Raw genomic sequence first — 143,570 nt, 5'->3', positions numbered from 1 at the left:
TTTATTTGGGAAGATGTTATTATATGTTCTATTAAATTCTTGGTTTTGGAAATAAAATAATTCCTGAATACATGCTTTGTGCTGCAATACTGACAAAGATAAAATGCCAGAATTCATTGAAATGAAAGGCAGATAGAGGAGGTGGAACACACACTGTATAGCTGCTTCATTGCTGAGGCATGGGACAACATGCCTCAGGAAGAAATACTGGTTTATTTTGCTAAACTCACTGACAATATGAACATTCTTTAACTCTGATTACTCAGCAACTAAACACCTGCAGTCAGATCCAGGAGACTCCTTCTTCAAGGTACAGTAAAAATAATACATAATTCTTTTCATTTTGTAGTAGAAATACATAACCATAGCTGGTTGTATACTGAGGGTCATACCAGGAATTCACAGTTCAGTTATGAATTTACACCTGACTGAAAGATGGCCACAGCTGGTGGGAAACTTGTTTCAGTTAATAAAAAAGCTTTGAAACTGTAGGAATAAGCTTTTAATTTTCTAGTGAGTGCTCTTGTGAAGTGTGGGAAGCTGCGAGAGTTTCAGTGTCTGTCAAAACCTAATAGGTGGTAATTCATTTCAATCAATTGCCTGCCCTGCTGAAATTAATATATACATTATATACATGGAAGTAGTCAAGGATTTAGTGCACCACAATGATTAGGGTAATTTTTACTTTTTTTTAATTCATCAGTTCCCAGAGGCTTTTTTCTCTATTTAGATGAGGCAGCAGGATTAGAGTCCACATAATATATCCTTAGTTTGTTACCAAGGTGATCAATACTAAGCTACACTATTCATCAAAGAGAGAAAGGCAATGGAACAAAACTACATATGCTTTAATCTTCAAGAGATAATCAAAAGTGTAAAGCATATTTGCAATGAGGTTGATGGTTTTGTGTAGTAATAGTTTGAAGACAGAATGGAATCAGAGCAAACACATGAGGGAATAATACAAATTTTGGACTGCATTTTCCTTTCTGCCAACATAGAAAGCATGGGTTTGCTGTTGGAACCAAAACTACTCTGTCAGTAGTTGATATACTTCTGCCTATTCTGCCTTTCAAAAGCAGTAGAGGAAACATGCAAATGCAAATAAAACAAAGTGCACTCAGTGTCTGATTTTCTAGGCAATTAAGATATTATTTCACTTTAACAAATCTAATTTATATGCTTAAAAAGTCTAAATCAATCAGGAAATCTCAGAATTATCTAACTCTTCAGCTAACTGATCCATGTGCTTCTTGCAAGAAACCTAAATTCACATCCAAGTTAGTGCTATTCAAGATCAGACATGAATGTGTGAATTTTGGGAAGATGTAAGAGAATGTTTGTGTCCAGGCAAGAAATAAACACTTTTTTTTTGTACCTGAGAACAGAGGACAAATGATACTGTTCTGATGTCTCATATTTTTGAGGATCTGTTTGATTGGATACAGGGAAACCAGGATGAGATATTGAAATAAACTCTAACATCTAAAAAGGTGATGACTAGAGTGTCTGTCCACCCTTGCATTACAAGCATATGTATCAAAGAAAAGAGTAGCAAGGTTTTCTAGTAAGTCATTACTTTTAATCACCACTCAGCATTAGAAATAAAACCTGAAATCAATTTTTTATGTAAGTCAATTTATTGGTTCTCTGAAGACACAAAAGCTGTTATTTCAAGTGCAGGCAACTAATCTTGTTTTATTGCCCCAGTAACAAGAGATTAAAACATCACAGTCAATGGCTTTTAAGTAGAAAGGCTCAAACTCTTGTCTCAGTTATTTGTGTTGAAATTTTCTCAACACCAAGACCAACTGCATATGGATATGAGAAGAAATTTTACATGTAAGACATAGTACAGTAGAAAAAAATGTTGCTTATGAACTTTATGTAGAAACATTTTTATGTGTTGAGAAGATGTTGTTCAGGAGTTTAAAGAAGATCTAAGAGACTCTTAAGATCAATACTGTTCCAAGTACTGCACTCGTAATATCAAAAGCTGATCTTCTGATAAGATTAAGCCAATGCCAAAACATTTGTAAACAGGATTCAATCAATACCTTAGTTTCTGCTGACATGAACTTGGTTTTTAAAATGAAACTGCTTTATACTAAGCAAAATACACTTCTAATAAACTGAAATATTAATTCTCAGTGGGAATTCAGCAATTCTTCAAACATTTCTAAATGAATCCAAAGATCAAACTCTGCCCTCATTTCATTCCTGAATTCTCACTGAATGGTGCTTGTAATAACAGCAGAATTCATCCAATGTTGCCTATTCGTGACTTCTCTGTTGGAACACCATTTTTCTAGTAACAGTGAAGAGTGAAATAGTGAAGGAGAACTGGGAGATGCCTATTCTAGCCATTTGTAACCCTGCTTTTTTCAGACTTTGACATACTCCTTATAAATGTTGCTGTGAACATGCTTGTGGCAACATCTCCAGAAGAATGCCCTCTGCCACCTACTGAGTTAGAGGAATACAGAGAATCCAGAAGCTTCATTTACAGGAGGCTTTATGCACCACCTTTGAGCACCCAATCTCCTGTATGTACAATACTGAATAATCACCCTGATGGTGAATATAACATAACAGATCTTTACTCACATAGTCTGCATGTGGGTTCAACCTACACAGTACTTGTGTTATGCTGTTTAAAAAGCATGCTGAAATGATAAAGTTTACATGATGAAGGACAGGGGAAGTTGATTTAGAATTTCCTGTCTGCCAGTGATTCCTTGCTCGGATCGTATGTGCGAGCTGATTTGTCTCCCCAGAAAGTAACAGAGCTAAACAGACTCCACTTAAGAGTCTCTTGATTACACAGAGTTACAATAAATAAACACTTAGGTGACTTAAACTGGATTTTTCAGTAGTGGGGAAGACAAATGACGCTTATGAGTCATCTACAAAGACCTTCTCCTTATGCAACAAAATCCCTAATAGGTGAAATCATTAATATGCAGACTAAGATGTCAAAAATAAAAAAAACAGGCAGAGAATCAAAACTAAAAATCCATCATCCTGGGAGGTAACAGAGCAAGAGAAGAAGGCACTTCCCCCTCAGCAATACTAAAGCTGCTATACTAAATACAAGACAACACGACACCAGCAGCACTCTACAGCTGGCTGGGTGAAGTAACAGCAGCAGTTAAAGAAGAAAAGATCAACAGGCAGCAGCAGGACATGGCAAAGACAGCAAATGCTGAAATGACAGCAAGGTATCTTTTCTTCTTCACACACAGAAGCTGAGTATGCCTGAGTGTATCCCTAGAATACTAATATAATCTTGGATAACAAACTATGAACAAGAGAGGGAAGGACAAATCTGGTATGTTAAAGACAAACTTATTCTTTGGATGTTCACAGTGGAGGTGGGATATCTGAGGAAGATCACTACTAGGGATGCTGTAGGAGCAGCCATTTTACATCCTGTTCATGTACTATTGAGCCACTGTTATTTCTGCTTTCCTGAACTACTGGTTCATTTTTCTGCCTTTACTACATTACCTTTGAAGTTCATTTTAAATATTGAAACTGAGCCCATTTTTCTTCCAAGACCACATGGCAGGGGAGTGACTGTATCACAAATGCTGAGGCATTTGTGGTCAAGAATCATGTATATCTCACATTTCCTTATTAAGGTTAGTATTTGCATACAGTATTTTTTCTGCTTTCAAAATCAGATTCAGTTTTATTTTACCACTCAGAATTTCAAGCTGAGAAACACAGATCTGTATCCAGAGGAAAAGCAGTAGACAGCAAAAGCTAGCTACACTTTGGGATGCAGGGATTTTCTCACTCAGGTTCAGCAGAGTGAGACTTGAGACTTCATTTGAACGAGGCTCTCACTATCCTGCCCTTCAGAGGCTGAAGTGGGCGCCAGTTATCAACCAGTGGCTTCACAGGTTCATTCTCACCAGTCTTGGAAAGGGTACGGAGCTTCGCCATCTGCAAGAAAAAAAAATTAAAGTGTCCCTGTGAATTCACCTGGAAGCAGTGTGGACCTTGATGCCTAGAACAAACTCTTGAGGCAGAAAAGGAATTTTCTTATGTAATGACAAGCATACTGGTAGAGATTATTGGTAGAGATCACTGCAGCCCAACAGCTAGTGCTGTTTCTGTGCATCTTTACACTCTTCATCCACAGAACAATGCATCATCTGACCCTTGCCTGGAATTCTTTTCGGATTTTCCCTGACCCACACTCAGAATGTGGAAAAAGAGTAGGGGCCTCCTCTGACCCTGCTGGAGCCAGACTGCAGTCAAATCACTTGTGAAAATATGGCTATTCATGAAGGAGGATGCACATCTAAGCCTATGCAAGGTAGTCTCATAGAAAAAGCTGGTCTGCAGAAGTTCGTATTTTGTTCTGTAAGGCAGAGAAATGTATGCCAACTGGATTATTAAGTTCAATCATGAATTCAGCAATTAGCCGTTGTTCTCCAAACTAATTTAAATTCAGTATTGCTTTGTTAATTGTTACCTTTTCATCAGAATGCAAAATAAATCTGTTCTGAAAACTGCCAAATCAGTAAAAAGGCTATACCCCGACTTGTACTGCTGAAGCAGAAAATAGTATAAACAACCAAAAGTTTTAACGCAAGAACTAAAAAGAAGGTAACCTTACCCAGACTAGCTCTCTGTTGTTTTTCCTGTGTTAATGCACACTTGAGCTATATGAATACAATTAGTACATTAATTTGTATTAACATTCAGGTTTGCAGGTTCTACCTAGTTTGATCCTTCCCACTGACAAATTTTAGGAAGTCAAGGTCTCAAGTAATTTCTTAAACTGGGAAACCAGCTAAATGTTAGTCTCACTTGCCACTTAATGCTGAAGCACAGAGAATGAACTGAGGCAGCTGTGGTGGCTGAATTTTGTGGCTTAGGGGCACTTCTGCCTATGCAGGTTTTCAGGATCCCAAGAACACTCCTGCTGAAGCTATTCCAGGAGGTCTCTAGAAAGACAGCCTGATTCTCAAGGTCAGTTTTACAGTCCATTTCAACAGTCCCTTTCAACAGTCCATTCTCCAGGCAATTTCTCAGAGTCCTCAGCAAAAGCTTTCCTTATCAAAAAACGCAAGGTAACATAGAGTTTGCAAATGATCATACTGACATACTGTGACACTGTTGCAAACTGGTAAAGGAGCAGCAGAACTAGCTGGAGTTTACCTGGTCTGAGCTGACTTCAATCGGCTCCCTCAAGAGAATCCAAGTGATACACTCCTCACATGGGGGTGTAGTGAACGAACCATGGTAGGTCCAGTAGTCCCGAGATTTGGGGAAAAGAATTGAAGGATCAAAGTGCTGAAAAGGAGCCTCTTTCCCCTTAGAGAAACAAAAAATAATTCTCTGCAGTAACTCTAGGGATATGCATCTTAAAAGACATCAGTATCTATGTTATTACAAAGGAAGTAATTAAATATCAAGACTCATGCAAGAGATCAATCTCCTTTCCTTTCTGTCAAGCATCTGCCCCACAATTAATAATAACTGACATTTTGATTCCATTAATAAATGAAAAGAAATTATAAACTGAACTGTGTGGAACCAAAGCAAATTCATTGTTACATTTTTCTATTCTGGGATTATCAAAATTTTCTTTTATTGTGGGTCACTTGGGATAGAAGTTAAAGAGTGTGGCACTGGACGTACTGGTACCCTTTTTATCCAGTAGAACACTGGCCAGACATTTATCCCAGATTTGTTACAGTCTTCTCCTCTATCTGAAGACATTTAAATCTGCATCTCTCTCCTCCCAAAACTGTGCTCTAACTACATTATCATGGTGACACTCTCAATCTTTTTTTTGGCACTATTACACTTAATGTAAAAAAAATCAAAGTATTTCCTGGAAGAGTACTGGATCCTGAATGTCTTACAACTAAAGGTGATTATGACCAGACAAGGGAGAACAGAAGACACCAGGCAACATTTCCTGAGACATTTTTCTTTTCCACTGAATAGGATACTCAAGAGAGTATCTCCACAGGACTGTGATGTCCCCTCAGGGCAACAAGAACTAAACCAGAAATTTCAGTTCTCTACTGGTATTTAGGATGCGGTTCTGGACAGAAAAATCTATTATTCCTAATTCCTTCTCCTATCATGTAGAATATTCCTTAGATTGGAACACAGTATTACTCTACAAAGTGCAATGGGAGGAGCTGAAATCTTTGCCACACATGTTGCACAAAATATGGGTAGAAGGAATAACATCAAGACTCCAAATATATCTTCCTGACAAAATTACTCTGTAAGTTCTATATGAATTTGCAAATGACTTCACAAACAAAATTGTGCCTTTTCAGTAAATACAGTACAGTGCCCAAGAAACTCCTCTGCCTGTAATGCATCACAGCAATTGAAACTGCATGTGCTGTAAATACACTGGTGATAGCATCCATTATTCTTTCCTGAAAAATAAGTAATCTTGGTAAAATGTGTGTGATGACAAGAAAGAAAATAAGTGTAAGAGCTAAAATGCAAGATGTGGTTGTTTGCATAGGCACCTATCTTTCCCTGCTTTTCTTCAACTGTTGCTTTTTCCAGAACCATTACAGAGAATATCTGTATGTAGGAAATCAGACTTGTATTTTTTTGTTGTTAGAAGTCTTAAAATCTCCAGTTAGGCAGTCTCAGATAGAATGTAATGGAGTGGATATCACTGCCATCTTGTCAACATTGTATGACACAGTGTTTCATAGGGTGATTGGTCAACTTTTTATTAACTATGGCAAAGTTCTTCTGCATGTAAATGTCCAAAAATTGATATAGGGATTATGAGAGAAAGCTGAATCTGTATGAAGACAGATATCATTGACAGGGGGAGCATAGCAGGGGGAGCAATGGGCAAGGCGAAAAAAAATGACCTTCAGTTCCCTCAGCAGAAAGAACTTAATTGTATCTGAAGACTAAGAAAAGGTTGAAAAAATAAAACTAATATGACTCTGAGTGAGGGGAGAACATACTTCAGGCTCAGACCCATACATCAATGGCAGTACATACATACATAACTTAAATGCAAGAAATTCTGCTGAATTTGGAAGAAAATGCTTATAAAGTTTGTAAAATTCAGTCCTGGTGATCTGGTGGTATGTTCAAAGTCAAACAAAACAGGGACTTTACTTTTAGCATCATTAGAATCATAAAGCTTGTAATGAAGTAGAATTGCTGAAGTATACCTAGAGATTAGGTCTATGTTAAATAATAATGTTAAATAACAATAGATGCAGTATCACAATTCTCTGCAAAGAACTCCCTTCTGCAGTTCTATCTATGCAATAGGTATGGACTTTGGTCCTTAGATCATTAATTAAACTGGAATACAGTTTAGAATAGGTTTGCAATGCTATTTGTGCTGGTATCATACGAAGACAGAACCTAGGACTGGTGCAGAAACTGTACCATGTAATTCCTTTTATAAATGAATTCAGTTCCATCTTAAAACTAATAAAGTTTTTTAATCTTCCTTACACCAACTGGGAGCTTGCTCCATCATTCCTACTAGTTTCTTCTCATTTCAGGCTAACTAAATCTCTGACTCAATTTTATGCATTTGTTTTGGCCACTGCTGTCCTCAAATTCAAAAAGCTTTTCATTTCTTCTTGATATTTGCACACTAGCATATTTTTACAGAGCGGTATCAATAAGACTATCAATTGTGCACATAAGCATTGATACAAAATCCTCTACAACAAGAATACTTACAGAAGTCGGGAGTTATATGTTTACTTAAGTAAAAGAAAATGTCCTGCTCCACAGTCCAATGTATCACCTCTGGTGCTACTGTTAGATATCAGAATGATGCCAAAAAGTGAATCTGAACTTCTGATTTCTGCTGCTGCTGCTTTTCAACTACATTATATCACAAAAAATGTTTTGATACCTTGGTCTTTATGTTATCAATTTCTTCAAGAATTCTCTTCATCTCTGGTTTGGGATTTTTTCCAACCTGTAATGCAAAGCACAAGTACTGTATTTTTTCATAAAGTTCCACAGTATTTTAAAGAATTTCAGTACATCCCATCTGTCAAGTTAGGCAGCAATACTCTCAGAGCATCCAGTACAGAATGACACAAAATTATGTGTGTTAAAAGAACATCCGGAATAGCAGACTCAAGTAAGGCTTTGCAATTCAAAAATGCATTGCAGGACTCTATAAGGCATCTCCCACTGTATGAGGAATAAGCTGCGTGCTCAGACAGTATCATCTACACCCTCCAGGGCCTAGCCCTTGGCTCCTGGTTTGAAAGCAACCCACAACCGCTGTGAGACATTTGAGCACTTGGCAATGTGTTGATAGTCTGAAGAGCTGGAGTTCCTGCAGACACTTCAAACATTCTGCAGCACATGTGCAGTCAGATCAGACTTGATGTAAGACACATGAGGAGATTCATGTTATGACCTCCTCAAGCTATGGGGTCACTTTATTGCTTATGTTCATGACGTTCAGCACCTCCAAAAGCTTTGACATGGCTCTGCATGCCAGAAGAGTAAAGATAGTATGCATAAGACATGCTGTTACTGCCATGTCTTGTTCCAAAATAGCTTGAATTAAATTCTTCAGGAGATAATTCCATCTCTCTTTCAGCAACATCCAAACCCATGACAAACCCAGAGGAAAACAATGGCTCCTATGCCGAAGAGCAAGAAGGAAACAGCGAAAGAAGGCCAGAGAAGATATACTGATACTACTTACTTTTATAGACCCTTTAGCTGACCTTAGCATGGTTAATAGGAACATAAAGTTGTGTTTTACAAGATAAAGCTTTAGCCTACAACAGACCAAAAGAAATGACAAAGGAAGAATAATTGAAGGACATAGTTATAGGGGAGAATCTGGACAGGTGCTGATCTTCAGTTTAAACTAACCACAAGAAAAAAGGTCAGGCTGGCTCACAGTGTAACAGAATTAAAATGACATTGGATATAGCCTGTCCAGGGACATTGTGGCAAAATTAATTACATCCACTTACTACTGCTTATACAAATGCAGCTTACTAAGTGATAAAACAGTAAAAGGAGAGCTATTCTCTGATGCTCTGTTCAAGCTGAAATGCCCACCTGCAGGTAAAATGACAGCCACATAGCTGAAGTCTGCATAATTTATGACTATTAGATGTCTGCCTGTTAGCGTTTCTCAGTGTCCTAGACCACATGCAGATTTGATACTAGGATTGCTTTCTTTCTGTTAAGTTTTTAAAAAAAACAATTGGAAAATATTGGTACAGTATTATTTTTTTATAAAGCTGCTGTATTTCAAGGTTAAAATGTTCAGTGAACTTCTTTTACCATCAATTCTTTCTCCTTGGAGCAGGTTCATTGAACTCCTTTTGATTCCCAGCTTTTGTGGGGATCAGCAAGAGACCAAGGGAATCAGTCAACATAACCTTGCTGACAGGCAGATACAATACCTGCTAGCAGACAAAGGGTAGGAGGAAACACTCTTCCTATGCAGACTGTCCTCACTCAGTACACACCACAGTAAAGAGCTGGTCAGCTACCAGGGACAAAATTAGCAAGTGTCCCAGGCTTGAAGCTGTGTGTCTCTTTTTCAGTACCACCCATGATATTGCCACTGGTGTCACGAATGGTGTCAGAAGTCGGCTCTGAAGGGGTTAGTGCATGGAATCTGGAGGGCCCAAGGACATATGTGACTTCAGTCTGTGCATCACTTTGAATGTTTTCCTGTAAAATGATACAGTGCAGGGAAAAACAATGGGAACTTTTTCCCCTGGCACTAGAGAAAGATGAAAAATACAGAAAATTATAAAGACTGAATATTTGCCACTTACTTTCAGAAAAATGCCCACAACAGCCACACCATCAGGTTGTTTCAAAGCTCCAGCAAAATTACCATGTTTTGGATTCCAGTGCACCATATGTAACTAAAAAATCAATGAAACCTCAATTATAAATGCAAGAAATTGCCAACAGCACAATCTTACAAGCTTTTACATTAAGTTAAGAAAAGTTTCCAGTACATAGGTAAGTAAAGGAATGGACTATAGAAAACTATACATAAGTATTTCCTATTCCTGCTCCCATGCTTCCATACACTCACACTTTCTTTAAAGCATCACTTTCCATTTAATTGAAGCATAGAAGAAAATGGAGTTTACCACACAATACATTTAAAAATTAATCAGACAATTCAACTATAAACAGTTTAACTCAAGCATGTGACATGGACGCATGCAGTGCATAAACCACCTACTGACATGCACTTCATCTCAAATAGATTTCTAGATCTTCACGTTATGTAGGTAACAGCTCAAGGATTTACACTGTGTTGTATGTAGCACCTATGGTACTGTTTTGTACCTCATGCCACTCAGCACATTGTACTGGAAAGGAGTGGAGATAGTAACGTGACATTTCTTTCTCATTTCTACTTTCAACAATGCTGTATGTTTCAGGATAGATTTCAAGTTTTTTACATCTCCTTCCAGAAAATCTCTGGTTCCTGTATGTAGCTCCAAATGCTGCAACCAGCAGTGTGGAATCTCAAAATAAGTAGCGTCTGGAACATAGCACCATACAAAAAAAAAAAAAGGAGTCTGGTGCATATTTTGAATGGAGTTGGTTTTTTTTTTAAGCACAGTAACAGTTATTTAAAATAACACCAAAATAATTAACACTGAATATGAATTAATGTATTGCTCTCTGTTTCTTTACTCTTGAGGATCAAGACATCATTGCTAAGGATAAAGGTGGAGCAGCGATATACTTTTGGTTGCATTCTAGCAAAATTTCATACATTCCAGGCTTTCTTCTCCTGTCAATAAATATCTGAGTACTGCAAACAAAAGCAAAGTAAAAAGTCTGTGCTTGAACTAACGAAGAAATAACTTGAGGAAGCAGCATTTTTCTGTTTAGTTGGCCACAGAAAGTAGAACACTAACACAGTTTGGCTGTGGCTAAGGAATGTGAAAAAAAACCCCAAACTATCACCCACAGTCATCTCTGCAATGTTTACGCCCACTGACCCTGCAAAACATCTGCCCAGATTTTCTCCTATGATAGGTGGGCAGAGCCCCTGTAAGCTCTGCACCTTGACGGTATAGGTGGAAGGCAGGAAAACACTACTGCAGACTTTTTGTGGGCATAAGCATGTATTTTGAGCCTATTCTCAAATAGATGGAGGAAGGAGGTAACTTTTGCTAGTAATTCACTAGCATCAATGGCAAATTCACTTACATTTATTACCTGAAGATGTCGTCAGGGCCTAGAGCAGCCATTAGTTTTAGCAAATTTGGAAAATAGTGCAGTAGTTTACATTAAAAAAACCCTCCCAACATCTCTTTATCACAGTTCCCAAAAATAAACAGAGATTTTAAAGCACAGATGTTCAGAAACTAGAAGATACTCTTTAGCACTCTGAATCAGTTTTAAGGTGGATCTGATTTTGAATGTCAGTTTATCAAATGTGCTTTTAGCGAGTTCTTCTATTCATTAGTAATGCTTTCTGAAACTAAGTTAGTAATTCAAGCTATGCCAGAAATGGCTAAAAGTCAAAAAACATCAGCAGAAAACAGATCCTCCTATTTGGAAGTAACAGATCACTTGGTCTCAAATATTTTTAAAACATTCTAAAATACCAGCAAAACCTCTTGCTTGAAGAAGTGAATTCCATGTTAGTATATACTTGCAAAGATACATTTGTTGGCAGATGCAACTTAGCCTACTGCAGGCTAATGAATATTCACAAGTTTCACAGATTTTAGAGAAAAAAACATCGATAAATACTTGCAAAAGGGAGAATGGTTAATCTGTTCAGATGCACAATCAGTCAAATCCCAGTGAGTACTAATACTACTATTAAAAATAGGTCCTACCTCTGCTGCATATTTCACTCCATCTATAACATGCTCAGAGCCGTGGTCATCAGAGGAACCCCAATGCAAGTGAAGCTGACGCAGCCTGTAGGCTCCCGTGAGTGGCCCACCTCTCAGCACTGCAATTGATAATCTACATCAACACTTGCCTACAAAATGCTGACATACAAATTTACTGAACAGGGACCTGTACTTTATCAGTGTGGACTACCTCTTGTAAATCCAGCTGACTGAACTGGGGGTCACAACACTCACCAGTTTACAAGATTGGGGCTGAATTCTGTTATCACTCAGGAATAGTCCTGTTTGACATGAAAACTGTGGAAGCTGCTGTGAGCCAAGCACAGAACCAAACCCCAGAAGCCTAACAAGCCACTTTTCTCCTGGCAAGTGGACACACTATAGTTCCTGATGTGGAGACAGAATGAAGGTATTCACAGCTGATTCTTATCAAGAAAATGGTCTGTTGTGAAATGGTTGGGGATAGGACTCTGAAATTAACCCAAAGGTGCTTTGAAGTGTACCTCTAGCCCATGACTGGCATACCTTTTACAGTTCAGACAACTAAACAGTGGTTACAGCATAGTTTGCTGCTTCTAAAAAAAAGAACCTATCTCTTCAAAGTGCAGGTCTTAAGAGGAAAGAGTTTAGGTCAAATGAGTTAGCAAAGTGTTCTTGAGCAAGCAAAAGCTATAGTCCACATTTAACATTGCCACTGATGAAACAATTTAAGAAGCTATTATTTCTGATGTTAGCCAAATAATGCTGACCATGCATCAGTCTGACAGTTTACATCAGTTCAGACTTTCAAAACATCACACCTACTTTTCAGTTTGGGGATTCTCTTGAACAGGGACTCCTCAGAGGATAAACTCTCAAATACATTTTTCATTCATTACATAAGGCAGGAACGAGACGTGTTTCCTTACACAGAAAGGTGATAATGCAGGTCACAACTGCAGTGCCAGAAGACCTCGTTTAAATAGCATTCAAGTTTGAACTTCTACCAATAGCTTTGAAGTTCAAAGTTAACATTGAAATAATATTTAAATCCTCTTGTGCCCAATGGTCTCAAATTAATTCTTGATATCATATGTGTTGGAATACCTACACAGAGCAAGAGGTTTAACTTTGCAGTTTCTCTTTTTAGTTGGCAGGTGTCACAGCCACTGGGGGGGGCAGAAACAAAGCACTGTGTTGAGTTTTAGGCATGCAGTTCCCCTTATTTTTTGAGTTTGTTCACATATAAATAAATTTTCATAACTAAATCAATACAGTATTGAGTAAGCCTTCTGTAGAAGCCTTTAATGGAAAATAAGTCACATAATAAAAATAGTTGTTGTTGTTGTTGTTATTATTATTATTATTATTTCACTTTTCAATGTAGGATAAATACGGCATAGACTCTAAGGCCCAAATCCTCACAAGTATTTGCTTGCCATTTCACGCTGGAATTAATGGGAGGCAGGAACTTTCAGGAGCTTAATTTATGTGATCTACCTACACTAACAAGCTAAATCGGTATCAGAGTTGGAAACTCATTTAGCAGTTGTTTCTTACAAGTGGTCCTTTCCAGAGCTCAGATACTGTGAAGCACTTGGAAATAGCACTTCATAATGGTATGCAGATCTCTCTAGCATAAAAATAAATCTTTTTAACATTCAAAATTTTCCATGTGATTAGATCAAAAAAAGGCTACCTTCAAGCTAGATTTCTTTTTCCAGTTAAAATCGGATCTGTGACTGCTACTTATCCTCAGCTGCTGCCACCACAGAAGCCAACAAATGAAGGTAAAGTTTATGAAATGCTGTCTTATGTGGTTTTTCAGAGCTGTCAAACATTGCATTTGATTCCAGTCAGACACATCCCTATGAAAAGCTTGACCTCTACTGTCCAGCAGCCTGAAGAAAGTTAGTAATAGCAGCAGGGAGTGAATGTATACCCTGGGTGTCCAGAGGGACAACAGAGATGATGGGGAGGGGAGAGGCAGGGAGCAAAGGAAGGGAAGGTGATTCAGAGGAAGGGCTGCACCAAGGGCTGCACTCTGCTTGGCCAAATCAAGGTCTTCATCAATACAGTTCCCTGGGCAGACACGTTCTTGAGCAGCCTCTGTCTAAACATTTCAGCCTTTAGGAAGCTGCAAAGACAGAGCAGAACCACCATGTGAAAACGTTCATAATCAAATTTACTTCCCATGCTTTGAGTCATGGCATTGATTTTATGCAGTGCTTGCAGAAGAGCATTCCATGCTATAACAGAAGTGCAATTTATGGTTTGTCTGAGGCCACTGTGTAGAAACTGCGGTAATAAATACTAAAGCACCATACAAATACATAACAAAGACATTGTCCCTATCCTAAATAGCTTAGATACTGTCTGTGAGATGTGGAACAGTAACAGGTAGCTGTAATGGTAAACAAAGCAGTCCAAGAAAACAATGAGCTCATCAAGATAAACGATATAGTGATCTTTCAATGTACTGCAGATATATTTCATTAATTATATAGCTTATGAAGAACAAAATCCCAATACAAATGCCATCAAAGCAGATGCAGAAAAATACAATGGAAAGTAACTGTTTTCCATTAATTAGATTGCTTTCCTTCTTGATAAAGGACCGATCAATATTGCATGCTCTTGAGATGACTTCGCATTATACGGCATTGTGAATTTATTATTCATTTTGACTGTTGTTGCCCATCTGCATTCAGAGCTACGGACTCATACAGCTCTGGAATCAAGTTTTAAACAATTTAACTTAGAGATTAGAGACTGCTCTCTCTCAATTAAATAACAAAGCCATTTCATAGATTTCCAGAAGCTATGAAATGTTATTTTCATAAATGCTATTTTCATAGCTTTTTCAGGCTGTGGAGGCTCTTAAGACTTCCCACACAAACAGAAGAAATCAAGATCACAGTCAGTAGAAACACAATGGGTTTTGTGTTTACAAAGTGCCTCAGAGCGCACACTAAAACCCCCTGGATGACACTCCCTCCCCTTGCACAAAAACTGAGGATGTGGTTTCCACGTTGAAGGAGGTGACTTGGGGAGAAGTCCACCTTCCAGCTGAGTCTGTATTTCAGGGGTGCCCCTGCAGCTACAGCCTCCCTGTCCCACCTATGGTGGACCTAAACATGACCAGATCCACCAGAACAAGCACTGGGAGCACCTTTTTCATGTACCCAAACGACTTTTCTCTGCCAGCCTCCATAGGCTGGGTACCACAGGATGCATTTTGATTCCCAGCGCTTTGCAAACCTCAATTCCTAACAACCCCCGAAAGCCGAACCAAAACCCGACCTGATCGATCGAACATGTCGTCGAAGACGACTCGGCAGGTGCGCCCGTTGTTCAGGATGGTTTTCGCTGCCCCCGGATCGTAACTGGCGTGCCAAGGGCCGAGAGAATTGTCGTGCCGCACGTCTTTGCTGTTGATCTCAATGGGCGACTGCTTGTCTCCCTTGGCCATGGGGTAGTTTTCATGCCAGTGCTCGGGTCCTGGGGGGGGGAAAGGCAAGGAAATGTCACCCCGGCTCAGACCCGGCCCGCCCGGCGGCCCCGCACCCCCGCTCACCGTTGTCGCTGTCGTAGCCCCACACGGACTGGGCCATGGTGCCGCTGCCCGCGCCCCGTCCCTCGCCCTCCGCTGCGGCTCCGCCGGCGCGGTGGCCCCTCCGTCCCTCCCTCCGTCCCTTCCCTCCTTCCCTCCCGCCCCGGGGCACTTTTTATAGACCGCCGCGGCTTCGCGCCGTCCCCTGAGGGGTGGGCAGGGGGAGGGCGGCGGCGGGAGGCTGCGAGGCGGGCAGGGGCGAGGGGCGGCGGGCAGCGGTGGGGCGGGCAGAGCCGTTTTCTCCACCCCTGGAGGAGGCCGAGGGATGCCGGCGGGACCCGGCGGCCCCGTTCATCGCCCTCCCGCGGAGCACGCCTCAGCCCGCCCAGTCCCGGGAGCGGGAAAGAGGGGGCTGCGCCGCCCCGAGGGCCCGCGGAGAGCGGGCGGGCGGGCGGGTCCCCGTGCTGAGCCTGAGGCAGAAATGGCGGGAGCGCCCCGCAGCCCCCACGGAGGGTCGTGGGGCCGGGCTCGGGTGGAGGAGCGGCTGCGTGGAGAGCGAAGCTGCTGCGCAAACTCGGGGAGCCAGCCTGAACGCAAGGCAGAACCCCAGCCCGGCCCAGCCTGTGCGGTTCCCCCCCCGTTTGCAGGCAGCGTTGCGGGCGTGAAGTCCGCCCGGGTGATTTCGGGCGAGCTCCCAGGGCGGGCAGGCTTGGGAGCTCTGGCTTCACTGTTCTCACAAATGCGCCCGCATAACAGCTCCGAAAGACACCGTGCCTGCCTGAAAGGGTACCTCGTGGCCTGCAAAACCACACCCTTACGCCAGGCGAGCCTCTGCCAGCCCCACGTGAGGCCACTCCTGGCTATTTGGTCAAATTCGGGTGTGACGTCCGGTCGATTCTCCTTCGTGCAGGGAGCTTTACAGCAAATGCGTTTTCTTGTGTTAGGCAACTTTGCAGTTAATATGTCGGCCAGGAAAACAGCTGTTTTTCAGGTGGTGGAGAGTTAGTGATAGGTATGGTTGTGTTGGCTTTGTCTCTGCATCTGCGTTGAATACTCAAAGCTTTTCTTTCAAATGCCAGCTTCGCTGCAGTCTCCCCTGGCTTTGTCAGTCCATGTTATCACTGCTGCAACTGTATCTACCTCCAGCTAAATAATACCTCAAACTACATACCTCAAGCTAAATAATATCCCAAGCTAAATATTTGGGAGTCAGCCAAGAAGCATTGTGAACCATGGAGATTTCCTTCATAGTTGCAGCAAACTTGCTAAAATGCTCCTTGTACCCATCAGCACTGGAAAATAGCATGGAAATAAATCTGCGGCTTTGAGAGGTTGCAAACCCCTTGTATTAGTGAGGTACAGGGAAAAGGTTGAGAAGCTGCAATATACAGAACCTAAGATTAATTTGGTATATTTCATGTCCCAAAATGAGCTGGAGGATAAAGGTTCCCCCTCTGGCTTACCAATATAGCTAGGCTAATAAATAACTAAATACGGACTTTGTTTAGGGTAACTACAATGATTTCTTTAAATGTGTTTAGTAAATTCTTCTAGCTCTGAGGTTAATCATAAATAGACAGCCCTCCTTTGAGAGAAAGGTAGGACAAGATCTCTCACTTAGGAATCTGCATCTGAGAAGATTTATATAGAGATTTGTGTAGTATCTTTACACAGAGAAGAAATGTCAGATTGAAACTCACTGAATCTTAGCAACTTATACGATATCATGAGGCCTCTTACTATCTTTAAAGGTACAAAGATGTCCTCATTATCAAACTGTCTTTCAAAAAATGTAGTTTCTTATGTCTTCCTTAGGCAGAATTAAATTAAGAAAACACTAGGTGATTTAGGTACAATGGTATGGAAAATGACATCTTTTCACTTTCAAAAGAGAACTCTGAAATAAAAGAAAATACAATCTTTTAGTCTGTCATCAATCAAATGGATAATGCCACATTTGTTGCAAGGACAGGCATGTAAAATTGACACCTGTTGCAATTTTAATTCGGAAAGCTTAGACATTAATCCTTTTCAAATGGTTTCTACCTCATCTTCCTAGAGAGAAACATTTGTGAGCTCATGAAATTCTAATTGGAGAAGCTCATTTTCTGTCTGTATAAACAGACAGCTTTAGTGGGCTTGTTTATTGAAGGCTCAGAGAGACTTTTAATCAACTTCATCTATACAAGGAATGCTTATTGGAGCCATTTATGGAGGTAAGGGACATGATTTGTATTGCACAGAAAAAGGTGCACGTCAGTTCTTACCCTAGTATTTCAATTCATTGCTCTATGTGAGAACTTACACAATCTTTTCTGTAAAGGAGCCCCATGCCTACAGCAAAAGTCTTCATATTTTAGCTTTCCAGTGAGCTGGTCCTCTTGCACCCAGAGGAGCAGATCTGTCAGCTTCTGCACATTGCGGCTTCTAGACACTGCCTCACGCGTAAGCGACAAATGCTAGGATCAACAGTGTAGGTACTTGGAGTCAGCCCCAGGCACTGAGTCATATCACAGTGTCTCACTGACTTGGTGGTGATGGTATTCTTTTCCTGTTGCTTTCATCATCAATGGTAGAGCAAAAAGAAAACATAGTAGATTTATCTGCATTAAGAGATAATCACAAGAAAATTATTTTTGCACCCCTTAGGACCTACCTTCACATTTATCCTTTTCTTCTGATACTGGCTCAGAAATTCATTATCATCTAACTTGCATAACATCGCTTTCTCTAGGAAGTAAATACTTATGTCATGGAAAAGCCATTATGAATAAGAAAAGGCCACAGTTTTAAACATTTAAGAAGAGTGGTGTTACCTAGTGCATTCACAGCTGCATTGCAGTGATTTGTTTCTATTTTCTAAACCTCTGACATGTTTAGAAAGCCAGCAGCCATATGAAATAGCAAAGGTGAGAGCATAACAAGATCAATCTATACCATTCATGAAAAACGTCATGATTTCTGCAAGCCCAGCTGCAGTACCTTCACCCACAGTACCGTAGTATGCCACTAATAAAATCATCTTCGCAATATCTTCTGAAAAGAAATGATATTATACCCATTGTTCAGGTGGAGAATTGAGGTACAACATTTTTAAGGAGGGCTTTCATAAAAGTTGTTCTACATCTCTTACACACTTTAAAAAATTCTGTCTGAAATTGCTTACCTGTGAGTAGGCAAGAAGACTGTAAAACAGCAGGGAATCCAGTATAGCCTTCCTTACCCTATGCTTTAATCAGATCACACTTGCTCAGGAACATAACTGCATGCAATAATAATCGGTAGCACTGGAAGACATAGCAAGTTGACATCTTTTTCATCAGAAAGATAAGGTTTGAGAAATCAGGGAAGCAAGCGTAAGAGGAAAACTGGGGAATTGAAACAAACTGACGAAAGCAAATGGCAAATTTTAGCAGCATCATTAATGGCTGGGCTAAAAAGTATTAGTGAAGTCATTATCTGTGATTTTAATTGCCGAAGGAAAGCTGTGTATCTGTTCATAGTGTTCAGATTTTGTCCTTAAAGGTAGAAGTGATCTGAGCATCAACTGCTAGGTGAAGTGCAGGCTGAAAAAATACAAAATCTGGCTTCTCTCAGACTGTCCTTTTAGAATGATCCAACAATACAGCACACACAATGTACGGACTTAAGTAAAAAGCAAGCGACGTAGCATGGAAAGTGATGTCACTAAAGGACGCAGCTGATGTTTCAGCTTTGAAAGATGCCTGCCAGACAGCTTCCTATCAGTGCTGTATCTGTAAAAATGTAATATCAAATAGTAGTATAATACAATTCCAGCAGATATAAACCAGCAATCTTCACACTAAACTGCTGCTTTGTTACGGTAATAAAACCACCCATGTAAAGTAGACAAGTGCATGCATCATACATCCTGTAAATGAAGAGAAATGCAGTGGGATTAAATGAGACTGAAAGTGAGAGGTTTTAGCCTACAGAATAATTGCAGCCATGCTTTTGTCTGATACTGGTACCCAATCACAGGATCACACCTGAGCACTTGGTGACAACAGTTTACTTCAAAAGCTTACTAGAATACATAAAACATAGTGGTCCTTTTGGATGCCTAACCAATACGGTACTCTTCATCCAAAAGACGGTTTTGTACATTTGTCACCTAAATGAAAGATCAAAACAGGGACCAGTACTAATTAACATGCTATAGCTATGGGACACTGTCTGTTGGACTTGCAGTTCAGATGCAGTGTTTGCTTCTTCTAAACAAACAAAAGGCACAATCATACTCATCTCACTTATGAAAATACCTTACCTGAAATCATAGACACTTTCTTTGAGAATGGAAAGCAGAAATAAGTGGAGTCTGGAAAATGGCTCAGAGCCATGGCTTTACCCAGAGCACACAAAACATGTATAGAAGAATGATGCATGGAAAAGTGACTTACAGCAGCTTTGGGCTCTGCCAGCCATGACTGGCTTGGCCAATACCTTGACATAACTAGAACAACCAAAGTGCTGCTCCTCCTCAGCATGCCAATTTCCAGCAGTCTCCAGGGGACAGCGTGACAGCTAGGAAAGGCTGACTGTAAGGGGACACATAGAAGTAAATATGCCAGCAGGATGTAATTCAAGAATTCCCCTGCTCAAAGCTAAGTTTTCCAGGTCCCACCATGCTCAGGGCTATTTCCCATGGGTGATTTCATGCAAAGGGCTTTACCAGAGCACAGAACGTGCCCACAATGAGCACATTGTTAAATGAGCAAAAGCATTTACTCAATGCCTGTGGCCAATCTAAATATAAAATATCTTCCACTATATTTAATAGCTTGTGGAAGAAAACAATACAACAGAAAGGAATCTGATAATACACAATATGGAAGGGGCAGCAATGTTTTTTGACATATTGCACATTGCATGCCAAGCAGTGCAAGAAAGGCATGTCACTCAGTGCTTTTGATTGAGGGATGCCATGGTGGCATGCCATAGCCAAAAAGCCAAATTGTCATATGCCTTCCACTTCACTGAGATGCCATTCTATGGAAAACATTGTAGGCATGAATGGAAACCCCCATTGACGGCCAGATCTATGCTGGAAGATCTGCCAAAGGAAAATGAGAAGCATATTGGGTCAATTTTGTTGTTTTTATACACAGTGAGTTCTTTAGCTACATTAACTTTATTTAATGAAAAGCAGAATGTAGCACATTTAGACAAACATTAGGCAGACTTTTAATGCACCTTTCCATTTCAAAAGGCATATAACTCAGCAGTCTGCAGTTCAGATTCTAGGACCTTGCTTGCAAAATCCCATCATTCTCCTGTTGTGGCTCAGAACCTACATTACCATTTGCATAACTTCATATTTAGTCCATGAGATATAATAAACATGGAAACAATAAGCCAGACTTCAGATTTAGCAAAAGGAACTAAACAGTGAACAAGTTTTCCTTGTGGCAATCTATTAAAATGAGCATAGACTTAAAAGACTATCCGTAGCAAAAAAAAGAAAAAAAGAAAAAAAAGTAAATTTACTAAATAGCACATACAGATCTGATACATCAGTATACTGCCTGTTTAAGACATGTCTTCCAGATCTGAAAAACTAAACTGATAAACTGCAGGAAGATGACTCCTCTCTTTTTCCCATAGGGATTTGCTTGTGTGGCACTCACACTGAAATCCAAATCTGAGCTGGGCTGTCTGTCTACTTTTATACACACTGGCACAGTCTGACTTGAAATAATCCAAGTATGAGAATCTGACCTATACTGTTTGCTTTTATGAGATCTGGACGTGTCTGTTTGGAAATTCCAGCAGATTGGCAACTCTTCTATATCAAGGTAGAGTTTTATGTATGACCTTCATCTTGCGTGATACTCTGGCTGTAACATCTACCTGGGAACAGTCATAACCAGACCACAGAAATGCTAAGATGAGGCTGAAGGAGTTCATAAGAGTTTTAAAAAAGACACATCAATGATATATGTCACATAGTTAATGATGCCACAAATCAGAAATACTTCATACATATTTTCCAGTGAGACACATACTCCTAAAAGAGAATTTTATAAGAAAATCATTGGATGTTTCCAGCCCTTGCAATATGCCTTCTGCAGGCAGCAGAGTTTTCAGCTCTTAATCATCTTCCAGAAATCCCTTGAGATGCCTGCCTCCCAAGGCCCTGAGAAAGTCACTCCTTATGAATCCATACCATTTGTGCACTTCAAAAGGTCAGAGCATAGCATCCCATTTTTATCAACACCTGTGCTTCTCTTCACTTTAATTTCACTCCGAGACCACAAAACAACTTTGAAAGCATCATCTGTAGGTCATAAAGAGATAACTTGATGTGTGGAAGTATAAACATTTATATGTGTACAGCAAGTGTAAGGACTATGTAATTAAAAAGGAGTCAGTGTAAGGAACCCTATGCTTGTCAAATACACATGTATCAGCAACACATATTGAAGAGCAGGTATCAGAACAGAGGGAAAAAATACATAATAAAAAGCCTTCAGTAACTGAGAAACAATATTTGCTGGAAATGTTAATGTTCTTTGCAGAACAGTTTAAGAAATTAACAATATATCTAAATGTATTGGGTTTGTGTGACAAGGTTTTGGTAGAGGGGGGTTACAGAGGTGGCTTCTGTGAGAAGCTGCTAGAAGCTTCCCCTAAATCTGACAGAGCCAATGCCAGCCGGCTCCAAGACGGACCCGCCACCGGCCAAGACTGAGCCAACCAGCGATGGTGGTAGTGCATCTGGGATAACAGATTTAAGAAGGGAAAAAAGTTTCGGCAGGCACAGAAACTGCAGCTGGAGAGAGGAGTGAGAACATGTAAGAGAAACAACCCTTGGTGCAGACCCCCAGGTCAGTGAAGAAGGAGGGGGAGGAGATGCTCCAGGCGCTGGAGCAGAGATTCCCCTGCAGCCTGTGGGGAAGACCATGGTGAGGCAGGCTGTCCCCCTGCAGCCCATGGAGGTCCACGGTGGAGCAGATCTCCACCTGCAGCCCGTGGAGGACCCCACGCTGGAGCAGGTGGGTGCCTGAAGGAGGCTGTGACCCCATGGGAAGCCCACGCTGGAGCAGGCTCCTGGCAGGACCTGTGGATCTGTGGAGAGAGGAGCCCACGGAGCAGGTTTTCTGGCAGGACTTGTGACCCCGTGGGGGACCCACGCTGGAGCAGTGTGCTCCTGAAGGACTGCACACCATGGAAAGGACCCATGCTGGAGCAGTTCGTGAAGGACTGCAGCCTGTGGGAAGGACTCACACTGGAGAAGTTCGTGGAGGACTGTCTCCTGTGGGAGGGACCCCACGCTGGAGCAGAGGAAGAGTGGGATGAGTCCTGCCCCTGAAGAGGATGAAGCGGCAGAGACAACGTGTGATGAACTGACCCCAAACCCCATTCCCCATTCCGCTGCACCGCTGGGGCATAGGTAGAGAATCTGGGAGTGAAGCTGAGCCCGGGAAGATGGGAGGGGTGGGGGGAAGGTGTTTTAAGATTTGGTTTTATTTCTCATTACCCTAATCTTGTTGACTGGCAATAAATTAAGTTAATTTTCCCTAAGTCGAGCCTGTTTTGCCCGTGACACTAATTGGTTGAGTGATTTCTTCCTGTCCTTATCTCAACTCACAAGCCCTTTGTTATATCTTCCCTCCCCTGACGGGGGGGAGAGTGATAGAGCAGCTTCGGTGGGCACCTGGCATCCAGCCAGGGTCAACCCACCACACAAAAGCTTTTTTTTTTTAACAAATCCCACAGAAGCAGAATAAAAGAATGATATGCAGTGATCCTAAGATGAAATCTTTAAAAAGCTGTCTGAAGATACAGTAATAGAGCAGTGCCTAATTTTACAGTTGGTAGTACATTACAGTCTTATGGACAAAATCCTCAGATGCCATCCTCTGCATTCTAAGTCTCATTTCTATGAATTTATACTGATGCATCTCCATGGGCTGCTCTGCAATTTTCAGCTCTGTCTAATATGAACACAAGCTTGGGCTATGGGTTCTAAAACATGACTGCTCTTTAAAGTTGGTCTGTTGGTCTGACGGTTCAGCATGACTCAGTACAGTGGCCTGTCCAGCACAAAAGACTTTGCTAGTTTCTCTCCCTTGATTCCTACCTTTCCGTGTCTTTCTGTTCCTCAGCCTCTTTCTTCAAATTTCTTTAACTTTCTCTGTGGTTTTACTCTCCACTCTCTACAAATGTGTTGGTTGCCCAATGCATCTTTACATTACGTATTTTGAAAAAAACCCTCTACTCTTTTTTCTCCTGAATGGATGCCAAGACTTTATGGTTGGTTTTGAGATTGATGCTAGACATATTTTATGTGATCCAGTCAAACTCTGCCATTCAAATCTTGTAGTCATTTCAGCGACCTTACTCACATCCCCACAGTAGTGCTGAGGTACAAAAATACATTTGAAGTATGGAGCCAAAGTACTCAGACCCTTTCAGAACTAAGCTCTTGACTCTTGACCTTAAGGGTGGTGCTACCTTAAAAGCAGTAAAAAGTATCAATGTAATACTTACCTTTTGGATATTTTAATTGAGGTTTTTTATTAGTAAACCTTTATGTCATTGTGGAACTGTTCTTCCTAGACAAGCACAAAATGTTTTCTGGCACAAACACTCCACATCTTCCTAACTTTTATGCAAAGAAGACTAGTAAGGGCCTTGATGTGATAAGCTAGAGGTAAATAAGGAAATTGTGCTTCATGCTTGCAGTGAAGACAGTGTCTACTGTTATATTGTGCTGCACTTCAGGCTTTTTTGGAAGCAGTAATAGCATCATACCAAGAAGCAACACTGGGGGGTACCCTCTGGTATTTGCTGCTTCTGCCACTACAACAATGGTCACGCCTTATAATCAACACATAAAGAGCTCAGTAATAGTGAACACTGAAACACTTTTTGTTATCCTAGAGCATGCAAGCACTGGTTGCTGGTAGCCACATGTGTGATCTGGAACTACAGACTTTGGCCTTCCCAACAGCAGTGATTGTATATCCTCCCTAGATTGTCACAGGCACAGATCCTCATCAGTGTCATTGTAGGAGAACACAAGTTTGACTGCGGAAAGCGGTTGACAACACAAATAATCCTCTTTGATTCTTCACATTTGCTTGGTGCTAGGTTGCTGTCTTTCCCTCAATTCTAGTGATTTCAAGAAACTCCTTTCTATGTAGCCACGCAATCATTGTAGACTTTAGAAATGCTTTGCTTTTGCTCAGAGTTAAGAGCAATGAAACCTTTGTGTTCAGGATGCATACTGAGGTGCATTCTCTGAGGACATGGATGATGCACCAGTTCACTACTGCACAGCCCAGATACAAAATGTAATTGACCTCATTCCTTAGTAGATCTTACTGGTTAGTTTTAAGAAATATGCTTGGCTGAAATGGAGAAATGAGAATTAAATAAATTATAATGAAGAATCACAGTTCAGGAAATACCTATAAGAAGTCTCAAGCCAGTCAATATTAGCAGTTTATATAACCAAGCAGTATTTGCCAATTTCTCAAACATCCCACAAGGACACAGCAAAGATTTCCCAGCTATTCAGAAAGCAAATTCCTCCAGGACAGCACAACTGTAGTGAAAGGGATATGACAAGAAACGAGAAGCCATTAAATCTAGTCCTGTCTCTAACACTGATGTCCTCTGAGGACCTGTGGGTGTCACTCCCTGGCCAGCATTCATGTTACTGTAATCATGCAGAGTACAACACCCTACTCCCTATCTCACAAGACTGTGTTAAAGATGAATAATATCCAAACTCTTTTATTCATCAGAACAGCCACACAAATGCTAAATGTTAGCTACCTACTTTTTACAGGACACCTTCACTGAAGGAGGGAAATCTGATCTGTTCTGGGTGTCTGCACTGCACAGCATCACTAATCTATTTCATTATTTTCTTGTAGAGTTACGGTCTGCAAGTAGCATGCTGGGTGGAAAGAACAGCAGATTGAACACCCACAGCAACCTGAAATTTATGTTAGTATTTCTGAGTTTGCATCCCTAAACATTAGTGTTTGTAAAGCTAGTTTCACTATTCAGTCGTCTTCTGTGTGCTTCTGGCTGGGCATTTTCCCAGCTTTAACTACGTGCTTTTTGCAAAGGTTGTCTACAGAAATTATAGCAAAGTATTTTAAGGCATTAGACATGGAAAATATTTTTCTAACCTTGCATCACTATACCTTTTTTGACGGAGGCAATGAACGTAGTGTTTCAATTATAGGTCTTACACACACAATTGGGCAACAAGCCAACAATTTTCATCTGTGTATTCCAGGACCAGTAGCATTTGTTTAGCTATAAATTCAGAGATGGTGTAGGTTATGATCTTCTATCAGGACTGGGAGAATACATGCCATGATTAAGTCCTTTCTCAAAACAGTTTAACCTAATTAATCACTTTCCAATTAAACTCCAGAGACTAAAACCTAATAAAATGTAATAAAATAAGGTATTTCTGATGAGACATCAAGAGGCAGCATATGCTACTGCTCTCATTATTTGTCTTCCAGATGTCTTACTACTATATAAAAAGAAAGGTAGAGATTATGTGAGAGGAACATTATAGTCATGCAACGTATGTCTTTTCCTTCTCTCACCTGGAATGTCTAGTATTAATTTGGACAAAGCAAGAGTAAAGTACGAGATGCATCTTGAATTTCTCAGGTGGCTAGAACTCTGAATTTCTGCCTCTAGCTTTTATCTTTTTATAATTTTTTATCTATGCTATGATTTGAACCTGTAAAGGTAGAGCCAGTCTATCTTTAAATGTGTATATGTCTTCATTTTCTGGTAACAAATTTTCGCACACAGAGAACACATATACTTGTGTAACCAAAATATGTTTGCAAATGTATACAAGTAACTTCTTAATACTAGATCCTGAGTAATGAACAATATCAAATTTCAAATAAACATTAGTGGCACCAGAAGTAGTATCATAAGTCAAATTCTCTGAATTAATGTCAGATGTCATTTGCTAAACAGAAAATTAAAAACAAAAACAAGGTAAGAAAAAAGGTATTTTGAGTTAAAACTATTTTTAAATTGACTTCTGTCACTGACATAATTTTCATCATTTGGTTTATTTTGAATTTTTAAAAATAAATTTAATTCGAAAATACAGTATTGCTTAGCATAATGAATGTGTCAAAGCAAAATGTTTTATTTTCTAATATTTCTCCCATTTCTTTCAACAATCCCTATCACCAGGTTCATCTTAATCCCCTGATGAGAAACTGCATAACCTGCCTGCCTAAAAAAAATTTGTTCAGCTCTGCTCTCAGTTGTATTACTACAAAACCCAGGGAACTGTGTGCGATTCCAAACTGACTTATCATTCTAGGTGCAGCAAATGAATGAGGGTCTTTAAACTCAACGACCTGCTGTCAAAGGCAAGATTTCAGTGATAAAGCTCCTAACTTTTACCCAAATCATCCTATCACCCACAGATAACTCCCTTTCTCAACTGCAAAGTCCAGTGACTTGCTTTCATATGCTTTCACCTATGATGATCGGGGAAGGAAAGGCAGATAAGGGTTTTCCTCTATCAGCCAAACAGTGCTCACTTCAGCAACTTGTTAATGCTTTTTAAGAGGGATTTTTCCTTGTTGAAAGTCAAAAAGAAGAATTTCTGATCAGCTGTTTATATCAGCTGAAAGGCAAACAGTACAGCTGGTACAACTGCAAGCCAGTGCAACTGTAAACGATTAATCCTCGCACATGCTTTCATGGAGTGCTTCTGAGAGTTTCTTAAAAACATGTCTCACAAGGGTGAAGCAAATCCTCATCCTGTAGTGCCACCCATCTTTTAAAAAAGTTTATGTTCTGAACAATTTTCTCAGTTTGCAAAGAATCAGAGAACCCAGGGCAGAAAAGAGTAACAGCAGAGAGTTTTATACTTTCGATAGAAAATTTGATGCCAAGATAAGCCTGCAGAATATTAACAACAGTTTTTTTCAATAAAAGAGCTAGTTATGATATGTTCTAATGCTGATATTCTGAATTCCATCAAAATAAGCTTCCCAATGTGAAAGGGCAATAAACTAAACCTGATAAAAGTTACCTTGTCACAAAAAGCATAAGATCACCCTTGTCTTCATTAAAAAAGCCCCAGTCTTGCATCTTTTGTTCAATAGGTGGTTACCCTGGACCTTGGGCTGGTAACTGGAGTGTTGGGGGATACTGTAAACACAACTACCAAAAGATTGCCTGCTGTTGGAAGCAGTGGGGAGGGCAGTATTTCAGTTCTGTTTTACTCAGCTATTTTGCTGCAGTACTCTACATTGTCCTGTGCTCAACAAAGAAAAAGTTTAAATAATGCCATCATCTGAGTATCCAATGCATTGTTCTTAAGTTTTTATTTCTACTTCTCTGAGTTTAATAAAGGTCTGTGTTTAACTATGTCTTTGAGTATAACAAAATAATAAATTGTAATCTTGTAAAAAAAAAAAAAAGTATTTAGTATGGTAAAATAATAGATAATCTACCCAAACCACAGAAGCAAATTCAAAGAATTCCATTTAAATAACTGGATGCATAGTTTATGAATTCAAGTAACACCTAACACAATCTCTAAAGCTGAGGCCTTAAGTCATCTCATATCGACTAGCAGTGCTCTAATCCCAAAATTTTTTAAGACACAAGGTATCTTAAATCTTCTTGTTTCATTATGCATGGGACACCACCTTCATTAAGTACTGCTGAATTTATCAGCTTTGACAGTGGTCTTTTGCTTTTAGTAATAATATATGACTTGCCTTTTTTGGGTGGTGGTCTACAGACTCACATCTAATAACACTGGCTACTAAGCATCCTGGAATACTGGAAAGTGGACATTCGGGATATGCAGAGTAAATTGATACCCACACAATGTCCTGTCATGCTGCACATGTTTGATTTCTCTGCTGTGTTGGATGTACAGCGAATTGATCATGCACATGTGGATCAGTAGTGCAGTATGCATGCAGTAGGTTTGACACATTCTGCATTTACTTCCTACGCACTGCACAGAGGCAATGGGAGCATACTGCATGGCTGTACTAGACTGACTCCTGACCCGCTGGATATTTGTTTTGTCTGCGGGCAGGGGTTGGTTGTTTTTAGGAATGACTTCTTAAAATCCTCCATACATGGAATGGGTACAATTGCCTAAGGAAGCATTAATTGTCTCCTTATCCTGCTGCCCAAGAGTTTTCTAATTGCACGGTCAACTTAGCAGGCTATTGGTGTTGATGGTCCTCCTCATATGAACATACTTACCTCAAGCTGTGGTTTAGGAAGCCCAAGGTCACATACAAAAGTGTTTCTCCACCACAGGTTTATATTTTAATACTCAGTCATGCTTACATACAGAACCCAACTGCAGGAGTGATGCTAAACATGAGTCATTTGATATTACAAGAGTTCTGCTGATTTTTTAAGAGAAGATGCATTAGAAACTGATGTCTCTCCTTCAACAGTCACCATTGTAGCTCCAGTGCGTCAGTGAAGGCAAGTCACATTCCCTGCAGGGAAAACCTCCTTATGGATCACATAAGATATAATTATCATCTATCATCCAAACCGATCATAACTGTTAGCATTGACTCAGAAAGACTAAGATTTGCCGTTACTAGACAGTCACTTAAATATTCAGTGAGTCATTTGCTTCTGTGACCTAATAACTAAAGCTTTCATTTATTTAATACAGTGAGGAAGAAAACAGGAATTCAATGGACCACTGATACACTGTCACAGTGACACATTTGTGCTATGAAGGACAAGATGCTTGCAAGATAGTCTCAGACCTTCCTCTGCCCCCAAAATTAGAGAAAAGGACTGCTGCTGGCTGGCTAAGCCATCTGACAAGCAAGCCCAACCTAGCAGAGAATTTAAGCATGTGCAGAATTTTAAGTTTATAACCAGTTCTTTTGATTTCATTTGGAGTGCTCACACTTTAAAAATGCTTGTACGCTTTACAGACACAGTTCAGGTGAGTAACATTTTTTGTCACAGATATTGGAGCTTTATTTTAAATAACGGTCTGTTTTTAAAGTCACATAAAATTTCAGTTTTGAAGAATTTCAGTTATGAATTTGTTTCAAAAATTAATGTAACTTGATTTTGTTATGGAATTAGCTTACCAGATGTTCTTTGGGTGTGCTGGGGTGGACTTGGGAGAATCAAGCCTGCGCTTCCTTATTTAGTCAATGCATGTCTCAGCAAAGCACTTTATTTGTGTTCTCTTGCATCTCTAGCAGATGGTACAAACTGCCTGTCCTTTCTAAGACAGCATTAACCACACTACTGAAAAGCCTTCACATCGCTAGTAGTCCTGCTTCTTCTCTGGTGCTTCCTTCTGTTACCCACATGTCAATGGCAAAGGCCAAGCCACATTTGCTGGTCCTCTACAGGAGGAAGGATCTCCCATGCTCTTTTGCTTATTCTCCATCAGAGTTTGAACTGTTGCATATATGTGTACTTTGAAAACTCTCTGGCAAGAGAGAGTAAGATACATGCAGAACAGACACAGTCATCCTTCACAAGGTTATGATTTAATACCATGAATACTTGTGAACAGTAAATAAAACAGCAATGAAATCACTTCTGAGAAAAGTAAGCTTGCTTTTAAGAGACAAGGGATTCTGTTGTCTTCAGCAATCCATCTGCTTTCTTTAGAATTTACAGCACAGATTAGAGATTAAAGAAGCATCACCTATGGACATGTAAATAAAAATAACATAAGTTGGTGACAATTAATTGTGATGTGCTTATTATATTCCAATATAATAAGTAAACAGTCATTCAGCAATCACAGCATCATTAAAGGAAAAATATCTGTTTCAGAGTTTACAAGATTGTCCTGAAATAATGGCAGACAATATTGTGTTTATAAGATTTGTTCTCTGTCTGCACTTACTACATGATACTTGATCTCACTATGGTATTGCGCTTTGGAATGGAAAAAACCCAACAGTTTAGTCAGGCTTTTAGGAAGCATTAGCTAATTATAGCTTTTCTAATCCTCTTCATTTAGAACTAGTCTCCTGTTTGTAATAGCTGAAATCATCCCCATCTTGCAACATCCCACACGGGCACTTGCTGGATACCCTGTTTTTTCTACAAATATGCATCTCTGAACTCTCAATTCTGTTAGTTCATCTTAACAAAGTGATAGATTCTGGTCTGTTTGCTGTTTTACATTATTCTCATGATTGATTTCACCACAGATAAAAATTCAGAGAACAGCCGTTATCAATGTTTGTCTTAATCCATATGTAATGAATTATAAAAATCGTTGCACAACAATGTTCAAAATTCCCTAGGCAATGCCCACATCTCTGACTCATTCTTCTTCTCTTTAACTCTGGACATATTCTCTATACAACACATTCTTTGATTCCTCTATCTGATCACAGAAAATAAACAGAAAATAAACCAGCTTTGCTGAAGCGCAATATAATTCTTATCTAGTGTTCCAATATTTTTCATAGTGACAGGGAAATGTTTTATAACATTCCAGTCACAGGACCATAAAAGCACTTAGGTAGGAAGGGACCTCAGGCTGTCATCTAGTCCAACCTCCTGCACAAATAACAACCCCAAAATATCTCATGTATGTTTCAGAACATATATTAAAATGACATATATTAGTTTCACTAGCATATGACCTGCTTGCAGAATTTATTCTTAAAATGGTTGCTAAAGTTTTATTTCAGTTATTGATTAAAATTTTGGGAAGAAGTAGAAGAACTAGTGGTCTCAGTAGTCTCTGAATGAAATAAATATACTTCCAGACTGGTTGGCCATGTAAAAAGAAATGTGTAGGGTTAATGTACCAGAACCATCCGGTTACACCATATGCTGATGTTCAATAAGATAATAGTGAAACAATAAGGGAAACTAATATATCTGAAGTCCACGATCTCACATTAGATGAGGTTAACCTTCCTACAAAGACAGTAGGTTTTAGTACAAAGGCAACAACAGCATCACATGGACAATTAAGAAAACATCCAGAGGACTACTTCTGTAAGAAAAACAGTGAACAGAAATTCTGTGGTTGCTCCATGTGGCAGAGAGCAATACAAAGATGAGAAAAAGAAGGACTAACCTTCACTTAACATTAGTACCTCCATCAAAGTACAGAATGACTATTATAAAGGCCAGAAATATTTTACTACTAATATCAAGCAGTGCTAAGACAGTTTTCTTCTATGTATCTGTGTTAGAGGTACTCAAGGTGTGTAAGTGAGGGAGCCACAGGCTAGAACTCTTATCCCACCAGGTTCTCCTACACATATATTTCCTTTCCATCTTCCCACATCTTCAGTTGCAGTCTGGCCCCATGTTATTCTGCAGCTCTCAGATTGTTTTTGCATCCCTAATACTTCTGCAGGTCCTCCATTTCCTGCTGGCATTTTACAGCCTCCCCCCAGACTCTTCACAATTTCTTGTTCAGTTTCTAAAACACAGAACCCAAAATATCTTTATTTAGAACTGTTTTCTTGTCACTTCAGAAAGCTGTCAAAGAGTGCTGTTATTGAGATCATTTGAGTGGTTTTAATCTTCCACTGAAGAAACACAAGTGCATAGTCATTTTGAGTAAGAGCAGGCATTTTTGAAGACCCTGCTACTGGGAGGTGCAAAATTGGGGTAAACTGCAAAGAAACACAGAGAATGTGAATTCTTCACAAAAATAATAATTCTGATTTTTTTACTATCTATCCTGCCAGGTAAAGATATTCTTCAGAATTGAAATGAAATAGCTGGGAGACTCTTTCACGGTCTTCCACATCCCTGCTCTGTCAGCATGCAATGGGTTGGGCAATGGCCAGGGAGATGGTAAGGGATAGGGAGATTTTTCAGGATTTCCTCTTAACTTCTCTGAAGAGGTAAGAGCATGAATGAGTGGGTGTGCCACCATGCACTTGTCTCCCTTCAGTGATACTCTTGCTCTCTGTCTGTTGTCACGCTGACATCATCTCACTGGCTCCTTTCCTCCATTTCAGTCTGTTTACATTGTTTCAGGTTTTCAAGGCCATCTCTGCACAGAAAAGGGCTGGAAAACGTCTTTTTTTAAACTGAGAGGAGACCTGCAGTCTGCTCTGCTGACCTGGGACTCACACAATTCTCTCTGATCCTTTGCCAGTACACCAGCGTTTATTTTTTTGTTGCCTCTGTGAGAGGAATAGGATAACTAGGCAGTACGACATGTGATTTCATGGTGGCAGGGAGCATGGAACATGCATTTAATCTAAACTGCAACAGAAACTAGGGGAAAAAGGGCAAGGTCTATTTTTGACATTTTCAGGCACATCAAGCTTTTATCAGAAATTTGGGAAAGCTGCTGTTCATTTAAAAATAGAAAAGATATCATGATTTATTTATTAAAAACAACTAATTCCTCTTAGTCCTGTTGAGCATCATGGGGCTCAGTAGCAAAGATGGTTATGGAATAAACATCTGCAGTTTCTCGCAAAAACCTTGCTCAGTTTCTGTAGAATTTGCATTAAATCTTGATCATTCATCACATTCCTGTACTTCTGATTTACACGCTGGGATGTCCCAATTGGGATGCCTGTTAGTTTCACTTCTGTAAGAACTCTACACAGGGCTAAGGTGGAGTTTTTTTACTGCAGCTACAGAAATGATGTGTCTGTAGGTGGCAGAGTTGGTCTAATGGCTCTGGGGTACTTGTGAATTCTGTGACTTTCCTGAAAATATTTCTGTTTCTTAACAAATATGATTCTTAGATTGCAATTGTTAGTTGTGGTAGTTTTCAAACATGCCCCAGCGAAAAAGGAAAGGTACCGACAAGTTGCACTGTGCACCAGCCAGGCTGCCCACATGCCATCAAGCAGCTGGATATGTTTGGATACTTCTACAACTTGCACTATGCTTGTGGAATTTAACGTGGAGCATAAAAAGAGAGACTACTGCTAGCATAATAATATCTTTAGAATGGAAATCAGTAAAACTACATCTATGGTACATAAATATGCTTATTTGCATGGGTACATATTTGCATTTTACATTTGTAACAAAACTTGCATGTGTTACTTGTGCGGGTGTTTTTTCAGCCGTTCAGTAGCTCAAAAAGAGAAATACTTTTGCAGAACAGCTGACACTGAAATTATGGGGTTTTTCCTGTCCCTTTGTCATTAAGAACTCTTTCTGAGAAACGGTGATAGAAGCACTGCATCCCCAACTGGCTTACAGAAATTACTCTTTGTGACTATCACCGATGTGGACAGTAAAATTAAAAGGTATGACAAATTAAAGTCAGAATAGTCAGCCAGAAATATAGCCAAATAAGCCTTGAATCAAGTTTTAAGGAGCATTTGATGAAAAAAATAATAAAAAGAACAACAACCTTTTAGTAGCCACATACCATTTGTTTTTCTACTGCTGTTTTGATAGAAGAGTTAGTGCTTTTTTACCTACTCTTCCTGAAAAAAGCATATATTTTAATGCTTTGTCACTGACAAAAGGAAAAAACCCCACAACCTTGTCAAAAGTTTTACTGCTCCTGTTTTTCACTGCTTAGTCTTTCAAGAGACTGGAAACAAAAAAATATTCTCACCCACCCAATGCAGCTTACAATCAAACATAGATTAAATTTTCTGTAGCATTTTGACAAAAATTCTAATATCAGAAATTGCTTTTGGACAACAACCTTACCCTATAAAAATAGTTATGTTAGAAGATGTCTTTGAATTGTCCCATTTCATCCATGTTTCAGGTGAAAGGTATACAGGCTAAGTTTCTTACTGCTATTTCTTCACTGTGCTCAAGCAAGCAGCAGAGGGCACAGCTCTCTGCTGAAAGCCTTCCAAGGAGCAGGTTGTATGCCTCATTCTACTTAAAATGTTTTCTGTCCCTCAGGAGCGATGTTTTGATTAAACCACCGCAGTTTCCACAGTGAGTAATGCCTCTGAAAGAAGGCATTTCTCTTTTACTATTTATGCAACTGTCAATTCTGTACAAAATCATGAGATTTAGTTATGCCTAATGCAACTTCCAGAATACAGGTGTTATCACAGACCACTGAAGTAGTTATTTATATACTGTTTTGTACGGAACTCCAAAAATTGAATATGTTTGGTTACCTTGGACAAACATCTGCTCCATACGTAGAGCTCAAATTTGTTCACAAACAATAGCAGTAATACTTGGCAAAGCCATATTCAAATTAATCAGCAGCTCCAACTGAAGGGTCCAAATCTTGCAAATGCATCATGTGGGTAACAATTTTCAGCAGTCTCATGGCACACAAATGTGATTTTCAACTTCTGGCCCCAAACTCTGAGGTCTGTGGATTCTTTTCAAGGTGAAAGACAACCAAGAAGAGCAAGCCCACTTTCAGTAGGCTTTGATTTTCTGTATCTGTGCTGGTAAATGTTTAAACATCTGGAAGTCAAAGGGCTGAAAACCCTTAATGTTGGGGTAATGCAAGTAAAACATACCATCATAGCAGTCTATCTTTCTCTTTCATATGTTACATCTATAAACCAGATTAAGTCAGTTGCAGCTATATATGCTTCTTTCATATGAAGGTACAGAATTAAAAGGAAAAAAATCCCATAGAACTACCCCATCATTTCTGATACAGATTGTTTAATGTTGTATCAGTCTAACTGCAAATAAAAAATTTTGTATTTATTGCCATGCCATGTCAACCTACAAATCTGTTCTATTATCTAAATGTATTAGTTGCAATTCAATATATTCCCTGAATATGAGGTGCATAATTACATTTATAAAGTATTGTTAATATTTGTTAGAAAATATGGACTATATAAGCTCACAGAACACCTGGTAACAAGAAAAGTTTATGAATACTTCATTATTTGGACACAACTTTTTTCCTTGCTTCAGACTCTGGGTGTTCTCATAACTGGGACAGGGAGTTATAGGACAGGCAGTTTTATATTTTATAGGGCTGTCTGCACATAAAATTAGAGAGATGGATTATCTTTCACCACTTAAAATAAATGCTCAGTTAGTATTAAAAGCCTAAAACTGTAGCCCATAGCAGATAAAACTCCCCTGTTAGGCTGACACTTTCCCCTTAACAAAGAGGGGCCAGGTTTGATCCTATCTACAATAACCAGCTGTGTATAGACAAACTGAGCTGTGTCTCTCCCATTAGCAAAGCCTGGTGCAGGAAGCAGGCGCAAGGTAATATGAGATAATAGCTCTTTCACAACCATTGGGGTCCTATTATCTCCTGCCTTTATGCCACAGGCCAATATTCACTATGTCTTATTTTACTTTTTTTGTGATCCTTATCTCTTGCACCCTATGCAATACTTTGCATAATGATGGCCAGAACTTCCTCAGATCCAGTGATGCCTGATGGCTTGGAAGCGACCTCCTTCTAGTTCACTCCAAAACTTTCATAACTTTGCAACTCCCCTCTAACTAGTTTACTTACAATAGCTACAAGGGAAGATTATCTAATACAACTTATTTAATTTGACCAGAGCATTACAAATAACAATACCTTGATTCTCTGTAAACATTAAAAAGGATCACTATGAGAGCTAGTGAAATTTTTTTGAAAATTTTGTAGGATTTTTTCACAAATCAATTCACTATCAAGATATGTAGTATTTGGCACTTAAAAAATGAAAAAAATCCTTTGAACATTCTTGTAATTTAGTATTTTTTGGAAGAGTTTTCTTTTTTTTTTTCTGGCCAGAGTCCTTAAAATTAGACTATTTTACATTCATTCCTATACTATGTTAATTTTTAATTTCTTACTCACAGATGAGGTCAATAGGTATCCTGCTATACATAAAGTTAGACACATCTATAGTGGTTTGCAGGTTCAGAGCTTTAGACATTAAAACATTGTCCCCACTCATCTGGGAAGCCAGGGATCCACTTCTATTTATACTGTGAAGGTTTTGCCAAGGATATCACATTTCTTTAATCCCAGTTTCCTGGAAAGGTGCTAACAGTTTCCCTGCAGAGTGTGGATGGCCTAAAATGTGGAGGCAATAATTGGTAGTTGATGGAATATAGGCTTGTGTTTTAAGAAGCTTATTACCATCCATGATCCTCAGCATTCTTATGCCCTGTGCTGCTGGGACATTTTTTGTGGTTGCTGTCTCAGCAATTTAGTCCCATAGTTCTAATGCATTAGTGTAACGTGACAACGTCTGGACTACAGGTACTCTGAGGAATGCATGAGAGCCACAAAAATAACTATAAAATGCTTTAAATCATATTATTTTAACTTACATTCCTAGATAATTTACTTCAATCCCTATTGTGATTTGTAAAAAGCTTTTATTTTGGAAAATAGCTCAGTGCTCTTTGAGTTCAGAAGTCTTTCCTCCTCGCATGAAGTTGTTGTAAAAAGCCTTGAAATGGTTTTTGTCAGAAGACGGAACTGAAAGAAATCGCCCAAAGGGCAAGTGCTGTGCAACAAGCGGTAAGATATCAGCCACCCTTCCTAAGTTGCATCACCTTAGTTCCTAGGAGTTCGTTTCAAGTCAAACCTAATTTCTTTGTCATCTGGAGAAAGGCTGATTGTACAGCCACATTGCAACTTCAGGAATTAAAAAAAGTGGTAAGTCTATTCAAAGAAATACTGGATTCTTTTCCTTTGAATCCTGGTTTATGAGCTCTTCAAGAGCTCCTTCATGACATTAACCTTACTCTCTACATTCATACAGAAAAAAAAATCTGTTTTTGACAGGTTTTATTTAAAGTTGTAAGAACCAGCAGCTTAGACTTTAATTAAGAAATACTAGTAATTAAATATTTTAGAAACAGTGATAGAGTCATAGTTAAAAGGTGAAGTGCACTTAGGGAGGTATAAAAGGGTGTAACAGGAGAAATCATAAGCCAGTTGTGTTAGGTTTCAAGAAGCAAACCAGTTGTTGTGTCAGTCACACACACTCTGCTGCATTTAAATCGGAGGTCTAGAATTACTTTAGAGCCTGGCTGATGAGGCAGTAAAAAGGTCACAATTCTGAAATCTTGGCTCCTCTTCCAAGAGATCATTTTACTGAATCCCTGCCATGCTCACCTCGCACAGAAAGAATATTTCTCATAGTCAGAAAATTGACATTGATTATCTGATCAAGCATAAGATACTATGGCAATTTTTCCACATTATATTCCCATTACATCTGTCTAACAAGACAAGATTTATATTTCCTTTGGCTATTATTCCTAAAACTTTGTTCCTTTCTTTGTTAGAAAATTCAAAATTATCTTGCCCCACTCTTCTGCATTCAATGTCACTGAGTTTCTTTATACTATATTGTCCCCACATCATGCAGGAACACACCATCTGTTTCACTCAAACCATAAACACAATTTCAGATCTTACTGGATTAGTCCTATCTAACTAGTCACTTGGGTTTTTTTTAGTGGTCCAGCTGATAGTTCTTGACCACTGACAGAAGGCCTTTGATATTATCTATATAACTAACTCACAGTGACCAACACTGTCTACAGATGACTGAGAGCAGACAAGGAACTGAGGTGTCTCTGTCTCTTTAACCATGCTGTGAGGGTGAACAACTGCAGTCGATTTGGTGCTGTGGCTCTCATAGGAGTGAAGGAACTTCTCCTACATTATTCTAAAGGAACGATAATAATTGACATCAGATCTGGTCAAAAGTCAGGATTTCTGTTCTGCAAGAAACACATTCTTTTTCAAAACAGTTCTTTAAAGAATTTATAAATTTTACTGATGGCTGCTAAATTGCCCCCAAATACATTCAAGAGTTCTTACTCTCAAAATGAAAAACTTTTGAGCCATGAAGACCTTTGCCCTAATGTACCAGGCTTATCTGTCCCTCCAGGACTCTGTCCTAGAGGACAGGCAGGAATCTGGGAGACTTACATGTCAGTAATGACCTTGTAACTTGGACTCAAACCCCAAATCTTCTCCTGCAGCAGGAGAAAGTCTCCAAGTCCTGAGTGCCCGGGATGAAGGTGGCCTTTTGGGGGCTCCTGGGCTGCCTGCTCTATGGCTCGGTTCTCCAGAGCAGTGGATTGAATCTTTTTAGTGTCTGGTGCCAGGCTTGGTTTCGGAAGCCTCAAAACGTAGTCACTGACACCAGCCTGAGTCTGTTTCAGCACCAAACATGGCAGTAATTTATCAGAGCCATTCCAGACCGTAGCAGCCAAGACAGCAGCAGGCCTCCTGGTTCCCCTCACCCCAACAGGGTGCTGAAGGCTTGACACGAGCCTGGTTACTGAGGTCTTCAGGCTCCCCGCTGGAGAACTACGAGTTAATAACTGGCCAGGTCCAGCATACTTAATATTTCCAGCTGATCTATTAGTTTTGCTATCTTTGTTTCTCACATAGCACCCATAGTAAGGTTGCCCAAGGACCATAAATTGTGCACCCTTCACTTCAAGCAGAAATTTCATGATGTAGTGAAACACTGATATCATCTTAGTAATCTCACTAGGAAATTGGTCAGGGACTAAGCAGGTGAAGCTATCTCTCTTTCAGCAGAAGTTTGTGGTAGTAATTTTCCTTCGAACATTTTCCATTCTGGTAAAATATAATTTCTGAACAACAAAAAAAAATTAACAGAAATTTGCAATCCGCCTGTAACTGAGACATACCTAAAAGCTGTCACATTCCTAGGCATCGATGCCAGAAGTTTTACAGGTTGTAACATTACTTGCACAATAGTATCTGAAATTCCTGACGTCAGCTGTGGACATCTGCAAAGGCAGATACCAGTAGTTTCCTATTACTGAGAATAGACTGTAAGAAAAACAGGAAAATGTCAACAGGTTCCATTTTTGCAATGCAGGATGACAAGGCAATGCTTACATAGTCTATGATAAACCTTATTCTATATAGAAATAATTACTCCATACACTCAGTTCAAATTGTTACAAATATAGATAATACCACAACTATTTAACCATGCTGCAGTACTTGTCAAGCATATGGTCCTGAAAATACAGTCCTGCTTTTAAGCACGTGTGAAACAGAGTTTAAGCCAGGCAAAATCCCATATGTGTTACTAAAACTTAACTTTAAAACAATGAGTGAGGTCATGGTAACTTATTACTGAAGAAATAGGTGACTGTGTGTAAATATTCTTGAACTTCAAGGCAGGACCTAGTTCAGGACAAAACTTTGGAAGTTGCATTTCAATCATGCACTTAATTAGGTATCAGTCCCCAGGAAGATTGTCTTGAAGATTCCCAGCAGTACAGAAATGGCTTGAGATCATTCCCAAAACATCTGAAGCTGCTAGGACTGAGTAGGCTTTGGACTTCCTCTTTTATTAATGAGAGCATTGCTAGTCATATTAATGGAATATTTAATAATATGTTGACCATTTTGTTGCACACTGATGTTGTTATTTGTTTTCCACCACTAAAAGCTACTGAGATTGACTATTTTTTAGTGATTGTCAAAATTAACGTTCTAAAATTCACACATAGATATCTTAAATCATTGACATGGATTTTCAAAAAGGCTGAGCATCTATTGCTTTCTGTGTAGTCTGCACTTTCATACCATAATTATCCTTTGGATTGTGAAGATTTAGTGTAAAGGTCTTTGGACCACATTTGAACAGTTAGAATGATGTATATTTTAATGTGGCATCTAACTCATATCTGTCTTAATATCAAAATCAATATCAAAAAGTAAACAGATTGCAAACAACACTGTTTCCTTATTACAATCCTTTCTCTTATCACAGTTTCTCATGCCATTCTGAAATCATAAGAAATCAATAAAGGTTGGTTAGAAAATATTACTGTCTTTACTGTTTAGGCAGGCATATAAAAGCCCAGGTGTAGGTTCGAAATCCAGAAGAAAATCAAAGCAGAGATCTTGTCTTAACGGCTTTCATCAGCGCCCGTAGATTTTTTTAAAGAAGACAGTATGTTGCAAGGAGAAAAAAATGGCATGTTTGAACTGGAGTTATCAAGGCAACAATGGCAAAAGCTATCTTTAATAGAAAATCAGATATATTTATAACATATTGAATATTTATTTCTTTTTCTTATAAAAGTTCTTCAGAATTACATGGATTATTAACATGTCAAGTATCTGTATTATGTATACAATTGGTTCCAAGGGAAAGTGTCATGAATTCAGTATTAGTACAGAATTAGAAGTAGAAAACTTCAATTATTTATTTATTTTGCCTAGGACCTGACCACTGGCACAAGTTATACTCTACTGCCAACGGAGACCACCAATCTCCTATTGATATTAAACCCAAGTCAAAAAAGATGCATCTCTGGAGCTTCTCTGGATCACCTGGAAACCTTCCACATGCAAAGAGATCCTCAATGCTGGATATTCATTCCATGTGAATTTTGAGGATAAGGACAATCAATCAGGCTAGTAAAAAGGGGAATCTGGAGAGGCGGATGTGAGACATTTTCTTTTTTCATTCTCTTTTTCTCTAATTTATAATAAAAAACAACACTAGTTGCCTTTCAGGAGTATTTATATAGATTAGGGTATGCTTGCTAATTTTGTTATACTATTTGGCAACATCCTTTAAGAGTCATAGAAGAACCAAATTTTGTTCTTTAAAATTAGGACTTGTTGGCAGGTGTTCTTGTGTTAATGGCAAAAGCACTGGTAATTTTCCGGTAGGAAACCTCCAGGATAATCACTGATTTGGGGAGGGGAAGGTAGGAGGAGAGTTTCTAAACACAGTTACTCAACTGTGCTTTTTTTTTAAATAAAAATGCGGTGGGAGAGTTAGTTATACATATGTAAAAGTTACTCACAGTATAACTCCATATGGAATCACTCTGGACTAAGTTTTTTTCCTCAGAGAGTCTTATTGCCTTGATAGCAAAGGAGGAGATTTCTTTGTGCTGATGTAGAATACTGCAAGTGATGCAAGAACTCCAGGCACATATTTCTAAGCATCATGCGCAAATACAGGTGTCTATCACCACAGTGGGAATCAATACACATTTATGTGCTTGTACGGAAGGAATTAATGGTAATGACCAATAAACAGTGCCAATAAAATCTGAGTACACCGGTGGCATCTCATTATCTAAATTCAGAAAATATCAAGTACCTATAATTGTTACTTCTGTGAAGAAAGAGACCATTAAAATATTGTCATAAATAATACAAATATTAGTGGGAAGTGAATTCCATGAAGTAGGATGGTTTGTTCTGCAGTTATTAAAATCCAAGCACTGTTTCTGCATTATTTTTCCTTTTGTTTTCTCTCTGGAGTAGAAGGTGTATTCACATATATTTCACCTGAATGTTGGAACTGTATCAAGGAGACATGCAGATTTACTATAACCAATGCATTAGAATTAAAACCTTCAATAACTTTGGCCTAACTGCACAAACTGTTGGGGTTTTTTTCTCCAGATGTTTAAAAATAATCTCAAAATATGTTAACATGTTAACATGGAGAAAACTGCCTGCATGTTATAAAGTCTTTGAAATCTATAATTTGCCTGTCAGGAAGACTTTATTTATTGATGTTTTTACCATACTTCATGCATTTGCAGTGCTGAATGGCAGATCTCTCACTGGAACATATAGATTGTGGCAGTTTCATTTCCATTTGGGCCAAACTGATGAGCAAGGCTTGGAGCACACAGTGGATGGAAGGAAATATGCCTCAGGTAGAGTCAACCAAAGAAAAGTCAAAGTCAAGTTTTCAAAGTTTGGTCACATATACCATCCCTAGGGGAAAAAAAAATGCAGATAGCTTTGATAGTTATTTTATTTTGCAAAAGCAATACCATCTCTGTGCGTGCAAAGTTGACTTTGCAAGAGCAAATTGGGTTTTGTGGCCAGTACATATTAACCTAAATTTAGATAATCTAAATCCATATTTAAATAATGAAATCGGGTTGAAAGGTACAGGTATAAAAGTGAGTAACATCTGCTAAATGTTAAAAAGATCAGCTGTACAAGTACATTCAGCTTAATATTAAATCAGCTGCTTTTTAGAAAGTCCGACTCCAATGCCCCATTATAATTGTAGCTGGAGCTCCTCAAAGCTACAAGCACACTGATCACTGTAAAGTGGGTTTTTTTCCTGGCTTTTCAAGAACAGCAAATAAGAAGGAAACCCAGAAGAGATTAATGGAGCAAAAAGGTAAAAAAGTTATCTAGTAAGGGCCCCAGCAGCTGTCAAGTACATTAAATGTCTTCAGATAATGAAACAAGGTCTGTTTTACAAAAATTTAAAACCACCTCTAAAGTAACAGTTTTTATATGTTTTCCAGTGCCTTAGTGTTCTGCTAATAGTCATCAGCATGCCAACAAACAATTCATGTTCAATCCATGTAATGTTATCTTTGGCAGCTTTTTAGATTTTAGGAACATTACAACATGACAAACTAATGAGACGGATTATACATTTTTAATTTAGGCATTAGGAACACACAGCCATAAGTGTGTTCCTAATAGGAAATTTTCCGCTGTTGAAAGTGCTAAAGCTATCGCATTTGATACAGCCAAGATAAGAAAGGGGTGTCCCTTTAGAATTGCTTTCTGCTGTAAAGAGATAGGGCGCTTAAGCTGTGTTTAAGCAGCACATGATTAAGTGTTTATTAGTTTGCTTTGAATCAATAGTTTAAAATATGTTGAAACAGTAAAGATGTTAAGTTGAAAAGACAGCAATTCAGCTTTAAAAAATACCAGAAATTTTTTAAAAATCTGATTTAAATCAGAATTTTAAGATTGCATGCATTATATGATAAATTCCATGTTCTGTTTCTATATTTAGAATCTCCTCTTTGTATTTTAAGACATTTCGATATTTTTTGTGACCATGTTGCTGAAACATTACACAAATAATCAAGGACTCGACTATTGCCATAGAGTTACATAGTTGTTAAGGAATCGCTAAGCATATTCATAGGTGAGAAGGCTTTTAAAGAAATGCTTATGATTTCCAAGTTCTGCAAGTTTTGGAAATTTATATTTCACAAAAAATAGCTTAAGATATAATATGCAACATACTAGGCTGAACAAAAGTTCCTTAAAACTCTATTAAAGCAAATACTGTCAAATACTTGTTGAATGATCTATGTTGAATATAAACTATCCACAGCCATGATGTTCATGGCCATACCATCAATCTTTTGCAGTAAATGGGACTATGGCGAATAAATATTATGCGATGCGTAACAAAGTGGTTACACTCCTGAAAATGCTATTTAATGTATTAAATTTTTCAAGGTATGGAAATAAAGGCATTGCACAGGAGACTGTTAGCAATAGAGAAAAGAAAAATATATGTCCCTTGTAAGTTGTGATTTTCTACATCTCTGTGTACTTACCCCTAAATTGCTTTCAGGACTATGTGCAGTTCTGCCTACCCCAGGATAAAGCCTGGGTATGAGTCCTGACAATGCCAGGGCAAATCAGCAGAACACCGTAAATCTGCAGGTTTCACGAGCGTGTTCTCAGTTTCATGGTCAGACCCTAAGAGTGCAGAGTGGCGTTTCTAACTATTTTACTCTAATTGTGGCATTTCTTTGTAACACAACCAGCAAAAGTGATCCTGTCAATCGTTTTTTAGCTTCATCTCATTCACTGGAACATGGACAAGTATTTGAATGTAACTGAGGCTTTTGACAAGCTGGATGGTTTGGCAATTGTCAGTGTTTTCCTGAAGGTCAGTTACTGACATACTGAGAACATGTGTCTCTTCCCTTTCCTTACGAAAACTGCAGTCAGTGCTTAGGTCTAGGAAAAACATGTCTTTGTGTTAAATCGGTGGAGATGACTGTCTCTTATCCTGATTTAGCCCATACTGCCAACTTTGCCCATGCTTCTACATGGATGTTTTACCCAAATGCCCAGTTCATCCATAAACCCATTCAAGAAGAGCTGTACTTTAAAGCATGGGTGCTAGTGAGCTTGTGGTGTTTCGTCCACCTTTGGGACTGCTCACACCTTTTGTGTTTGCTTTCCACTACGTTTGCAGCGATGTGAACTTTCACAGAAAGACGGTTTGAGTCACATGTGCTATTACTGTCTATCAACCAGAAAAGAAAATTCTAAATTGGAACTCCAAGAAATCGCGAATCTATGCATATTTAGCCTTTCAAAACCAACTGCAGCAGGAAAAAGAATTTCTTATTATTAAGGACTTTGTTATATGAAGGAAATATCATAAAATAATATTATATATTACTATATACTGTTAAAATATAATCACTCATAGTTCACACTGCAAAAAAGATACCAGCAAAACCATCTCGCTGAATGCTTTCAAAGTAAATTTCAAGGATAAGCACATATGATCAAAGCAATCATATACTTCATATACTTCTGAATCACAGATTATTTTCGCACTACTGTTTGCATTAATCTGCAAAGCAGAAGCAAAACTTCCTGTTATTTCCTCAAAAGTCTAAATTTTGTCTCATTCATAGTGGTTTGCAAAGCTAAACTAATCAATATTTATAAAGTATATTCTTATTCTTGATTCTGTTAGAGTAAAACTATTGTTACATATTTAGGATTTTGAAGTATTAATTTTTTTTTATTTACAGCTTGGCTTATGCAATGAAAACGTGAAGGCCTTGGATTCAGTAAAGACTGAGATAAACATTATCACAGCCTGATCATGATAATATAGAGAGTAGTTAAATTAAAATCTACACATTCTCTCATCTGCCTTTTTGAAGACTTCAGAATAATGCAGGGGTTCAGCTGAAGGAGGCTGTTGAGATATGGGAGCTGAAAGCATGATTCTGGACATGAGTTTATGGGATCCCATAAAATATTTTGTATTGTTGGGGCTCCACTCTGTAGACAGTTATGGGCTCTTTGTGTAAGAGTAAGAGTATACAGTTCCTAATTCCTACCTAATCCTACATTTCCATCCGTCTATCTATTTAAAATTACCCTTGGTGCCCATCACCACCATAGCCTCACAATAACCAAACTAAAGTCTTGCTCTCTTAAAGGAAAGAAAAAAGGGAGAAGAAGTAACACCAGAACTGCACTTTTCTTAAGCTGTCTTGTAGAGCAATGACTATTCCCACTAAGCCTCTCATAAAGGCACAAAATAAGCACAGATAGGATCTGAATATCTGAATTTTAGTGAAGCATGTTAAAAATACACTACAGCATCTCCCACAGGATTTTAAAAAGGAATGTAGATTTTGGCCCTGGACATGCAAACATTATCAACATGTATCCTCCCTTTAGTCTCTACAGACAGCTGAAAATTAATTATATGCTGAAGTGTTTTGCTTGCTCAGGAGCACAGAATTCGGTCTTTTGAAAAAAAAAGCCCACCCACAGCCCGTTAGTTAGTGATCACTGAACTCTTTGTTATCTGATACCATTTGAGGAGGAAGTTGGTTTTTGTTTGTTTTTTTTTGAGTAACATTCCTCATTGTCAGTGGTGCCAGCCTAGATGTATCTCAGTGTCAAACTCAAAGGGCAAGCAACTCACCTCTGATGTTATGAGAAAACATTAGTGTTTTGAAACTACCTCCTCTGATTTAGGAATACACTCCCTTGTAGCCTGAGATGTAAATCCTATCTTATTCATGGGTTTCATCAACCCAGCATATCTTCCACAGGGTAAGTAAGCTTCCTTTTCTGATTTTGATCCTAAATCCATGGATTACTGGACATACAATGGCTCTCTGATTTATACTGCCCTCCATAGGAGTGTCATCTGGATTATCGTTAAAGAGTCAATTACTATCAGCTCAGAGCAGGTACAGTGTTACAAGGAACAAGACCCTTCTTGTCTTTTAGCTCCAGGGACATTATCACTTTACATTGTATTGCTGCATTTTATTAGGTTTATTTGTCTCGGTTTTACTGTAAAATGAGTACTACCTTTACACCACATTATTGCTCTTAATAAACACGATTCTGCCTCAGCTGGGTTAGGCTAGTCACATTTTACAAAGTCTTGTGGGAATTGAGATAAGATAACTTCAGACTGGTAGAGTTGCTTCCATTGCTCCAGGAAAGGTGCTTTACTTATTTAAACTTCCTTGCAGTGCTGTGTCCCCCAAAGCAGAAGTCAGGCAGAAAGTTGAATTCTTCCCATCTTCATTCCTACAAGACTCCCACAAAGAAATTCATATTCTCATCAAATCTCAGCCAAAAACCTGCCTGAGCAGGGAGTTTGATGACGTGCCACAAGATCAAATAGCCAGAGTATAGTTCTCCATTCAGTGCTATCAGAGAGTGGATAGGAGCTGTACCAATTGCTTAATTATTGCATTATTTCCTAACAATGTCTGTAGGACAAGCTAAATATCCCTCACTGGCCTTACCGAGGTAAGTATTCTTTCTGTTCTAAACTCTTACGAAACTGTCTTATGCAGTTAAATTATTGCTACCTGTCCTTCCAAAGGTGTTTGAATTGATATCTTTCCAGATAAGGCTAGTTAAGTACTTTGAACCTTTGAAAATAAAAAGCATGCATGTAGAAACAAATTGGGTATTATGAGGATCTTTAATATTTGTTCAAGGTGTTATTAATTGGGCTGTTCAATGGATAGGGGACAGAAATTAAGTACAAACAGTCTGACATAAAAAGCAATGTTTAAAGCAAAGTTGAGTTAGTTCTAAGGCATTGGTTTTTACTTTCACAGTTGGTGATAGTTTTAATTTATCAAATCTCAGTTTTTTTACATAGGTGATAGCACAGTGGTACCAGTGTCTGAAAGTTTCTGTGACAGTTGGATATAGGGGTGAATAGGATATTCAGAGATGGTTGGTTGTTCCAGTACTTCTCTGTGGTATCATAAATCCTGACTGACCACTTGATTAATCCAAGATTATGAAGCTTAATTTTTTTAAAAGATAGAAAGTTAGTTGGGAATTATAACAATTTCTCACTGACATTCAATATAAAAGTGAACAGTTAAATATAACCCTTCTTTCCTTGCCCCATTTAGCTGGCTCAATTCTGTGCAATCTTCTTCTGCTGAAGAGGAAGCACCTTGTCCCATACTGAGCAATCACCAGCAACCCCACCCACGGAAAGGCAGAGTGGCGAGAGGCTAATTCCAGACAACCAAAGCAAATCTGGAGCTCAGTCCGCTCATCAGAAGCAACACATCCAAACAAAGACTACAGAAAAATCTGCCAAAGAAATGAGAATGTGCATGGGTTCTTAGCTGCAATATTCCTGCCCTGCCAGAAGCTTTTTTAATTCACTGTGGCATTGGGCTAGTGCTTTTACTGAAATTAAGCTATATTCTTTTTGTGGTAGGCAACTAGTCTGTTTTAATGCATAATTTTTAACAGTGAAATGTACTTTAAAGTTTTTAATGAATCTTCACATTCCTTCTGATGTACTAAGTAAACCGTGGTGATAAGAAGCAAAGTAATTGTTCAGAGTGAAATTAATCGGTACTCAGCTTCCCACTAGGAGAGTTTATGCAATTGTATGAGATGTCTGTTGTTTTTTGCAATGAAATTGCTACTGTTAATGGCAATTACTAATGGGTTATTGTTGATTTGGCTAATAAAAATAGTTTCTTTTTCTAGTTAACTGATATATGCCTGATTGAAATTAAATTAATAAAGGACTTTGAAATTAAACAGTATTGTAACAGTGCTACGCTATCAGTGTTTTAAAAGAAATTGTGTGATAATTGCTGTTTTATTTCACTTGAAGATCTAATAAAGAATTAATAGACCTATGTCCATGGAAAAATAGAGCACCTTGGTCTGGCTGTATGTTTAAGTCACACACTTAGGGCACCAGTTTCACTATTTCTCAACCAGAGCAGCACTCAGCTTTGCAAATGGCTCCAGCAGTGACAACTAAACTATGTAACAGCCGGCAGTGGCAAAGGTCTGAAGTAGATAAAGTCATACTCTACAAGGAACAACATAAAACATTAGAACAGAAATTAGGTTTCCAGTTGACCCTATTATGTAACTTAAATGTTATTTGACTGAAATGATGAAGTACCTTCATTAAATTACGTAAGTGACTATTATCTGTTGGGGTTTTGCAGCACATGTTGCTACAGATATAGTTTCTTCTTTAACATTTGCATGCTTTTGACTATACAGTAAAAGCAGTGCTGTAAATATTTACAGTTCCTCACACTTCCTCTATAAAATACAGAAAATTTTCAAATGCATGTTCCCAACAAATTCAAAAGCTGATTTGCTTTAAATGCAAAATATCACCTCTGCTGCAGTCAGCTGCATTCAGTGGGACATATACCTAGGTCCACCTTTTCGGCTAACCAGTGTGTGTATCCAGCACCGGGATCAATAAGGCTTTGGTCTGTGACTTGCCACCCTAATGGAGTGGCAACAATTATCATACCCAGAACATGTGAAATGAATAACTAATTACTTGCCCCAATCTGATTATCTTATACTTGATTGCCTTGTGTACCCTTGCTGCCTTGTGCCATTAGCCTGTTAAGCACAATGATAGAAGTCAAGACTTAATTTGATGCAATGCATTTGTAAGAAACACAATAAAATCATACCAAGACCTGTCTTTATTCCACTCCAAAACAGATGCCACATTTATGGCTAACTTTCCATATGAAATAGGTTTTGAGATATCACAAGCAATTTACACCTGAAAAAAAGGAGATGTCATTTAATCTTATTTTCCTAGCTTGAAATTAAAGGAAAAATTGTTAATTGAAAGTGCAGAAGAGTGAGCACAAACTACAGATAAGCACATGGCAGCTAAAATGTAATACTTCAGCTTAGTCTTAGACCTTCATTTTATGAACAATAAACTCCCTTTTCTCAGGAAAGCTTCTTTTCCTAATAATATCAATCCCTGATGCAGAATCACGAACAAAATGGGAGCTCACCCATGAGCATGGGAATGAGGAGCTCAGTATTCAAAAGCAGGCTCCACTTCTGTGCTAATTAAAAAGCAGAAAAATCAACATTCAGTCAGATATTCCTGCCATCCTCATCAGCAATACCTATTCTTATTATGTTATTAAGCAAAACTAGTAAAATGCCTCTTTCTGTTCATAAGTTTACAAATTACAAAGGTAACTGATACCTTCTTAATGAGTGATCTCCAATCCATACCACTTTTCTCTGCCTTAGTGCAACAACTGCATCATCCCTTTAACTGCCATGAACAGGAAAATAATAGTTTTCACTCCTCTCAGTTCTCCAGAAAAAAAATATGATGGTGCTTGTGGGAAAAGCGAGAACAGAGGCACAGCTATATCAGTTCAACTGGTTTCAGAGGAGGTATCTTCCTCGTGATGGCAAAAAAATTAAACTTCACAAAGAGATCACAATGGGCACACATGTGAGAAATGGGAACAAATCTGTGAGGCAGAACAATAGCTTCCTATACAGAGCTTTTTCATTCAGAGTCTCTTTAAAAAGCTCTCTAACTAGTGCCCTGAACTAGATCTTGTAATTTCTTAGATTTAAAGTGGGCCTGAGCTGCAGAGCTGTGGATTCAATCATTTGGAGGCCTTTGCAGGTGTGCACAAGGCTGACAGGAAGTGGGCAGCTGGATCTACTGATTTGTCTCAAGTTTGTCTCCAACATAAATGACTTTATCCTACATCTTTTTGTGTAACTCCTTTGGAAAATTACTTTAATAAAATACAAGTGAAAACATCAAGTAGGGACACCTGTGAAAATCAAATGATTATGACAACCAAGAAAATGAATAAGCAATCCATAGTCTAGGAAATGGTAAAGCAAAGGAAATGTCCTTGATCAAGGAAAGGCAAGCTCATTTCATAGTATCTCTAGATTTTGACTACCAGTGAAGGAGAGATCTCTTATCTTTATAGCAAAGAAAGAGAACAAAATATAAACAGGATTTTATTTTAGGACATAAAACTATCACTATATTGACATCTAACAGTACTTGCTGGCAATATAAAAGAGATGGAAAGGAAAATTAGCAAGTGCAGTAGTTTGAATGGGTGGTTTCTCAATGCCAAAGACTTGAGGAAATTACACAGAAAAGCATAAATATTTTAAGTCTTATTTTAAGAATACAATTTCTGCCTTTTACCAGAATGAACTGTTTTCTCATTTGCTACTCCATATTTTATCTGTACATAAAAATATTGGTATCTGTGTGCTGTGCATCAATAGGCAAACCCCACAGTAACTCATCTTCAGTCCAAAATGACAAACAGCCAAATGCAAGCTACCACAGTCACAACTCATCTAGAGAACTTCTGCTAAGCTTCTCCTCATCTTTCAAAGACTTTCAAAATACAGTAACTCTGCTAAAATAAAGTTCTCTTGCGCAGCTCCACAGCTGTGAAAAAGTAGTTAACACTCAGAATTTAGTGTCTGATCAGCAGAATGGGCTTCCAGTCAGGCTCCAGCAACCCCTTCCATCTTGATCTGCTGGGCACATTAACCAGGACTCCTTTGTTGGGGTTATAAGACAAAATTGGGTTGGTTAATGTTCGACATTAATTTTTTCTTTAGAAAATCCTTCCTAATTCAACTTTTTCCTCATGCGTACTGTTATAACCACAAAGGTGTCAGCTGATAAGTGTGCTTTGATGATGCCCAGGATTTTACTGTAGGGTCTGTATATCTTTTGGAAAAGGAAAGACCTTGTACAAGAAGTCTCACTTCTATCATAGGACTTTCTAGGAATCTTTTGCATCTTTAATCCCATCTATAACAGGCACAGCAATGCAGAGCTGCAGTGCTGAGCAAGCCCAGTGGCACAGGATGGGAAATGCAGGGCTTGGAAGCAGCTAGCAACAGTGCTGGGCAGTGGAATAAACCACTTAAAATTGAAGTCAGTTGCAGTAGACCACTTACTTAGAAAACGTCCAGATGTAATACTACATCTTGAAACTTTTAAAATTGTTTTTCAAGCAAAAGTGCTTGTCAAAACCAACACATTCGCTAGCTATTCTGAATTTCTTGATTGTGTTATTTATCAAAGAAAACAAAAGAAAAAAATTGCTGAAAAAATCCCACCAGGATGAATGGTGTACTGTTGCCTATGTTATAGTAATGCATTATAGCTTCTTTACATGCCTTATTCAAGTTTTTTTTGCATTAGCACAGAGCTCAAATAAAATGCGTTTATTTTTTGACTGCTTCAGCCATGAAGTCTTTTGCAATGCTCTGAGGTAACCAAGAGATCACACCATAAAAACTTTAAAATCAACGAACTAAATTGTGCCACAAAAGTCACCATAGTGTAGCTAGAGCTAAGACAGCTTAAATAGTGTATGTGTAGGAAAAATACACCTATGGGATTGTGTTCACGCCCGCTCAGCACACTGTGACTGATTTCTTTAAGGGCTCTCCTCCGCAGCGCTAAGTGAACCAAAGGTGTAGGGTTCCTCTCAGAAGGGTGCTAAAGGAGCCCAGGTGACAACAGGGCACCTGCTCCCCTGAGGGACCAAGTGCCCTTTGTCCCCAAGGCGTCCTGGCAGCTTCCAGCAGAGGAGCAAAGGGTGGTGCTGCCACGGGGCGCTGGCCTGCTGGGGCCCGCGGGTCCAAGCGGATGCGGGACCAAGCTGTGCCATTTTGGGAGCGGTGGCAGCAGCAGCACTTTCTGTTACTGCAGCCTGAAACGAGCACTTCTCTCACCACCAAACTATTGCCACCTGATGATCCCCTTTTAGATATCCATTACGTTCACTTCCTATTTTGTCTGTGGAGAGCTACTGCTCACATTTGGGTAAATCTGTGAAATCAAGAGGCTGGAATATCTTATCCCTAATATCCACTGTATTGGGCAAGGTGTAGCCTTTGCTTCATTTTCTCATAAATATACACACGCACACACTCCAGGGTGGAAATTTAAGAGTGATCTGGGGAAAGCCCTGAGCTTCCCTCTCTCTTCCCACCCTGGGAGGGGAATCAGCTTCATTCCTCACATACCCTTGGAACTGCATTTACCTCTTCTCAGGACACCCGTGAGCTTAAATCCATCCCACCCAAGCAAGAGAAACCCGAGGACGGCTGAGGGGCGACCGAGCGTGTCGCATGCCCAGCGGCCCTTGGCGCACGTCACTCGGCGGGACGATGGCTGCCAGGGCGATGACACCTCCGTAACTGGATATGGGAGGGCAAGGGGGCAGCCTGTGTCCGCCATGGCGGGGGGACAGGTCTGCGGCTCGGCTCTGCGCGACCTACACCAGGCCCCGGCTGCAGCTGTGTACCTGAATTCAGTCCCCGCTGAGGCCGCTGGCCACCGGGCTCACCCCTACGTAGATGAGCACTGACTTTGTCAGTGTTGGGTAGGACAGTTTCCTAGGCAGCATTTTTGGTCACAAAAGCATCAGATCTGCAAAGGAATCCTGGCGACATGGGGATGTGCTTTTTTGAGACCACACAGATTTGATTTGTGGTGATGATTTGGCCTGCTCTTATTCTCACTGAAATCTTTAGCAAACTGCCCGTTGACTGAAGTTGAACAGGGTAAAGCAGTGAATGAGGCTGAAAGACTGAAAAAGAAAAAAGTGTCTGGCATGACAAAATCTAATGCAATAAAACCTCATCTCTATCTGGGACATTCGGTTACCAGAGCAATGTAGTAACATGAACCAATATATAAGACCAAGTCATGCAGTGCCAATACTTTTATAAATGGTACCTCTAAACATACCCTCTCCTGCCCTGCTGTAAACTCACTCCTTCAGCTGGAGGGGTGTTAATCAGGAGAGAGCTGAGGGCCAGGGCAATCTGGTCATCTGGGCCACCCCTTGAAACCAAACTGCTTCCTGATGATAAAGAGACACTAACCCTTAGCACACCAACAACATGCTGTCAGGAAACGTTTAGATTTACCCTTGAAAAATGTGTTGGGACAGATTTGGTAGTAATGGCACAAAAAGCTGTCAGCAACTGATGCAATAGGACCACCCCTGCCTTATCGGGAGGTTCCCCATGAGGAAGAGCGAGGAGGGGGACATCCACAGCCGCTTCTGTGCAAGCAATTGGGCTTCCCTGCAGTCCTCTGGGAGAGGCCAGATCTGCACATTCCCCTCCTTTCCTCACCAAACTGCGTGCTCTTCCATTGATTCGCACTGTTGTGAAGTGTGGTCTAATATCCTTTCACAGAACCTTACTTCTTAATTATCTACATGAAACCATATAGGCCATTTCTGCAATGGCAACATACTTTGGCAGCACAGTCCAATGGAGCCATTGTGTCTTCTGTCTGTGAAAATGCATATATGCAAGAGGAATGCCTGAAATGGTCAGACTCCAACTATTCAGAGTGCTTTCAGACCTTGAACAAGTCCTGGAGGATTAACATTAGGCAGGATTTTACAAGGCTGCCAGCTAACGATGTTGCATTTTACATTTCCATTACATATCCCACAGCAAAGTTTGTAACATGGATTTTTTTTTTTTGTTATTGGGTCAAGGGAGAGAAAGGCTCCAGGAAAAGCCTCCAGACAGTTTTAGACAATTATTGCAAAGGAAAGTTCTGCCAAGACCTACAGAATTGTTTCCTATTTCGCTCATTTTACCCAGCTTCTGGCCTCCTAGGTTTCCCTGGTATGAACATTGCTGAGCTATCCTGTGATCCTTTAGCCCTCCTTCCAAGTATTTGTTGTATGCATATTTCTTTCTTCAGCTGACATTTTAACTCATTTGAGCACATCTGATTGATGAGAGGGAGGTGGAGAACAGATAGTTGGCTCAAGCAATTGCCAGAACAGACACTTAGGTACAGGAGATCAAGCTCTAGAACTGTTTCTGAAATCTTATTTCTGTGATACTATGGCAAGTTGGGCCAGTTGTGCAAGAAGCATAGACTGAATTGAAATAAATGATTCAAAAGAACAATATTGCAAGTATAAAGGAGTATATATTAAAAACTTAATTGTGTTCAAGGCTGTGACATACACAGCGTTCATACTCATGTTCTGTAGATCTGCAAGCATACAGGGATATAGTTATTCCAATGGGATGGTTAGACTAATGATAAGATTCAGCAGCTACTCCTAAGCCCTTATTCCCAAAGGTTATGCTTTGAAATCTCTAAACATCACAACAGAAGTGACCTACCTTGCCACAGGGCTGGAGCTTCCATTAACTAGGAGATCTCTCAGGTAGTCAGTACTTCAAGGAAATTAAAATCTTCTTTTTAAATGGCTAAACAAGCAGTTAAATACCAGTTTGAAAATACTGACATAATGTGACTACTGCAAAGCCATAAAGAAAAAGTGGTGCAAAATTAGGAACAGAAGTTTCTGTGCAGGACCCCCATGCTAAGATGGCTCAGTCCCCTAGAAGAGACCTACCATTAAAACACAGCTTTCCAAACCCACCTTCCACTGCTCTCCCTGAGACAGATATGTGACCTGCCCCTGACCTAAAGTCAACTCCTTCTACACATCCAGTTTTCCAGGCTGCAAACCAGAAGGCCCCTCTTTCCTCATAGAGAAAGAAAAGGAGGCTCAATTTCTAATTGCTCCTGTCCTCCTTAATCTCACCCGCATGCTCCTGGCTTTGACCACAGGACCAGTTGGTTCCAGTCTGACCGCATACCTAACAAAGACGATGGCTGTTTCCATAGTTAAATCAGCAGTCACTTTTGTGCTGGCTTCTGTGACACAAAAGTCACAAAAATCTTGAATTTCTGCTGAAAGACAACAAACTAATGAACAGAACAAGCATTAATGCACCCATTTTGCAAATAAGGAGTGGCACAAGAAAGGCTTACAAAAGGATTCAGAAGATGCATTTTGGCACCTATAATGAAACTTAGGATGAATGCCAGTGGTTAAATTCAGTAGAGAACTCCAGAAAGTGGATGCCAGCCTGCTTCTCATTTACGAGACATCTAAATACCACTGTCACGCAGGAATGCTGTGTGCAGTGGTGCCCACGCAGCAGCCAGCTTATGGAGACTTAAGTGTCTAGACTGAGTGGGGACAAGACATCACACAGCCACTCCAGTTGGATTCAGAAAGGAGAGAGGTGATAGTGAAGCCCTGGGTCACACTGCTGCATGTGGCACTCCTAGCACACACCAGAAGTGTTAGCTGTGCTCATACTAGCAACTGGAGAGGAACAGGACTTGGCCGTGGTCAAGTGGAAGCTCCCCAGAGTGGTTTTGGCAAATGTCAGCTAGAGCTTTCTCCGAGAGGGCCCAGACAGACCAGGTGAAATGATGGTTCCCAATAGACCATATGGAGGAAGGTACACAGGAAAGTTCAGCTGTACAGACTCAGGACATGTTATGGCCCTTGTTCCAGGACCAGAAAGTGGGCCCTGGCTTGTTTTATTTACCACGATAGGCACAGCCGTTAAGTTCACTGCAGAGCACAGCAGATATGCTCCATTTCCCTCTGGAAAAGCAGGGGGTGTTGGTAGTTAGCACACTCATTCAAGAAGTAGGTGGCTTTTCCCTGCTCAGCCTGAGGGATCCCTGGTGCCTCTGCAAGTGCCCTGATAGGCAGGCTTTGAACCAGTTACACTGGCTTTTAACATGAATTCTTCACTGCTGTAACTGGCTAGTACTTACATTCTAGGTGTGATATTATGGCTCTCTGTAAACTCAGAAAATAAAATGACAGCAACAAGAATATGCAATTATTTCTTTTTAACTATCTAGCCATTAAATTGGTTAGTGGTTTTATACCTTGGCTGGGTAGCTTTTTCCCTGCCAAATGAGAAAGGTAATTTGTAGTGCCAGTAAGAAGCATTAGCTAATGTTTGTACAGTGCCTACCAATACAAGAGTGCTAAGTACTACAAGTGAAGCACATCTCAGCACTCAAAGACCTGCATGCTGAATAGTTGACCCAGTGCCAGACTGCGATGACTACTGACTCTGAAGAGGCTGAATATAGCCTTAAGCCATAATAGAAAAGAAGTCCAGTACAGACATATAAAGTCACAACATGTAAAGCACAACTAAACAGCAATACACACTTTTCAGAAAATGACATGGAGCTTTCTCTGTTTCAATACGAAGCAGTTCAGTCAGTCATGTTTTCCTCTTGCATGAATTACTGGATGCAAGATGCAAGAGAAAATTCTTTAGTTTAGTCCTTTTTTTTTAAAACTCAACCTGTTTTAGTGGGAGCTTAGTGCAAGTGGCTCTACAAACACCCCTGAACACATTGTCATGATGCAACACACCAGCGCCAGTCACTAGGGAAAAGTGAAGCACAATCATAAGACTTCTTAAGCAATATCACACCTAAGCAATGTGTATACCCGAGTGCTGTTCAGATCCGATACCCTGGGTGTTCCCACTCTGCTATTAGATGGCTACGCCGCAGGGCTAGGTTACTAGATTTCTTCCTGACTGTGGTAACCCGGAGGTGCAGGCAGTGTAGGTTGTATATACCCTCTGTACACTAACACAGAGGGTGAAATCCAGATCAGTAAAAATGACAGTTATCCAATAAATTAATAAAAAGAAAAGAAAAGAAAAGAAAAGAAAAGAAAAGAAAAGAAAAGAAAAGAAAAGAAAAGAAAAGAAAAGAAAAGAAAAGAAAAGAAAAGAAAAGAAAAGAAAAAAAAGAAGCAGCAGGCCAGAAAAGAACATTTTGGTAGTGCATTTTCCTGTCCATAATTACAATTCCCATCTTTCTGTAATCATGAAGGTCTTTTTCCAGTTAACACATATTTAGTGTGCTTGTGTGGACCAAGAAGCCTGCCTTGAATCCTAGCAGTGATATTTGGATATCTCATAACTGAGGGAGACAGGTAGGCAAACGCTTTCTGGAACCTCACACAGAGAGTGGGGCGATAGTGGTGCCATGGCTGAAGTAAGCACCACCATTCATCTGAATCAGTCAGGAAACTGAAGCAGAAACTGTTTCAAATAACTGGTCAGATTTTCTATATGAATCTTTACTGTTCCCTTTGCAAAACCCCTGCTCAATGATGATCACCTATGCTCAGTTGTATTTACTGCATGTGTGAATTTGTCCTTGCACGGAGTTTGCTCCCAGAGCTTCAGGCGCTGGCACAGTCTGCCCGTGCTCTGCCCGGCAGCTTTCCACATGCTCAGGGAAGTCCAGCTAAGCCAGAACATGCTGGACATACAGAGCCTGCTTGGTAGTGCTGACATGGCCATGCACAGTACACAAAGGCACCCTGTACACAAATGACTTACTTTTTTTTTTAACGCCTGGGGAAACTTCCAGCTAGAAGAAAACACAGAAAAACTTAACCTTGCTCCTATCATGGTTGTTTCTGTCATGTGGCTTTTAGGCATGTGTAGAACTATGTGATGGTAATTGCTTATGGAAAACAGGGGAGCATTTAAATACACTGATTCACCTAAATATGATCTTTTAAATCTGAACATCTTTTGTTATGTATCTGAAAGTAATCCTTTTTTTCATAATCCTTGTTTCACTTTTAAGAAAGGGGGTAAGTCACAATCGACAGCACATCCTTAATACATGAGTTATATTGCATACTCTACTTCCACAAGCGGAGACTCCAGGACACCGTGGGTGTTATTCGGGATGTTGTATCTGTGTGAAGGTGACACCCAGATCGTTGCCTTATTTACAGTGACATCTACCGGCAAAAGCAATCTGCAAAGGACCACTTTTTATATAAGAAGGGTTTTTTTGGTGTTCATTCTCCCATCTTTGGCATTTTTTTCTTCATCTTCTTCACATCTCACCTCTCAGTCAGTTCAACGTTTTAGATTATTGAATATATCATCTTTTCAAAACCAATATCCCTGTCCTCTATCAATCATCCATCTGTCTCCGGAGTATATGTCAAAACAGAAGATTTTGTATCATCAGCACTGTTTGCTGGTGCATGTAAGACTGCTGGGCATCTCTGACATGCAGGAGACATGGCTCCTGCTGAGGTAACATCGCCTCAACATCATATATTGAGCATTCTCACATACCTACCTATTATATGTCGCTATCACGGACACCATCCGCACACCAAAACCGAAGCCTTTCTGGGCATAGGACCTTGTCTGCAGACTTCAGGAGGCTGGTGGAGTCCACTGTCAGCTCAGTTCCATAGTACTCAACAGGATCCCCTGTGCTCTAGAGTCATCCCCCAGCTCTTCCTGTATAGTCTGTGTGTGTATATATACATATACATAACATGTATATAGCATATCATGTATCTACTGATAAACATATAAACAGAAAGAATAGAGAGAGATAGTTTAGTATAGTTGCTAAACATTTTAGGAACAATATGTAGGAACGGTAATTACATTAACACCATCAGACTGTGAGTACAGAAGAGTATTTCAAGGATTTGCTCAGGACAACTGCTGAAAAAACTACACACCATGTTACAGCTACTCAAATAATGTTAATTAATAAATAGTGGTTTGCTTTTATTTTGCCATATATAGTTATTGCTATGTATCAACCAGTTCAAAACTAATTCAGTCAAACAGGTTTGCTGTAGCAGACATTCGTGAAGGGCTTTGCTCGGGGCTTTGCTCTTCTTACGAAGGCCCCCTGAACCAGTCATGAAGATGAGCTAAACTATTTTGAGAGATTCAAGGTTTCTTTTGGGCATTGGGCCAACAGGCTGGAAGTTCTTTGGCTAGTCTCTGCGGACATTTTTAACAGACTTCAAAATTAATATGTTGTTGAATAGTATGTATCATGACTCTTGTATTATTTAGTTTGATACAACAGTAAGATATTGCTCTTATTTATAACCGTATTTGCAATGAAATAGGTAACAAATACTATTTAAATAATCTTCAGCAATTTTCGGATTGCCACTGCCATCTGCAGACCTGGAGACACAGTATTCTTTCAGCTATTCATACATAGGTACCTATGCTTTCTACATAACCATAAGAATTTTAAAACAATTTTGGAATATAAGTTTGGATGCCGAGATTCTTAGTTTCCAGGTAAACTGTTTATTCATGAAATCATAAAATACATAAGAAACTGGAGTTTAAAGATGGCAAAGGGGAAACAGAAATCAAGAACAAACTCTCTGAAAAACACCAAGGATGAATGGGTTCCTTTTTTTTCCTCAAAATTGCCAAAGTGCTGTTTTTGTAAAAAATTTATTTTATTGAAAGCACATTTCTGTGTGGTGTTCATACAACTGTAGAAAAGAGAAGAACTGGGAACAAAAAGTTGACATTCAAATGGCTGATGCTTTATTCCAAATATTTTCAAATCAGAGACAGAAAAAAAAATAAATCAGATCTTCATTAAAAATACATTTCATCTATCTGTTGCATGCAACTTGTATGATTTACATCTGAAAAACGAAACTGTCAGAAGCATCTACGAATTATTCAAATTTATGTACCCAAGTATGTGGATGGAATTTAATAAAATAGAAGTGATTTGACTGTGCAGCACATCAGTTCTGTTAAGTGGAGGCAGAGAACCTTTGTTTTCACATGACAATCCAGTACTCTCCTGTCAGAGACATTCCCTGTCCTCAAATTCTGCTGCACAAGAGAAGCCAACACAGATCACACACGCAAATCTTTCACCACAGTGAAAACTTGTATTTGGCATGAATGACGGAGAGGTTGACAGCAATAGGAAACAACATTAATTTACAAACATTTTTGTTTAAGCACTTTGGCATTATCTCCTGTCTCACGAAGGCAGCAGACACCCAGAAAAGGCCATCCGTCCATAGAGTAAGTACTTCACAAATAAAAGGTATGGAAATAACAGTATCTAAGAGATTAAGTCACGGACCAAATCTCTGTTAGGCTAGATCTGTATAAACGAACAATAGCAAGACTTAATATGAAAAACAAGCAGGCTATCTATATGTGCAAGAACATTGGTGGAAATGTAACACTACTGTATTTTTCTAGGATGCTTTATAAGTTAAGGTTTTTATCCTAAGTCCTAAAGAGATGCCAGGGAAGAAGCATCAAAGAAAAATTAGCATAGGCAAGTAATGGTAATTAAAAATGGAAATGGAACGAACTCTTTACTCCACAGCTAAAACTGCAAAGCAAGATCAGACTGTGGGAGGACCAACAAAATATAAGAGTTCGGTCAGAAGTTAGATGTAGTCTATCTAGCAGCACAGTGATAAACAAGTATCCTGGTTTCAGCTGGGATAGAGTTAACTGTCTTCCTAGTAGCTGGTACAGTGCTATGTTTTGAGTTCAGTATGCAAGAATGTTGATAATGCTGATGTTTTCAGTTGTTGCTAAGTAGTGTTTAGACTAAAGTCAAGGATTTTTCAGCTTCTCATCCCCAGCCAGTGAGAAAGCTGGAGGGGCATGAGAAGTTGGCACAGGACACAGCCAGGGCACCTGACCCAAACTGGCCAACAGGGTATTCCATACTATGGGACGTCACATCTAGTATAGGAACTGGGAAGTGGGAGTGGGAATTTGCCGCTCGGGGACTAGCTGGGTGTTGGTCGGCAGGTGGTGAGCAATTGCCCCGCGCGTCATTCGTACATTCCAATCCTTTTATTTCTACTGTTGTTATTTTATTAGTGTTATCATTATCATTATTAGTTTCTTCTTTTCTGTTCTATTAAACGGTTCTTATCTCAACCCACGGGTTTTGCTTCTTTTCCTGAATTTCTCCCCCATCCCACTGGGGGGGGGGGTCAGGGGGTGAGCGAGTGAGCGGCTGCGTGGTGCTTAGTTGCTGGCTGGGGTTAAACCACAACAATGGGATTGTTACAATGCTTTTTTATACTAGTTAATAGATAATAAAAGAAAAAAAACATCTCTGGAGCAGCATTTCTCTGGCATTTGTACCTTCATGCTGAGGCTGCAACCTGAATGTGCTCTATGTCTCTCAATTATTTGCAGCTTTTAACATCTGAAGGCTAGGCAAGGTTTATCTCTAGCAACTGCTCCTTGCCTACCTAAAGCTACAAGAAACTAAATCCCAAATTTCCTTTCCATTAAGTTTATAAAAAATGTATTACGTATTTCTTTCTATTATGTTACTTTATTCATATGCCATATTCTACTTTTTCCAGTAAAGTTATTTTGCAATTGATTATTTGGAAGACTTGGGTTTTTTCTCCTGGAATTGATTCCTTGAATTCTTTTAGGTCCCAGTTCACGTCTGGAAGGCCAGCAAAGTCCTGTTGCTTCAGCAGACAAACCTCTGTAGGAGCAGACAAAGCACAGGTATGTAGCAAGTGGGCGCATGGCAGCAAACAGATGTCTGCCTGATCTTCAGTCCCCTGTACTCCAGAAGGAAAGACAGCTACTTCCCAGGTTTTTTCTCTGACATAAAGAAAATTCCCAGCTGATGTTAAACTCTGTCTTTGCAACATGAAAGACATCATGAGCATGACTGGCAAAGGCTATAAGCACAGCAGAGCACACTGCTTCCCTCCTGTGCCAAAACCAGCAGAGCTCACCCCAAGGCTCAACTGCAGTTTATTTAATTCTGAGAGTAAGCTTATGGGTGATCAACAGTCCAGCCGTGTACAATTCTTGACAGCTACTATTTTCAGCAAATACCCTATATGTTTTTTGGTCACTGAGCATTTCATTCTTCTTAGTACAAAGGCTCCAAGTGTGTCAGAGCGTAAACAGTTGATCAAAGAGATCCGGAGCTGGGGGAGGTGATGACACATTTTAGCCTTGTTTGCTCTAGAGTCACCTTAGCACAGTATGGAGCCCACACTTGAGATTTAATTCCCTGGGAGCACATCATGTAGTCTGGTTGAGATTCAGTGCAGCTTGGGCATAGAGCAAGTTAGTGACTGAGGATGCAACCAAGTGCTCAGTGCTGAGACTGGGTCCATGCTCTCACCTTACAGTTGCAGCAGATGGATAACCTGGGAAGCTGTTCCCAAAGGATTTCAGGCAACTAAGCATTTCTAGTCTTTTTCAGATGCCACCACTAGCTTTCAGCCCAGATGCAGTACCATGCTAGGTCAATCTAAGGTGAACACAGCATCTCCACATTGTGAGAATTACTGTGAATGATGTCTTCTAAAACTTATTAGCATAACTCTATAAAAAGTCAATAGTTTAAAAAAGCGCTATCAGAAACTTTTATGTACAATTGATTGCATGTCTTACCACTGCCAAAGACATTTTACTTTGAACATAAAAAAGACACCTAATACTACATTGCCCAGAGATAGACTTCAAATGAGGGGTGACAATTTTTTCCAAAACTAAAGCTGCAGATGCTAGTTATAGAACTGCAGCCTTCTCTATAAAACTTTAATCTCTTCAATAGAAAATACAAGACACATTCATAAAATCCATTTTTTATTTTGATAAAATCCTTACAAATATCAAAGCACTGGATCAACTCCACTGTTTTCAATACATAAAAAACATGTAAAACTTTTGTTTCTGATATGAAGCAGTAGCCTTATTACTTTCTCTTCTGTGGCAAACAAACTTTATCACCTTCGTGCAATTTGTAAACATTTTGTTCATGTTCTGCAGCTACTTACATGACAGGGAAACATATCAGATCCAACACTAAGTCTAAAAAAGGGTGTGAAAACACGCAGCACACTCCCGCTCTCTCCATGCACACTTTCCAGACGTCCTCATTCAGAAAGAACCAACCTGAGGTCTTTTCAGCTGCATTCTCCTCCCTATACCAGAAAAGAAAAAGCGCCTGCAGGTTTTTCCCCTTTGGTTCATACTTGTATCTGCTGCCGCTGCCAAATGCCTTTTATTTTTCCCATGCTCTACTTGTGTTCTTTCCTTCAGAAAACATTCAGAAGGCATGGAGAGGCCTTGCAGCAATAGTAGCTATATTCTGGGGGGGAGAAAACAAAAAAAAGTCCAGCTATTTTAAACTAAGCTAAAATATCTATGGCTCTATGTCTAATTTATTCAGTTATAAGAAGGTATATAAAGTCAATCCCGATGGTGATTTCCCTCATGTTTGTCTATCTAAGATCAAAAGACCTATTGAGGTAAAAGGCACACCCTATAAAACCTATAAAAACCCAAATTAATAGAGAGCAGTCATGGAAGATGAGTTGGTCAGAAGTACTACAGAGATTGGTGGTAGTTGCTGCCCATGAAACTTGTAGCTGCCTCTTTCAGGTATCACTGGTTTTCATATGTAGTTCTCACAGTGTGAGGGTAAATCTAATCCTATACTAAGCTATAACCTATGGCAAGTTCATTAAAAATAATAAAAATAAATTTGGCATAAAACAAACAATTATATTCAGATAACAAAAGCTCCTGAGAGGAACACAGGCTCAAGTCAGTTCATAAAGACAGACATTTCAACACATTGCTATTGAGGGTTGCTCTTTTATTAGATATTAACTTGAATCTGATTTCTTTGGCCTCCTCTAACTGCTATCTTTGGTCTTGGAATATAAGTGCAACCACCCAAGTTCAGCTATGACAGCAGAACATCAGCCAGGACCTAGGAGATGTTACATACCTGAGTAGTGGTGTGCTCCACAGCAAGACGTGAGGTATGCAGCATGTGTTTCACACTGCAGCATGCAATGCTGTTTAGTATGAAACAGTCTGGAGCAACAGCTACCCCTGCCTCCTGATTTTAAGTGGTAGGAGTCTGATGCTACATGGATATAGTGTTACAGTCCCTATTGTTCACCAAATGCAACAGACTGGATTTAGGAATGAACAGTTCCCTCTATGCCCTTCCACCTTGCAGTTTTCAGGTTTCAGGACAATTTCATCACTATATGTGTTGGAATTCAGGAATACCCAATCCACCTGACATGATCCTGCAATATACAAAATCCTTACTATTTGCTTTTAAAAAAAAAAAAAAACAGTACATAATTACTGCTATGAAGCAGTCAGAATAACAGGATGATATAAATATCTGTTTTCCTTAAATGCTATTAGTCATTACTGCTTTTTGTAGGAAGGTAAGCATGGTATAGCAGAAGTCAGCAATGAAATCATGTCAGCCTTAAAATATTTTTTTCTTGAGACTTAGACTGTGAAGTCTTATATAGAAGCTAAAAGTTATGTTAGAGACCAGAAGAACCATCCCAGAACATCCTTTACTGCCGTTAGTATCAGGGATCCTGTTCAGTAATTTGGTAGCAAATTCTGGACACCTCCTTCACCACATCTGACCCTTATGATTAGCACTGCCCTCTGTACATGCAACACTAACACCTCAATGCTCCCAAACCAATGCACTCAAACACAGTCAGACCTGTTAACATTGATGAACCTGCAACAGCTCAGGGCATACTTGTTTGTGAGAAATGACTGCATGGTCACCAGTAATAAAACAACACCTACTTGTTAAAACAACTCACAAAAAAAAATTAAAAATCACAAAGTATATTAACTATTAAAATGAATTCAGCCTTTGGTTTCAGAGGGAGACTACTCTGGCTTTACTCCTTTAATTCCTTCTGACTTCTCGTCCCTTTAAAGGCTGGGGAGGCCGGTAGTTTCTCAGCAAGCAGCAGGCGACCTCATCCTCAGCAGTGCTCAAGAGGCTGCGGAATTTGGCGAGCTGCAATCAAGAGACATAAGGTTCAGCAGAAAACCCTCACGCTCATACTAATGAAAAAGCATGTAGTAAATATTAAAGACGCTTGTCACCTTTTTTCTGCCAGGAAGAATGGAACTGTATTTTTCTATGGCATGTGGGGAATGGCAATTTCACCATTTCTGTCCTCGCAAATGAAAAACGACGACTACCAAGAAGACCTCCCAAAATACACATCAGAATGAAACTGTGCATAAAGATTATTTGTCTCCTATATTCAGACTTTGTCTTCCATAACCTGATCTAACCCAGGGTTTTTTTTATACTTTTTAGTTTGATTTTATACTTTGGAGATTCTGGAATGTTTCATGCCAAAAATTAGATTTCTTTTGTGCACCTATGTATGTCTTCTTGTTCAAAGAGTATATTCAAAATTAACCTGGAATAGTAGGTGTCGTGCTATAGAAAGCTTCCATAATTAACAGTTTTCATATAGTAAACATGTACTCAAACCAGGAAAGATTCCAAATTCTTCCCTTGTGAAGACACAGAACAGTTATTCATATCTCAGCCTGAGCTTCTCTGCTTAAAACTGATCTCAGCAGAAACCCAGATCAGAGCTCCATGTTTAAACCTCGGGAAATCTGAGTCTGATTTCTGACCTGAAGTTTAGTATTTTGTCTAATTTATAATATTTCTAATATTTACTATTTCTTTATACCACCTTACTTCCCTTCTAGGTTACCAAAGCTAGGACAGCACAAAAATCATTCCATTATAATAGAGCATTTAGTTGTACAGCACATTGCATCTTAACTGCATTAAGAGCAAAAAAAGTCAATACTATCTTACTTCACACCATTCTAAAGCTAACATTTGTAATTCAGGCTCCCTGTGAGTTTCTAAAAACTTGAAATTTATTTTTAATTTCTTTCAACCTGAAAACCGCACCAAAAGGAGGTAGTAAACTGTAAAACCCTGAAGAAATACAAACTTGAGGAATAAGATTAAATGGCGAAACAGTATCAGTCACGGTGATGACTGCTTGATCACAAGGGTGGACATTACTGGAAACAAACACTTTTGGCTACATGCATGCTTGTATGTTTAAGAATATAGCACATTTATAATTTAATATGTAAGGTATAGCTACAGTCTGTGAAAAATGACTAGTGAAGAATCAACGTATTTGACATTGTTTCTGACATCATGTCCTCTGAACTTGTTACACATGGGTGCTTGTATACAGTATTTCACATTTTAGAATGCATTAATTATAGATTAGCCCAAATAAGAACCTTTTAACCTGAACAATGGCTTGTCTTTGGGAAGTTGATATGTTAACACAAATTTTCAATCTTAGATCCGTACACACTGCAGTGAGTCTTACAAAGCCAGATTGAGGGGAGTGAGTAAGAGATACAGATGAGAAAAATACACACACTGAGAAAATACATGACTTCAAATCAGTTACAAACAGAATCTGAGGTCTCCTGACTAACAAGCATCCCATTCAGTGAACTGTCTTAACGTTTCACGCAAAACTGAAGTCACCATTTCTGCTGAGTATGCAGCCTAGGGTATTGAATTTTCTGAGGTATTCATAATATTGACCACGAATGAAACAAACACTGTGGTACAAAAATCGTAAGGATTACAGTATGCCCAGAATATTGATAACATATTGCAGGTGACGTACTTATCAACATCCAACATTGGAAGCTATGATCTGATGCACTTCAGTGTCTCTCCAGTGGGAAAAACTCTTTAGACCTAAGATGATCAGCCCACTGGGTGTCACTGTTGCAACATTAATATATAGCATGAAGCTTCATTTAATAAGAAATGTAAGCAGACTCTTTTATGTGGTATCACACTTTTCCTAAGATAGTCTAACATAAACCCCAACTTAATACAATTGTAGTTGCTTTTCATTATTCTAGTAAATTCACCAAGTTTTACATATCTGGAATGCAAGAAGAAATTTATTATTCATCTGCCAAATAAAAATGCCAGAGAAGAGGTGTGAGCTGGATATGCAAATAATTGAATTGAATGGAATTCCAGGATTTCTAAGCATCACCAGAACCCTTTTTTCTGTAAGTTCCTTGTGGGTTATTTTTGATTGTTAATTTTTAGACTATGCACATTCTTTCTTAAAAATGGATAATAAATAGCTGTTACGCAAAGAAAGGTAACAAGAAGTCAGGATTTGATACACATATTTTGTCCTTTGAAAATTTGCCAAGGTATGCAATGCCAAGCTCTGCAAAAAATGTATTTTTGGGTCACATTTACAATTTCAAGTCTTACAAAAGTAACATTTCTAGAGCAGTGAAAAGTCAAAAAATACCTGTTCAGAACAAACACTTATGGGCTCTCTCAGAACAATCCAGATGACACTCTCAAGAAGAGGTGGAACAGTGAGAGAACCAAAGTAAGTCCAGTAGTCCAGGGACTTGGGAAGCAGACAGCTAGGATCAAAGTTTGTGAATAGTGCTCTTTTACCCTGGAAAGAAAAAAAAAATAGCTCATTGTGATTCTAGATTAAATATATTTAGAAATTTATTTCTTACATGAAGCTTAAAAAAAAAACAACAAAAAACCAGGGCAATATTACTTAAAAGCAAGAGGCCAAGATAAATCATGCCAAAGGAGGTACTATCGGGCAGGCTGGCAGGATCCTGGATGATCACAGCAGGTGAGCTAGTGCCCTTCTGATGAGGTCCTACCTCTGCGGCAGCTTTGCTGCTGCTATCCTTGATGCCAGCAGGACACCATCAAAGGTGTGTTAGCATAGGCTCCCCATAGTTAAAGATGAGATGGAAGTTGAAGAGAGAGGTGAGAAGAAGTTGGACTTTCAACATGGTCTCTATGAGGCTGGCAGAGTAACCCCACAGGTTACTGCCACCTGCTCCCTTCCCCATTCACTCCTCCCAGGCCCACCAGTTAGTACTTCTTCTCCCTCTTCCGGCTACCAGGTCAGAGATGCCTGTATGAAACATGATGTTGTAAGGCTGGATGATTTCTCTCACACAAACAATACCTTATTTCTCACCCTGTAGCTCAGCAAAACGGGAGGAAACCTTTCCCTCATCTTTTTCACAACTTTCCACAAAGCATGTTCTTCCCCTGTTACTATTCTCATAGCAACAGATTTGTCAGAGACTAGGTTCTGCGAGGAATTGGCCTTTTCCTCTGATCTCCAATTGTATACAAATTATTCTTTCTCTGCTTAGTTTTCAGCTTCACCTAACAAGAACGCTCCTAAACTGTCCCAAATCAGAGTTAGGTATGGATAGCCATGAAACTAGGGACTAGGAAACTTGAAGGTGAAGGGAGTAGCAGCCAGATTACAAAAAAAACCCAAAAACAACAAAAGCAACCACCAATATTAGTATTCTTTCAGAAGCATCACCTTGATTCTGATGGTGTCCAAGCGGTCAGTAATCTTCTTCAGCTGAGGGTTGCATTCACCAATCTATTAACACCAGAGAAAAAAGAAATACTTGAGCTCCAGAGAAAAACAGCAAAAATAAAAAATCAAAAAGCAAATGCATAATGAAACTGTTTTATATAACTTTACTTAAGTGACTGTGAGATCTGATGGATTTTGTGAGTACAAGCCTGTGACTAGCTGGACCTTAGAAATAGTACTCACTGTAAAGAAGATCCACTCCCTCGCTGACAGTATTTATTCTGGCTACTCACAGTAATTATTTCAGCTACAAAGGACCCACAATCTTTGCACTGCAGGGAAATAAAAGCAATTTATTTTTCATGTTTTATGTGCAGGATATTAAAAGTTGCAGGCTTACATCTGAAATCTAAATTAAAACAGTGAAAACTTTTTTCTTAGGTATCCCAAGCAGAATTTGTGTGCTAAGAAATCCAGTGAAACTTTCCTTGAATTGTTATAATGTAAACTGGAAAGAAACCGAATTACTGAAGCAGTTCTTTGCAACTGCTGCATGTAATGGCTCCCTGACTGTGCCAGCACCAGCCCCAGCTGTGCTCAGGAAGCTGTAGCAGCCAGGCAGAAACCACAGATTTGCCCAAAGCCCTATCCTTTGTCATGGATTGTGTGAATTCTCCATCTACTTCTTCATACAGAAGTCAATGAAGCTGTTGCAAGAGTTTAATTTCATCCTAGAACAGGTACAGAGGGCAAAGAGGTATATAATAATTCTAAGGAAATTCTCCAGTTTCTGGTTTTGTTTTTTTTTCATTATTATTTTTCAGAAGAAACTACCAGCCTAGAAACAAACCATTAAAGAAGTACTCGAATCAATTCAGATTTCTCTCCTAAAGAAACCTGTTAGTCAAGTACAAGTTATTGGGATCCATATAGGGGCAGCTGAATTAAGTTCCACATCTTACATTGTACAGGAGTGCAGACTAGGCAAAGTGAAAACTCTCACTGTCTTGGAAATCTATTAATCTGATATTTTTAATCTTCAAGGAAGCACAGCTTTCTATATTGGTAAGTAAATAGTGTGAAGGAAACAGTGTAATTTAATGCCTATATAAAAGAAGTATCTCTTTAGCAATAATTATACCAACCATCACCACTATTCCTTTGGGTTCATAATGCAGATTTATTAGAAGGGCTGAGGCATTCTTTTCTTACCTTCAGAAATACAGCCATGACTGCTAATCCATCTGACTGACGAGCTGCCTCAACAAAACTGGAATACTTCTCTGAGTTCCAATGGACCACATGAAGCTGAAAAGTAAGAGACACAGACAGCATCAACTCCCGCTGAACTCAAATAGTCACAAATTAATACTACAACTTTACAGGTTTTGATATTCTACTTTGCTCTTTTGTATTCAGAGCCATTCAGTTTTCTAAATGCAAATATTTCATGAGATTGGTAAATAGGTAGTTCACACAAATGGCAAAAGCATTTCCAGTGGCTGGGTTTGTTCAAAATTTAGCAGCAATCAGCACACGACAATGCCTGGCAAACTGCTGTTGGGTCCCCAGATTTCAAACAGAGAAGCTAAGACAAGATATCCCATGGTTACATAACTAAAGCTTTTAAATCCATTTTTAGTACAGCTGATTTTAAAAAGTGATTGAAAATCATGAGGACGTCACTAGTATTTTGCTCCTCTTTTTCTTTAATCAAGCTTTCAGTAACATTAATCAGCCACATAAATAGCTAGAAACAGGCAGAGAAACACACATTAAACTTGCACTGACCCCTTTTCCCTTGTTTAGTTTAAGCTGAACTTCAAAATTTCATTTTTGATACCTTCCAATTGTAATTTTCTATTATTACCTGTAGTTAGGCACTTACAAGCAGCTTGATTATCTCAGATTTGAGCATTTACATTTCCAACATGCATTATTCTGGAACCATCCTGTGGTAGTTGCTTAAGCAGCTTAAAGACACCACCTAGGCAGGTGGGGAAAGGAAAAGCCCATGACGTCTACCCCCATACCACCTCAGTCCTTCCTGCTAAGCCAGGTTTCCTAAATCCTGGCCACGCTCCACAGCAGGAGCTCCTGGTTCCCGGGAAGTGCCAGGATGTCCCAGCCTTGAGCAACGGTCCGACTGCCAAACCGGAGAGAGCACAAACACTCACACAGCACTTAAGACTAAGTACTTCACAAACATTAATTACTCTCGCAAATCCTCAGTGGATTAGTAAATCTTATTACCCATAGTTTTTAGATATGGCAAGAGAGGCTCAGAAGCAGGGCATGGGACTAGCTTTTCTAAAATCGGTGCCCATCTTTTCAGACTTTGAACTTTAGGAGTGCTGAAAAGCAACTCCACTGAATGACTTAAACTGGGATGAACCCCTGAAAAAAAAAGGCTTTCTTTTGGAACACAGCACTTCAAGACCTCTAAAGTAAGAGCAATTTAGGAAAGCTGGAACTTGCTTTAAAGGTTTTCTATGGGAAGCAACATAGCTGCGTGGTTGAAATAGGGATCTAGAAGTGTGAAGGTTTTGACTCTAAATCTCAGTCCTTGCCTAACCTCTATGAGTTTCAATTTTACATATCTGTAAAATGGAGCTCTTACTTGGTGTTACAGAGTATAAATAATGGTTTTTAAGCATTTGGGCTCTAAAGTGCTGAAACATTACTTCGGCAAGTAAGGAATCCCACTGAAATCAATAACAAGGCATGTATGCTCATGATGAAACACATGCTGGCTCACAGCTGCAGAGATCCTTGAAGGAAAGTTGTCAAGAATATTATAAATTAAACCAGCAAGAGAACATAGTCCACTAAGCCATTCTCAGGTGCATTAATATCCTGGAGCTCATAGTGCCTGCACCACTCACTATTACAAGTTCACAGAAGCTACATTAAACAACTTTTAAACAATTACATTTTTACATACACAAAAAGGAAACAGATACTCTCAGTCAGAATTGACTTTTATTGTGGATTTTTAAAAAAGCAAAAAACCAACAAAGAACAAAAAGGAAAATTCCTGCAACTAAATAAAGCCCACTCCTATTCCCTCATCGCTTTGCCAAAAAAACCCCAAACCAACCCCTCCAAAAACCAAAACCCCCAAACAAACAGAGCTGTGAAACACTTTTGGGTACAGCCCCATTCTCAATGGCTTGTGACTTCTCTTTAAGGAATATATGCCGTCTTACCACCGCTCTGTCACTGCAGCTTGTGAAGAGACCTTGATCAGACCATACGTTGTCACAAAGAATGGAGCCATGGATCCCTTCTGCTTCCTGGTGGGCTTAGAGGGCCGAACCTTGCAGTCTTCTTTACCTGTATACTAATTCTTTCTTCGACTCAGACGATGCTTTTTCTTGAAATCTTACACATCTTCCTTATGAAGGTGAGCACTGAAACCATCCTCATGTCTCCTTCTGAGGTATTTTCTTTTGTGTGAACAGTGCTCAGAAGCCTTGATCTTAATTCTGGGTTTCTTATCCCAAAGCCAAAGTGACATCTAGAGAGCTTCTTGTAGAGGGCTACCCAACGAACAGGTGACGGAAAGGTTTTTAGACTGGCTAGCAATTCAGAGATATTTTCTCCTTCCATTTGGTTTCTTAGATGGGAAACATATATATATTTTCTCAGCTAGAAATTTGGTTTTGGTACTTAATGGTTTTAAAGCACCTCTATTAATTCTTTATATTCCATCTCACCTGGTTCCTGTGGAAAACATAAGCCTTTAAACACTGCAAATGTCACTTTTCCCCATTAGTGTTAGAAAACTGATTTTTTTTCTGACCACTCTCTCTTACAGCATTTCAAGTAAAATCTGACCACACCACTGCGCATACATTTCATTTTTTTTCTTCTTTATATTATGTCTTTTATTTGTCCATTACCATTTATTTTTATACTTTTACTCCTTTTCAGCCCCAGAAAACTCTTCTACTGTGTGAACTATGTGTTGTTAATGAACTCAGCCTCATGAAAATACTCCATGTTACTTCCATTTGCAAAGAGGAATCGGATACTGAATACTTTTTACTGTAGACTACTCAAACACACCGAAGGAGACAGAGCAGGAGCGAGCTCTCCATGCTAGAGCAGACGGTGCATTTCTCCCTGTGGCACGCTGCCTCCACCAAAACGCAGTACCTCCACATACAGCAGGCACCCCACAGGTATTAAGGTGTGGTTCTCAAAGTCATAACCATCACATCGCTAAATGCACCACAAAATGCAACGCTCCTAAGCACTGCATCAACTTTACACTGCACAGGCCCCAAATCAAATAATTCTGTGGTTTTTAACTGCAGGTGAGTTTGAAAATATTCTCCAAGGGACAGACAGTGAAAGACAACGTTTAAAATAACTCTTGCACATTAAATCTTGCTCTTATCAAGCTCTTGTCTTCTGTACTCCTTTTTTAATCCTCTCCAAAGCTTTCAAATAGGTTCTCCTTTGAGAAAGGACCAAACATGCAACACTTCAGGAAGACCGCTTGTATTTCAATAAAATGGGGGGAGAATGAAAAGCGGGAAGAGGAGGGGCAACATTATTCTTACAATGCAAAACTAGTCACAAGCTGAGGTACAGATGACTCCATGTAAAGCCTTACCTCTGCCGCGTACTTCATCCCATCCACCGCGTGCTCGGAGCCGGCTTCGTCGTTGGACCCCCAATGGAAGTGAATCTGGCGCAGCCTGTAGGTCCCGCTGAGCGGCCCCCCGGTCAGCACTGGAAACCCAAGCAGAGGAACAGGCTTCACTGCAGGAACGGGAGCCGCTACACACATCCTCTAACCTCACACCAGACTTCAGTCTTCGGACAGTCCCCTACTCCTCCTCACAAGCTGTCTCAGATGGCTTCCCATTTCTCTGAAGTACTACAGAAACCCTCACTTGTCCAGGATGTGACTTTCCAAATTGCATTTATGTGTAAATTACTGAGTTATGGCCCACTAAAGGGTATGGTGTTGTCACAGGTTTGTCTTGCTGTGGGTTGGATATTTCTCAGTAGATGGGAAAATGTTTCTATTTTGCAAGTGGTCTCCTCTCCTGAATTTATTTAAAAGAATCACTGAGAAATTAAGCTTAAAATACAGGTTTTATGAACAAAGGGGAGGATCAGAAAAATATAATGTGAACATAATTTCCTCTCCTTTTTGAAAGTTGGAGGAAAGTAGGTGGAGCTTAAAAAAATTTTCCAGGTTCTTTCCTTTATTTGCAACTAGAGCCAGTTACATCAGATTGAAGTCTGAGAAAAAGGAACGTATACTAACATAAATAAAATGAAGCCAACACTACATATGCATTGTACAACTGCAGTATTACTGACACTCAATTAGCCAGGGCTTGAAGGAATGTCCTATGAGGAGTGGCTAAGGACTTTGGGCTTGTCTAGTTTGGAGAAAAGGAGGCTGAGGGGTGACCTCATTGCTCTCTACAGCTTCCTGAGGAGGGGACGTGGAGAGGGAGGTGCTGATCTCTTCTCCTGGGTATCCAGTGATAGGGCATGTAGGAATGGTTCAAAGCTGCACCAGAGGAGGTTTAGACTGGACATTAGGAAGCATTTCTTTACCAAGAGGGTGGTCAAACACTGGAACAGGCTTCCTTCAGAGGTGGTTGATGCCCCATGCCTGTCAGCATTTAAGAGGCATTTAGACAATGCCTTTAACACCATGCTTTAACTTTTGGTCAGCCCTGAATTGGTCAGGCAGTTGGACTAGATGATCGGTGTAGGTCCCTTCCAACTGAAATAGTCTGTTCTGTTCTGTTCTGGGTGGGCTTTTCACTGTTTTGCTTTTGCAAGTGCTTGTGCCTCTTGCTAATCAGATTTGGAACCAAACCATCTCCGCACAGAGACTTGAATGTGAATCACATTCAGAAAGATTCCTTATTCACTGCAAAACAAATCACCCCACTCTCCCAGCTCTGTATCTCCTCTGATGGTTTGGGAATTAGTCTGAGCTGGTTTACTGGCTCATTATAGAGATTTTAAGGGGAAAGGATGGGAGCTTTAAACAGATGGTTTTTAAATTAAGAGCACTGCAGAGGACAATAGTCATTTTTTCTCTCTTCTAGGTTTACTCCAAAACCTAACTTCATTAGGAACAAAATACACCAAATAAAGATAAAAGAAGAACTTCTTAAGTTGCCTATCTGCTAACACAAGTAGCCTGGCTAATGAAAAGGAACTGGAACTGTTTATCTGTGGGGAAAAATATTTGACCTCCTTAAAATTTCAACTCAAAAACATGCTTTTACAGAGCCTATAAACCTAGTGAACAAAGGGGATGGGGAAGTGGCACTCCTAAAACAAATTCCTTCTTTCAAGGACTTAAAACTTGGAGGCAAATGATCCTGGAAATGTGTAAAGATCAGTATTCTAACTGGCTGAGGGAAATCTATTACATAGAAATGCATCAGTGTTCAATGAAATATTTCTGCTGAAAAATGTGGAAAATGGCCTGATGGTGTATTTGTGCCATATCATACAGTGATGGTAAAACCCTTCCATTCCAATGGTAATTAAGGAAGAGGTTAGGCAGAAGCCATTTAAGGCAAATACCAGTATCTCAAAGTTTGAAAAGAGCTGGAAGAAGAGGTCTTTGGAACATCAGTAGATCAATTTCAGAGAATGGAGCTCATGTGGTACCAAAGAGGATAAACAGAATCACACAAACAGTTACAGACTTGACAGCCCAGTTTCAATGCCAGCCACAGTGAAGAAATAGTTCATATGGAAGTCAGTTAATAATGCATTGAAAGATGCTAATGTATTTAGTACCAATTAATTTGATTTTTTTTTTTTCCATAAAACCAACATATGGCAGGAGTGCTTACTTCACAGGGGTGCCCCACAGACCAAATTTTGGCCCTAGAAAATTCAGTATTTTTTGATCAATGACCTGAAAGAAAACAAAAACATTACTGATAAAGTTTGTCAGTGTCAAATATTAGGGAAAATAGTGAATAACTCAGTTTATGGACACAGAAGGATTTGAATTCTTTGATAAGTAAGGCATGATAATGGCCAAAATTTAAAGCCATGTATGTGGCCTGAAGAATCTAGTCCATACATAGAAGATACAGAGTCTTCTGAAGGAGACTGGGGATTATATTTGTTATCTGATCAACTTCTGTCATTGCTTTGCCATGACATGAACTATATCCTTGGAGATATGGCCTGAGGAAAGCAGTAAGAAGAGGATCACATTACCACTGCTTTGGTACCAGTGTAGAGCCTACAGAAATACTATGTTCAGGCCCTGTCACTTCATGGATGGAGTTAGAAAGTGGAAGAGGTTCTTGGTGTATTCATATTCATATTTGTTACTTTTTAAAAAAAAAAAAAAAAAGAAAAGGAGTTTAAAGGCTGAGTTGATCTAAGTCATACCAGAAATAAAGTGTGATTTCGATTTTTAAATTGTGAGGGTAATTAACAATTAGAACAACTTACCAAAGGCTGTGGTAGTTTCGTCATCGCTGGAAATTTTGAAATCAAGATTGTATGTTTTTCTAAGAGATGTGCTTTAGTTCACCCACGCCTACTAGGCTTGAAGCAGAGATTAATTCTGGGAAGTCCCATGGCATCTGACACACTCGAGGTCAGACCAGATCACTGACGGTCAGCTGATGGCTTTCAGGCAACATCCAATGTTGCTTGTATCGACAGGAAATTTAAGAATTAAACTAAGACTGTCCAGAAAAGCAAAGTATGATGCTCTCTCCACCTATGTCTCTCCCTGTTGCCACTATAAACTAACTGGTCCTCAGGACTACTGGACAGGGTGATCACAAATTAGTCTTTCTCTGGCTTTGACCCTTGTGAAAGCATCATGTGGGCCTGGATCCTCAGCTAAGCCTTACACAACCACAAGAGGATTTTATTGCTTGAAGAATCTGTGCTCCTACAGTTTCAAGGGGAGGTGTGCTAGCTTGCCTACCATCCAAGAGAAGGTTTTGAAGATGAAGGCACTAACATTAAAAAGACTATGGTAAACCAGAGAACTTCTAAATAAGAATTATTGCTTGCAAAAAGGGAAGCTACATACTTCTAGATAAGACTGGGACAGTAACACTTTTCAGAGAAGAAAAAGGATCACTTGGGACATATTTCATTTGTTCTGTATCGGCTCCTTCCTGACATGAGAAGTCCAAGTATGGCTTGTAAAAAGGGAAAACATATATAACCAAACCTGCAGCTAAAGTCAGATAAGAGACTTGAGCGATTCGGTTGGAATGAACCTGTAATGAGACACAAAGGATTCATCTGCAGTGAGAGAGAGTAGCATTTGAAAAATTGTACACAACACTGTTCAAACAGGGGGGCTGGCGCTATCTAGCTGGTTGGGGTGGATCAAACCAACCCTGTGAAAAGGGAATCCTAGCACTTTCTGAGAAACGCAACCTCAAACTCGTGTCCACGTATGTTCCCACATTGTATCATGCTGAAAGACAGGGAGAAAAGGAATCTCTCATCTGGAGGAGCAAAGCCTTATTGTTTATGAGGAGTTCATACTCAGCAGTGAGACATGCCCAGGCTGTATGTGATCTATTCAGGAAATGGTGGAAGAAGACACAGTGCAACAGGAAAGGAACAAACCTGATTTGTTGACGGTGTCATCAAACTCAACACTGGTGGAGTGCCCATTGTTAAGGATGATTTTAGCAGAAGCCGGATCGTAATTGGGATTTAGAGGACGGAGAGAGGGATCATACTTGGTTTCCTCAGTTTTGATGTCGATGGGTGACTGACGGTCTCCATTAGCGACAGGAAAAACCTCCTTCCAGTGGGCGGGCCCTGCAACGCATTGAAGAAGCCTAAATTGATGGCAGTGCCCTGCTTCATATGAAAGAAAACTCTGCTTAAATTGTTCGTGTTTGCATCTTTTAAAGTCAGAAAGGGTGCATCAGAAAAACACAGATCAAAATATTCAGCTACTTTTGCTGCACCACATTGCAACAGCAGTTCTCAGGACCCCTTTATCTACCTTGCATGGTGTATCTCACTGTATTTGGCCTTTGAACAAGGCCACATGCAGTAGGCAGATATTTAACTATTTACAGTTAAGACTCAACTACGCACAAGACATACTAACAAATGCTCATTCAAATCAAGCATCCTGTATCCAACAGGCACTGTGCCCCAATAGATTTTTTACATGCCATTTTTGTCTAACACCATGTCTTATTACGTGTTTAAGGATTACCTCTTACCTATCTGAAATCCCTGCATTAAAGGTTTTTTTATACCTTAGTCATTGGCTGCAAAAGACCCGAGAACACATCTTCTACTGACTATGCTGAATGAGATGGGGAGATGTCAAAAAAGATAAAAAGGCTGAGTGGTGCATGGGCTCTCCTGGGGCCTGATGGCAGTGCCTGTAACCTAAGCATCGCTGCACAACTGATCACCTCCTCCCAGTGCATCAACGCTGCAAACCAGCTGTCACAACACAAGAGAGAGTGTCACCCTCGAACCATAAAGTCTACACAGACAGCCACACGCACACGTACACACACGCTAGTATAGTGCTGACAACATCAGCAAAGAGCAGGAATACTCAGGACAGTGGTGCCTGCACAAGGTTTGGATTTCTATCACCTCCTGCTGATAAATGAGAGCAGATCTTCCAGACATAGAGTTGCACCACCATTCACCAGAATTAGCTAGAAATTAAAACACTAAAGAAGCTGTTAATCAATACTAGTGATCTCGAGTTAACCTTCCTCTCTCCATGCAAGCTAAGCCAAAAGTCAGCTGAAAAGCATTGTCTCTGTAACTCAACAATATGGATATCAGAAAAATGGCAAACGTCATTCTAAAATAGTAAGAAAAGCTTCACAGATGAGACATGTGAGGTGTCTGTTCTTATCTACTAAACATCAGAGGGACCTCGCTAAGAATATATGTGCCACTGTTGAACCATAATTGAATAATAAACAATGTGGAAAGAGGCCATAGAAGAAAAATAGGAACAATAAATTGCTTGGGGAATGTATTCTATAAGGTAAAGACAGCAAACAAGGTTTAGGATGGAAAAGAGGGTAAGGTAAGGGAAAATGGAAAAGGGAAAAGGAAAAATGGAAAAGTCTGCAGGGCTATTATAAGTAGTATTATAAAGAGCATAGCACTTGTTTTTCCTCCAGGCTTATCATGGGTAAGAAGCATAATAAATCAACTGAGAAAGACTGGACGTAAGAAAAACTTAAAAATGATCATCGAAACTGATCTTGTAAAATCTGCATCACTGGAAATCCTCATAACTGCCTATGAACTCCTACCTATGAAGATAACTGATCTCAGTCTAAAAATCAGCTTGTTGGTTTGGGTCTTTCTGGACGGCTTATCACTTAAATAAACATGAGAAAAAAAAGGATAAAACTATATTACGCTGTGATTAATAGCCTAACATCAAAAGTTGTCAGATAGTTTTCTCTCCTTGACTTCAATCAAAGTGAACATAGCTCAGAAACTCACAGGTGCTAAAAAAACCCAAGCAGCCCGGCAGTAAATCAGGGAGGGAAGCGCCCCACGGTGCCCTGGGGAAGCAGCTTGCACAGCCACCTGGGCAGAGACTGATGCTCCTCTGAGCAGCACCAAAAAACGGAAGAGGGAAGGAGTAGCTTGTAAAGACCAGCTTAAGACTTAAACCTCAGGCAGCACAAAGGCAAGGGCCTTCAGTCTTGAGTTTGTTAAAAAGTCCTTTTGTTAATGACTTCATTAACTAAACTCATTAAGGAAACCACTTCTAAGCAGAAGATAAAAATCCTACTGGTTTGAAATATAAAGCTGTTTAAACTTTATTCTTCCCACTTCACAAATGGTCATAGAGCTATTCAATATTTTAATTATATATAGTAATTTTAATTTATATAATTTTAATTGTGTTTAGATCCTAGTACCTTGTAGTTAGAGATGCAATGCACAATTTTATTCATAAGAAGCACCACTCCATCATTTATACCTAACTAGTGTGGTTTGGGATGCTCAGAAAAAGCTTATTGCTACTTAATTTTAATGTTTCAGACATTCCTTAACTGAGGAAAGGCAAAACATATTTATGTGCTTAACTACTTGGTCCTATTGCTCCATCTCAAAAATACCTATAGTTATTGTACATTAAATAATATGAATTATTTGCATTTGGAAATCATATGAATGTGCCAAAAAGAGGACCCAAGGCTGTGATTCTGTCATTAGCTAATTGTTCAACAATAAACTTCAGTTCTAGAAAGGTATTGTACCTGCTTTGGTACTTGTCATTAGCTTGGATGACCAAAATCATGTTTTGCTATGGTGATTAAACATCTATCAGTAACACAAGACTGCCAGAAATCTGACCGTTCAAAATACACAGGAAAATATCACGAAACTTCAGCTCATTTTGTACCACTAGGTTATATCAAGTGGTATTCCTTACTAGATTATCTACCAGCAATCTAATACAATTATCATACTCCTGCCACTCTGGGAAAATTGTGACTCAACTCCTTACAACAGACCCCACCCCAAAGCAAACTTTGTGTATGCCTGTTGGAAAATAAGTCATTACAGTTGGAAGAGATGCTCAAATGCATGTCATACAATCAGATTCAAGCCAATGGTGAATATTTCTCCAGGGTGAAAATTTCTTCTGAATTTGGACCTGAATTACATGCCTTCATCTCAACATAATGTACACTTTAATTTTCCAGATATGTACTTTAAGACATACCCAGGAAAGTGTAACTCACGGGTTCACATCCCTTCATTTTTTTAATTTACTGTAGGAATGTGATTAAATATACCAATTCTTGAACTTATGAAATCCCATTCTGTTGATGGGAAAATGTTCTGTTGCTAGAGGACATTACAATCAAAGCCATTGTGACCAAGAGTTAGGACAAAAAACCCGAAGCAGCTGCTCTGAAGATTGCATGTCTTTATTTTGGACACAGAATTACCGTATGTGATGCATACCTCTGTCACTTTTAGATCAGACTATCGCTACTTATTGTACCCACCAGCACTGCACACATTCATTTCATGAAATAGATCTCATAAGGAAGGCAGTTACAAATTTGTCAGGAAATAAAACTCCCTATAGCACCTAACTTTTTTTTTATACAGCTGGAGTTAAAGATGATGAGTTTCATCAATTGTATAGACTAACTTGAAACAAGCCTAGTGGAGACATTGCAGGATACGGTTCAGTTGCAGTGAGCCTCTATACTTGCATAAATAGAGCACGTACAGGTGAAAAAGTGGATTCTTTTTTTGGACAGTTTGCTCTTATATGCAGAAAGGTCATTAGTTTGGCATGGTCTGACCTTTGCAGGATCACGTCCTCATTTATTCCTAAAGAGAAGCAATTGCCCAGTTTACCATATACAAAACTCTTAAACTTATAAAGTTAGGTTTGCCAGTAATTTAGTTGCATATTGGGTTACAATAAGATTAGCTCAAATAAAAACAGTTGGAAATTCACAACGGGTAAAATTAAGTGCTGTTTTTTAAAGCAGACATCAAAATTATGTAATTATTCTCAGGGAAAAAAAAATAGTATAAGGAATTATGGTTGGAATCGATGATCTTAAAGGTCTTTTCCAACCTAAATGATTCTATGATTCTACAAATTCATATCCCCTTTTTATTTATAAAATGCCTCAGTGTTAATAGCAGTAACTGAATCAAGAGACATTTTTGCAGTGAAACATAATGCATGTAAATACTTTCCATACATTTTATTAAACAAATAGTAAACTGAAGGCAATTGATTTGTCTTCTAACTAAGGCAATTCCCCAGTTAACTGAAAAGACTGTTTCTGTGAAGGGGCGAGAACATTCCCCTCTTCACAGAAACCTTGAGCAGGAAAGAAATGCATGCATGATGCCACAGTGAAGCCAGTTTTCAAGATCTCAGTATTATGCCTCCATACATAAGCACCATAAAAACTGTAAGGTAAGAACAGTGGGATGAAAGCAAAGGCCACGGTTTGCATAGAAATAAAATAATGCCTCTTTGCATTTCAGAAATACGTGCATCAAAGCAGGGCAGAACATTTAATTCTGTGTGTAAGTCAGCCCATGTCCTTATACATAGATATACCATATATGCAGACATGTATGTGTAATATCTTACAGTTTATGCACATGATGATTTATGTTGCTGTTATTATTGCTAAGGGGCAAATGAGTTTCCCTCCGGTTAAAAAAACAGCGCTTTTATCACTGCAGGTAACAAATGCAGAACTTGGAGTGAATGCAGATGTCTTTCCAACTCTTCAGGAAGTCAACTTTAATATATGACTGCACCAGATTTAATTAATTTCATTTTGTTTCTGCCTCATTAGTTGCAAAAGTTAATCTTAGTTTCAGGGAAACTATTCTCAGGGTCATGCAGGGCAACAAAATTTTTCAAGAATCAGACCAATCTCCCGCATCTGCTATTCAGCCAAACAAGAAGCAAGCAAACCCAATAAAATAAATGCATAAAAAGAGGAAAAGCTGAGAAACAAAACTGATGCTAGGGAAGCGCAGTGAAGTGTTGGATATCCATGCCTCTCTCCTTTAGTCTCTTGGGAAAGGTGGGGGAAGGGGATGGACTGATGAGGAACTACCCACTCTGCAGCTGCTGGGGGCTCCAAGAAAGGAGAGAAACTCCACCCCAGATACGTTACCAGCCAGTAAGCAGAGTTTTATAGGAGAAATGGGGCCTTAAGCAAGGTCCAGGGCCACCCTGATAGAAATTCTGGTGCCCTCCCCTTCCTAGAAGTTGAGACTAGCAAAGGAGGAGGGATAGGATAAGGGAGGGAAAGTGGGCTGCTTATCTGGACAGTGCAGGTGAAGTCCACAGCACTCTTGGAAAACATATGGAGAAACAAATTTGAAAAACAAGACCCATTTACGTCTTCAGGGGAGGGGTAGACTGGACTGCACAACAGCAGATAACGCGCCTAATCATTGCAACATCACTGTGATCCACCACCACCCAGTTTTTCAGGAAAAGTATATCCACCCAGAAAAGATGGAACAAAAGGACCAGGAAGGAAAGGTAGCACTCACGCCAACAGTATCCCAAACTTGAAGTAATAATATACACGAAGCATGCTCCTATAGGCATTAGTATGTGCAAATATACAGCTTTCTCCTTTTACTATGACGGTGTTTTACTTCTCTGTGTATTATAACAGACAGCACAAGTTATTCCATTTATTTTATCAGAGCTGAGTCTCCAGTTTACAAAAGCATTTTCTTTTCTACTTGCATGACCTGTGAGCCCGTCTGCACGCAGGAGCAGCGTTTGCATGACTTACAATGCAAAACAGAGGAAAGTCTTTAAGCCTGCTGATGAGCGCATCTTGGGACTTCAAAGACCGACGAGATTAAGGAAACCATGAAACGACTAAAATCCAAAAGCACCTCCTCTTAGGTACATCGTTATACATTCAAATGACCAATTCCAGTACCTAGTATTCCCACCGTATAACAGAAGCTGAACACCCCCCGCCATCGGAAAGGCGCTGCCGATACAGCCACTCCGATCGTCGTGGCCGTCTAACACTAACTAACACTCGATGCGTACACGCAACTGATCCGCTCGACGCGCAAACCAAACCCCGACAGGGAGCGAGAGACAGACCCGGCTCCGAGCCACCCCCAACCCGGCACCGGCGGGGGATGCTGCACGCACGAACCCCTCTCGCCGCAGCCAGCCCCGCGGCAGCCCGAGACAAAAACCTCCGCGGCCTCACGTGGCACAGCCTCGACAGCGTTTCGGCTCTTTCGGCTCGCCCGTGGGCTCGGGAGCTGCCGAAGCCAGCTGCGGGAGGTGCCCTCGGGGGTGCCCCGCCGGCCGCGGCCGCCCCGACGGACGGCCCCGCGGGAAGCGCCCCCGCCGCCGCCGCCGCCCCCGGCCCATCGCCCGCCGCTCCCAGCCGCCCTACCGTTGTGCTCGTCGTATCCCCAGTGCAGCATGGCTCTGGTCTCCTGACTGGACCTGCCGGGACGGGACGGGACGGGACGGGAGAGGCGGCCGCGCCGTCACCGCCGCCCGCTTTGAAGGCGGCGGGCGGCGACGCCCCGATGCTCGGGCGCCGATAAGGAGCCGGCGGCGCTCCGCGCCCGCGCAGCTCGGCCCCGGCCCCCCGGCCCGTCCGTGCCGGTTCTCGCCCCGAGCCCTCCGCCGCCCCGCGTTCCCGCAGCGCAGCGCGGTGCCGTCGGGGCGGCCCGAGGGGCAGCGGGCGGCTGGCAGCTGCCGTGCCGCCTCGCGAGGGACGGCTCCGACGGGGCAGAGGTGCTGCCCCTCCGCCAGCCGCCTTCCCGCAAGCGGCACGAGTTGTGCGGCAGGGAAGGACGGGGAAGTCAGTGTCTGTTCCTGGGGCTACCCCCCCGCCCCCCTAAAGTAAAGCAAAGGGATGGTGGCTGCCCGGCCCGGCGGCGGGCCCCGGTGTTCCCCTCCCGCCTTGCTCCCAGGGGAGTGAAATCAATTGCCTTTGGAACTGGCCGTAGAGACATCCACGTTTGACCGGCGGGGCCCCTGAGACAGAAGGGTTTCCCACTCGAAATTATACCCCCCCCCCCCCCCCTTGCAAACCCTGTGTTTCAGGGGCTGTCACGCACGTGCTTCGGCACCGTGGCGTTTAACTCGGCGGCCCGCAGTGACGGGCGCAGAAAGCCCAGCTCTCCCGTGCGGGAACCGGGCTGCCAAGAGCGGGAGCAGCCGCGGCGGACGGGGACGGGGACGGGGACGGGGACGCCGCTGCCGCTGCCGCTCCCCACCGCGGGGCCGGGGCAGGGGCGGTGGCGCGGAACGGGGGGGCACAGCGCCCCCTGCCGGCGCCGCCCAATGGCGGTGCTGGCGGCGATGTGTGTGTGTGGGGGGGGGGGGATTGGCGGCTTCCCCGGCGCGCGGCTGTGACGTCAGCCGGGCGGCCGTCGTGGCGGAGCCGCCGCCATGGGGAAGAGCCGCTCTCGGTCGGCGAAGGCGGCGAACGTCTTCCGCATCGCCCGCAGCGGCGCCGTCAAGGCCAAGGCGAAGGGCAAGGCGCGGCCCGTCACCTCCGGGCTGAAGCAGGTGAGTGGCTCCGGGGGGGGGACGACGACGACGGGCTGCCGGGGGTGGGCGCGGTGGCTTCCCGCCGGAGGGCCTCGGTCCCGCCGCGTCGCCCGTAGGCCCCGCGCGAGGCTTCGGCCTGGCGGGCCCGGCCGCTCCCGCGGCGTTTGCTCCGGGCCGGGCTGGCGCGGCCTTTGCTCCTGTTGGGCCTTTTCTGCGGGGCGGAGGAGGCGCTCGTGACTGACTAAGCAGGGCTTTATGGACAGAACCCTTCTGGGCACAACGTTGCAAAGTGCACGATTGCCACCTGAAAATTAGGCTTATATGTGGATGACATCGTCTTCACGAAGAGAAGCACGAAAAGTTCATTTGACTAATCTCCTGCAGGCATCTGCCACATACGACTTCGAGCTGGTCTCCTTGTGGGGGGTCATTTAGAGAGTATCCGGTAGCATCTCAGGATATCTGTCCTAGGGAATGTGATGCTAAAGACAACATCAGTACTTCAGTGAGTTTACGTTTACGAGACCACACTTGCAGCGTCACTGATGGTGTAATTCAGGGTACGGTTTAACAAAATGGCTTGACCCAAACCGTGAGGCACAGGTACTGCAAGGGGAGGTCCTGCTCCTTCCTGTCACCTTCCCGACCCCAGCCCCCTTTAGCAGGCTCCGGCCTCTGTTCCCACAGCTCTCCTTGATGCTGGCTTGGGAACTCCTCGCATACTAGGTGATTCAACTTGCTAAATCAGCAGAAAACGCAATTAAAAATGCATTTTGCGTTTTTCTGTGCTGGGTTGGTGAGTTGAACAAACTTAATTATGAATGAGTGCAGAGAAACATTTTTTGGGTGAAGAACCAGAAAGGATGGAGCCTTTTCTGATCCAGTAGCTCGCTCTTTGTCTCAGCTGTCAAGTAAAACCATGTCAGTGAGATACAGTGAACAGATCTAAGAGTGCGCACTGCCATATGTTTTACTGTTAGTTCCTCTTTTCCACCTTCTTGCACCTTAGATGGGCTGTGATGCTCTGCAGACCCTTCCTGTGAGCTGATTCAACACACTAAAGCAATGGAAAAGTAAACAAGCAAAAATGATTCTGCTCTTTTCATGTCCAGAGAGCACCACAGCCCAGAGGAGGGAGGGATTGGGTTGTGTGGCTGGGAGCAATGCAGGGGAAGAGGGATGGGGTTGATCTAAGCAAGAGTTTTCCTCTTGGTAGCAGCAAGTCATTATACGGTATCTCCTTCTCAAACCCTGCCTCCAGCCCGAGATGTGTGATCTGCTGAGAGTTCAGCTGGTCCCTCTAGGAAGGCATCTGAGAAAGAAAGCAGAAGGTTAGTGGCTTATTGTTGCCATTAGATTTAGTTGTAGTCTGCTGGGCAGAGTTAAACAGCAGCTCTAAAAAAAGGCCCTTTCAAATTTTCTCCTGCAGGCTAAAGCCACTTGACAAGTTAATCTGGTAGACCAACAGGAATGTAATAAACTTTGGAAATAAACAACTTCATGTTGCTGGTGTCACATCTCCACTTAGTCTAGAGGGTTCTGTATAATAAAGGGAGAAACAGGTTTAAAAAAACATATTCAGGAAAAGTCAGTAGCTTATTAGGAGTAAAATTTTATTCTGTGCGTTTGAAGCTGTATTCTTTAATTCATTAAGCCTTTGGGGATTTACTTATCATTAAGCAGTATAGGAAGATGCTCAGAAAAATTTGTTAAAATAGGTTTATTCTTTAATAGAGAAAAGCCCATTGTAACTATTCAAACAACTTTTGATATAGATACACCTGCTAGCTATAGGGCCTCCTTCTATGGAGGAGTCCTGCCAGAGTAGCTGAGGATACCAGGTATTAAAACTGACTGGATCCTTTCAGCACCCCTGTGAAGCTGCAAAATGGTAACAAGCCCTGATGGGAAACCTAAGATCTTTGAAAATTGCATTGTCCTCAGTCCCATCCACTCTTGATTTGAGTTAGGAGCCGAGTCTGTATTTCTCGAGTCACAATCCAGTTTATTATGAGTTAAAGTGCTAATCTGAGTAGGCTTATTTTATCAGCCTCTTGCCACTGCTCTTTTAGTACTGGTTCTCTTGATCACTTAGAATAAATGGGATTGTTGTTAATGTATACACGCTCTGAAATTGTGGAAGCTTTGAAAGCAAAATGAATATGTGTCACCGTTCGTGGTTTGCTTCTGCCTGTGTAAATTGCTGAGAGGTGAATTACAGGGGTAGCCTTTGGAACAGCAGTAGGTATCATGAAATTTGGGGTTGCCTGAAGACGTATCGGTGTGCTTCTGGAACATTTGCAATGTAATAGGCCATTATTTGGCTACGATCCAGTTCCAGACTTGGTGCTTCAGAAGCAACACGTGCTAGGGCTGAGATCAGCTGAACCTCACTTTGCTGCAGCGGTGAAAGAGCCTATGCCCCCTTGTATCCACCCTGCTCCGCAGATTATTGTCCCCAGAGCACAGCACATGTCCATATCTTAGCTCTTCCCCTTTGAAAGCAAGGATCTTTGGTGAAATAACTTACGAAGGCAGACTTGGGCGAGTAAGTGAGGCTGAGGTGTCCAGGGACTACATACACGTCCTGGTCTGCTACAGCCATAGAAGATTCTTTAAATACCATAGCGAAATCTGGTAGACATTGTTGGCCAGACCTACAGTATGAACACGTAGGAATGCAAGGTGTGATGTTGAAAGGCAAACTACTGGACGAAATTAAAAATAGTAAGATCATTTACAAATTGTATTGGGTTTGCATGTGTTGTGGCTTAACCCCAGCCAGCAACTAAGCACCACGCAGCTGCTCACTCACTTCCTCCTGCACCCAGTGGGATGGGGGAGAGAATCAGGAAAGAAAAAAAAGTAAAACTCGTGGGTTGAGATAAGAACAGTTTAATAGGACAGAAAGGAAGAAAATAACAACGATAATGATAATAATAAAATGACAATAATAATAAAAGAATTGGAATATAAAAAACAAGTGATGCACAATGCTATTGCTCAGCACTCCCCATACAATGCCCAGTCAGTTCTCAAACAGTGATCCATGCCCCCTGCCCAGGCCAACTCCCTCCAATTTATATACTAGAACATGATGTCTCATAGTATGGAATACCCCTTTGGCCAGTTTGGATCAGCTGTCCTGGCTGTGTCCCCTCCCAACTCCTTGTGCCCCTCCAGCCTTCTTGCTAGCTGGGTGTGAGAAGCTGAAAAATCCTTGACTTAGTATAAACACTACTTAGCAACAACTGAAAACATCAGTGTGTTATCAACATTCTTCTGGGACTGAATCCAAAGCATAACACTATACCAGCTACTAGAAAGAAAATTAACTCTGTCCCAGCCAAATCCAAGACAGCATGGCAAGGTTTTGGTAGTGGGAGCCTACAAGGGTGGCTTCTGTGAGAAGCTGCTAGAAGCTTCCCCTATGTCCGACAGAGCCAATGCCAGCCGGCTCCAAGGTGGACCCGCTGCTGGCCAAGGCCAAGCCCATCAGCGATGGTGGTAGCGCCTCTGGGAGAACAGATTTAAGAAGTGGAAAAGTTGCTGTGGAACTGAAACTGCAGCTGGAGAGAGGAGTGAGAATACGTTGAGAGAAGCAACCGTGCAGACCCCAAGGTCAGTGAAGAAGGAGGGGGAGGAGGTGCTGCAGGCACTGGAGCAGAGATTCCTCTGCACCCCGTGGGGAAGACCATGGAGAGGCAGGCAGTCCCCCTGCAGCCCATGGAGGTCCACGGTGGAGCAGATATCCACCTGCAGCCCATGGAAGACCCCATGCCAGAGCAGGTGGGTGCCTGAGGGAGGCTGTGACCCCGTGGGAAGTCTGTGCTGGAGCAGGTTTGCTGGGAGGACTTGCAACCCCGTGGGGGACCCACGCTGGAGCAGTCTGTGCCTGAAGGACTGCACCCCGTGGAAGGGACCCACACTGGAGCAGCTTGTGAGGAACTGCAGCCCGTGGGAAGGACTCATGTTGGAGAAGTTCCTGGAGGACTGTCTCCTGTGGGAGGGACCCCACGCTGGAGCAGGGGAAGAGTGAGGAGTCCTCCCCCTGAGGAGGAAGGAACGGTAGAGACAACGTATGATGAACTGACCACCACCCCCATTCCCTGTACCCCTGCACTGCTCTGGGGGAGGAGGTAGAGAAAACTGGGAGCAAAGTTGAGCCTGGGAAGAAGGGAGGAGTAGGGGAAAGGTGTTTTAAGATTTGGTTTTATTTTCTCATTACCCTACTCTGATTTGATTGGCAATAAATTAATTTTCTCCAAGTTGAGTCTGTTTTGCCCATTAAGGTAATTGGCGAGTAATCTCTTCCTGTCCTTATCTTGACCCAAGAGCCTTTCATTGTATTTTCTCACCCCCATCCAGCTGAGGAGGAGGAGTGATAGAGCAGCTTTGGCGGGCACCTGGTGCTCAGCCAGGGTCAACCCACTACACAAATGAAGGAAGGAACCCTTCCTGGAACTTGACTCCAGCTAAGAGGAGCTGAGGGCAGTATAGCAGGGCATGTCTACAGCCTAGCTTTTGCTTTCTCTGTGTTCTTTTTCTGGATCTCTATGGGTTCCCTTTCCAATAGAGCAAGTTTAACTGCTTTCATAATTTTCAATTTATTAGAACATCAGTAGTACATGACTAGATGATATAATTAACAGATAAACTTACTAATATGCACCTAATGTTGGCTGTGTAAGTTGTACAAAAATGGTGCAATTTCACATGCCATTGGAATTTGTTAAAAATACCAATGTGTGTTTTTTCTTTTCTCCCAGATAAACATTAGAAATGCTGAGAAAGTTAGCACAATAAATAAAGCATTTGCTGAAGTTCAGAAAGAAGTACAGCATCTATCAAAAGGCACTACAGCAGAACCTCAGAAGACTCATAAGGTAATTTCCCTTTGTAAAAATCTGAGGAGGGAAATGAAAGGACTATACATGTTCAAAGCATTATATTCTGGCTCTAAGACTGCAGGCAATTCATGCAGTTGCTTTAAAGCTATAAAACCAGCTTTATTAATTTCAGTTGTGTTGTAATGTTGAATATTCAAGTGCTATATAACTACTAAAGTAAAAAGAGAAGAGGGTGGGCAGCGAAGCTGGAGCATGCTCCCAAAATGTATTTTAAAATTATGTTGTAGCTATTTTTTAATTTCTTTATTTAAAGTTAATTCCAGCTGCAGCCGCTTGATTTGAGACTTACGTCTCAACATGGATGGATAGACACAAAGTAAGGATGAACCTTGCCTGAAGAACCTGATAGTGCTTTGAACTAAACAGCTCTGCCTCTTTCTGTTCCGATCCCCAAGCCTTCCTATTCCCTCACCAGATCTACTAACACCTGAAATTGCAATTTCTGTACTAGACCTCTTCTGTAGCACTTAAGGTTCAAGACAGTGTTTCACTTGTCTTCTTTCATCTAGTCTCTTAAACAGGGCTACGTGCAGCCTTGCGCAAGAAATAATTCACAGAAATTAATTTCTGACGAGTTCCTCTGTATAAACTCTTTATGCTGACTCTTTCTGGTCCTCTGGACGTGGTTTGGGGGAGAGAGAAAGCAGTGGGCCAGGATGAGGTACAGATGAATCCATCCTGGCTGTTGGGGGAAGTAGAGGGAGTTGGGAGAAGTGGACACGAGTTGAGTGTTATTTACTGTGCCTGGGGTGATCAAGTTTCTGTATAGCTGGGAGCAACAACATGAGTGTCAAATGCCTAAGGAGAGGCTGAAGGAAAAATGAAACGTAGATGACAGCGCTGCCAGCACAGGATGAGGCCGAGCAAGGGTTTCAAGGCAGTTGGTGCCAGCGGCCCTGTCCCTGCTGGTTTGTTATTGCAGACAGCCAGGAATTCGGACTACCACTGGTCCTCTGCTAGTAGGGCTATACATGACATAATGTTGAGTCCCTCAGGCTGTAATAGTATTTTCTCCAAAACTGCAAAAGTGCTGTCAAGAGCACCTGCGAACTAAAAGCTGAGCCTATTTCCGTTTGGTCATGTATGTTACGTTACTGGCATGATGCTTTGTCTTTCTCCTGCAGAATAAAGTATTGGCTGCTTATCTGTCAAGTTTAGTGAATCCTGTAATCCCCCAAATTATTGAATGATGACTGCAAAATTAGCCTAAATTAAATACGTAAAGACAAACTAATCTTCTAGACAACAAGTATTCATTAGTGTTTTTCTTCCAAGAAGACTAAAAAGAAATTGCTTTCTACTTTAAACTGAAAGTCCTTTTTTTTCAGGTTTCCACAAATCTGGAAGAGGAACCCGCAAATGTGGATGCTGCCACAAGCCTGTTATCTCAGTTGTAATGCATAATGGACAATGAAGGGATTGCAAGAAATGAAGATCACAAATACTGATGGCTTTGTTTGTACAATTTTATTAAAAAAAAATCTTGTTAATATACAAGTATTGGCACACTTTAATACAAACTACAAACAGACCTTTCCTATCATCTAGGAAAGTGGAATGTCAGAAGTCAGTGTGAGAAACTTAAAGTGCTAAAACAGAAGGCACTTCACAAAATTGGTTCACTGAAACAATTTAGCATAAGTCAAGTTGATATCCTTCACTTTTCAGCTTGGCAGTGAAAGCTTCAAAATTGATTGAAAGGTTAAAAAAAAATACAGAAAGCTTCTTGGCAGTAAAGCTTCAAAGAAAATGCTGTTAACTGTGAGCAAGAAGCCTAATCATTTTTTAAAAAATGATCAAAAGGCTATAAAGCATTTTCACTTTTCTTAGTAAAGAAAATTCCAAATAACTGCATTACACAGAGGGCACTCAGGTGAAAAAACTTGCCAGAATTTTTGATAAAAGCCCTTTTTTCTAGTTGTTGAATTTGTTTTGTGAAGTAGTTAAAGGAAGCAAAAGGAAATATACTCCCAGAGTCAGTGAACTAAGAAGTTATACATTCATTATTCAAATACTTAGGTTATGAAGAAGTCTAGAATGTTATAGTTAGAGGTAGATAAGTAGTCTGGTTGACACAATATCTAATAATTTAGTATCTGCACATCAAAGAGATCACAGACTCCTTCATTATCATCCAGGTTAAAGTTGTAGTCATCTCCGGGAGTAGGAGAGAGTCGTAAGAGAGGAAAAACTGTAAAGCAGGAATAGTTTAGTTTAAATTAAAACACTTTTGGAATATCAGCCCTATCTCATAATTCAGTATGTTTGTCATCACCACTATCAGGGTTAGTCTGAATAATTAAAATGGTCTTGATAATCTGACAAGCATGCTAGGATACATACTGTGAATACCTGTATTGCCTTCAAACTAAGGCAGTAAGTGACATGTCTACATTTTTTGCTTTGTATTTTAAGTGAATTTGCTGAAACGGAGTGATAGCTGTGGAATATGGACTTAAATTCTCCTTCTGCAGCAAAGGAGCTCCTGAGCACCTTTTGAAACTTTCATCAGAAAGCTGTTCATATTTATATTCCTTCATCTTGTTACAGTATTGCATATATCAGCCTTCAAATATTTATCGTTTTAAGTAAGGAAGTTACCATTATCCCTATTTTACAGATGAAAAATGGAGGCTAGCAGTTTCTCTGTGCACTGCATTTCAAGCATGGACTTGAAGCCATCTTTTGGGGAGGGAATGCAAGAAGAGAAGCCTCAGCCCTCATGCTGCACCTTAGGAACACTAACCTAGTGCAGATGAGCTGGGCATGCTGTACCTGCTCTGAAAGTGGAAACTACTTCCATTTCAGCAGCGTATTGGCACATTCACATAATCCCATCATGCCCCTCGGATCTTACAATTACATGGTTCTTTCTGGATAAGCCCTGAGGTCTGCTTGGAGGGCAGATAGTAGTACAGGCTGCTTACAGAGCGCAGGGCAAGAGGAACAATGCCAGCTGAGTTCACCTCTTTGCCTGCACCTCAGTGAGATAGAGCAGAGAGGCAGGGAGCATACGATCTTACTAGCTGTGGTTCAGTTCTGCACTCATGGCCACCGAGGTGCAAGAGCAGAAGTGGGTGACATTTGTCTGTTCTGTTAGTGTATCACAGCTGGCCATGTATCAGTCTGCATGCAGGCATGTAAATATGTTCTGAAATATTTACTCAAAGCTCCTGCAGGAAGCCTGAGGCAGAACAGAATTAAACCAGATTTATTTTTTTTTAAGGCAGCACTCTAGTCATCAGCCTGTTCTTTCTTTGTTCCTGAGTTAAGGACTGGTGAGTTACTCATGCATGTAAGTGCTTGCTGGATTAAGGCTTTCATATTTCGATTGTTAAATAAAACTGTTGCAGGGAATGGAAAGGGGAGCAAAGACAAGAATGACAAAGATAAGAGGAGGCAGTACAGGGGAAGGAAGTAGTTTCATACTGACTCTTGGCATCAGATTTAACAGACACCTACTAAGAGTGCTGTTCACACAAAAACCATGCTGCTACTTGTGATTATTAGAAAAGTAAAAATGCTAAATACTTACCGTCAGAAGACATGAGTTCATCAATGATATCCCCACTGATATTTCCTGTGAAAGACAAGAGCATGTGTTTATGAAAGGCAACAATATTCACATTAAAACAGAACTGCAAAGTACAGTATGGCTCGTGCAGTGTAGGAGCTGTGGAGATAGCACGCTGTGTATACGTAAAATATATTCATCTTTGTATCCCTCAGTTTTTCCTGATACATTTCTCCCACTGATCCCTTATAACCCTAGAGCCATGTACAATATGAAGCTTATTTGGTGGCAGAGAAAGGTATTTTGCTCAAAATGAGTTTGCTACTCAGAGCTGGCTCAGTGGCTTCATTAGGAGATAAACAGAGGCCTGTCATTTCCTCTGTGTAACTCATCAGTAATTGGTCACAAAGAAGGGCTCAGGCAACTAATAAAAACGTTTAAACAGTAACTACTGCTTCCTACCTGTGGGCTCTTCCATCTTTGCTATGTCAAATGAGTTTGGCTTGAGAATACAGTTAACATCCAGGGGCAGCAAACCCTGGTAGTCATTTGAGCTAGCTGTAGCTTGGGTGACATCTCCTGAAAGGCTGGGGTACAACACCGACTCTGGAAGGCTGGAGTAAGGAGCTGCTGGGGTTGTACTGTTCTGCTGCACACTGCCGTCTACAAAGACACGAAAGGCATATTAAAACGTCTGTTACAGTAAAAGGCAACACAAAATGCCTGCACCCGACTTTGTCTTTTGAGAACGTGGCCAGTGTCTGGGATGAGGTGAGAGGAGTCTCCCCCTTCCGAAGTCACTGGCACTATTTAATCAGGACCCTCAGAAATGCAGTCTGTAACAATGACAGCATTTTCTAAAATCTTTTCCTATTGCCCTACTATTATTATGAAAAAAACCCCAACCTGATATTCAGGCAGTCTCTCATTGTGGCTATGTGGAAGAAGGTAAGTGACCTTGTGGCACAAAACCTGGAACTGGTGCCTGTATTATCTGTCTCATTAAAAAGTACATGTTCAAATCATGTCCTCCTTTAGAGGTTGGCAATTTCATTCCATACTGCATTTCTGGAGAAGCACCTCAGAATAATTAACAGGATCACATCCAAAACCTGTTTGGTATAAGATGATAAGCTACAAGGGAAGAATGTGTTTCACCAGACAGAAGAAGAAGAGGGTTCTCTCTAACCTCTTGAGAGCTGTTGGTAAGCCCTTGGGATAGTTTCTTAACAGACAGATGCTACGCTATGCAAATTCTTGGTCTTTCCTTTATCTACCACCTTTTCTAACAGTTTCTTCTTTCCCTCCAGTTCCCTACCTCCCCCACTCATCTGAGGTAAGAAAAACCCTGGACCCACCTGATGGCGTGTCCGCAACTGATGTTTGTGGCAACTCTTGTCCTTGGTTCAGATCATGTTGCTCTGGTGGATTTTGAGGAGCTGTAGCAGGTTTAAGGGGAGTCGCTGGAGCTGCAGGCTGAGATGGGGGCTGTGCAAGGTCATCGGGTGGAGGAACTGGAAACACCATGGGCTTGGAGGAACTTGATTCTTTATTTATAAGCAGCACATGGATAGGTCCTGAACTACTTTTAAGATTGATCTGGTATTTCTTCTGTCCATTCTGTCCCTGTGAAGGTAGTATATTTTGAAAGTTACCGTTCCTTGAGAACTTGGAACTTTACAAAACATAACAGTAACTGCATAGCCTTATTTCCCACATAAAGTAATGAAGATGTTTGAACAGAACTCTCAAACTGATGCAGAAGATAAATACAGCACTCTTCTAGTTAGATCGCTAGGAAGAGCTAAGAATTGGCACAAACTTAAAAAATCATACTCAGGAAAAAAAAAATTTAAAACTAATACGTGTGATCTAATAAAAAAAACCAAACCCAAACCAGATTACAAACCTGTAATGTATTTACCTGACCAGAACACAGTTACAGAGGACACAAATATACAATTCTTTGAAGTGCTTAACTAAATCTTGAATTCAAGTTACATGAGACTTACAGCAGGGCTACATCTTATCAATAACAACGATAAATAATGATTTCTGTACATTTATATCTCTTCCTTTTAAATGGAGCTTCAGAATGATCTTGGTTGGGACCAAGCATCCTAAAACAGTTGGATATCTCACCCAAAGTGAGTGAGCACAGGATCATGAGTCAGTAGAAACAATTTCTCAGCTGATTTGCCAGGCCTTCTTTTGGCAAGTTACTTAAGCAATACAGCTAGGACTAACTTCCCCTAGCACAGCCTCAGTGAGACCGCTGACTCTGCAGTGGCTAATTTAGCAAACAGGTTTTCAGCAAGTATGTTCTAGAAAAAATGAGGATGAGAAGAGTGGGAAAGGAGCCTCATGGAAGGGGAACCAAAACAAAAACATCCAATTTGAACTTGGTGATGAAGACTAAGATTAGCTGTCTTTGACAAAAAGCCAAAAACCCCACCCCAATATCACAGCTGCTAACTTTGGTCCCACAGAGAACCTTACCATTGCCTGAACTGATTTCAGCAGAGACGGATAAAGATAGTACCACTGATCAGCTTCATGGTTCTAGCTTTGGATGCTCTTATGATATTAGACTGTGCTTAACCTCACTAAAAATAGCTTGTGAAACTTCTCAGGTGAATTTCAGCCTTCTACAAGCATAGTGGCTATCATGCTTCATACAATGCTCTCTCCCAACTATGTAAACCCTATTTAAAACAGGGCACTGCAACAACAACAACAAAAAAAATTAAAAAAAAAAAAAAAATCAAAGAGGGACAGAGGTAAGTAATTTGGCCTCCTGCTTTAATCTTGCCCATTTAAGCCTTTCGGCTAAAGCAAGACTGCAGTCTGTTTCTCTATCCAGTCTAGTACCATGAGACTAAACATAAACTAAATCTAAACTAAATCTAAATGAAACCTGCAACTAAATCTAAAGGGCTTTTTCGTAAGAGATCTGTTTTAACAATACAACAGAGAAATGTGACACATAAAAGTCACTGCTAATAAGTTATAAAGGGAATTCATGACAATTATGCCTAATTTGGAAAGTTGCAACATTTAAAAGCATGAGAGAAGAAGAGAGGGCAAAGAAACCCACTACTATATCTTGTTTTTAATAGAAGACAGAGTTACCATTAGTCTATCTAGGTGTACAAACCCCACTTTTTCCCCACCCAGCCTCTCTTTTCTCAACTGAAACCATCTTAATTTTTATTTCTTTCCCCTCTTGCACACAGATAAGAGATAAACCCTTCGCTCTAATGTAGCTCTTCTTTTCCACTGTCCCTCTAGAACATTTAGGTAAACAAGAAACCAGTACATACCATTTCGGGTATAGGTACTTCTAACTGTGTACCACAAGGTGCTTGAATTGCTAGAAGTGTGTCTCCTGGTTAAATAGCAATTTTTAAGAAAGTGTTAAGTGTGCATATTTTTCTTAAGTCTTGCAAGGTATCCACTCAAATGAGATATGGTCATTCTCTAAGGCCACTTAAAATACTGCATAATTCTAGCATAAATAAACTTGTGGTGGGACTTGCAGAGTTCCTCTAAGATCCAAGTATATAGCATAATATAAACCACAGAATTCCAATACTTAAGACCATAGTTGCAAGAACCTTTTCTCATAGCGATACCAGATTTACCACTTCCTTTACCTGTTTGTTACTGTCCCCAGATCTCCTAGCTGTATACTTAAACGTGAGGTGAAAAAATTTAATTAGTTTCTTTTTCAGCTAAAACAGCTCTCCGGTCCAGCTCACTTTATGGCTTTGAAGAATGGTGGCAGTACAGAAAGATTTAACAGAAGGAAGAAAAGGTATTAATGATCATCTTCAGTGCCTGCACTTCTAACCTTACAGTTTCTGCAGCACATACAACTAGGATGTAACAGCTGACTATCAAACTCACCTGTAGCTTACTATGGACACTAAAATGTATTGTTTAAAGTCGGGAGATCACAATTACATCAGCAGCACTGGCACAACCTGCCTTACACTGCAGGTCACTCACCTACCTGCACATCATTTCCCCTCTGTCCATAACTTGGAATAATGCTTTTCCTTCTCTCCTCCTAAGAGACACTTACATGAAGTATTTACTATATGACTGCCATACTAGATGCCTCCACATTTTGTAATGACTAACTCTTCAGTAACAGCTTAGTTTTCTTGAACTCCGCAGTAGTTGTCTAATCTTGCATTTTTATGCAAAACCAAACCCAACCTTCTTTGTGGCAAGGAAGAGATGGTTCTGAGCCTAGCTGGAGGCTGAGCAAGTCCTCCCTTGGGTACCCCAGGATCAGGAGAGAATGTCAAGGGAAGTAACTTCTTTGCAGGACAACCAGGGGATCAGGCCCAGCCAGCATGGGTTCATGAAAGGCAGGTCCTGCTTGACCAACCTGATCTCCTTCTATGGCCAGGTGACCCGCCTAGTGGATGAGGGGAAGGCTGCGGATGTTGTCTACCCGGACTTTAGTAAGGCCTTTGACACTGTCTCTCATGGCATACTCCTTGAGAAGCTGGCAGCTCATGGCTTGGACGAGTGTACTCTTCACTGGGTGAAAAACTGGCTGGCTGGATGAGCCCAGAGGGTTGCGGTGAATGGAGTTAAATCCAGTTGGCAGCAGGTCACAAGTGGTGTTCCCCAGGGCTCAGTATTGGGGCCAGTTCTGTTTAATATCTTTATGAATGATCTGGACGAGGGTATTGAGTGCACCCTCAGCAAGTTTGCAGATTACACCAAGTTGGAGGGAGTGTTGATCTGCTTGAGGATAGGAAGGCCCTACAGTGGGATCTGGACAGGCTGGATCGATGGGCTGAGGTCAGTTGTACGAGGTTCAACAAGGCCAAGTGCCGGGTCCTCCATTTGGGTCACACCAACCCCACGCAGCGCTACAGGCTTGGGGAAGAGTGGCTGGAAAGCTGCCCGGCAGAGAAAGACCTGGGGGTGCTGGTTGACAGTTGGCTGAGTGTGAGCCAGCAGTGTGCCCAGGTGGCCAAGAAGGCCAAGGGCATCCTGGCCTGTATCAGAAATAGTGTGGCCAGCAGGAGCAGGGAGGTGAGTGTTCCCCTGTACTGGGCACTGGTGAGGCCGCACCTCGAGTGCTGTGTTCAGTTTTGGGCCCCTCACTACAGGAAAGACATGGAGGTGCTGGAGCGTGTCCAGAGAAGGGCAACCAAGTTGGTGAGGGGCCTGGAGCACAAGTGTTATGAGGAGAGGCTGAGGGAACTGGGGCTGTTTAGTCTGGAGAAGAGGAGGCTGAGGGGAGACCTTATCGCTCACTACAACTACCTGAAAGGGGGGTTGTAGTGAGGTGGGTGTTGGTCTCTTCACCCAAGTAACAAGTGATAGGATGAGAGGAAATGGCCTCAAGTTTTGCCAGGGGAGGTTTAGATTGGATATTAGGAAAAATTTCTTTACCGAAAGGGTTGTCAGACATTGGAACAGGCTGTCCAGGGAACTGGTGGTGTCACAATCCCTGGAGGTGTTCAAAAAGCACGTACACAAGGCACTTCAGAACATGGTTTAGTGGGCACGGTTGATGGTTGGACTCAATGATCTTGAAGGTCTTTTCCAACCTAGATGATTCTATGACACTATCTGCAATTTTTGGCAATTTCTTCAAACCTCCTGTACAAAAGGAATCTTTTTGATTTAGCAGCAATGCCACATCTTTGAACTTTAGCTGGCTCCATTTATATATAGCATCACCAGGAGCTCCCTGTGGCCACAGCTGCCACCAGAAAATGTTATGAAATTTCGACCTGCCTCATCTTTCTGGTGGGTTGGACCAACATGTCCTGTCCGTGGTGCCATTAACAGCCCAAGGCAAGCTGCTGCAAAGTACGAATACAGAAAAAGACATCAAAACCCAGTACTCCAAAAGCAGCAGAGCTTCCGTTTTACACAGTCTGTGACTACAACTAGAAAATGCCAGAACTTGCTAGTGATGAACATTATGAGAGGCATCTACTTAGTACTGATCACTACTGAATACTTCTAAATTCAAAATACTTCTAAATTCAAAATACTTGCAGGGAAAAAGCAGGATAATTAGCAAGTTAGTTTTCAAGTGGAAGATCAGGAAATCCCTCACTGGAAGAAATACATCCTAGCAGCAACTTACCATTGAAGCAGTTGCAGATATCTTCATGGGTGACATATGAAAACGTAATTTATGTCAAGGAACATTTTTCTTAAAGCAACATGAAACTGGTATTTGTTGCCCTTTAAAAAAAGTTTGTCCAAACTGAGCCTAAACTATAAACTTATTGCTGTTACTCAGAGGTGTAATCAAGGCATGATTTTTGGCTTTCAGAATGGCTAGTTAAAAATAGCAGAGTTCTGTTTTTTAAAGGAAAAAAAATATCTGTATCTGTGAAGAAAATACAAAAAGAAAAAGGTTGTGTAGCTTGAATGAGCAGAGTCTTCTAAAAAAGGACAACATGTAAAATCTTGTTTTGAAGAATACCATTTACCTCACTAACTTGACACTGTAGGACTCAAGTAAGTATCAGGACTTCCCAGAATCACTCAAAAAAGTTGCCAGAGGGGACTTGAGAGTTCATGTGCCATCCCATTCCCCTGCCTCAAGGTAGGATCAACTGTTAAGACATTCCAGACAGACATTTGACTCCCCTCCCCTGGAAAACCTCCAGTGATGGATATTCCACCATCTCCCCGGGGGGGTCAATTCCAGTGCTAGCTCTCCCAAAGGAGAATTTCTCCTAACATATAACTTCAATCTCCTTTGCTACAAAATCCATTTTACAAGAACAGTTTCTGTAGAGCAACTCAAGTAATTTTTAAGTACTTATCACTGGTGCTATAGATAAGAAGGGAACTTTCCTGCTCCCAATCCCAGGTGTCTATTTGCTCAATATCTTGCAAGACAGCTAAACACATGGTTACAAGCAGTGTAGCTGGAACCCTCTGCTCATGGGGTATTTACATACAGGATTTTTTTCCAGTTTCAAACCCAACAAGCTTCAGGACTTTGTCAACTCAATTTATCTTTGGGTGATAGATTAATCTTTTCAAGAAAAGGAAGCAACACAAAAAAAGACTGATGTAAAGCACTGGTAAGAAAGTATATGTTCAAGTGTTGGAAAGCAATACCATTAATTTAAAATAAGACACCAGGATTATACTATGGACTTTAAAATTACTGCCATATATATATGTGTGTGTATATATATATACACGTGCTAAATTATTTTCAGGTTACCAATCATACAGTCACAGAAGTTAAAAAGTCATGCAAATAAGACTTGTATTTTCTTTCTTTTTGAACCAAAACCAGAAAAAATATTTGCCTTTCCACGCTTCTGGATAAAATGGACTACATTATGCTTTATCTGTTACCTACACTTTAACTGTTGCTTTAATTCTAGTTCCACAATGCACACAATTAATTTAAAAGGATATTGGTGGTTTGTAGAATCATCCATGACATTCTTGATACTTTGCTGAAGCCACAGTTTCTGCTGATCCAATTCTTTTTCTTTAAGCTCTAGATCTTCAATTTCAGCTTCCAGATACCTCAGCCTGTCTATGACTTCTTTCGTATTGCAGCCAGCACCTACTCCTCTTAAAAAGGCATAAGGGTTCATGAAACCACAAGTGAAAATCTAAAGCAAACACGCAAAGATAATTTCAATTTGAAAATCTACTAATATTCAATATGAAGGAAATGAGCATTTACCCTCCCAAGAGTGTTTTAACAGAAAAATGAAAATTCTTAACTTCAGATCAAATTTAGAATTCCCCTCTACTGAAATTTATTTTATTTTGGAAGGTAGGTTTTTTCTGCATTGGAGATGGTTTGCAGGCCCTTCCTCCTGCCCCTCTAACTCAGCTTGAGCTTCCACCTTCAGTGACCCAACAGAAAATAGGCATGGACAACAGGAGTGTAGCTGGGTGAAGACACTGTGTCCCAATACCCCTCCAGATTCATCTAGAGTAATTTTTCAACTACAAGTGCTAGTTATAAAGTAGCACTACAAGTTTTCTGCAAGTTTCTCTCCTGCATGCTTTAAACTTAATTTTATGTATCAAAGATGCAAATTAAAGGGAAGACAAGTAAAGTTCATTTGCAACTTTACCGTAATTCTAAAATGTCGTATTGCTCATTGATGAGCGTAATGTTAATTTTATGGTGTCATATCTAGTCAGGAGAAGTGGAGAGAGGCAATTTTTATTGCTCTTGAGCATGTGAAAATTTGCAGAATTGACATGGCTTACTTCCACTGAATGCTGTTTTTTGACTTCTTCTCAATGAGATCAATCCCCTCCAAAACATTGGTGATATCATAGATCCTTCTCTTCTGCCTCACAGCAAGGGTATCAGCAGCCTGTCAAGAGAAGAACAACAAGTATCAGCAACTTGCATGCTGAGGGCAAAAGACAGTTAAGCCATTCCCTTGGAAAAATGCCAGCTAATGTCATTCTGAAGGGAGAAGGTTCAGCTCTTCAAGAGCCAGATGCTCAATCATGAATTCAAAAGTTCAGCACCTGCACGTAGTGCTACGAAGCATGCTGAGAGGAGTCACCTCTCTGAAGGCCAGCAGCCCTACCCTCATCAGAGAAGAGAGTTCACATGTGTTGCAAAGACCGCGTTTGGTATTTGGAGCATGTGCTATTCAACTGCACGGAGGAGCTTGCAATGCTCTTTTTGGAAAGTAAGAGAAAGAAGGTAAGGCAGACAGCAATGGCCTGCAGTGGAGCACGCCTCTGAAGCTAATGATGTATTAAGTTTATCATTCCTTCCGCTGACACTGGAGGTACCGCAGTCTTTGTTTGGATTAAACTGTGCCGGGACACGAAATGACAGGGCTGTAATTTCACAAAGTGGCTGAAGGAGAGCTGCTATACTTCAAGCCAGCATCATCCTCTAACACTTCATGGCATGAATCCACCTCACAGCATACCTGGGCTCGCTCAATCTGTCACACGGAGTACCAAGAGCTGTTTCACAGCCACCAGGACCCTGGTACAGCTCACATGGAGGTTCGCTGCTGTCACGCTATCACTTTTACATTACAACTGGCTACGCTGTGTGTCTGTGTGCTGTCACAGCTCGGCACTCAAAGCAAAGCAGAGCGTCAGGCAGAGGAAACAGTCTGCTTCATGTCGTAATTCTCTCCATGGTGACTTTTACGTACCTGATGCAAAGACTTAAGACAAAATAAGCAAAGTTGAGCTAGTCGTGCCTTCCACACTCTCACCTCTTTGATGCTGTAAAGTGGCTCAAGTTCAAAGAATATTAACCAAAAGGAGAGAAAGCAAAGAGGAGTCCAATTCTGTAACTACTCAGGACACTCAAGATACAACAATTAGAAGGGATTATATGTATTAAATCGAAAGAAAAAAGGAATAAAAATAAAGAGAAGGATAGCTGGCAAAGACTTCTGCATCCCAAATTTGAACTAATGCATAAAGCCAACAGATTTCCACTATAGGCACATAATGATTTATTTCAGTTTGTCCAATCTATTAAATTGATGCTTTTAGTAAAGTTGCCTGTATGAAGAGTACGACCTGAGACAACCACAAAGAGGAAGGAAAACCAAATCCATTTTAGAGCAAAGTCCATATAACTCCTTTTACAGTATTTTCTGAACCATAAAAAACCTCACTAATCTGCCAAAGAAATGACATTTTCCTACTAGAAAGTTAATTACTAGAACTCGGTAGTACAATTTTTTTTCTGCCAGTGAAGTAAAATTAAAAGGAAAGAATGAAAGAATGGAGATTAAAAATAATACTCTTAATAGCCATGAAGTATAAACACTGTTCTTTCTCCTTGACAGTGACGTACCTACTAAACACTGTCTCTACTGATACCATTATCAACATTTATCTTTTGTATGGTCTTCTGTAGCAGTCTGTTAAAATCTTTTCCTATCTAACAAAGCAAAATACATACAAATACATATACAGCGCACACTTTAGTTCTTTCCAAGGAAACAGGCACTTCAATCACTTCCATCAGCAGGTATCTGCCTGCTATCTTAACCTGCTATTTTTGCTGCCTGCATACACGCTGTTTCTGACTGCGAGAGAAGGCTTCAAAACCTAGGAAGTGACAAAATTGATGCCATCTGTGCAATATTTAATCAACACCCAATCAATGTACATCTCACAGTCTTCAGAGGCACAATTCCTACAAGCTCCCCACATTATTCAGTGCAAGGAATGGACAGCACACACTTAATCGGCTGCTATTCAACATTCTGCTTTTTTGCCATTGCTCTACGTATGGACCTAGGACTTATTCTACCACTCATGGTTTGAACAATGAAGAAACTGCTCTGGACACAGATTTCATTACCTCATGAGATTCTCAAAAAGGCCTGTCTGTACAATATATATTGTATTTCATACGCCCAAAGCACAGCTCCCATTAACACCAGCAGTGGAGATTCACCACTGCTGCAAACCAGGCTCCAGCACCCCAGCTTAGAGACTGTGAAAAGGAACGACACAGTTACATATGTATTTGGCTTGACTGGCCCTGTATATAATTCAATCACAGCTACAAAGTCCAACTACTTACAACAAGAATTCCAACAAAGAAGTCAAACCGGCCAGTCTGGGAAGTTTAATCCAGTCACTAGCTTTCTGGTGCTGGTCTTGTAACCTAATTATCTTCTCAAAATTTTATGGGGTGTGTCCTAGTTTCAGCTGGGATAGAGTTAACTGTCTTCCTAGTAGCTGATACAGTGCTATGTTTTGAGTTCAGTATGCCAAGAATGTTGATAACACTGATGTTTTCAGTTGTTGCTAAGTAGTGTTTAGACTAAAGTCAAGGATTTTTCAGCTTCTCATGCCCAGCCAGCGAGAAGGCTGGAGGGGCACAAGAAGTTGGCACAGGACACAGCCAGGGCACCTGACCCAAAGTGGCCAACGGGGTATTCCATACCATGGGACTTCACATTTAGTATAGGTACTGGGAAGTGGGGGCAGGGAATCGCCGCTCGGGGACTAGCTGGGTGTTGGTCGGCGGGTGGTGAGCAATTGCACTGCGCATCATTTGTACATTCCAATCCTTTCATTATTGCTGTTGTCATTTTATTAGTGTTATCATTATCATTATTAGTTTCTTCTTTTCTGTTCTATTAAACCGTTCTTATCTCAACCCACGAGTTTTACTTCTTTTCCCGATTTTCTCCCCCATCCCACTGGATGGGGGGGGAGTGAGTGAGTGGCTGTGTGGTGCTTAGTTGCTGGCTGGGGTTAAACCATGACAGGGTGTTCCACAGATATTTTAAAAAAACAATTGAAAAGTTGCTGCTCAACACTCTAGCAGTTACTGATATGACACCTTGTCAGCACATGGCTCAGAAATTAAGCTCAGGCATTCAGTTCCTCCACACAAACCACGCACTAATGACTTTAAGAATTAAAAGAGCCTCCTGAGATAAATCTCCTGTTGTAAAAAACACTTTTAAAACTCATAATTTCTCAGCCTATGTCAAATGGCTGAAGCAGATCCAGCAGCACAAGAAAGGAACATCTACCACAATGGCCCTGCTAACATGGTTGGACGTAGCTTCCACACTCCTTCCCCTGAACCATTTGGAGTTCCTTCATAAAATCTTTTTAATGTAAAGCTGCTGCGCCCTAGTCATTCCTCCTAGTATCTCTTCATACTTTGATTAGGTACATATCCAAGACAAGCAGTGCATGAGTGTCTCACAAACAAGTTCAGAACTAGAAGAAAAACATCTAAGTGCAGGGTTTCGGTTCTGCGTGCATGCAGATCGTGCAACTTCTGGAATACAGAAAGCATGCTGTTCAGCACAGTTTCAGCTGCACGCATGCTCACACACACAAAACCCTGCCCAGAAATAAAGCAACCAACCAGAAAAAGGGTAATTGAGAGTTTGGGTGCATTCTCACACAACTTCTTCTTTGCTCCCTGGGAGCTGACAAAAGGTAGTGGGAATCATCAGCTGCACACTCACTGCATTAGCACTGAAGAGCAGAGGAATTCGCTAGAGCACCGTGGCACAGTCATAACCGAGAGGCTTAACAAAGCAGATCGGCCAGCAACACCTGCTTGCTCTTCATGTGTCAAAGGAAAGAGGTCCTGCATCCTCCGGACTGTGCCCGTAGCAGATGACAACATCTTCTTCCCAAGAGGACTGTCAACGGTTCGGTGGGGGTTTTAAACTGAACGGCGTGCTTGGCAACCTGTACGTAAAAGTACTGAGCATCACTGCACGAAAAAAGGTTAAAGGAATGTAAAATTTAACAGATAATGCTTTTTCGTCTTCTGTGGAATAGGGCAAGTGTAAGCCAGTTGTTATTTGCTCCTGATCAATAAATTTCTAAAGGTAGTAGCAAACAAGTAGGTTTTAGAGTACCTGATGTTTTGCGCTGATTATCAGAAACACTGCTCAACTTTGAGTACAGCAGGGATGGCATTCTGCTAGAAACCAAGCCTATTTAAGAAATCAAGGCAGAAGCAATTGTATGCTACTGAAGAGAAAGAATCATGCTGTTTTGGGAGTCATTTCAGATGGGTTATCCCTTATCCACTCATCTCGCTCTTTTTCTCTCTTCCCTGAAATTCGTGGGTTGCTGCATATAGGAACTTTCTTTTCTTTCCCTTCCATCTCAACCCTTAACATCTTAAGCTTATTTCCATAACTAGATTTGTTTATACAGGGTTATTCAGGGACAATTATGCAATTATTTGAGAAAAGCTGTTTAATTTTAAAGTAAGCACTGCAGATTTAAAATTCCAAGTAAAGAAAACCCTCACTTCTACTCCTGCAATTTGTCAGGTATTAGCAGAGAAGTGTCCAGCACTGAAACACTCCAAAAACATTTCAGCATACAGAACTCCCAGGGCTCCCTGCACCTAGAATGAGGAACCGTGCCCACACATAAGACGATGCATCACTTCTGCTTCACAATGGGTTAGCACACGCATCCTGAAGTATCCTCTTAACTATAATTATAGATGTATCCAAAGATCACCAGGAAATGAGCTATAGAACAGCTTTTCATTCTCAATTGCTAAATCACAAAGCTACAAGTACGCTTAATGTTTCCAAATTGTATTTTCTTCACAGTATGCTCCTGGTTTTGCTACAGAAATACTGATCAGCAGCATGACATCAGATGGTCAATATCTGTCAGTAGAGAGACATCTGAAGATGTTCACTACATTAATCATTTCTTGGAACACTCTGTTCCATTTCAAGACCATCCTGTTCTTCAGCTCCCTGAGCATATCGACATAATGCACATGCTGGTTTTCATTTTTCCTGAGATACATGCCTTATTTATGAGAAATACTGGTTACAGAATGTACATTCTGACTCACTGTTTATGAAAGTACCAATGATTTATTCACTTCAGTTAGTCTTTACTTCCAACAAACAGTATCCTGTAATTCAGAAACCAGTCTCCAATAAAGGTCTTAAGCAGAAACGTCTATGACTTGTTGCAAAGCCCGTTTACTTTGCCCTGCCTATCAACCCTTCCACTCCCTCTGGGTGGTTCCCTTCTTACAAAAGGGAATGAGAAACATCATCCCATCCCTCTACAAAGCTCAACTTTATTGTGCAAATCTGTCCTCTTTGGGTCTTTAAGCTAAGCTTTTTGGCCTGTTGTTTTGCTTCTCAAACTGACCTGGAAGATGTTGCAGCACATGACAGATAATAGAGTAAGCTGCACAACAATCCCCAAGATGTGGACAGCTTAGTTCTGTTTTACTGAAGAAAGAGGCAGTCAAATACAAAGAAGTTCATCAACGTGTACAGACCACAACACAGCTAAAGGAGTATGAAACCAATCCAGTATCCTTCCTAGTTCACCCTGAAGTTTCACTAGCCACTGTAACACCGCTGAAGTGCTTGTTCTCTGAGCAGAGATGCACAAATCAGAGAGCACCGCTCACCTCCCGTAGCCCACTAAGAATAATCAACAAGATCAACTTTCCAGAAAGGACTTCAAGTAACCAAAGCACCAAGACAGCCTCTTACTGCACTTTGCTTAACTCCTCAGCAGTTCGCTGAGGACCTTAACCAGCCAGGAAAAAATTCACCTTCACCTCGACGCACCGCGCACGCCGACAGCCCGGCGGGCCTGAGCAGAGCCCCAGCCCCTCCGCCGGCGCGGCAGCACGCTCCAGGGAACCGGCGAGTGGGACGCTGCACCAAGGGTCCGTCCCGAGACGGAGCGACCTCCCAGCACCCGGACCTGGCGCACGGCGGGCTCGTCCCAGGGCCTCGCCGGGGGAGTCCTGCCTCCGGCCGCTGCATTCCGACGCCTTCGCACCTCAGGGGCGGCAGGCTGCTGAAGCGGGAAGCAGGTGATGATGATTTGCCACCCACCCCGCCAGTTAAGTGTCTTTTATATACGTAAAGAAAGTACTAAAAAGGCAGCGGTCTGTTTTTCCCCTACTAAAAGGATGTCGAGGGGGACGGGTGAGAAACAAGTTTAAATCACGGCCGGTACACTCAGTCGGCGTGCAGAGCAACGCGGCAGAGTAAGAAAACAAACAAACACCCCCCCGCCGGTGAACTACGTTTTACGATGCACGGAAACCATTCCACCCTCTTCAAAAAGGGCCGGAGCGCGTACTTCGGCCGGCCGCGGCGGCTGTCAGCCATCACCGGGCAGCCGCGGCACCCCCCGCCGCCCGGGGAGGGAGGGAGCAGGCGGGCGGCCCGGGCCGGCCCCCGCGCTGCGCCGCCCTCCCGGCAGCGCGGCGGGGCTGTGCGCGCCGGCGAGGCCCGGCGGTGCGGCGGGCGCCGTGCCGCCAACACCCCCCCCCCGCCCCCAGGCCGCCGCCATGGCGCCGCCGCCCCGCCCTCGCACCGCTTTGAGGTCCAGCACGCCGTCCTTGGCCTCCTGCAGCAGCGACACGAACTTGGTGGTCAGCAGCCCCAGGCTCTTCTCGTGGCGGCTGCTGCTGCTGCCGCCGCCCGCCGCCGCCTCGGCCGCCGCGGCCATGCCGCCAGCGGGGCCGCCCCGCCGCGCCACGTGTCGCGACCGCTGCAACGGCCCGAGCCCGGAACGGAGCCCCGGCCCGAGGCCTGCGGCGGGAGGGGCGGCGCCGCAGGAAGTGACGCCGCCGCCGTTGCCTGGACACCGGCATGTTTCGGCCGCGGGGGCCGAGGGGGCTGCCCGCGGGGAACGGGCCGTGCCCGCCCCTCGGGGCTGCGGCGACGAGGCCGGCCCAGGGCCCGGCCCCCCGCGGAGGCCGCCGGCCGGCAGAGCCGGGGCGGGAGGGGCGAGCCCGCGGCACGGAGCGGAATTACGCGTGGCTGCGGCGGGCCCAGGGCCCGGCTTGGGCTGGGGCTGCCCCGGGGCGGGCGGCGCAGGCCCGCGGTCCGCCTCGGGCCAGGGGCCCGAGCGCCCGATGCGCCACGAAACACGGTAGCGCCTCGTCGCTCGATTCACCGTTTGCACTTGATACAAAAACCCATTTAGATTAATTATAAACGGTGTTCTCGCAGCGCCCGAGGGGGACGCGGGACGCGCCGCTGGTCTGGCGAGAGTCACCGGGGGTTTAGGATGCTTTCCTGGGCCCTTGCGTCCAACTGTACTCGTTCAGGTACGCCTCTTTCCCTCAGTCACCACCAGACAGAAATAGAGAAGCTTTGAAGTCCACACAGCGCAAGCGTTCAAGAGATGCACTTCAAGAAAGAAATGCTGTGGGGAAAAGACCCTCGGGTACCCCATCACACGAGGCAGGACATTACACGGAATGTGCCGTGTCACCCAAGAGCTGTACGCCTTCATAGCCAACAGCACGTTCAGGTTAATACATGTATGTGTAGGAGGAAACAGGTCCTTGAATTCCATCCCTCCTAGTCTCGGGTAACACAGGAACTTCATGACTGATTATACATTCAGTATTGATTTAAACAGATCCATTACCTTGTCTGGAAAGGAAAACAAAACAATCTAATAATGGAATTGGTTTTAAATTGCCATTAATGCAGGAGAACATGCCTTACACTTGACAAGCTCAGAGTTCACATTTTTTTTTTTAATACCTCTCAGTAACGTCAGGCTGAAATTTATCCCTGCGAATAGGTAAATTTGGCACAGCTTTGACCTACACCGTATTTTTATTATTTTATAAATGTTGAAGATAGATATTTAAGTGATTTCTATTAATGAAATCAGGAAATAGTTTCAGAAAGAAAATTTTGGAGGAAAAGCTCTGAGCCGATATTAATAAAGTGAATCAGGGTTAAGAGTAAGTTCTTTTACCTTCCTAGTGCATTCCAGGCATTCAATTACTTCACTCAAAGTGTAGCTTGGTCAAATAATAAGCCAAGAAAAAAGAAGTGCCCAAGGAAGTACTTAAATTAACATGACAGAAAAGCACTCTGAAGTGGTGCAGTGTTTCTGCACCAGTAGTATCCATTTAAATACTATAGAACAGCTTTCCAGGTGAGCATTTCCTCACATAACATGGCTTCTGAAGAAGCAGGAGCATGCAGAACACAAGGTGAGAATGAAAAGTCATTTTCTTCTGCATTTAGGTAACAGTGATATATTTGTATCTGGGAATCAAGAGGGATGGCAGCAGACCAATCGATTAGGCTAATTTTAAACTTCACAGCAAAACTTAATAGACTAGCATTCATTAACCCCATTGCGCTGAGTTGGTTCTTACACCTTGCTAACCATTACCATGAATTTTTGCATATTATCAACTCTTAGCACACATTCAAAGCAGTCAGTCCTTAACAGCCATATCCTACCTTAGCTGGGGGTGTACAGTGGCACAGGGCAGATGCCTCCGCGTTAGCGCTGACAGCTCCAGTCCTTGCTGGTCTCAGGGGCCAGGTGCAGGAACTCTGGATGCAGGGAGCCAGCACTGCACCGGGTGTCTGCTTTCTGTCTCCTCCCACAAATTTGGGAGCTTGCCATTTTATAAGACCGCGCAATCTGAAGACAATGTTACTGTGCCAAGTGGGGCGGGGCTGTTGTTTTCCCAGCCACTGCAGGTGCCTTATTCAGTTGTTGGCTGTTTTTTTTTATTTTGCTTTGCTGCTGCTTCCTTTCTTAAAGCAAAAGCAATCTGTTCCCAGCTCTCAAGGTTGTGCTTTCTCAAGGACCAGCCACTGACCATCAGTGAGTTGTTTTTGCTGCTGTGGCCTCTGCTTTCAACTTGTGCCCATGTTTTCAAGGCCTTTGTTACATCCCACACTTAAGCTGCTCTTCGTAACAAGAGGCAGCTGGTATCAAGCTCTGGTTCACACAGCAAGTTCTCATAACAAGTTGATAACAAGCCCAACAGCCCTTGCACTGTTAGCCAAAGGCCAAGGCCTTTTACTGGCACTAGCGCTTTTACTGGGCTGCTGGGCACAAAAATGCATATGCAGTTATACTGTATCAGTGTGCTTATGCCTGGGTTTTTCTGAACAAGTTGATGGTAAAGTCAGCTTAGTGGCTTCTATCTCATTGGAGCAGCAGGACTATGCTTTAGCTCCTGCGAGGTGGAAAGAAATAGCTCCACCTGGTGTACTACATAACTAATTTTACTACTTACTACTACAGCATTAAACACTTCAGAGCATGGTATAGTACAATAACATTTTAGAATCTTCTGAGAACAAGCAAATGAAATAAATGCCCAAGTATGTGGAAATGGTAAAGTCTCCATCATGAAAGAAGTATAAAAATGATATTAACATAAGGCTTATGATTAGCTTCCATAAGAAGCCATTAGTTTTTTATCTCCTATTTTTCAAAAGCCTAGTAGGAAGGCTGTTCCTTCAGCGAACCAAAATACACAGCCAAAAAAGCCACTCTAAGTTGCAGCAGTCATGCATTCTTCATCAGCAGTGGCAGATTAAACATAGTTTCAGGTAAATTCTTGGATCTCATTACAAGAATCTTTACCTCAGTGAAGCAGAGCTTCAAGCTCTTCTCTTAGCAGCAAAGGCCCAACCTTCTTTTCTCTTATTAAAACATACTAATTCCTAATTTCAGATGATGCTTTTCATCTCTATATGTGTTTTGACCCATTCTGATAAAAGTTAAAAATAACCAAAGGTTAAAATAACTTTTATATAAGTAATGTAAAAATATCTATGTCTGATTTCTGAACCATCAAAATATATCACAAAGAATTTATTCTCTAGAAAACAAGGAAAAGTGCATTGTAGTGTATGAATTTGCTTAAGTTTGTGTAATACACATTCTTAGTGTACATATTAATAATCTTCAAAGATCTTGTTGAATATCATTCAGTGCATGTGTAAGTCGTCTTATTTTATTTTCCATGGCTTTTTTATTGTTTGCTGTTTCCTGCAGAAGCTGCCGCATTTCTTCTTCAACATAATAAACCTGAAAGAGCACATAAGGAAGAATAAGAATTCTATTTGATCTCTAATATACCTAAAACTATATAATCTTGGCAATTCTTAACACCGGTAAGCAATGCAGGAGTTATACACTTATGGTAAATAACCAATGCACTACTTTGGACATTGGATGCAGTAGCAGAATTTTGCTTTAAAAAAAAGTATTAATTTGCTAGGAAATAATGAGTAATGTATCAAAAACCAAAATACCTGCTACGCAGAAAAAGCACCAGTTGTCACACTAAGGAAGAATGCAGTATATGACAGGAAGAGTAACTGTTAACACTGGCATAGATGAGTTATATGGATTATCTGGCACAATCATCATTATTCTTGCCTGTACAGATAAGGAAATGTTTAGCTATCGACTCATAACAGCTACATAGCATGCAACTTTACTTTGCTTGAATACAGAACCTCATGATGGTACAGCGCTAGAGATTTTCTTGCTGCGCAAAGATTGAGTACTAAAACAGGGCTGTTCTCGTCCAGAGATTAGCCAGATAGATACAGACACGTGACTTCCAAGCACCACTGTTGTAGCAGCTGTAGAAGAAAAATGCAAATACAAGTAAACATAAATTTAGTATTAACATTACTTTTTCATTTGCTGCTTCAATTTGTTTTTCCTTTTCGCTTGCCAGCTGCAATAGTTCTTCCTGATGAGCTGCCAACACTGACTCCAGTTGTTTTCTAAAAGCATCATCCATTTCATGAAGCTTTTCCACAGCAATCCTAAAAAGTGATAAAAACAATAAATCACACTCCTGCAAACAACTCATGTATTTTGCTTTGCCCAGTTCTGCCTTCGATGAGGTTTTGATAACAGACATGAAGACAATTATTTCAATATCTAGCATCAGAAGATGTCCTGTTTTCTCAAGTACGTGTTCTAGTTTTATGCACCATGTTTAAGGTTTCTGGCATTCCTCTTAGCAGAAGCATTTAATCACTAGCAAAAAATATGAAGATTCAGGCTTGTTACTGTCAACGTGGATAAGAACTCCACCTGTTTTCAAACATCTACTTGTTATGCTTTTGCTTCCTGAAACTCAATGACTGAACTACGTGATTCTGTAAACAGCCTGTAAGCCTGTGTCTCACAGAAATAGAAAAATGTTTGCTTCACAGTAGCGAAGCATTTCCTTCAAGCAAATTCTCCTTTAGGGGATAATTCTAAACTATCTAGCAACAGAAAGCAAGGTAAATTATTCCACTGTACAATTAATTTACACCAATTTTGAGAGCAAACAGAATTATTTGGGACAAAATTTCAGTTTCACCACTGATCTTCCAACAATTCCAAATCCTAGTACTACTGACTATTTGAGGTGGTTGATTTTTGGTTTTTTTGTTTGTTGTTTGGGTTTTTTTTTGAATCAAACTTGACCATCAAGATATTTTCTTTCATTTATTAATCAGATGACCTTCCTTAAAATAACAGCAAAAGTATAATTAATCAAAGTGTTTAATTTAAAAGTGTAAAGCCAAATACTTTAGTCATACTAGCTTATTCCTTCAGTAACAGTGTGATTATCACTGCTAGGTTAAATATGCAGTCTTATGAACCAGCTAATATTTTCTTAAGAATAATTGGAAGGAAGAAAAATAAGACAAAGGGGCCAAAGAATAAGGTAAAAATCACACTAACAATCTAAGCTCATGACAGGCAGCAGTCTACCATACTTCTCCATAATGCCAGAAGCATATGAAATAACTAAGCACCATCTAAGTCCCTGACTATTTTCTGGGTTATGACTATGTTTCAGTATCATCTCATATTTACTATTAACTGCTCAAGAAAATTGACAGTACAAGAGGAAAAATAAAACAAATTAAAAACCTGTTGCTACTTGTATGGGAAGAGAATGAGAGGTAACTTCTAAACAGTCTGTCACAGGCTAACATATTTATTAGTATTGTTGTGATAAGTATTGAGGATCTGTCCTCAATTTCCTACACAGTGCACAAGGTATTTTTATCATCCTACACAGATGTTTGTGAAGCACTGTGGCCTCTCCTCATAAGCCCAAACGCCAGCCACAGTTGCTTGGCTTGACCTGTGATTTGCAGTCAGTTTGTCCCACGCACCCTGGTCACAAGCTAGAAGGTTGACAGGCTCATCCTCAAAGAAACCCTGCTACAGACTGTGAGACTGTCCCTCACATGCACAAGCATCTTTACTGCATGACTCCAGCCAGCATGTAGAAGAGTCCCTATCATGTAAGCATGACATGGAGTTTCCTCACAGAGGTAAACCAAAAGCATTGTGGTAGAATGGGCATACTCGGGAGGAACGAGTGTAGGCTCCCATTATTTTCAAAGAAAATGGGAACATAGCTAAGAAGTTTCAAGGACGAATGCTATAACTGAATGCTAGTTCCACAAAGTCAGTCACCTGCATAGCAAGAATTACTTCTATGCACACAGAGTTTGCAGCAACTGGGCTCACCAAGTACTTAAAAGTATTATGCATTCTTTCACCATATAATCAGACATTTTTGTATATATATTAACAGTGAAACTCTATACAAGCAGTCACAAAATAAGCTATGAAGGTGTTCACCTCTGAGTTTGAAGACTTTTATTTCTCTCTTCAATCAGCTTCTTCTCTTTGGCATCAAAGTTCTCCTTCATTTGTTTAACCTGCACCTCCAGCTGGCTTAATAGCTCTCCTTTACCTTGCCACTTCTTTTTCAGTGTGCTGAAAATAAAATGCACATATTTACAATGAATGTAGATACCACTTCTTAGGAGGGCAGAAAGTTTTCCATGCTTCCATTTTTCCACATTTTTGTGGGTTTTAACAGCAAGGAAGTACTCTCTGAACATAGAGTAACTTCAGAGCAGTGTTGCATATTATTATGATCCCAAAGAATTATTGCCACTTGTATCACCTGTGTGCATTCTTAATGTCATCAAGTTCTACTTCTTTTTCTTCTAGCAGTTGCTTTAATTCCTCTTTTCTTTCATTTTGCCTTTCTAATTTTTCCATTAGCTCTTCAAATTCAGCAGCTTTTTCATCCAGTTGTACTTGAAAAAAATTCTGAGCTTCCAGATTTTCTTCCTGCAGTTTTCTGATTTGTTTATCTTTTTCTTGTAAGCCCTTTAGAAGATAAATATTTCAGAACATAAACTCCCTTCATTTTAACTTTATTGTTACCCTTTAAGAGTATCTGTTTAGTCTATGCTGGAATAAAGCAGAGGGACATGTGAAAGTTTACTCTTCTAAACGTATTATATGAAAAACACTTAGTAAAGCAACAGCCAGTTAAATAATCATCATCTGAAAGAAGTCAGAATTAAAAAAATCATGAAAACATGAATCTGAAATTGAAACCAAGAAAAAGTTTAGAACTCTAATACAACAACTTATTCTACATATACAAACCACTGAGCTCACATTGTTATGTGGCTATATAGTTTAATGAGTAACACGACTAACCTTAACTGACATAACATGCTGTAAAACTTTGCTCTGATGAATAAGCTAAAGTCTTAAGTCTCTAAATGAGATGAATGGAATTAATAGAATAAAACATAGTAGCTCTGCTGTTAAAATACTGATTTACAAGACTTAACAAGCAAAAAATACTTATATTGTAAAATAAACCTAAAACAAACTTTATTTTTTTTTCCCTTTTCTTTTAAACAAACAGGAAGAATTATGCTGTCCTTGGTTTTCCTCTCTTAAAGTCATTATCAAGAATAACTTGAAGCAAGGCAAAGAAAAAGGTCTTTACATAAATATGGTTCAATGAGAGATTTGAAGTAGCATCTCTGTACATCAAGTTAATACAAGGCCCTCTTCCGCTCTCAGTGAAATCAGTTGCCACTGGCAGCCTGACTGTGCTTTCTGAGTTAGTAAACTAGGAGAGCAGAGCCAAATTTCATTACAGCCTTTACAATAACTTTCACTGCAAGTCTTAATTTTAGCTAAGCACACAACTTGTCAGACATGGCACTTACTTCTTTTAATCTCCTAATTGTTTCTGTCTGATCATCCACTATTTTGTTTTTAATTTTTATAGTATCACTGTCCTGTTCCTTTTGCTTTTTTAACATCTCGATCTCATTTGTTAAAACTTCAATTTTTGCCTCCAGTTTTCCCCGATCTTGAGCAAGGTGAGCTCCTAGATAAAACAGGATAGTCACACTACAGCACCCATTTCACAGATGACCAAGATGTATCATGTCCAGGGTGGGGGTGGGGGGGGAGGTGAAGGCAAGAACCACCTTAAAAACCTAACATGACTGACCATTTTACCCACTGGAAACACTGTAGGGCTTTAATCTGTAGGTAGGTAACACTTAAGATGAAATGTAGAACTGAAGGTCTGTATTTTACCCTTTGAAAACTTCTTTGATAAAAGTCAACAGTCATTCTTACAGACCCAGCTGGTCTCAAAGAACCCACAAGGTGGTGCTGAGTCACACGAATAAGGGAAAAATGAAAAAAGCCCAAGCTTTTTTTCACCCAGTATTTAACAATTTATTATTTTTTTTTAAGATATATACTGAAATTTTCACATTAAACTTATATGATAGACAAGTAACATCACGTAACACTATCTACAAATCCTTGTTTTCCTAGTTTCATATTTAAAAGTTCTTTGTATAATATTATGGTGTTTTGACATTTTGGGGAAATACATAAACGATATTTGCAACCAAGGACCCCAACTGCTGTTATAGTTCCTATAATGGCCTGTGTACCACAGAAGATCTGTTTTTGCACATCATATTTATAACTAGATAAGATCAATAAGGCATCCAGAGACCCTGTCATGATTACAACTATATTGGAGTGTTTATTTGAAAGGTATTACATTGAACACCACCATTTTTTCTGCAAAATGAAAAAAAAAATATGGTATTTTACCCTGTTGTGCCAACTCCTGCCCCCATATTTTTCTTTCCATTTTTAACCCATCAATCACAGATTCCTGGGCTGTCATCTGAGAAATAAGTTTTCCATTTTCCTTTTTCAGAAGTTCAACTTGAACAGCCTTCTGTTTGTCCTCCTCAGTCAGCGTTTCAAGTTCTTCTGTTCGACACTGTATGAATGAACATTGAAAAAAGACAATTAAGATACTTTAAAACAAGTACTCAGAATTCCAAATCAATACTAAGCAGCTAGGAAAGTAATAGTTATACACAGCAAATTAAGTTAACTGAGAAACATTCTGCTTGCATACAGGGTTCTATCTGCATCTCTTCCCAATAATGAAACACAAATGTTTGCTTCAAATAGACATACTTCAATCCCAGAAAACTGTAAGGCTGATTTCTAAATAGCCACCTTAAATTATCAATGCCATTATAAGCAGCTGTTTAGAATTATAAATGCACAAGTCAAAAAAAGGGAAACAAAGTCAAGATATTAAAAATCAAATCAAAAGAAAACAGACAGAAGCTGGGATGAACTTCCACTTCCCATGATAAAGTTTTATCTTCAGTTATGTGGGCTACTTTGTTTTACAGATTACAGCTGTTTAACATAGCTATTTTTAAATTTTGTTTTTAGCAGCATCACTGACTTGCAGAATCCTATTCTATATTGCAGCACAATGTTTGGACACCCCAACAGCAACACGTACAGAGGAGATCAGAAACAGCTGTGCAGGGGTTGTACCGCACAGAAGTTTTAACATAAAGATGGACTGGATACATACATGGACTGGATCACACAACGGTTTGAAAGTTAGGTTCCTAAGATTTTAAAGAATTATTTACAGACAATGTAGTACTATAACATGTTACCGTACAGTGATCAGTAGTGTAAGGTAAAGCAACTGAGCCCACAGTATTTAACATTAAAATTAGACAATTAGTAGATAATGACTAATACTGCTAATTTTATGCAACTCTCAGATAATAAGCTAATAACTACACTCGATTATTTGTTCAATTTCATTTTTACTTCACATACAGGGACCACTGCAGAAAGATATTCCAATTACTGTGAATTTACAAAGGGTGAGGGCTATTAATATAGGTTTTTAAATATCAGTTTAGAGTGACCACTTGACGATATACAAACTGCTAGAGCTCACAAGGCAAGAAGGGCACTTCTGAAGACATGAATGGTCTAGATTTTGCTGTATGGGAAGCAGTGTTAGTGAGAAATAGAAGTGCAAGATTCAAGAATAAAGGCTGATGTGGAATACTCTGTTTCAGAGCAGCGGGAAACGCGTGTCTTTCAGTCAGTCTAACTTGTATGAAATTATTACTTTTATAGATAAAATAGTACCCCAAAAAACATGTATACATGTTTAAATGTTTTGAAACAAATACCTTTAGGTTTGCTGTAGCTTCTTCGTTTGATTTTGTTAATTCTGCAATCTTTGTTTTCTGTTCTTTCACTATACTTGTCAGGTCTTGGATCAGACTTGCCATCTCTTTTTCCTTTTGTTCAAACTCAGACAGGGCTCGTTTATGTTCAGCTAGATCAGCAGCAACGTTTTCAAAACCCTGTTTTACCTGAAGTTTTATAAGATAAGACTTGAAAAATGCTAACATTTCGAAGAAGTGAGTATACATACACACAAATGACATTTGAATTTCAAATAAAGGAAGAAATAGAAGTTCATCAACAGTATGTGAAATTAGTGAATACCTGAAATTGGTTTTCTACCAGTTTGTTGGTAATAATTCAACTCAAAAAGCTGGTTCTGGTCAGCTACAGATTTGTAAAAAAAAAATTAAATAAATAAATAAAAAAATTCATGGGTAGATGGGAAGCAGAGCAGAAAAACCATAGCTTGGGAAATGAAAACAATGTCTTGGTTTAATCTCATTGTTAAGATTAACGTTAAAATCTGGAAAGGATAACTTAAAATTAATTCTATTTTTTTTCCTTGCAAGGGAAAGATTTGAAGGGTGAAAAAAAGTCTTTTCTTTCCCTTCTTCCATATATCCAACCGATTTAAAATGAAGAAAAACAAGTTTAAGTGAAGGTAAAGCATTTAAAATCTTATTTCATTTAATATATGAAATAATGTGAACACTAGCCATAGAAATAACTTTCTAAGGAATTTAGTAATCAAGTTTTGAATTTTAATTTCAAAATGCATATCCAAAATTTAGTTTTGAAAAGCTAAATAGGGAACTTTATTATTAAATACACTGGTAAACATGTAACCATAACCTTATCAAAGCTCCACAAAGAGTTTTTACAACAATTGAATATATTCTAATGGAACTCAACATCTTTTAGAAGATATTAATACCACCAGATAGAAGTTTTTCTAATTTCTTTTAATTAACTTTTACTTATGAACAAAAATGCTGGGTTTTTTGAGTGCTGACTTGGCATTTGGTGTCTATGTTCTCATCATTGATATTTCAAAGCTTACTACCAGAATTTTTAGATGACTCCTTGGACCAAAGGCCTTAAGGATCAAAAAACCCACAAAACAAACAAAAAAACCAAACCCCACACCAACACATTTAAGAGAACTACAACTCCACCTACTTTGAGATGAAATGTTCTCTTAGTCTTACCTCTTTAAACCTTTTTGCTTCAATAGTTAAAGCTAAACGAAATTCATCTTCTAACTCTTTGTACTTTTGGTTTAACATATTAATTTTCTCCTGAAGTTCTTTAACACGCTGTTCATGCCTTTGTTCCTCTTTAGCCACTTCTTTTGACAAAGCATCTTGAAATTCGGGTCCATTTAAAGGAACTCGGGTTTCAAGTTCTTTCCTGAAGTTACCAAACATATAATTGAGACAAGAACTGCAGTATCTCTCAAAACTGTTTCAATTCATTTCCTTAGTATTTCTTAAAAAGGATAAGTTACATAATAAATGGGATAAATTCCTTAGTTTCACAGACAGATTGCAGTCTTCTATGACAATGGCTCTGGGATCAGGAAGAGTGTGTTGACTACTGTTAAAACACCCAAAGGAACAACCTTACTTTTTAATTCAAACTTTTGTAGAAATTATTCAATTGCTTTTTTGCTGTTAATTAGCATTTATTTGCTTTGCTACTAAAGATCTGGAAGAGACACTGGAGTTGGGGAAAAGCACTGTATAGCCAGATACCCTCTTTGGCAGTAATTCTCTTCACCCTCACTGAACACCTGTTACTTCTCACTCAGACCCCAAACCTGAAAAGCAGCAGCAATGGAGACCTACAGGGTTCCAGGATAAGCCTCCTTCCTATCTGGAAGCATCTCTATAGGAGAATGTTGAAGCAAAAGCACCCTGTACTTTAAGACTACTCTGATCATCTGCTTTAAAACACAAACACAAAATGTATCCCCTTTCATTATATCTTTTGGAAATTTATTAGATAATAATTGGAAGTTCTCAAGACACAGCTATCAGATTCTTCCCATCTAAACCTGCAGTTATCTTAGTATCTCAATACATTTATACTTGTAAAATTTAACAAATGTAACCAGCCTATTTTATTAATAACCTCCCTCACATACTAGTATACCACACACCACTTGTTGCTTTAGTTTATACACACATTTGTATTAGCTAAACAGTATAGAACTTATGTTCAAGTATTCTCCGAAAAGAGGAAAACATCCAGGCAAGCCACCCACATATCCTAAAGAAAGATACTGTAGAAGCTGACTTTTTTTTGGAACACTTTGTGTTATTGTAGTATATACAGATCTTCAGGCAATAATTTGAATGCAATTTTACTTCTATGTGATTATTTCCTGGATTAAAGATCAAGTATTTAAAATAAAGAGTTCAGCCATATAATAAGACAAGAACCTATCAAATGAAGGGCCAGAAGAACACAGTTGCCTTCATGAACTGATAAGTCACGAACCCACAAGATACGAAGATATTCTTAAACGAGCAAGAAAACGGGTGAGAAGATGTCTACATTTTTACAAAGAACACCTCTCCCATTAAAAACAAAAAACACACACGCTTTGCACAACACATTTAAACAAAAAAAATGTTTGCAACACTAGCATCTCTATTAACTTGTGAAAAGAAAATAGAAAACCCCATACCTTTGCTCTTGCTCTCTTAATATAAGAAGCTCATGTAGTTGTTTTACCTTCTCCTTTTGTTGTCGGAAGGATATTCGAAGTAACTGTACTTCTCTTTCATTTGCTGATGCTCTAAGCTCTGCTTCTTGCACCTGTTTCATCTGTGTAGAATTCATAAAGAGGAATAAGATTTTCTTGAAACTGTAACTTATTCTTCCTGTCTTACACTAGAATACAAAGGAACAGGTGCTTTAATACAGTTTTATACATGTCTATGTGGGCCATTCTGTTTACAGCAAGCTCCACAATTCTCAGTATTTTTCACAAAATTTTATGGAATTTTATTATGTTACCTAGTCCAAGACAAAGGAAGTTTTTTTTTGGTGTTTTTATTTTTTTTTTTAAACTTAATATATTTTGTTACACTTGCAGAAATTTAAGACAAGATGTTTAAAATTAAGTTTTAGCTTAACTTATAACACAAAGCAACTTTCATGAAGAACCAAGGACATTTACTTCATCTTTAAAGAACCTGAAAGTGTCCTGCAGAAGTCGAAAAAGTATATTGGCAGAATGATTTTCTCAATTACAAACTCTTGTATTGTAATACTTGTATTAGTTCCAAGCAAAACATTTTTAGAGGTATTCAATATAACTTTCTTGTTTCAACACTCCAGTTACAAAAAAATGTATCTTTCAGAGTTTTACAGTTTAAAGTTGCTGAACAGAGCTGCTTTCTAATGATTTTACAAGAAATGGAGAATCAATATAAACACCAGGTGGCATACTCGATGCAAGCTTTTATGAGTAATTCCATTTTATAATCTTAAGCCTTTTACATACAAATCTGTCTTTTCTGACTCAAGAAGTAGGAAAAAAATTATATGAAAAAAGTTATTAAAAAAAGGTTTTAATTACTCATGAAATGGTAATTCAGAATCAAGAAACTTCAGAAGGCTGCAAGTTAGAACATGCAACAGAAATAGCAGAGTCAACATCAATGGAGATATTCTTACTCCTAATCATTATTTGTAGCATTCATCAAGGATTGCCTTTTGTGCTCAATCAGTGAGCAGCAACAAATTATCTTGTCAATCTGTCCTCCTAAGCAAAGCAAAGGATCTCCACATTCTGTACTTACACAATTCTAATCTCTTTGCTTTCTAGAGTATCAAATCTGTGAATGGTTAATGGAGTACTCAAGATTACTCTAAGTGTCAGTTATCTAATGGCAGAGCTAGATCGCAAACCAGTTTACTTTCTAACTTTCACAAGAAAACAAACAAAAAATCCCCAAACCCCACAAAACAAAAGACCAAAAAAAAATTTCCCAAGCCTGTTTTATTTCAGAATTCCATCACAACTATCCCCTCAACTTGATTTTTGAACAAGCAATCAAAACAAAAAATAAGAAGTTAAGGAACAGCTGTATGGAATGTCCTGCACTGAGAAATAAAACATTCCAATGTTTATCATCTCCTGCAGTGTCCCTTAAGATACATAAGTGCTGCTGCATATTATGAGTTCCAGCTTGAGCATGCCATACAGTAGTTCATACAGTAACTTCAGTTGTATGAAAATTGTTGTGAGGCTTGAGTATGAAGCTAAGTTCTTAAGTTCTACATGTTAAGCCTCTTCACGAGTAACATTTGGATCCACCTCACTGTATTCCTGTTGTTTTGTGGATGAAGTGAAACAATTCTCTCCTAAATTGAAGCACTTAAACCCCAAAATTTCAAGTGAGAACACATGCAAATGTAAAGACTGCTAGAAAATAGGGTACACATTTAGATGCATAGTAACTTATTTGCATAGTAACTTATCTTGAATCCCTTAAAGTAATCTAGTAATGTTGACTGAAATTCTTAAGAGTTACTACCTAGAGTAGCCATAATTTACCACTGAAGGTAATTGCCAATGTGTACGATGAGAAAGCTCTATAAAATATGCTAGAATTTGTTAATCTTTGAGTTGATAATAGGCCAAAGGTATATTAAATCTGAACATTCAAAAAGAGCATTTAGTTTCCACAGCATGATGATTATTCTTTGAAACATAATTATTAAAGAGTATTTGCTACAAGATCTTAAAGTCAGGAGCAAAGACCCTCCCTTAAGTTTTGCAGTGGATAAAAATGATGCTACTATTATCAAGAGAGATTACTTATTTCTATAAACTCATTAAAGGAAAAATAAAAGCCTCATACACCAGTATTTCCTTTCTTATAGGAAAAGAAAAAAACAAAATAAAAACCCCAACCACTTCTGTAAATCACTAAATTTAGTGCTTTTCAAGGTGACAAGCAGACACATGATGTAAACTGAAGGTCACTTCTGGATCCATAATAGCTCCAGGGTATTTACAGGTAAGGAAAAAAAAATGGGAGAGCCACTCAGGTGCCTGAATAGGAGCCTAAAGTGGAGGGTGGTTAATCCATAACTTAAATGGCACTTGCAGTTAGGCTGTCAGTACACTCCTCAACGCTGTTTCCTTTTAGAGTATCCGAGCGACGACATACCCTAAAGCACCATACTAGCAGTTCAGACTTTTCAGGATGCATATACTCAGATTCAATTTCTGTAAGTGGATGTGTTCAGTGACACAGAAATGGGCTGATACAGGAATATAATCAAACAATAGGAATAGATATTGGAGGATGCAGCAATTGGCCACTGAAAATTCACCAATTATTGTCAGAAACAGTGGCAGTATCTGGTCCAGCATCTTGATATTATGTATTTGTATACAGAATAAAGTGCCTCTGACAACAAAAGCATCATCTTCTCCAGCTGTAAAAACAAAACCAAAAAAATCCCAAGCAAACAACCCCCAAACCACCAGAATCTAAGTTCTCAGCAATTACTGTTTTGTTCTGGTTGCAATTAAAAGCATCTAATTCTTCAAATCAGCAAAACAAACAGAAACACCAGACTTCCATCTCGCTAGTAAAATCCTTGATTTCAGCAACATTTCAGAAAAATTGTCTTTGTTACTGTACATTTTCAGAAAATATCAACTCTCAGTGTTAAGTACATAGGACTTGTTCTCCTTTATCTCAATGCCAAATCGCATTACATACTTCTATTTATAAAAGACATTCATTGACAATTAAAAAGAATACTTGTTATTAACTACTACTATGTAGGAAAAAAGCCCCAGCTTTTATTGTGGAAAACTCAGACTTAAGGCTTGTAAAATCTAGTGTTTCTTAATATCTAGGACTATAGTAGTCATCCTGTTGCCATTGTAGTATTTACTCATGAAAGATAGTTACCTCTATTGTTCGTTGTTGCAATCTCTGTGTCTCCATCTTGGATAGTGTTTCTTCTAAAGCTTGGATGGCCTTCTGATGTTCTGCTTCTTTATTTCTTGACTGATCTAACTCATTAGTAAGTCTTTCAGTTTCACCCTTCAACTGTTGGACATCTGCTTGCAGTCTTGTTTTAACATCTCTCTCTTTCAATATCAATTCCTTTAACCTGAGAATAAATAAAATAAAGTCGTATTACAAACATTTTAGTATTTAGTTTGATGCCAAACACCTTGAGAAAAAGACATTAGTAAGCATTGTAGCACCGTATCTTGTTCTTTGCTGGGTCTTACTATTTACAGCACTGTCATGTAAAACCGTTTAAAAATACATAAAATACTACTGAAGTCATGGGTAGCATTACTATATGGAGCTTCATTTTAAAAGCAACTAAGCTGGATACAACCTCATAGGTAGGGCTTTAAGAAAATTACATTCCAGAATCATTTTGCTTTACACAGAAGTTGAACAATTCATAAATTTGGAATTTAATAATTTTCTTCAGAAAACTTTGAAATATCCGTAAATATTCTAATAATTTTTGATATAACATCTATCTCAAAAGAAAAGAAACATAATAAGCCTCTTATCCAAGGTGGTAGCAAATAAAGGTGGGAAGTAAACCTAGAACAAAAAGAAAAAAAACCAGGGAAATAATCACAGTCAGTCATGGATGGTAACTCAGGAAGCACTTGTCTTGTTTCTTCCTTATAAGAAAGGAAGTGTGTCTTTGATAAATACAATGCAGTTAGAGACAAATAAAGCAGACATCTCCAATCATAGCTAACAATAAACAATGCTTTGTTAGAAGGGAGAACTTTTTTTTTGGGGGGGGGGGGGGCGGGGGAAGGGTGCTGCTCAGAACTTAAAAGGATGGCAATAGCAGTCTATAGGAAGACATGCTAGGCCTGACCTACACAACATATTGCCTATTGGCTAACTCTGGTCTGCCAGAAACATCTTTGTTCAAGTGCACCGCACAGGAAAAAAAAAGAACGCCGTATGTATAGGTGGAAAGGGAGATTGGGAATTGGAAGCTGAAAGTATGATAAGAGACAGCTACTAGAGCTTGAGCTGAAAGAGAAAGTACAATTATACAGATTGCTTGGAAAGTAATGGCTAGAAATAGAGGTAAGCGACACTGATACTGTCCTGAGAAAAGAACAGGAAGAAAGCTGTAGAGCTGCAGAAAGGAATTTCTTTAGGTAATAGTGAAAGAAATTCTGGCACTGCTGCTTGATGTGTTATTTTCTTTTCCAAGTACATTGTTTAAAGCTGTTCTCATTTCTTAAGCCTGTAAGTTGAATTGTCTTAAATGAAAAAAAACAAAACTCTTATACTACAGCATTCTCCCTACCTGTTTGTAGTGTATACAGCCATACTTTGAATATTCTTTTCTTCTTTTGCATGTTTCTGTAGCTCTCTGACATGCTCTATTAATTTCTTCTCTGCTTGCTCTGCTTTCCATCTCCTTTCTTTCTCCTGATCCAGTTCTTGAATCAGCGCCTTAGCAAGAATGCGGTAAGAATCAACTTACTAGGAAACATTCAAATGTAGCCAAAAATTACAAACAATATTCATAATTGTAGAGCAAGATTTTTTTTGTCTTTCTGGAATTCATGGATGACAGAGGAAAGTGCAAGCGACCAGGTCAAAAACCCCCATAAAAGTGAAAATAAATTCTCTTCCAGCTGACACTACAGGAACTCCGCTATTTTTTGATACTATCTACATGCAATTATTTTTGTCACCTCCAATTTTAAAGTTTCACCAGGAGACATAAGCTTGGCTTCAGGTGAAGACATATTTAACTTGAAATGATGCAAAACATACTCGGTATGTTGATTCTTCTGTGGCATTTGAATTAATTTCTTCTACTTTTTCTATATTGCTCTGTCTTCCAGTTAATATATCAGCTTTTCTTCCCACTACTTCCAAGTCTCGAGTATCTGATGATGAATTGAGATGACAGTCTCTCTGACTGGAGCGTGGACATGTCGACGAACTTTTCTTCTCTTCCCTATAATAGCAGGACATCAAGGTGTATTTATGAATATGCAGAGTTTAAACAGTAACAGGGGATTCAAACACCTTTTAAGGGACAAAGTTTTACACTTCTGTGTAGAAGCTGAGTCATAGAGAGTTCGAAACCACGTAGAAAATAATTTGCAATCAGATAATAAAACAAACAGGTGAATTCAAATCTTCAGCTGTAAAAAATAATGTAGTACTAGTAGATGCTACCTGAAAAACATCTTATGATCACATTGTTTCATGTCTATGTTAGAGAAGCACAGAAGCTGTAGTGGCTGAGTAAATGAATATATTCCAATTTATATAATCTTATATTCATCACTTCTGATATTTACTATATAAATCAAACAAATTACTATGGCATCCTCAGTTTCATCACAAAATATGGACAGTTATATTCTTGACCATTGTTCTGACACCATGAAATTTTTACTTTTTAATGACTCAATTCTTCCGTCTGTAGAGAATAATTCTGTCACCACAATTTAAAACAAAGATGAAAATATAAGCTGTTAGAATTCTGAAAGTGTTTGGTTTGGAATCTTCAGTTCAATTTCCTTTTCCCCTAAAGACAGAAAATGCTCATATAGGGAAATGACTGAGTGAAGCTTCAGTAGCTAATAATTTTTAGAGCATTAACAGAGCTAGTTTACCCAACCACTTTCAGCAAAATGTTTCAAGTCAAACTACATTCACTCTGACAATATTCAACTTAATTCATTTCGGCTTTATGTGGCAAACACTGGGATACCTGTCAGTTACTTTGTTCTTAAGATGATTTGCATGATACCTAGTAGATAAGGTAGTTTTACGGTAAGTAGGGATCTTGCTTCTTTTCACAGTCTTTCTGTTGTTCTCTTTCCCGCTCTCATTTTCACTCTCAGAAGTTGGATCTGTGTCTCTCTTAGCTTTGAGAACATTTGGAGGAGCTTCCCTTCTTGAGGCATCACATACCTAAGAATAGATCGAAATTTTATCTATACGTTTTACAATTTCTAATTGGCTAATTTCTAACACTTATTCCGGTGCTATTTTTAAAAAGTTCACACAAAATAATTTTGTTAGAAAAGTAAATAACTGCTTCCAAACAACCCCTTCCCTCCTTGCTAAAACATTCTGTTGTTTTAAAGATAAAATAAACCCAACAGAACAGCATGCTTGAGAATGTATAGTTGTAACTTCCTGAAATACCTGAAGTTTGGTAAAATCCTTAGGTGCAGACACTTCATGCAAAATGTAAAACAAATACAGCTCTTAAAACCAAAAAAGACTTGCAAACATGCAAGATACACCACAAACTGTTACAAAAACATACCTGACAAACACATCAGACCAGCTATTAGCAAAATTAATTTTTACCAACTCTATAATCAGATATTTTGCTGCATTTCATATTTTACTCTGGTTCAGTTACTATATTGATAGCTTTAGGGTAAAAAACAGAAAATAATTTTCTAATATAATATGATCAGATAGTTCTCCTAGTCCTGTACACTATGATTTTTGTGATTCAGAGTGCAATCTTCAGTTTTAAAGACTTGTTTTTATAATATTCCCAGTTTCTCAAAATTAGTAAGAACACATTAGCATGAAGTCAGCACATACATAGAAGCAGAAATGCTCCAGTCTGTACCAGCAAACTTGTGTATTATCAAAAAGTACACCTCCTTTTACAAACAAAACTTTCTGTGCAATCACAGAAAAAAATTCACCTTTTGCAGTATCTGTGAAATTTGATCTTCTATTTTTTTAATCCTTATCTCACTGTATATTTTATCAAGTTCGGCCTTCTCCGGTTCTGAAGACGAGACAATCTCTGTAGAGGAGCTGATGGCACTTTGTACTGGTATTCTTGTACGTTGATGAAAATGAGCTAACGCCTGGTCAATATGTGGTGTCACCACTGATAAGGTTACGTAGTTCTATCAAAAGGAAAGACAATCCTTGTAACGTTGAGTTGTATGCAATATAAAAATAAAATGTATCAATTTTAAAATCAGTACACACAAACTATGGCACCTGATCTTTGGATGAGGGGCACCCAGATGAAACCAAACAGCCCAAAATGTCTTCTAAACACTGGAAATCTGAACAGTTTTCTTCTGCTGGGTCCACTGGATCACCAGAAATATTTCTTCCATCTAGAGCTGTTAGCTGGGGCAATGTCTGAAGAACAGTTTCTCTATAACCTTGCAGAAAAGACCACATGTAAATTGAAATTAATTTCCAAAGGAGATGTGTAGTATATTTTAGGTACCCTGTCATCTTAAATCATTTGTTACATTTTTAATAGAAGAAAAACAAGTAGCGAGATATCTACAAGTGTCTCACCTTTCCCCACATGTAAGGCTTTCAACAGATAACATTACAAAACAAATTAACTGGGAAGCTGCCTGCCTAGTCCTTGTCTACACAGGGATTTCCCCACCACCATCAGCACACTGCAGTTGCACAGACAACCTTTTAGTATCAGCGTACTGCACCAAAACAGTTGTTATCAAGTGCAAGGATACACAAACATAATGGAAAGGCAGGTTCTGAAAAGTCTTAGAGAACTTCATCCTTTTTCAGTGAATTAAATAAGGCATTATGAAACTCTAACTCATTGAAGTTACATGTCTTTAATAGAATTTGGGCTTCTGAACATTGCAGTTTCAAAAGTGCCACCAAAGAGGTAGATAGGAAGAGGCACATAAACACTTACAGAAGAAAACTAGTGGAATTTTCTAAGTTATCCAGATAACTTTAATAGTCCTGTTACTGCTTCCATTGTGCCTGAATGCATTTGTAGAACTTGTTCATGGGTGCTTTTGAAAACACTACCCAAGACCTTATTTGGCTTCCCTCAGTTATCTCTGAGTTTTTTCTAAGAACTGTACACATATTACACCTGTATCAGTTATATGCTCATGATATGGTTGTTATTTTGTATTATCGTAATTCCGACTGTTCTACTCCTTGTAATAAAATTATCTTTGAGCTGTCCCAAAAGTATCAATCCTCCACTTCTACCTTCCTGTAGGAGATTTTCCCCTTTTATATGCAAACAAAACAAACAAAACCTGCACCAAATCAGGATGCTACAATTTAACTTGTTTGAACACAGGGTGTAACATTTAAACAGCACAAGAAACCTACCCCCAAACCAGAAGCTCTAGGCAACTCAACTGAAAGTGATGTATTCACACGCATTCCTCTAATTTGTCTCCATGCTGCCTAGTGAAACCCCTGCCTACTTTTTGATGAAAATGCTAATTACTGCAGAGCATCTTAGAGTCTGTCACTGCTTATAGAGGCTGTGGGAAAAGGAGGAAAGGCTAATAGTGCTCACTACTGATTTTCCTCTTGTAGTCTCTATCAATACAAGACCATCTACTTCCCAAGCCTGCCCTCTTTCTATATAGTCAATATCTCTATGTACATTCTTCAAATGCTCCACCCACCTTATAATATTAATATGCCTTCCCTCCTATTTCTGCAATACTTTCTCCTCCCATGACTCTTTGTCTATCTCCCACCTTAACCTAAAATATGTGAAAAGTTGAGCCTTATCAAAGCATATGAGAAGTTAAATTTTGAGAATATTCCTGGGGGGGGAGGGTAGAATTTATGGAAAACAAATTAATTTTGACAGAATTTAAAATTCTGCAGGCTGGCCAGTTTATGAATGAATTTGCAAATTTCAGAACCTGGCTCACAGCTTAAGGGAAGTCACTGACTTAATGAGCACAAAGTATCTACCCAACATGAGAGCCATACCTGCTGTGTGACAAACTGGATTGGCTTTTCCATTTTTTTCCAGTGTCAGACTCGTCAAACAGCGCAGCCCCTTTGTGCACTGAAGTAAGTGATTAATATTGTTTACACAGTTGCCGTGAAGGTCAATATGGCTAATCTTATGACTGGTTCCATGAAGGGACTGAAATCCTGAAAATTTAAGAAAACAAAATAATGATTTCTGCTACAATCCTAGACTATAGGGTTTAGAACAAGTGGCATCTTGTTGAAAAATATTCAGTAAATAATACATCATAACTGGAACTGATGCAACAACTTTTGCTCCATGTCCTTGTCTACGTGTGTTAATTAGCTATGGTACACTACCGCACAGCACAACACTTAAGCTAGTTATGGGAGCTAACTTCAAAGAAACAGATTATTTTCTCACTGTTAATAAGCACATAAAAATAAACATTTTGCTTGGAGTTCCTTTTTAAAACTTAGTTCATTAACAAAATTGTTACCAATGTTCTTTTTTAATATTCTGTTACAAACTCCCTTGATTCTGTAGCTTAAAATCTTAGTCAGAAGCAACAACTGACCATTTCAACAAACTGATTTAGAAAAGAACTTCCATATCACATCAAAATTTGCATTTTTGTCCTATATAATGGAAAGATATGAATCTTTTGGAAATATCTTCCAAGACTATTGCATTTTTCACTTTGGAAATAAGTTTGAAATGTTTACTATGCTACTTTGTGAACAAGCTTGGCCTTGTCAAATACAGGAGAATAAATTCCAGTTCAAAACAACCCTTGATGTTAGAAACTTGAAAGCTGAGAGTAGCAGCAATTACCACCTTTAGTAGCATTACTCAGTCAATTGGCTGAACTACTAGAAACTTCTAAAAATACACTTGGTCAAGTTTTTCAAAATTAAAAGTGAAGCAAATGCTTTTTATTCCACCGCACATGCCAAAGTCACTTACCAGAGAGATCATGTATGCGATTATACGACAAATTCAGTACAATTAAATTAAAGAGTTTTTCCAGTCCTGAACAAAATGAGGAAAAAAAGAAACGATAAGATTTGCAGAAAAATGGTCTACTTTCATCAAATCAAAACTTGCAGAATAAGCCTTTAGAAATTATAACTACAAATATGACAATAAGCTATAATCATAATATAAAAACCAGGTTTTCCTTCTAAATGAAGGCATTTTGCTATGCTAAACCTTACAGAGACTATATACTCTTTCAAAAATTTAAATAATAATAATACACTTAGTAGCTCATACTAACGTCATATAACCTTAATTATAAGCAAGCTCTAACACAACTCTTAGAAAAGCTTCATGAGTCGCTAAACGGACAGACACAAAGATTGCAGACCCTCCACTTTTGTTATCAGGTTACAGGATAAGCTTAGGGTGCGCAGATTAGCCAGGGAACTCAGCCCCTCGATCCGGCGGATTTGGTTTGATGACAGGTCTAAATGCTGCAGACTCCGAAGGTGGCCGAGCCCTTCGATTCTGGCGATGTGGTTACCGTGCACGTTGAGCGTGTGCAGGTCCGAGCTCAGCGAGACCTCCAGCAAGCTGCGAAGGAAAGGCACCTGCCATCAGCCGGGCAGCTTCATTCCCGGGCAGCTTCATTCCCGGGCAGCTTCATTCCCGGGCAGCTCTACCCCCGCCCCCCCCGCCCCCGCGCCCCACCACAGCCGCGGCCTCCCCTCGCCCCGAGGGCCCAGCTCCCCGCGCCGGCTGCAGTGGGGCACCTGCCCCTCCGGCAAGCTCCTCACCTCTTAACGCCCTTATCCATGAGGCTGAGCTCGCCGGGGATGTCGCGGTCGCCCGCCATACCGCCGCCTCACCCGCACAGACCGCCACTTCACTTCAAACTTCCCTCGCCTCCCAACGGCGGCGCGCCGTGCTTTACGGCTGCGGCACAAAGCCCTCACGACAACCCCGCCGCAAAGCGCCACCTCCCGGCTTTCATTCCCGCCCCCTCGCCTGGCGCATGCGCAGAAGAGGGCGTGCGGGGCGGCCTTGCGTTCTACTTGGGGAGACGTTTGGGGGCTGTGGACTTCTTTTAGGGCCTATGCAGGATTAAGAGTTTACTCCAGTCGTGGCTCAGAGCTTGCCACGGGCTCAGATACGCCTGGCCTGGCCTTGCCTCCGCAGGGGCCACAGAGTCCCTGTGTAGAAGAGGGGTTATCTAGCGCACGGAAGCCCTGGCAGCGCTTCGAGCGTTGGTTCAGTACTTGCCCGTGGGCCTGCCAGCTCAGGGTCTGTTTGGTGAAATCTGGGGCTCCCACCGGGTTTTGAAGAGCAGGGAGATCCCAGGTCTGTGTTGAGCTACTGGGGGTGTTCTGCTGGCCACAACTGGGGGATGTTGCTCAGCATGGCCTGCTTGCACAGCCAGGGAGGGCCTCCATGTGACTGTAACTAGTGACAAGGCACTGGCTGTTACAATACACCTGGGATTTGGAAGAGAAATGTAGCTAAGAGTGAATTTTGGTTAAACAGTTTCAGTGAGGCTGGACTCGATGTCCTAATAGACTTCTTCCTTGGACTGGGCACTGTACATGCTATTTAATATCAGTGCTATTGTAGTACCCTTTTAATAGTACCATATTGATAGTTTCTTCATGAATGGCTTTATTTTTCAGGGCACTACAGCAGCACCGTATAAGCTTAGAGTGCAACACTGAGCATTTGGTGTGGAAAATGCAAGCCTGTCCCAATACAAAGAGGGGTAGATTCATCTAACCATCTAAAAGTAGAAGCGGAATCATTGCTAGTGGGCAGTTCATACAGCCATAGCTGGGATTGGATGAGTCTCAGCCTATCTTTTGCTATTTACTACAGGGGAAGCCTAACAAAGTCCAGACACTTAGCTTTTAAATGTCTGCATTTACACGGGTGGGTGCTATTGTTGGACGTGCTCACCAGCCACTGATTATTAATATCTGTTACTGCAAAAAATCAATCAGACTTTACACATTACAGCCCAACAAAGAATATATACAGCAGCTCATGCAAACACCCTTACATTGATATTTTATCAAAGAGAAATACTTAGGAGTAGTGAACTATATGGCTAGTATGAACAGCTTATAGGATGCAAGTGCAAACATTGTAGCATGTCACAGAACAGTGACTTTCCCCATGTTTTTTGGTTTGCCATTAGCTGACTATTATGTGGGGTCTGTTTCTTGATCAATAGCAAAAGTAGAATGATGTATCTGCCAAGGAAACAAATAGATCTGTAAGACTTTTAGTAAAAGGCAGATGGATAATAAGTTTGGCAGGGTACCAGGAAAAAAAGAACATTGCCAAGGCAGTAGATTGTCATGTGCCTCTATGTGCAGACTCATTTGCTAAATAAAAGTTTGTGAATACATCGTGGGGTCCGGTGTGGCAGATGGTAAACTGACTTCTATCTAATGGGACTTATGGAAATCCTTGAATAGCTGTTGAGCTCCTTTCAGAAGGCAAGGCAAAGAAAAGTACTTTGAAATGTCATATTCCCAACAAAAGGTGAGCTAAAGAAGAGGAGATAAAAAAGGAGGATTATAAATAAAATTTGTCAGTCATATTAAATACAGTATGTCCCTTGACGTATGCCATGGAAGATTAACTGTGACTGTTTTTTTCCTGGAAGGTCTCTTCAGGTTTTTCCTTTGTTCCTCTGCTTTTTTATCCTTGGTGAATGTCAACAGTAGGAAGCTTCTTCAGAGACAAAACAGAGGAGTATTTATTGAAACTTTGCAAGACAAATTAGGTTCTAATTTTTGCTACATCTTCTCCCCTTAAAGGATTTGGGATGATGCCAAGAAAAGTCAATACCATGCTTGAACACTATGTAGTTAATTGAAAAGGAACTAAATAAATGTTTTAAAATCTGACTTTGTTTAGACAGATGGGCTGCTTTCTAGTCCACCTAATCAACGAGTGGATCATAGGAAAGACCTAGTGAGTACAGTCAGAACTTGACAAGATTGAAATCAAGACTCCTTATCCAAGTACATTGAAATACAGTTAATTACAATTAGAAGATAATACACATACATTTTAGGCCACAAAAATATTCTTCTATTACTTTTCTGTATTGATTTCTCAAATCTAGAGAAACTACAGTGACAAAGTATCAGTCATGATAAGCATTAGATAGCTGATAATGAAAAACTTGACACTGAAGGGTAAAAGATTTTTGAAAGGAAGTTAAAAAGGAAAATCCTAAATGATAGGAGAACTAGAAATGATCAGCTGAAGTTTCAGCTTTCAACCGTAGCTGTTATATAGCACTCTCTTGACCTCATTTTACTCTCAAAGAGAACTCAGTAGTTGGCACTCAAAAGAAATGTCGTCATTCCCTGTTGACTATAAAAATTACAGTACTTTGGCATTTTATTTTGATGATGATATAACCTTTCTGTCTACTCCACGTATCAGGGGAATCTTAGGCTTGTCTTACAAACGTATCTAGGTTATTTTAATCATTTATCTTTGCCCTGTATTCAGCAGTTGAGTCTATGGATAATGTCATCAAAGTGAATGTGACCAGGTATTCAGTATATAGTTGGGTCTGAGGCAGGAGGCGTTGACATATGAGACCTTGAGATAATCATATAGATTGTGGCAATTTATCCTCTCAGCCAGAGGGAGAAGTTGGACATCTTACAGAAAACCTGGGAAGTGAATATTTATGATGTGCTTCAGAAGACCCTGTCCTTACATATTGAAAAAGAAAGCAGTCTGGCTGAAAACTACCTGTTGTTGTGTAACTAGCTGTGTTTTACTGAGTTCTGCCCCGGTAATGCTCATGTTAGTGTACTGTTTCCAGAATGTCAGGTTTTGTTGGGTTTGTAGGAATGTTGTCATTAACTCTGCTCTTGCCTCCTCCTACTCTGGCAACAACACACCAAAACGAAAAGCATACTTTATGTAAATCTCCAAAGCATTTCACTGAAAGTCTAGAAACATTTATCTGAGGTAGGCAGAAAGCACACACAAGAAAGTAATAATCTCAGTGGGGTTTTCTGAAATCAGGCAGCTTTGTCAGAAGTAAAAAATCCTTATTAATCTGCTGCTTGGGAGATTTTGGAAATGCCTTTGTTATACTGGAAATTAACGTACTTTAGGGTGAACAGCGAAACAAAATCAATTGCATCTGTACTTTAAGCCGCCATTTAGTGTAATATTGATTTGTTTTAAAATAATAATCCAAATCCAGCTGTACATGGTTGAACAGCCAAAATAAAGAGTTGGAAGATTGCTGGATATCAAAAAACCTGTGTGCATTCACAGAGGAGACTCAGAAAAGGCACTGAAATAAAACAGGAGACTACATATTTTAACAATTTAAAACATTTGTCACACTTAATTTCCAATTCACGAATACTGGTGAATAAATATTTTAATTATTATGAATCGTTCATAATACATGGTAAATGCATACTTGAACTTAAATACATATTGCAATTTATAAAGTGAATAAATGCAATTTAAAATGCATGCTAATTTTTATAAATAGAGGTGTGTTTGGTGTAGAACTAGAATTTTTGTAGTGGTAGGACTTGGTGGTTTTTGAAGGTGAAAGTATATAGTGAGCGCTGCAGTGATTTGCAGAAGATGGAAGAATTGTCTTATGGTTAAAAGCTGCTCTGGAGCTGTGGGTTCTGTCACTGACCATGCTGCATAGTTTCTGTGTGGTGGTGGAAACCCACTTTAACCGAGTCATTGAAAAAATTAAAACCTAACAGTCTGTGCACATGCCTATTTTAACTAAAGGTCTTTTACATGATAGCATATTACATAAACCAAATTTTTCAGACGAATTTTTTTTGTACTTGAGTGAAAATCCTGCTGTTCAGGACTAATCTGAACCACTGTGTCTTCCAAGTTGGGCCCTGTAAAAGCCATGAGTTTTGTTTGCTGCGTGACTGAGCTTTGACCTTTGGGACAGAACTGGGTCCTCAATTTGACTGCCAAAAAGTAAGAACTTTACAGCTACTAGTTTGGGTGTTTAACAACCCCTAAGGTATATACTGAGCTTCTTTTTTAGTTAGTTTCCAGCTTTCTGCCCATTTTTCTCTACATCCCTTAAAAAGAATAAATACATTTTTCTTGGGGCAAAAGTCTATGGCAATGGTATATCCACATGTGATTGAGGAGAAGCTCCTTTTCCATATTTTGAACATAAAATATACCACAGATTGTTAAATACGTAGAAAAATCAGTGGCTGCACCTTAAAGGGTACACATCAAACTGGTGGGAACTTTCAGCCTTCATCTTTCTGTTCCACAGACCCCAGGCAGACAATGGAAATGATGATACAGCCCCTTCCCCTCAGCAGTCTCCGAAGATTAATACCTGCTTAGGAAGTGCTTAGGTACTACTATAATGATGAGTGCTCAAGAAAAACTGGGAATAAACTGGTAATTTTCTTTCTAGGGCAGTGTTTAATGAGCGAAGTATAAATAAACTCCAGTATACCCGGTGACTGATGAGGATTTGACAAAACATACTGGTGATTGCTGCTTATCGCTGTCCATTTTATGTATTGGCGGTGGAAGAGTAGTACCAGGCTGTTCAACTAATGCCCATGCCACTCTCAATAACATAAGGAGGGCTGATTTCTTTCTTCATGCTGCCATACTCTTCCCCTTTCCCTAGGTCTGATGCAGAGGTCACATTTACCCACCTCTCGCAGTTGTCCCTGAAGACATACATAAAAAAAAATTGAAATCTGTTGATGAAAATCAGCCGAGAAATGAGCATTTACTGTGCATTATTTGTTAAGTCATTTTCTTTAAAAATACCTCCAGACCTAAATAATTTCTGCAGTACATATTAAACCAACATGTACATGATTTGCCAGTGTTTCTTGAAGTATTTGGTTAATCATCTTCACACAGAAGACACCAAAACCCAAAGTATGCTCTCTTTTCTGAATGATTAAGCCAGGCTTCCCATAACATTTCACTAGCAAGTGACAGTCTGCTAACAACAAAGTGAAAGGGAAATACATGTAATCCAGCCTCTGAAGTCATATAATCTGCTGTGAAAAAAACAGAAAAAAATGGGAAAAGGAAAAAGCGATGATCCCAAAGACGTGAAAAGAAAAGAAAAGGCCAAGATGCAACTCAAAAGAAATATAGGTTATTTTGATGGGGTAAGTTTTATTATAGGATCAATTGTTGGGGCAGGGATCTTTGTGTCTCCCACAGGGGTGTTAAAGCATTCCTTACTCAACATCGGTGTCGCACTAATTATCTGGACTGCGTCTGGGCTGGTTTCTCTGATGGGTTCCCTCTGCTATGCAGAGCTGGGCACCTCTCTGCCCTTCTCCGGAGGAGAATACAGCCATATTAAAAGAGGCCTTGGATCCCTACCTGCCTTCGTGTTTATCTGGACGTCAACGTTTACCAAGCCAGCATCAAATGCTGCTCGAGCCTTGCTTTTTGCCGAATACGCCACCCAGCCCTTCTATGGCATCTGCCCTGCACCAGAAGTGCTGAAGAAATGCTTGGCCTTGGCCGTCCTCTGGTCCCTGGGGATTTTGAATGGCCGCAGCGTCAAAATGGCTGCGTGGGTGCAGACAGTTTTCACTCTGCTGAAGATGATGGCCTTGTCTGTAATCGCCATCGGTGGCATAGTTCTCCTCGTTGGCAAGAGAAAGGAGAGTCTGGCGAGGTTTGAGGACGCGTTCAGCTCAGAGATTCCCAATGTGTCACAGGTTGCTGAAGCCTTCTTCCAAGGACTGTACGCGTACGGTGGCTGGTGGTCCCTCAATTATATGGCAGGTATCTCACTCCTTTAGATGTTGTTCTGCAGTCGCCGTTCTTATGTATGTCAGCTCATCTTGGTAGAACTTGTCTCTCCTTCAAGACCATAGGGTTTTATGCGAGTACGGTGTTTGTGGGAGCTGGCAGAAGAGGTGTTGTTCCTCCCCAGGGAAGTTTCTTGCTTCTTGTGCAATCTCCAGAATGAGGCTGACATTTCCAGAGGAGTACATGAGAAATCAAAATAGTTACTTTAAAATCTCGTGCATAAACAAATTTTTTCATACCTTAAAAAATTGCATTTTGTCTTTCTCAATGTCAGTGTCAGTGCATTTTTAGAAAAGGATTAGGATTATCTGTACCAAACTATGTGCACAGTAAGGACTAAATAAAAAAGACAATTGATTAATTTGTACTTAAAGATCTGTACCTTCTCTGAGGTTATGTGGCTGGTTTGTACATGGACAAATTCATTTTGAATTGTGTTAAAATACGGTAACTTTATGGGATATACAGGATGATCACTAGTCACTTCCCTGGAAAAATAGTTTTGCACGGAAGGTGAGGAAGAATCTAAAGAAAGTGGTATAAATCCTTTCATATAGCTTGTGCTCAATTTTAAACTTTCAAAACCTTTTTGAATATCCATTTACTTATCCTATTCTGTATCTGATGACACATGTGGCAGTAATAAGTAGAGCAGTTTTTCATGAAAGCTGCAGAGATAATGTTCATAATGTTATTTATGCATGTCACACGTTAAATTAATAGTGTTTTATAGTATCATCAGATTTATAGAATTAAGTTGTAAGCAAGTGGATGTTGCTTTTATATCTTTAACCCTATTTATCCACTGACCTCTATCACATGTAAAACATTAAATAAACTGAATGTGTGAAATGCATAACACAAAGTTCAATGGTGAGAACAGTGTGAAAATTGGGTTAATGTTTAAAAAAATGACTGTTATTATTTCAATCCAGCTATTCCAGTGTTAACAATATGCTGCAATAAAAAAGGTGATATAGATCAGCAAAGTATAATTTTGAAATCTTAGGATTTCCTTAGAGGCAAGCATTTAGCTTTGTAAACCTGAGAAAATACAAAATTATTGGTAAAATATTAATTTATTTTCTGATCAGTTAGCAGTAGTAATAAATACCATACACTGGGCAGCACAGCTGTTTAGACAGATGCAACCTATGCAATAGTCCCCTTCTGAACTGAATTTCCTATTCTTCAGCAATAACTTAATTCCTGTGAGCTTCAGCTAAAGCATCAGGTGCCAGCTGGACACCAGGACTGTAACAAACAACAAAACAAATGGAAAGATAAATTTAAATTGGCAGTTTTGGTGATTGTCCTCTTCTGGGCTCAAAATTACCAAGTGTATTTCTTACATTTGAAATAAATCCCACATTCTCTGATAATCCGTATCTGAATTCTGCTGTTGTGCTTATTCAGTCCCTCTGGCTCTGTGCACTACAGCCGGCGCTGTGGCAAGCTCAAAGCTGAAGTTCTGGGCAGGAGACAGAAATTATATTTGAGGGAGGAAAGGGATTTCTGTCTCCTAAAAAGAGCTTAAGTAAGCTGCACATTTGACTTTTCACTTCTTCCCCCTTGTGAGTTATTGGTTGGCAATACTCAGGAAGGCTTCTGTAAATGCTGAAAGGAAGCGAGGAGCGGAGAGGGAGTGAGAGGGGAGGGATGAAGGAGTGAAAGAGATGAAAAAGACCCTTTTTGACTGAGATGAGGATGAATTATTAGGGTTCTGGAAACCAGCCCCATCTTTTGCTGGGACACATGGTCAAGAATGTGTGCCAGTACCTCAGTTGTTCAGCTGCAAAATTTGGAGTTTTTTCTTATTTGATAAGAGTAGGTTTAAGCTAAGATGGCAGGCTTAGCACTAAACAGTTTTCCTCCACCAGCTTTGCCCTCGAAAAGATAATCAACAGCAGGATCCAGCTGAGAATGGCCCCCTTTTAAAGCCACTGCATTACTGCTCTTCTGACAATACCTTCAGTCTCTCCTGTTACTTTTTCTGTATTTCCCAATATAAGGGCAAAGAGAAAGGTTTTGTGCAGGAATAGGAAAATACACTCAGAAAGTTTCAGGTCAGGACTCAAGAGGTGATGTAAGAATAACTACTCTGACTTTAGAGTCTCATGTTTAAGCTAGTGATTTGAAAGTATGGCTACTTAAATATTTCTTACCAAATCAATTTTCTAATGTAAGTCAAATCTGTGTTTAATCAAATCAAAGTTAGCAGTCCTTTTGTCATTTTTTTATCAGTCTATCAGACATCCATCCATCCCTACTTCCAAGATAGTTAAAAAAGTAGATTCTAAATAGGGATAAAAAAAAAAAAACAAAACCAAAAATTGATTAGGCTTCTTTGATAATAAACTGTTTGAGAACCACTGTAGGACCTCACAACCAGCGTAGCGTAGCAGCCATGATTAGGGGTTGGGGCAGGACTTTGGTATCAGTCTTGTCAAGCTCTGTGCAGATTCACTACTGAAACACATTTGCAGAAGCTACACTGCTTGCTTTATTAGTCTTTTTAAATTGTATTTTTCAGAAGAGATGAAAAACCCTAGCAGAAATATCCCCTTAACTGTGATGACTGCTGTTCCTGCAGTAATTATTTTTTATTTACTGGTGAACATCTCGTATCTGACTGTCCTCACACCTAAGGAAATTGTCTCTTCAGGTATGGATTTGATTTTTTTAATAAAAAGGTGTGGGCCATTAGCATACCCATCTGATGTCAATTTACTGGATTACTTCTGCTCATCTAACTTCACAGTCAGGAAGTTTGGGTTTCATTCTAAGTTTTAACAGAGAATTCTTGTTTAATATTACTGGATGGCACAAGTTGGACTGAATGCAGACAGATGTTACTAGGTGTTGAAAATGTTGGCTTACACCTGCACTGTCTAAAAAGAAATCAGAAGTGTATTAAAACCTGGAAAATCGGGTGAAGATCAGGTGTCTCTTGAGTATAGAGAAGGCCTTTGTTTTCCTGTAGTTTTAATCCTCTCTCCTCCTTCCTTACTTATCTCATGGTGTCTCAGGCTAAAGACTTTACTGTTTAGGAGGTGGACAAGACTACTGTGATAAGTAATATAGAAAAGACCATGGTCACAAAAATGTAGCCCATTTGTATGGGTTATTCATGATAAATATGGTGATTCCTTAGAAGAGCTTATACAAAAGTCCAAAGTATGTGAAGCTTCTCTCAAATCCTGTACCAATAAGCTATCCATGAAAAGGTCCAAGAGGAGCTGTATTTCTCCCTGATTGTCCAGACAGCACCTTTTAAATACCACTGTAATGAGACTGAGCTGTCAGACCTTGACTCCAGGAGTGGCAAAAAACATACCTCATTTGAATAGATCAATTATTTTTTTTCCTATGAAAACAGCTCAATAACATAAATGGGAGCAGCATAACTATCACTCAGCACCTTGTATTAGCGCTCAGCCATTGTCAGGCTATCTGCTGGGAGGGGTGCATACATACATTTGCAGACCCATCCTACAATGAAAGGCAGAGAATACCAGAGTATTCATGAATAGCAGCTGCCCAGCTGGCATGACCAGCTCCAAATGTACCAGGGAAGCTGTGCATATCTATGTCAGCTGAGGAGATAGCCTTAAAATTATAGCTCTTTTTTCAAACATTGCATTGCTGCAGTTCTTGTTCTTTCACTACTTTTTGGGGGGGACGGGGATGGGGGAGGGGGGGGATGTTTTCCCCATCTCTAATAACTTCCTACGCTGTGCATGTCACTGCAAGACCTATATTCCTCATGGCAGTTGGTTATAGACCCACTAAATATTAGTCCTCGCTACAATATGGGCTATAGATAATTTCCAAGCAATCTTGAATATCTCTTGTTCAGAAATAATCTTTCACATTTCCCAGTTCCACCCAAAGCAAAACCTCATTAATAACACGCTCGCTGACCTGTCTCCGCACGTACATGCACTCATGTTGGCAGTTTCCTCATAACAGTAGATCATGTCACTGCTGTGGTCACGCCGGGGACCAATGCGTTCATTTTCTTTCCCCGCATGGCCTTGCCCATGCGTGTATGTTTGTGATTCATGGCAGTGAGGTGCAGCTTGCTCCCGCTGGGCAGTCCATTACCGTGGTATTGGCCCCAGCAGGTTTACCCGGCTTGCTCTGGCAGGCAGCACTCCTTCTTGCTGTCATCCCCCCCGGAAATTTTTAGCTCCTGAATTAAATACCCTTAAGATTAGATTAGTCATGTTTGACTACTGTAACAAAAAAACAGGCATTGCTGGTAAATAATAGGTGTTTCTTGTATTTTAAGTTTCATTTCTGTTGAGTCTGTCAGTAATTCAGGACATGGTACCTACACTACACTAATGCTTTGCTTTCTTGCAGTTGCTGTGGCAGTCACTTGGGCTGATCGAGTGATCCCCTCTGTTGCCTGGATCATTCCTCTCTCTGTTGCTGTCTCAATATTTGGTGCCCTCAACAGCAGCATGTTCACACTAGGTCGATTAAGCTATGCTGGAAGTCAGTCAGGACATTTACCTGTTTTAATATCCATGCTTAATGTCCACTCCTGTACTCCAGCACCAGCCATGATTTTTTCAACCACCATTGCATCCATTTTTATCATCCCCTCTGACCTTATTACGTTAACAAATTACTTTGGATTTTCTGCCTGGCTTATGATTGGATTGACTTGTGCAAGCCTGATTGTACTTCGATACCGGGAACCTCATCTACATCGACCATACAAAGTAAATAGAAATAAGTTACAAAATATTTTTCCCTTTTTTTTTTTTTTTGAGTTGTGGGTAGCATGCAAAACTTACAGAAAAAGTGCAAGTCAAAAGTGGATAGTCAGCACAAAAATACAAATAATAATCACCATGTTTAGAGCCTTATTCAAAAACTTTGCTTCAGTGTAGAAGGAAAAGAAACAAACAGATGGTCTCTGCCCCAGAGAGCTTGCACTTGAAAACAAGAGGTGGATATATGCAGAATGGGGGAGATGTGCAAACAATGTGAAACCATACTAGTGTGGAGCAGTAACCAGAACAGTGTGGGATCCGGGCTGGCGATTCACAGTTAATTAAACCTTGATCTACTGTCATCTTTCCTGACACAACCACACACATTAAGGATAGGTTTAATTTCCTCTCAATCTCGCTGTCAGAAAGCTGGGTTAGAAGCATATGCTTACTGTGAAGGCTTCTTCTAGGCACCCAACCCTGAGTTTCTTTTAGGAGCCCATAATATCATGTGTGAACAAATGCTTTTCAGGTACTGCTTATCTCTCCCCCTTGATGCTAGCCTGAACAAGTATTTTAGAAAAGATGCCTATCTTGTAGGCAATTTGAAGTCAGATGAATCTCGTCCTGGGTGAGATTGCAGCAGCATAAGAAATGGTACTCTAGTGTGGCAAAGAACACATTATTACTCTTACGAATGAGGCATAAAATCACAGTTGGTCAATTTATTTCCTAAACCAGGTTTTTTTGTTCTCTCGCAGGTGTTTCTACCAGTTCCATTTGTGATGGTGGCAGTGTCTTTCTTCTTAGTTTTAGCTCCCATAGTCTGGTCTCCAAACTTGCAGTATGTTTATGCTTTCCTGTTTATGCTGGGAAGTCTTATTGTTTATCTACCTTTTATACATTTTAAATTGCATTTTGCATTTCTTGATAAAATTACTTGCCACTTACAGCTCCTGCTGGAAGTCTGTCCTGCTGATGGATCTGCTGAGGGCAAATGTGAATAATGGCAAATGTTTAATCCCAGTACAACTAACAGCCAACAGAGGATTTTGTTTAACCAAGATTGTAGAAGATACAATTTAGATGTTAGGTGTGATATATAGGCGTGTATGCGTGTGCATGCATGTGTGTATATACATATATAGATGAATATACATGTATTGCATACATATATACATGTATATACATATATGCATTTATATATATACATGCATGTATAGATACATATATGCATATGTATGTATAGACATTAGCATAATGAGTTAATATGTATGTATTTGTGTGTGTCTGTGTGTATACATACATATACGTAGATGTATATGTATACTTTTTTAATAGGTGCAAAGAATCTCTCTTAATCTGGTAGAATCTGTAAAACACACTCTCTTGCTCCTGAAGATGCAGTTAAAAGTTGCATATATTTTTGCAATAATAGAAATAAGACTAAATTACAGCACAAATAATTATCAATATTATAATATAATAAATGAGTAAATACATACTTAATAGCATTATTATGTAAGTATACTTTTGGTCTCCAAACTAAATTGTCTCGATTATTTTTAGTTCATAGTAGCTGGTTTATTAGAACTTCTGGTTTTAAAGGCTTTATACTTCTGTTCATCTGCTACATTTTTTGTCTGAATTTATTTTTAATAAAAACCTTTGAAGAACATTATAAAATTGACTGAGACCTTTCTTGATCCCAAGAGAACTGTACATGGTGCATCTTAGCTACTTTAGAACAACACATACCAATTCAGGGTGAAATCTTACAAAACATCAAATAAGGCAATAAGAATTGTTTGTCCTCTTTGTCACAGCAATAAAACTAAAGATGTGTGGATTATTTTACTCAATTGTTGACATCTTAGCATTAATATTACATTATTCCCTGGTTTCTTTTCAGTGTTATTGAGAAATAAGGGCTTTTTTAGGCCCCCTCTCCTCCATTTTTATTTTGTTTGTGAAAGCAAGATAAATAAATTCTTTTTTATTTTGCTAATTGGGCCATATTAAGTTCACTGAGTATTTAAACTTAAAAACAAAGAACCAGTACA

The 143,570-nt window shown here is 40.1% G+C and overlaps 6 protein-coding genes across 14 annotated transcripts; 2 read left to right on the top strand and 4 right to left on the bottom strand.

Annotated features, from left to right (window-relative positions):
• Positions 1 to 827: 827 nt before the first annotated feature.
• LOC142029148 (carbonic anhydrase 3-like) lies at positions 828 to 15,559 on the bottom strand. Its single transcript, XM_075023523.1, has 7 exons — positions 15,421 to 15,559; positions 15,147 to 15,344; positions 11,844 to 11,962; positions 9,801 to 9,893; positions 7,892 to 7,957; positions 5,176 to 5,331; positions 828 to 3,951 (listed from the first exon to the last, which is right to left on the bottom strand). The coding sequence occupies exons 1-7, from the start codon at positions 15,455 to 15,457 to the stop codon at positions 3,832 to 3,834; spliced, it is 789 nt and encodes a 262-aa protein (XP_074879624.1). The 5' UTR covers positions 15,458 to 15,559; the 3' UTR covers positions 828 to 3,831.
• A 46,907-nt stretch (positions 15,560 to 62,466) lies between these two features.
• Positions 62,467 to 83,162, bottom strand: LOC142029149 (carbonic anhydrase 13-like). Of its 2 annotated transcripts, XR_012649852.1 has the most exons (8): positions 83,025 to 83,162; positions 76,699 to 76,896; positions 72,710 to 72,828; positions 69,298 to 69,393; positions 68,086 to 68,148; positions 67,021 to 67,176; positions 63,630 to 64,691; positions 62,467 to 62,984 (listed from the first exon to the last, which is right to left on the bottom strand). XR_012649852.1 is itself a non-coding variant. In XM_075023524.1 (7 exons), the coding sequence occupies exons 1-7, from the start codon at positions 83,053 to 83,055 to the stop codon at positions 64,578 to 64,580; spliced, it is 777 nt and encodes a 258-aa protein (XP_074879625.1). In that variant the 5' UTR covers positions 83,056 to 83,162; the 3' UTR covers positions 62,467 to 64,577. The 2 variants fall into 2 exon arrangements, 1 of the variants encoding a protein (XP_074879625.1); XM_075023524.1 differs by having other exon boundaries at positions 62,467 to 64,691.
• An 830-nt stretch (positions 83,163 to 83,992) lies between these two features.
• Positions 83,993 to 90,543, top strand: RBIS (ribosomal biogenesis factor). Of its 2 annotated transcripts, none has more exons than XM_075023517.1 (3): positions 83,993 to 84,154; positions 88,906 to 89,022; positions 90,375 to 90,543. In XM_075023517.1, exons 1-3 carry the CDS (start codon positions 84,035 to 84,037, stop codon positions 90,441 to 90,443), a joined length of 306 nt encoding a protein of 101 aa, XP_074879618.1. In that variant the 5' UTR covers positions 83,993 to 84,034; the 3' UTR covers positions 90,444 to 90,543. The 2 variants fall into 2 exon arrangements, with proteins under 2 accessions (XP_074879618.1, XP_074879619.1); XM_075023518.1 differs by lacking the exon at positions 90,375 to 90,543 and adding an exon at positions 89,300 to 90,366.
• Positions 90,497 to 109,479, bottom strand: E2F5 (E2F transcription factor 5). 4 transcript variants are annotated; one of them, XM_075023515.1, is made up of 10 exons: positions 104,427 to 104,514; positions 101,491 to 101,736; positions 100,805 to 100,914; positions 99,989 to 100,150; positions 98,688 to 98,731; positions 95,884 to 95,948; positions 93,919 to 94,186; positions 93,023 to 93,223; positions 92,582 to 92,626; positions 90,497 to 91,237 (listed from the first exon to the last, which is right to left on the bottom strand). In XM_075023515.1, the coding sequence occupies exons 4-10, from the start codon at positions 100,009 to 100,011 to the stop codon at positions 91,128 to 91,130; spliced, it is 756 nt and encodes a 251-aa protein (XP_074879616.1). In that variant the 5' UTR covers positions 100,012 to 100,150; positions 100,805 to 100,914; positions 101,491 to 101,736; positions 104,427 to 104,514; the 3' UTR covers positions 90,497 to 91,127. The 4 variants fall into 4 exon arrangements, with proteins under 4 accessions (XP_074879616.1, XP_074879617.1, XP_074879614.1 ...); XM_075023516.1 differs by lacking the exons at positions 101,491 to 101,736; positions 104,427 to 104,514 and adding an exon at positions 109,300 to 109,479; XM_075023513.1 differs by lacking the exons at positions 101,491 to 101,736; positions 104,427 to 104,514 and adding an exon at positions 107,399 to 107,643.
• A 1,180-nt stretch (positions 109,480 to 110,659) lies between these two features.
• On the bottom strand, positions 110,660 to 130,878 carry LRRCC1 (leucine rich repeat and coiled-coil centrosomal protein 1). Of its 4 annotated transcripts, XM_075023510.1 has the most exons (20): positions 130,744 to 130,878; positions 130,335 to 130,540; positions 129,932 to 129,997; positions 128,980 to 129,147; positions 127,240 to 127,409; positions 126,933 to 127,142; positions 125,972 to 126,174; positions 125,020 to 125,206; positions 124,544 to 124,692; positions 123,151 to 123,355; positions 119,898 to 120,037; positions 118,414 to 118,615; positions 117,205 to 117,390; positions 115,790 to 115,964; positions 114,877 to 115,040; positions 113,805 to 114,013; positions 113,474 to 113,611; positions 111,507 to 111,642; positions 111,118 to 111,244; positions 110,660 to 110,890 (listed from the first exon to the last, which is right to left on the bottom strand). In XM_075023510.1, exons 1-19 carry the CDS (start codon positions 130,800 to 130,802, stop codon positions 111,149 to 111,151), a joined length of 3,069 nt encoding a protein of 1,022 aa, XP_074879611.1. In that variant the 5' UTR covers positions 130,803 to 130,878; the 3' UTR covers positions 110,660 to 110,890; positions 111,118 to 111,148. The 4 variants fall into 4 exon arrangements, with proteins under 4 accessions (XP_074879611.1, XP_074879610.1, XP_074879609.1 ...); XM_075023509.1 differs by having other exon boundaries at positions 110,660 to 111,244; XM_075023508.1 differs by lacking the exon at positions 111,118 to 111,244.
• Positions 130,879 to 135,982: 5,104 nt separating this feature from the next.
• On the top strand, positions 135,983 to 142,514 carry SLC7A13 (solute carrier family 7 member 13). The gene is made up of 4 exons (XM_075024360.1): positions 135,983 to 136,753; positions 139,314 to 139,445; positions 141,149 to 141,513; positions 142,269 to 142,514. Exons 1-4 carry the CDS (start codon positions 136,030 to 136,032, stop codon positions 142,512 to 142,514), a joined length of 1,467 nt encoding a protein of 488 aa, XP_074880461.1. The 5' UTR covers positions 135,983 to 136,029.
• Positions 142,515 to 143,570: the final 1,056 nt, after the last annotated feature.

This window comes from Buteo buteo, chromosome 3, assembly GCF_964188355.1.
Source record: "Buteo buteo chromosome 3, bButBut1.hap1.1, whole genome shotgun sequence".
NCBI lineage: Eukaryota > Metazoa > Chordata > Aves > Accipitriformes > Accipitridae > Buteo > Buteo buteo.
This window is presented reverse-complemented; position numbering and strand designations above follow the sequence as displayed.

Excerpts from the sequence above, each read along its gene's own strand:
- LOC142029148 (XM_075023523.1), bottom strand. The coding sequence starts at position 15,457 with ATGGCCCAGTCCGTGTGGGGCTACGACAGCGACAACG. Across the intron at positions 15,345-15,420 it reads GGGCTACGACAGCGACAACG|GACCCGAGCACTGGCATGAA; the intron begins GTGAGCGGGGGT and ends TCCCCCCCCCAG. Across the intron at positions 3,952-5,175 it reads TTGAAGTCAGCTCAGACCAG|ATGGCGAAGCTCCGTACCCT; the intron begins GTAAACTCCAGC and ends TTTTTCTTGCAG.
- LOC142029149 (XM_075023524.1), bottom strand. The coding sequence starts at position 83,055 with ATGCTGCACTGGGGATACGACGAGCACAACG. Across the intron at positions 69,394-72,709 it reads GGATGAAGTACGCGGCAGAG|CTTCATGTGGTCCATTGGAA; the intron begins GTAAGGCTTTAC and ends CTTACTTTTCAG. Across the intron at positions 68,149-69,297 it reads TCATGGCTGTATTTCTGAAG|ATTGGTGAATGCAACCCTCA; the intron begins GTAAGAAAAGAA and ends TGGTGTTAATAG.
- RBIS (XM_075023517.1), top strand. The coding sequence starts at position 84,035 with ATGGGGAAGAGCCGCTCTCGGTCGGCGAAGGCGGCGAACGTCTTCCGC. Across the intron at positions 84,155-88,905 it reads TCACCTCCGGGCTGAAGCAG|ATAAACATTAGAAATGCTGA; the intron begins GTGAGTGGCTCC and ends CTTTTCTCCCAG. Across the intron at positions 89,023-90,374 it reads AACCTCAGAAGACTCATAAG|GTTTCCACAAATCTGGAAGA; the intron begins GTAATTTCCCTT and ends CTTTTTTTTCAG.
- E2F5 (XM_075023513.1), bottom strand. The coding sequence starts at position 107,533 with ATGGCCGCGGCGGCCGAGGCGGCGGCGGGCGGCGGCAGCAGCAGCAGC. Across the intron at positions 92,627-93,022 it reads AAAGATGGAAGAGCCCACAG|GAAATATCAGTGGGGATATC; the intron begins GTAGGAAGCAGT and ends TGTCTTTCACAG. Across the intron at positions 91,238-92,581 it reads TGAACTCATGTCTTCTGACG|TTTTTCCTCTCTTACGACTC; the intron begins GTAAGTATTTAG and ends CCTGCTTTACAG.
- LRRCC1 (XM_075023508.1), bottom strand. The coding sequence starts at position 130,802 with ATGGCGGGCGACCGCGACATCCCCGGCGAGCTCAGCCTCATGGATAAG. Across the intron at positions 117,391-118,413 it reads AAGCAAAAAGGTTTAAAGAG|GTAAAACAGGGTTTTGAAAA; the intron begins GTAAGACTAAGA and ends ATAAAACTTCAG. Across the intron at positions 115,965-117,204 it reads AAGCTACAGCAAACCTAAAG|TGTCGAACAGAAGAACTTGA; the intron begins GTATTTGTTTCA and ends TCATTCATACAG.
- SLC7A13 (XM_075024360.1), top strand. The coding sequence starts at position 136,030 with ATGGGAAAAGGAAAAAGCGATGATCCCAAAGACGTGAAAAGAAAAGAA. Across the intron at positions 136,754-139,313 it reads GTCCCTCAATTATATGGCAG|AAGAGATGAAAAACCCTAGC; the intron begins GTATCTCACTCC and ends TGTATTTTTCAG. Across the intron at positions 141,514-142,268 it reads ATCTACATCGACCATACAAA|GTGTTTCTACCAGTTCCATT; the intron begins GTAAATAGAAAT and ends GTTCTCTCGCAG.